The 144,179-nt window shown below is 46.7% G+C and overlaps 2 protein-coding genes across 2 annotated transcripts; both read right to left on the reverse strand.

The window, feature by feature from the left end:
• Positions 1–13,786: 13,786 nt before the first annotated feature.
• LOC148527162 (granzyme A-like) lies at positions 13,787–28,060 on the reverse strand. The gene is made up of 4 exons (XM_088469453.1): positions 27,867–28,060; positions 22,029–22,173; positions 18,385–18,651; positions 13,787–13,939 (listed from the first exon to the last, which is right to left on the reverse strand). Exons 1-4 carry the CDS (start codon positions 28,058–28,060, stop codon positions 13,787–13,789), a joined length of 759 nt encoding a protein of 252 aa, XP_088325579.1.
• Positions 28,061–34,030: 5,970 nt separating this feature from the next.
• LOC148527163 (granzyme A-like) lies at positions 34,031–115,060 on the reverse strand. The gene is made up of 5 exons (XM_088469420.1): positions 114,989–115,060; positions 84,952–85,093; positions 67,383–67,521; positions 36,228–36,503; positions 34,031–34,192 (listed from the first exon to the last, which is right to left on the reverse strand). Exons 1-5 carry the CDS (start codon positions 115,041–115,043, stop codon positions 34,031–34,033), a joined length of 774 nt encoding a protein of 257 aa, XP_088325546.1. The 5' UTR covers positions 115,044–115,060.
• Positions 115,061–144,179: the final 29,119 nt, after the last annotated feature.

Here is a 144,179-nt window from a genome sequence, read left to right on the forward strand (position 1 = left end):
ATATGTGTATGGGGAAATCAGCAGTAAAAGGTAAAGACAAACAGAGATATAACAAAACTTTTGACAAACCAAAAAGAGGAAAAGGCACAGACACAGGATTAGATCAACACATTTTAAACCTAAAAAAAGGATAAAAGGGAAACATACTGTTCAGAATGACGGCTGGCCCAGAACCAACTCCCTCGTCCTCCTTGGAGGTGGGCAAATTCCCCAACGAGGTGGGAGGGGTGATGCCCGATTCCGGCGAGGGGGTAGTCACGAGAGGGGTGGTTGGAGGGGAGGGGGAATTGGGATGGAGGGGAAGTAGCACAGAGGGATGTGCGACAGGGTCTGGGCAGGCTGGGGAGGAGGGGGAATTTAGGGTATTTTGGGGAGAGGATGTTTGGCTGGGGGTTGGGGAGAGGGGCCGAGAGCGCCGTCTTTGACGGCGATGACGCCGTAGTCTTCGCTCTGCCCCTAAATGATGGAAAACAAATTGAGGTTAGTTTAGAACATCACCTTGTTAAACGCTAATTGTTGAACCCCAAAAAATGAAAACATGCACATGCAGATATGAGTACAAAGAATAAACAGGCCATACATGAAAACATGCACATGCAGATATGAGTACAAAGAATAAACAGGCCATACATGAAAACATGCACATGCAGATATGAGTACAAAGAATAAACAGGCCATACATGAAAACATGCACATGCAGATATGAGTACAAAGAATAAACAGGCCATACATGAAAACATGCACATGCAGATATGAGTACAAAGAATAAACAGGCCATACATGAAAACATGCACATGCAGATATGAGTACAAATAATAAACAGGCCATACATGAAAACATGCACATGCAGATATGAGTACAAAGAATAAACAGGCCATACATGAAAACATGCACATGCAGATATGAGTACAAAGAATAAACAGGCCATACATGAAAACATGCACATGCAGATATGAGTACAAAGAATAAACAGGCCATACATGAAAACATGCACATGCAGATATGAGTACAAAGAATAAACCGGCCATACAAGAAAACATGCACACGCAGTAAGGGCCACAAAGATAAACATGAAAAACAAAATCAAATAAACTTACTTTCCGCTATCTGCATGCGAAAGCATGCCAGCAAGCGGAGCGTCCGCCGTTGCAGGTCGGACCACCTGCGCTCCAGCTGGCCGATCTGGTGGCGTGAGCCGAAGGAACGCAGGCGGCCACGTACCTCCGCATATGCGGAACGCTTTTCCCGATTGGTGATGGGGGGAGGCTGGCTGGTGATCCGCCTGTCCATCACCTCGGTTAATACCAGGAGCTCGCGCTTGGTGAATGCCGAGGCTCTCATGATGGCAATGGTGTATTTTTAATAAAACAATTTTAATAAAGACCAGAAAATAATTTTGATTGGCTAATGTATTTGGGTAATTAACAGGACCAATTCTATTGGTTAGTGTATGAGTCATGTGTTCGACAGGGCCACAAATCTATTGAGAGTTATTGTAGGCTTGATGCAGTGACATGCGTAAGCAAACTTAAATAAAGAAATGAACCCAGGAAAATATGCGTGGGTAAAAACACAGAAAACAAATGGATAATTGCCTCAAACATGTATTTTGACAAATAAAAGCGAATGTTTAAGCCATACGTATTCTGCGGGTAAACACAAACACGGACAAGAGTAAAGTTTATTGCATGTCAAAATAAAAAAAAAAAAACTTGTGACGAGCAATTAAGCTCATTGATATATTGATTGGCATGATACGATTGAGGGAGGTAGGCAGAATAAACGAGCAGGTAATCGGAATCTGATAGGCCCACTTCCGGTTTGTACTTGTGCGTGCGTTCCCTGCAAGCCACATTGGGGATGTACGCTCGCTATTTGGCCTGGCTCGTTAGCTAGAGGAGGGGTCGGTAGACTTTGGGGAGGAAGTTTAGCTGCATTCGAAATTACGAGCGAGCGCTTAAATTAACATATTTCGGTACGTACGCTGAACGTACGAACGGCCACTTGCGTCCGGGTCTGAATCAGGGCCATAGTTGCTAGAAAACAGCAGCTAAAATATGGTTTGAGGTCTCTTGTGCTGAAGAATGATGCTCTCTGGTATCATGAAGCTATCCGCCCGTTTCTCTTGTATTGGTGTCTCTACTAATTGAAGAGCAGCGCTTTGAGGCTACAGTTTGCTGGCAACATGGAACTGATAGCAGCAAGTATATATCTATGGTTTCTCATAGCAATCTCTGATGAGGAACAGTCGTTAATATATTTGGACAATTTTATTAATAAGTTGATCATCTGGAAACAGTATCTGATAATATTAACAAGATGAATTAGAGCTGCTGCTGAGGATTACTCTCATTGGCCGTTTTGTATACTTTGTATACTTTCTCTTACAGCTGAGAGGCTAGCCCCATTCCAAGGTAATTGTAGAGTTCAACTGCACCTTATTCCTTCCTTGTGCCCTGTACTACCATAAAAATACTATACTCAGGGCTAAGTTGTGCCTACTAATAACCTGTATCTGACTCCCGATCAGCATCAGCGGCGCTTCTCCTCCCTGTCTGGAGTGCTCTGGTGGCGGAAGTCACAAAACAGCCGGAGCGGACGGGAGTCGGGAGAGGCTAAGGGGTGAGGCTGAAAAACATAGTAAGTGCAAGCCCTATGGGGTGGGAAGAGTGGTAGGTGCTGATGAAAGTTCTATATTTAAAGAGCATATATTTTTTTTCACGCTGTGTGGGGGAATCTGAGTGATTGGGGAGAGCTGTGGTGGGTGTGGGGTATGTGTGAGATGTAGTACGGTATGTGTGTGTGTGTGTGAGGTCTGTGTGAGATGGGGGATATATAAATCAATATGGGGCCCCAAAGTGGCATATTTATTGATTATTGGGTCCTAGTCCCGATAATATTTTTTTATTGTCGCTATTCGCATGTGCGCGAATATATATTGATAGATGTACCTTATTTATTTTTCCTTTTCTCGGGGGAAGGAGGGTGGGGCGCATAGCTCTAACTTACCTCCGGGCGACTGGGATGAACTTACGCCACTGGGAATGACCTTTTTTGCATGACGATCCTTTTGTCTAGCCTGTAAACATTCCGTTCCCTGGAAAACTCACCAAATTTCTGAACCACCCACTAAACCTCTTTAAGCTATTCTATCTGATTAACACCCCTCTACACAGTTCACACAAAACTTATATGTGTTCTATTCCTACTCTGCAACCCAGACCAATATTGCTGTTTGCCCAACAGCGATGTTTCAACTTCTTCAGAGTTCGTTCCATCTTCTTGATAGTTCTGCTGGTTGTTACGTGGACGCTTATCATCTGCTGCATATCTGCTGCCTTGAAGTCTTGACGCGTTTACCAGCCTATTTCTTTGTCGGCGGCTTCCTCAGAAGAAACACGGGGAAACGCGTCAAGACTTTGCCATTTTCACACCACTCACCTGTCCCAACAGAATGGTATAGCACAGCCTGGATTCGTACAGCACAGCCTGGATCTATGCTTCATACTCCGGATAAAGCTGCACCTTGGAGAACGTTGTCAGCAGATGGGAGGAACGAGCTGTAGACCACACGGACACATAAGGTGCCGACCTTACATTATTACCTGCATTTGGATTTACCGTTTTGTTCAGACCTCACCCGCACTTACACTCCGGATATAGCTGCACTTCGGGGAACGCCGCTAGCAGCTGGGAGAGATGGGCCACGGTTTTCTATATGGACATCCAGACATGGAGGTACTGGACATATTTCTTTTCTATACCAGGAGCTGGGACATTACAAACAGGTGATTCAGAGGGACGTTCTACAGAGTGGTGAGAGTAGCACTATTGCTACAAGTGACTCAATCATTTTTTCTACGATCTACATTGTTGCCATTCACTTGCTATATATTGAAACTGTCAGATGACAAACAATCTCTTTTGAACAGCTACAGCCTCAAACTAAGCGAGGTTTAACTATCTATGGATTTATATCCATGGGATTCATGATATTTATTATGATCATATAAATTGTCATTCAGGTGTACATATTGCTAGCTGCACCCGTTAAGCTCACTAATAATTTTACCATTATTCTTCCTATTTTGATATAGTGATTGATGTAGGCTAGACCTACTTTGATGTTATATATAACATAGCATTGCAGTAACAGATATACTGTATAGTCAGAAGATTATTATATGTTATAAATATAAAATAATTTGAAATTAAATATATCGGCCAACCGACGGTTATTTTATATTATTTATATATGTTTTTTGATTTTTAATAAATTGTTCTGATTAAATCAGCGCCTCTATATTTTATATACAATTTTCTAACGTAAGTGTATAGGTACAACTACAAACATATATATGTAGTATTCACAATTTGGACATGTGACATCTGACACACAGCAGGACACAGACGTGCGTTTCGCTGTGGCTTTTGCAAGATTAGCCTTGGCAGCGCCAAATCAGGCAGAGATGCTCGTATACAATTCATATTTGCCTACACTCCCGGGATGGTTGGGAGCCTCCCGAAAATCGTGTGGTGCTCCCGGCACCCTGGAAGATTGGGCAAGTCTCCCGGCAGTAGCGGGTGCACCGTCGCTTGCTGCAGCACAGGCTGAGGGTTTTCAGGCCTTCCATTCCCCTATTGCGGGTGTTAGCAGGGCTCCCAGGACAGAGCTGATCAATTATGCTGAGATGCAGTGGAAGATCAGTGGTGACACTAATTTTCCCATGTGAACCACACAAGTGCTGTTGCACATGCTATAGATGGAATGAGCCCCTTCAGGAAATCCCGATCGTCGCTTAGGTAAGTATAAACTAACCTAAGCCCCTAACCCTAACCCTCCTTAGGAGTGCCTAACCCTAACCTCCCTCCCAAGTGCCTAACCCTAATCTCCCCTCTAAGTGCCTAACCCTAACCCCTCCTTCCCCGCTGCCTAAACCTAAGTCCCCCAGTGGGGTGCCTAACCCTAAGTCCCCCCCGTGGGTGCCTAACCCTAACCCTCCCTCCCCCTAACCTAACCCTAACCTCCCTGGGGGGTGCCTAACCATAAGTCCCCCCTGGGTGCCCTAAACCTAACCCTCCCCCCCGCGGCTGTCCGCTCGTGGCGCCCGGCATCCCTTCGATCGGGATGGCAGGCGCCGGTGTTCCGGCATCGGGGAAATGACAGGCGTCTAGATATAGACGCCGGTCATTTATCCCACGCCGCCGGGATAAAGCAGTCAGTAAGCCGGCTGTTGGGATTCCGGCAGCCGGCTTCCCGATTGTATATCCTGCTTATATATAAATAATAGGGGGATTGCAATGTGCATTTAGAATCAATAGCTATTTTTATTGGTCCATCGCCAGTATTATTATTAGATACATAGACATTTTGGTGCTATTATCCAGTGTTTTTATTTGAGGAGTACAGCCACAGTTGTTCAGGAGGATCATTATTCTGCATACACTGAAGCTTTTTGTTTTGGACATTATGATTCATTATGATCATGAGCTGATTCAGAGCCGCTCGCTAGATGCGATCGTGCGCACGATGTGTATGCAAATTGCACAGGCATTAGCACGCCCAGTATTTCTTAGAGAGTGATCACATAGTGTATGCAGGCACCCACCAGCCTTTCTTAAGACACCCACTTGTGCACGTCATGTCCAGGAAGTGTATGCAACCATCGGGTAACATCGGATGCGATCGCAACACTTGAGGTTGACTATACCCTGCTGCAAGAACTGCGAGCACTTCAGTGTAAAAACAAGCCAGGTGACGTGTACTATGATGCGGTTTTATAATTATGCAAACCTTTAAAACCCCGTTGAGATGCGCAGGCATGCCTGCGTTTCCACCTCCACTCCCCCGTTGTTAATGGCCAGCCCCTGTTACCACCTACAAACAGCTTCCCCTGTCCCTCACTCTGCTGGGCTGTCTATGCGCAGTGAGCAAACGCATTGTGAACTTTCGCTAGGTAATAACCAATAAAAGTTATATTTTACTTTATTATTTACTTTATTTGTGCGCCCATTACCAACAACTCCTTTTCTCATTTCTAATTATATGATCTAATTTAGTTGATTAGGGCTGCACCCCCGTTACTCTATGAACTATCGAGCCAAGATTATATAGGGGTCTAGAACTAATTCAGTAGAGTGCAGATACTTTCCCCTTTTTCCTTTTTTCCCTTTTTTATGAATATATACTGTAGTAACAGGAGCTTTTGTGCAGGAAAAATGTGAATTTCCCTGATCAAACTTCTGTGTCTCTCCAGGCTCCCCTGTGTTACTCCAGACCCCTCAATGTCTCCATCCCCAGGCCCCTCTGTGGTTCTCCAGGTTCTCTGTGTCTTTTTATCTCCAGACCCCCTTGTTTCTCACCAGGACCCCCTCGATCTCACCACCCCCAGGACCCCCTGTGTCTCTCAATCCTCAGGTCCACCTGTGACTCTCCATCCTCATTCCCCCAGCCTCAGTGTGAGTCTCTCTGCCCCATTCCCGCGACCCCAGTGTGCGTATCTCAGCACCATTCCTCCGACCCAGTGTGCATCTCTCAGCCCCAGTGTGAGTCTCTCTGCCCCATTCCCCCGACCCCAGTGTGCGTATCTCAGCCCCATTCCTCTGACCCAGTGTGCGTCTCTCTGCCCCATTCCCCCGGCCCCTGTGTGTGTCTCTCAGCCCCATTCCCCTGACCCCAGTGTGCGTATCTCAGCCCCATTCCCCCAGCCCCAGTGTGTGTCTCTCAGCCCCATTCTCCCGGCCCCAGTGTGTGTCTCTCAGCCCCATTCCCCCGACCCCAGTGTGCATCTCTCTGCCCCATTCCCCGACCCCAGTGTGCGTCTCTCAGCCCCATTCCCCTGCCCCAGTGTGCATCTCTCAGCCCCATTCCCCTGCCCCAGTGTGCGTCTCTCAGCCCCATTGCCCTGACCCCAGTGTGCGTATCTCAGCCCCATTCCCCCGACCCAGTGTGCGTCTCTCAGCCCCGGTGTGTGTCTCTCAGCCCCAGTGTGTGTCTCTCAGCCCCATTGCCCCGGCCCCAGTGTGCGTCTCTCTGCCCCATTGCCCTGGCCCCAGTGTGAATCTCTCTGCCCCATTGCCCCGGCCCAAGTGTGTGTTTCTCAGCACCATTCCCCTGCCCCAGTGTGCGTCTCTCAGCACCATTCCCCTGCCCCAGTGTGCGTCTCTCTGCCCCATTGCCCCAGCCCAAGTGTGCGTCTCTCAGCACCATTCCCCTGCCCCAGTGTGCGTCTCTCAGCACCATTCCCCTGCCCCAGTGTGCGTCTCTCTGCCCCATTGCCCCAGCCCAAGTGTGTGTATCTCAGCACCATTCCCCTGCCCCAGTGTGCGTCTCTCAGCACCATTCCCCTGCCCCAGTGTGCGTCTCTCTGCCCCATTGCCCCGGCCCAAGTGTGTGTTTCTCAGCCCCATTCCCCTGCCCCAGTGTGCGTCTCTCTGCTCCATTGCCCTGGCCCCAGTGTGCGTCTCTCAGCCCCAGTGTGCGTCTCTCAGCCCCAGTGTGCGTCTCTCAGCCCCAGTGTGTGTCTCTCAGAGTCATTCCCCAGCCCTGTGTTAACTCTGTCCCCCCCAACCTAACATGGATAGGTCTATTAATATTAAGGAGCTCATATATATATATATATAATATATATATATATATACATATACATACACATACACATATATATTATATATATAATATATACTGTATATATATATATATACATATAAATACATACACACACATATATATATATATATATATATATATACTTACATACATACTTTCTACATCTGCCAATAAAAAAGTGCATTTAAAAAGTATAGCCTTCATGAGAAAATTTTTTATAAAAATAGAAGTTACAGCCAAAAATTAGCACCCTTTCCCCTGCAGTTGCAAGCTGCTGCCAGAATAATAAATGCCGAACCTGCAGTATATGCTTTTAAAAAAAAACTCTTCTTCTGTTCTTCTGTTCTTCTGCAGACAGGCTGTCACTGTCAGCTCAGTCTGTCAGCGACAGCGTGGATGAGGCCGCGGCGTCCTCCTCCTCCTCCGGGCAGCTCACACAGCACCTCCGCTCCTCAGTAGCACAGGAGCGCGCACGGACTGACGCCATGATGTCACCGTGCGCTCGTGCTCCGTAGGCTAATTCTGATTGGGCCAACACAGGGGAGGCGGTGCTGTTGTCTTTCTAGGTCCTCCCGGTCAAGTGCGGGCTTATGCAGCTGCGTTAACGCCAACCTGACTTCCAGCTATTAATTAAAGTTAAAAAAAAAGCAAAATGACAGCAGAGGCTAATGTGTGGTCCGGTTCACCCTCGGACCACCCCTTAGTTTCGCCTATGTTGGTTATGGATAATACAGGGAACCCCTACTCTTTGTCCCCTGTATTTCCAAAACTAGGACCGGCTTGGCTGAGCCCAGTGCTAGTTGTGCTAAATACAGTGGACCCCTACGTCTTTTGTCCCCTTTTTCCTTTTCTCCCTTTTTTATGAATATATACTGTAGTAACAGGAGCTTTTGTGCAGGAAAAATGTGAATTTCCCTGATCAAACTTCTGTGTCTCTCCAGGCTCCCCTGTGTTACTCCAGACCCCTCAATGTCTCCATCCCCAGGCCCCTCTGTGGTTCTCCAGGTTCTCTGTGTCTTTTTATCTCCAGACCCCCTTGTTTCTCACCAGGACCCCCTCGATCTCACCACCCCCAGGACCCCCTGTGTCTCTCAATCCTCAGGTCCACCTGTGACTCTCCATCCTCATTCCCCCAGCCTCAGTGTGAGTCTCTCTGCCCCATTCCCGCGACCCCAGTGTGCGTATCTCAGCACCATTCCTCCGACCCAGTGTGCATCTCTCAGCCCCAGTGTGAGTCTCTCTGCCCCATTCCCCCGACCCCAGTGTGCGTATCTCAGCCCCATTCCTCTGACCCAGTGTGCGTCTCTCTGCCCCATTCCCCCGGCCCCTGTGTGTGTCTCTCAGCCCCATTCCCCTGACCCCAGTGTGCGTATCTCAGCCCCATTCCCCCAGCCCCAGTGTGTGTCTCTCAGCCCCATTCCCCCGGCCCCAGTGTGTGTCTCTCAGCCCCATTCCCCCGACCCCAGTGTGCATCTCTCTGCCCCATTCCCCGACCCCAGTGTGCGTCTCTCAGCCCCATTCCCCTGCCCCAGTGTGCATCTCTCAGCCCCATTCCCCTGCCCCAGTGTGCGTCTCTCAGCCCCATTGCCCTGACCTCAGTGTGCGTATCTCAGCCCCATTCCCCCGACCCAGTGTGCGTCTCTCAGCCCCGGTGTGTGTCTCTCAGCTCCAGTGTGTGTCTCTCAGCCCCAGTGTGTATCTCTCATCCCCATTGCCCCGGCCCCAGTGTGCGTCTCTCTGCCCCGTTGCCCTGGCCCCAGTGTGCATCTCTCTGCCCCATTGCCCCGGCCCAAGTGTGTGTCTCTCAGCACCATTCCCCTGCCCCAGTGTGCGTCTCTCAGCACCATTCCCCTGCCCCAGTGTGCGTCTCTCTGCCCCATTGCCCCAGCCCAAGTGTGTGTCTCTCAGCACCATTCCCCTGCCCCAGTGTGCGTCTCTCAGCACCATTCCCCTGCCCCAGTGTGCGTCTCTCTGCCCCATTGCCCCAGCCGAAGTGTGTGTATCTCAGCACCATTCCCCTGCCCCAGTGTGCGTCTCTCAGTACCATTCCCCTGCCCCAGTGTGCGTCTCTCTGCCCCATTGCCCCGGCCCAAGTGTGTGTTTCTCAGCCCCATTCCCCTGCCCCAGTGTGCGTCTCTCTGCTCCATTGCCCTGGCCCCAGTGTGCGTCTCTCAGCCCCAGTGTGCGTCTCTCAGCCCCAGTGTGCGTCTCTCAGCCCCAGTGTGTGTCTCTCAGAGTCATTCCCCAGCCCTGTGTTAACTCTGTCCCCCCCAACCTAACATGGATAGGTCTATTAATGTTAAGGAGCTCATATATATATATATATATATATATATATATATACATATACATACACATACACATATATATTATATATATAATATATACTGTATATATATATATATATATAAATACATACACACACATATATATATATATATATATATATATATATACTTACATACATACTTTCTACATCTGCCAATAAAAAAGTGCATTTAAAAAGTATAGCCTTCATGAGAAATTTTTTTATAAAAATAGAAGTTACAGCCAAAAATTAGCACCCTTTCCCCTGCAGTTGCAAGCTGCTGCCAGAATAATAAATGCCGAACCTGCAGTATATGCTTTTAAAAAAAAACTCTTCTTCTGTTCTTCTGTTCTTCTGCAGACAGGCTGTCACTGTCAGCTCAGTCTGTCAGCGACAGCGTGGATGAGGCCGCGGCGTCCTCCTCCTCCTCCGGGCAGCTCACACAGCACCTCCGCTCCTCAGTAGCACAGGAGCGCGCACGGACTGACGCCATGATGTCACCGTGCGCTCGTGCTCCGTAGGCTAATTCTGATTGGGCCAACACAGGGGAGGCGGTGCTGTTGTCTTTCTAGGTCCTCCCGGTCAAGTGCGGGCTTATGCAGCTGCGTTAACGCCAACCTGACTTCCAGCTATTAATTAAAGTTAAAAAAAGCGCAAAATGACAGCAGAGGCTAATGTGTGGTCCGGTGCACCCCCGGACCACCCCTTAGTTTCGCCTATGTTGGTTATGGATAATACAGGGAACCCCTACTCTTTGCCCCCTGTATTTCCAAAACTAGGACCGGCTTGGCTGAGCCCAGTGCTAGTTGTGCTAAATACAGTGGACCCCTACGTCTTTTGTCCCCTGTATTTTGACAACCAGCACTGGCTCTGAAAAGCCCGGTGCTGGTTGTGTTAAATACAGGGGACCCCTACATCATTTGTCGCCTGTACTTTCATGACCAGGACCGGCTGTGAAAAGCCTGGGGCTGGTTGTGCTTTCAAGAGTGGGCTGCCATTTTTTTTTATTTTTCACTATATATTCATTCTATTTTACACAGATGCATGGATGGATCTCGCTGATTCGTCCCTGCATCTGTGTCTTATTGATTTTTTTTTACAAAGATGCTTGTAGCGCGGATCACACGCAAGTCTCTGCGTGCATCTGTGACAGAGACTTGCATCACGGATCTCACTGGTCTGTGCAAGCATCTGTCTGCTATCACGCACGATCTAATGATAGGCAAATCATTAGATCGTGCTCTATAGATCTTGTGTCACATCATGTAGCTTTTGCTGCATATCGTGTCCTGGAGTGCCCGGGGAGAGTTCGAGGGATATCGTTAATGAGATCGTATCATTGCCTACATCATTCCGCGTGTAGAGGCCTTGAAATTGAAAAAAATAAAATAAAAACATTTGCGTCTGATTTGAGGAGACATTCTGATGCTTCAAGCCACTTGGTTAATTATTAGGTGTATAATCCATCTATTAACTTCAATATATTTCTATTGTGTGGCAGGATTTTTAGAATTTTGTGTACTATTGGCCTGATTCAGCATGGATCGCAATTGTGATAGCAGCTGCATAATCGCACGAAATGAAGCTGTAAAAATATGCTAATGTCTGCCACCGCTCAGCCAGCATAGAGACGCCCACTACCACTTTCTCACATCCATAATACCTCGCAGCACCGTGTATACATCAGTAACATCGGCCCGTCACGCACAATTACAGCAGGTTTGACCTGTCTCAGAAATTGCAAGTCTCGTCGGATGCAGTGAGTACTGCAATCGCAGTGGCTAATTTTTGCACGCCCGTGCAATGGCATTCATACGAACAGGCCCATGCAGTGGCGTAACTACTGTCCCTGCAGCCCCCGCGGTGGCTTGGGGGCGCACGCTGAACAAGGGCAGAGCCGGCGTCAAAGACGTGAGGGGGGAGAGGCAGCCGCGCTGTACCTGAGCCGGAGACTGGACTGGAGCTGGAGACGGAGTCACTGTCTGTCAGGCGGGGCAGTAAGTGTGTGGGACCCGGCGCGGACCGCGGTGTTACAGGGCTGGGCAGAGGCTGCTCCTCCGTGCTGTGTGTCACTCACTGTGTGACTGAAAGTGCAGTGCACTGCTGTCTGCTGATCGATCCTGAGAGTAAGGACCGTGGGCGGCCTGCGGGGGCGTGGGAGCGACAGTCGGTGATACAGGGCTGGGCTGCGCCTGCGGTTGCTCCTGGCTGTATGTCGCAGTGTGTCACACTGTCTGTCATCGATCCTGATTCCTGAGGTGAGGCCCGCGGGTTGCCTGCGGGGGTGTGGGTGCCGGCAGTGAATGATATAGTTACGCGCCACTGCCACTGGCCATGTGCCTGAAAAGATGAGGGATATTTGGGATGAGAGGTCAGGTGTATGGGTGCTTTGGCAAGGGGAGGCTGACACCGGGTGATTGGGGAGGTATATTGGAATATTGGGGGTGATTAATGTGAGGTGGTGGGTGCAGGCTGTGGGGGAGCATGAGGGACTGGCGCAGGATCTGTACAATAGGATAGGGTGCTGCTGACATGAATGCAATAGTTACCCCCAGAAGATCTCAGGCCTCCTGACAGCAGGGAGAGACATCCAGAGGGTGTAAGAGACAGTTATGCAGCTCAGTCTGATGAGACATCATTAAAATGGTGGCCACCTAGTCCAAAGCCTGCCGCTAGTTATGTACTGTATGTGTCGTGTGCCTGCTATGTATAGTTAGTTATGTATATGCCATGTGCCTGCTATGTATAGTTAGTTATGTATATGCCATGTGCCTGCTATGTATAGTTAGTTATGTATATGCCATGTGCCTGCTATGTATAGTTAGTTATGTATATGCCATGTGCCTGCTATGTATAGTTAGTTATGTATATGCCATGTGCCTGCTATGTATAGTTAGTTATGTATATGCCATGTGCCTGCTATGTATAGTTAGTTATGTATATGCCACGTGTCTGCTATGTATAGTTAGTTATGTATATGCCATGTGCCTGCTATGTATAGTTAGTTATATATATGCCATGTGCCTGCTATGTATAGTTAGTTATGTATATGCCACGTGCCTGCTATGTATAGTTAGTTGTGTATATGCCATGTGCCTGCTATGTATAGTTAGTTATGTATATGGGGGGGGGTGCCAGGAACTTTTTTGGCGGGGGGGGGGGGCGCCAGGAACTTTTTTGGCAGGGGGGAGCAAAATTTATAGTTACGCCACTGGGCCCATGGTGTCCCTGTCCATTGCCACAATTCTGGACTTAAGGGAACAGGAAATGTCGTCAGCCTTCCCCTGTGCTTAGGTAGGAAGCTGCAGGGAGAGCTTAGTGCTGTTTCATGGGTGGGTATGGCATCCACAGCACTTGTGCCATGCCTGGGTGGTTAGGAAGCAGTGGCATCACTGAAGCATTCCAAGATAGTGGAGCAAAAATTCTGAAGGCCATGGACATTTCTTTCAAAGTATTGAGTAAGTGAAATGATTTTTCTAGTTTATGCAGTAGGGCAAAAACAAGATTTATGGGGAGATTTATCAAATCTTAGAGAGAGATAAAGTGAAATTTCACAAACAAATTTGGAATGAGGCGACTAATTCACACAATGGTTTTGGAAGTTTCACTTATTTCTACTCTTTACCATTTCTCCTATAAATTTGGATAATGTATTTGTGTCATATATGTATTCAGTTCCATAAACAGTTACATATAATGCATGCTAAATCATCAGTTATTATAATGTGAATTGTATTCAGTATGTGAGCCACCAAATGACCAACATTAGTTTACTAATCAAATCCGGAACATTTTCACATTCCCTATTTTCCAAGTACAAAACACAATAAAGACAGCATAGCAATAATAAAATAGTATTGTATCTGTAGTTATTTATTTATTTGTTTATTAATCCATTTCACATATTCTTTAGTGAGACGCGTGTAGACATCTGCTCCATTGGGAGTTCCACACAGTATTGATCCAAAAGAAATGGTACCTTTTTGGAATCCTCCACAAATTAGCGGCCCACCAACATCACCCTGGAATGAACAGATTCTTATTAATCACTTATATATTTTATTATATTACCAATGCTTACAGTTTGGCTCGTCTGTCAAATTGCATATTTCTGTAAGGGCATATTTATCAAAATAATTAGCAAAAATGAAGCATCCCCAGAATGTACTATAGGGGGGGCTGCAATATATACCGGAGATATCTTCTGTGGTCTCTTTATTTTTCATCGCAAAATTGTGCAATTTATCAAGCATTTTCCGGATCGGCATCCATCACCCCTTACTAGCGCATGTGTAGTCTGATAGTTGTGCATGCACATTGGGCTTGCTGGATCCGTACCTGGAAATAAATATTGCTTCTAACTCTTTGCCGGTATTGGTTCTTATCGGAGCCCATATCTCGCCGAAAGACATTGGATAAATGTAATATTTTTATCATTTTGTATTACCACGATACATGGTCATAAGAAATTTTATTTAATAGGGCAAAATTCACAATGCTGGTAAATATGCCACTATGGGGCTTATTCATCATATCTAAAATGGCCCGTTAACCACGCCATTCATCATCAGGGGTCTGACTAAGACCACCTAATATTCATCAAACTCCGAAAACTGAAAGTTTTCGGAGTTTGCCTGCGAGAACAAGCGCCATCTTCAGATGGCGGTTGTTCTTGTAACCACAGTTTTTCCTATGGGAAGAAGTTCTGGGGATGCGAAGTGGGATCCCTCCGCCGCCTCTTCACTGACTCCCCGGTGGCTTTGTGTGGAAGCAGCAATGGGGGACAGGAAAGTAATGCAGCTACTTCCATAGCTGCGTTATACCAAATGTCTCCTGATGATGAATAGGGGCCTTAATGAGAAGAAGTCACCTTAACCACTGCCTATTCAATCTGTTCATTTCAGGAAATAAATAGTAATTGTACTTTCAAATCCATATACAGTAGCTGCTGCATTCAAGTAGTTTCATTTTGAGATTTGATTAAATATGTAGGGTTCTGAGTACTCAAGAGATTAGGAAAAACAGAGGTAAGTGATTTTATGTCAGGACATACCTACGTTTACATGCTCCCTCCCCATTGAGATCCCTGAGGTGAGGTATAAGTTGGTGGTGCAGGGGGCGTGGCATGAACTGTGTAATTGCAGACCCGGCCCTACGCCCACTATGCAATGCCGCTATTTGTGGCATTGCGCAGCTGGGGGCAGGGCCATGATGACACATTTAGCTGTGACTGGCACCATCAAGCCCCCAAACATTTTAGTCTGTATGCAGACTTTCCTCAGGGGTTATTTGCCTTAGGGCTGGACATTTATAGGGACTTAAAATGCTGTGTAAGTCCTGCAATAATGTATGCAGAGCTATTGGTGGTGATCCTGCCCCGACTGAGTCTGTATCTGCTTCTTTTATGGATTATGGCTCTCTACAGGAATCAGTATGTAATACCGATAGCCGCTAGAACAAATACTGACAGCGGCAGCCTGGTGGGTCGAAATCCAGACACCTTGAGGTAAGTACCCTAACCCTCCCCTCTGCCCCCCCTAACCCTCACTTAGGGGTGCCTAACCCTAACCTTCCCCCCATGGGTGCCTAAACCTAACCCCCCCTCCCCGCAAGCTAATCCTAACCCTCCCAGGGGGGTGCCTAACTCTACCCTCCCCCCTAGTACCTAACCCTATCCCCCCGTTCCCCTAGCCTAACCTTAACCTTCCCCGGGGGGGTGCCTAAGCCTAAATCCCCCCAGGGATCCCTAAACCTAACCCCCCCATCCCCGGGTGTATACTTACCCAGCAGAGAGGACGATCGGTTCGGGGTCCTCGGCGTTCCGGCATCGGGATTAACATAGGCGTCAGTATTTTAACGCTTATGTTAAATCCCTTGCCGGGATTACGCTGTCGGGATTGAGACCGGCAGTCATGCGGCCGCCGGTCTCATAACTACATCCCCTCTCTACATGACTGAGTAACTTTAGATGGTTTTATTTCTGAAGTATCTTCTTGTCAGGTGCATGACCCTCCCCCCCTTCATATCCCCCCCACAAAAAAAATGGATAAAAAAGAAACCAAACTAAACAACAATATTGTAGTTTATTTCAGACAGGTATTGATTCCTGATAATAGATTTGTGCTCCTATTACCTTTGAACAGGGGCAGATTGACCGTTAGATTTTGCAGTCAAAATCCCAGGAGGCTGAATGGTTGTGGGGACGCTTTTCAATTGTGGCACCTCCCCCCAATTCGCGTCACCCGGCTCATGTAAAATACAGTGTTACACAGGCAGCCAGGCTAAGCCTCTCTCACAAAAAAAGAGGCCAGGCTATTAAAGCCCTACCCAGCATGCCGTCTGTGTCACACGCCGCGGTGCCATCGAGGGATTAGGAAGTGTGCAGAGAGCACACCAGCAGGCGCGGGTCCGCGGGTGACCATGACAGCTGGCATGACCGCGTGGGGGTAAGTTGCAGGGCCGGGGGCCACACAGGCAGTCTGTCAGCCCGACTATCTCCTGTCCACTCTCCCCTCCCCAGGCTGTGAAGTGTAGACTTTAATTTCACAGCCTGGCAGGCTCTGAGTCTGAAGTTAACGTCACAGTATGGGGAGGTGGCAGAGTGGAGAGGAGTCTATTGGGTTGGCTGCTGTCGGTAGGCTAGCCAACAGAGGGTGAGCAAATCAGGAAAACCTGGGCTGGGGGTTTATTTAAAATTAAAATTCATGAGATAATCCCCGGCCGGAGAAGGATGATGCCAATGACAATGGGGCTGGGCTGGCTGCTTTGAGGCTGGGACTGGGAGACCTACAATAGCAGCGCTGCATGTCAGGTGACATGACAGGTCGGGGCTGGGCTGATCATAGGAAGATGGGGTCTGGGGACAGCTATAAATATCGCTCATCTGTATCAGGGGGGATGTCTGGGGTGGGGGCACTGGGGGGGGTGATTATTGATGATCTAAGGGGGGGGTTATTCTGTACTTATTAGAGATGATCTGTCTGTGGTGGGGGAGGGTCAGAGGGAGAGGGACATGATGATCTGTCTAAGGGGGAGGGGGGATCTGCTGAACTAGGGGGCTATGATCTGTCTGTGGGGGAGGGGGATCTGCTATACTAGGGGGAGATAATTTTGCGCTAAAGGGAGATGATCTGTCTGTGGGGGTGGGGGCTATTCTGTGCTAGGGCAGGAGGATGGTGCTGGGGAGACGCAGGATAATGCCACTGGGGAGACGGGGAGCGTGGCTTGCGGGAATGGCATTTCACATTAGGCCACACCCCTTGCCACCAGGCCACACCCACTTTTCTGGGCACGCACCCCAGGCGTGTGCAGATAGGGCCACTTTCACAGTTTTTTCCAGGACCACTTTAAATTCCCATTCCGCCCCTGCCTTTGGAATGGTATTAAGCTGCTTGAGAAATAAAATGTACTCTGGGGCTGCTGCTCCTAGTGACACTGTTCTGGGGATAATTATGTGGGATTATTGATGGGTAGGAGACCCTTCTTGGCCAGAGAATCTACAACCAGATCTCAGATAAGCGTTTTAAATGTTTTATCCATTTATGTGCATTTTATATCGTCATAAAAATAAATAATCTTTGTTTCTAATACTACACTATGTAACTTTTTTGTTCTACATGTAGAGGTATGCTGATGCACGTTAGTAGCCACTGAAAATGTCATCTGTCTTGCAGGTGGTTTGTGAAAAAGCCTAGGTCACTATTAATGCACTTTAATACCATTATATACCATTGGAACACAAATCTATTATCAGGAATCAGTGCCTGTCTGGAATGGGATGCAGTCACATTGCCGGCGTCTGAAATGCCAGCGTCGAAATGCCGGGCAGCGATATGCCGCTGCCCGAATCCCGCCACACGGCAATATACCGACGCCATTATCCCGACAGTAAACGGGATACCGACACCGGCATCACAAAGCAGCAGATTCCCGATCGTCCAGACAGGTAAGTAACGGCAAAGTCCCTGGAGAAGGGGGGGTTAGGTTTAGGCACCACTGTGGGGCGGGTTAGGGTTAGGCACCCCCCGGGAGGGTTAGGGTTAGGCTTGGGGAAAGGGGGGTTAGTGTTAGGCACTATTGGGGGGAGGTTAGGGTTAGGCACCCCCATGGGAGGGTTAGGTTTAGGGTGCGGGGAGGGGGGGTTAGGTTTAGACACAACTGCGGGGGGGTTAGAGTTAGGCCCCTCCTAGGGGGGTTAGGGTTAGGCACCACCAAGGGAGGGTTAGGGTTAGGGGGGTAGGGGTAGGTTAGCCTACTTACCCACCACTGACGGCATTCTGAGCCACCTGGCCTTCCGCTGTCAGGATTTCAGCCGGCGGCTAATCATACCGATTCTGTCTGGAACATAATACACTAGTTGTTTTTTTTCTGTTTCCGTTTCCCTCCCTCTCTCTCTCATTGATAAGGTGGTAGTGACATCAGATGATCTAAGGTCATTTATTTCACAGTGTATTGATCTGATAATCACATTACAAAAGCCCCTAGCTGCTTCTTTCCCGCTGGTGCACATCATGTCCTTAGTGATTCTCACTGTTGGCCTCCACTGTGCGGCACATACCTTCCTGTACAGGACGGTCACTCTGGCCTCCATTAGCTTGTCTGTAGTGCCAGGTTTTTTGTTATCAGTCCTCCCCCATCCGATTATATCACAGACACTGCCGGGCTTAGCATCAGTACATTTCTCAGGAAACCGAACAGTTTTCACAGATTTCGTTAAGTTCGCTTTACCCGACAGCTGTAAAAGTAAAAGCAAATTTACATTAGGTATTTAATCTAACGCAACAAGCCGCATCAAATCATGTGATATTGTGGGCTTGAATTTAAGGGCATATAGTGTGAAAATATACCATCATTCATAGACCGCCCTTTCATTCATCTATTGCTACCTACAAAATGGTTTAACAATTATTATTATTTACGTATTATTATTATATTTACAATTATTATTATTAAAGTTAGACATTTTATATTTGGGGTCCCCACTTTCTGAGGATTGCCCTGGGCTGAGCAGTTTGGGCTGGTTACTGCTTTGTCAGGGGGACCCCACACTTTGTGTCTCCCTGTAATGGCAACACCACCTCGGCAGGTTCAGTCCAGTTCTGGTTATAGGAAAATAAAGAGAACACCGCACCAGTTCCCCCCCGATTTTCCTGTACCAGAACGGGCTCAGAGGACCAGGGCTGGTTATGCTTTATTTTGTGGGGGGGGGGGGGGGGCACTCTGATTTTTATTCCAATCTTTAACCCTTTCTTTACACTATACACAAGAAGCACTGCACCGATTAAACTAATCTGTGCAGTGCCTCGGCACAACACGCAGCTCACAGGCACTTCTGTTAATTTCTTCTGCTCTGTGTTCTATTGTGTTTTTAACATGATTCTTAGTAAATACTTGAGTTGTATTTCTGTGAAAAGTACTCATGTGTGGTTCGATGGTCTATTGACTTCTATTTGCGTGTTTTGTCATCTACTTCAGTGCGGAATTGTGTTTTTGCTCTCGTGTTTGCTTTAAGTAAATCTCCAAGTTGCAAAATCAGGGAAAACTCGCACGGGAATACAATCTCAGCAAGACATAATTCTTAGTTATTATACCCCCAAGTGTTACTCAGTTAAGATCCTGGGACCTATTCATCATCGGGGGCTTGAGGTACTTTAGTATCAGATGATGGCGCTTGTTCTCACAGGCAAACTTGAAAACTTTCAGTTTTCATGGTTTGCTGAATATAAGGTGGTCCTATTCAGACCCCTGATGATGAATAGATTTCAAAATCTATTGTGGCAGTATCACCAGAGATGGTGCTGGTGAGCAGCAGATTCTTTGTGGGGCAGGAAAGATCCGCCCACACAGAGGAGAAAAGGATTCTGGGAAGATGTGTAATGGTTGCCTTGGAGAGAGCTCAGGTGTGGGCTGAGGAGAAGGCAGACCAGTCAGGCTGCCATTGGAGACAGTCTAAGTGTGACTGTGGCAGCCAGAGAGCCCAGTGAAGCTAAGCCAAGCCATTGGGGGCCAGGAGGCCTGAGTCTGGACTAGCAGGAGGCAGGGGAGACAACAAACCTCTCAGATTGTGTGACATTAAAGCAGCTAAGCTGCAGGCTGAGGAAACCAGGGCCTATACCTGTAGGATACAGGGATGTCCACCAAGGCTGACTGTATTTTGTATAGCTGTGGCAGCCAAGCCAAAGTGGAGCCGGCAATAGACCTGCAGAGAAGCAGGCAGAGACTTTATTGGCCGAGTAGCTGCACCATGATAGTCAGGGGTCAAGGAGTGAGTTAGATGCCCTAAATAGGGGCTAGGTTTATTATTTTCTGTTTCCTGATTTCCATTCTGAAAAGTAAAAGGACGATTACATTTATTTACTTGAAAACTGTGGACCTCATTCAGACCCGTTCGCAAGCGCTGAGTGCTCACAACCGGGTCAATGTTTTGGGCCTGCGCATGCGCAGCGGCCGCACTGCACGTGCACAAGCCCCGGAGTGAGAGAAATTCTCTCGGTCCGGGGCTCGCTACCAAAGGGGCGGCTGTCGATGTTGATCGACAGCTCGCCCCGTTTGGAAGGCGGGCCGGGGGGGTGGCTGAACAAACGGAAGCATTCCTTTAGGAACACATGCCGTTTGTGGGTGGCCGCACTGACATCAGCAGTGGTGTCAGTAGGGAGCTTCCTGCTCGATCAGAGCAGGAAGCTCCCTGGGGCTTGCGGTTGCCGAGACCCAACCTTAGGGTCTCGTCGCAAGCCCCAATGGTCGCGATGGTCTGGACCATCGCAACCATCAACCTGGTTGCTCGCTAGAGCTGTGGGTGGTAACCCACAGCTTAGCTAACGACCAGGAGGCCGCACTAAAAATTTCAAGCGACCGCCTCTGAATGAGGGCCTGTGTTTGGACCCTCATTAAGCACCTTAACACTGCACCAATCCATCCTCTACCGAGCGAATTACCCCCTATTTAGTGAATTTTAAACTCTCACGAGCATTAGTGGCACCTTTGTGTGTCTGCTTGTTTGTCTAAGATGTTGTTTAATGTTTGATTGCATATATGCATATGTTGTGTGTTTATTGAAGATTGAGATGTAAGAGGTGTAAATGAAATACTCCTTATGAGAGTCACAGGGCCTGATTCAGCAAGGAACGCATGGATGCAGATGCACGCACCCGTCCGCTGCGACAATATGCTAATCAATGCATACGCACGGAGACCGCAGCACAAGATGCAGATGCCCAGCCCCATACTAAGCCGCCCATCTCCTTTTACTCAAAGCCTGATCAGCACGCAGATGCCCAGCCCCATACTAAGCCGCCCTTCTCCTTTTACTCACAACATGATCAGTACGCAAGATAGAGTAAATATCGGTAACATTGAGAACCATCAGACCCATTAGCATAATAGTGGTTGACCTGACCTGCCGCAGGATTTTGGCCACTTCCTGTGTACAGTTTACGGTATGGCTGCATATGCTGTTGCACTGCCTTAATTACGCACGCCACTATAATGGCGTTATAACGCCTGCATTCGCCTTACTACCCCTCGTCACCACCCACAAACAGCACTTCCTGTCAATCAATTTCGGAAGGGTCTGCGTACCATTACCCGATCGCACTGGCTAGTTTGTTCATGCGCAGTGCGATGCATACGCATGCGCAGTGCAAAAAACATGTGCGTTCTCTCCCTTGCGTTCCTTGCTGATTTAGACCCACAGTGCTCTCTATCCTCTGCATGTTGTAACTTATGTCACTTATGTTATGTCTTTAGGGAGTTTTCAGCACAGCACAGATCAACGCATACAGACCACACTTGCTGACATTCTGGCTGCCCCTTCCTGGAGGGGGTAACCAGGTCGCCACAGCGGGGGGCGTGATGTGGCATATGGTGGCGTGACCATATGCCATTACCCGGCAGTGAGGGCGGGGCATGTCATTGTGGCCCTGTCACCACTGCAAAATGCAGAGATTGCCGGCATTTTCCCTACTGTTTGGCACTTGGCACATTTTAGTACACTATAAATAAACATACAATATTAATCGATGTACATCTTCCTGGAAAATGAAACAAAAACATATATATGCTCTATAAAGGCACACATGATTCCATGTAGCAGATAATAAACTGGGAATTTACCTTTAAAAGCAGGAGATTATTAATGTGTTTTTCTTTATTAAATTTTGGATGTGGAATTGCTTGTATAACTGTGAAATGCTGTCTGTGGCTGTTTTTGGTATTCTTTATAGAGTGAACACCGAGGTCAACAGTAGTTGTCTTATCCCTACAAACACAATAGAAAACTGTCTAATATACAGTATGCACAGACATTTCCTTTCCAGGCCTGTTAGTTAGCCAGAATTTTTGTCGGGTGCCTTAGTACTGCAAAGTGAATGCTTTGAATTAGTAGAACACAGTAAAATGAACAGAAGGTTAGAGCATATGCAAAGCACTGGCAAATGCAAAATAAATTTTCCAAAGTAATATAATGAATGGAAATTTCACAAAAGCATACTGTAATAAACTGCATCATATATTTATTATAATTAGATATGTACATTACCTGCAACGTTCCATGTTTTACAGCATAGAAGTCAAAACCTAACAACATGAGCATTACAGCAATGTACATCAGACATAGTAACTGTCTATTCAAATACCTGCTGGGCTGCAAAGGGAGATTACAGCAGTGGTGGCAGTCTCCTCTGCCTGTGGGAGGGGCGATCATATTGGACCTTGTATTTGCGCTTGGCTGATGGGCTCACAGTGCCACTTTCCCCAGCGTTCGCAGTCCTGCAACAATGTTTTTTCTGTTATTTTCTTCTTAAGAGGGCTTGGCCATGCCGGCCGCGATTAAGCCATGCCCTCTTCACCCGGGGCCGCTCTTGGCAGTCCTGACTCCAGGTACAAATGCCCATAAAGCACTGCACAACTCCAAAGAATCAAAAGATCCTTGGCATCTGTGCCTACACACCACATCTGCAGCCCATCCCACAAAGCGAGAGAAGAAATTTCCTTTGTAGTGCACTAGAGTATTGTTAAAATATAACGTTTATTTAAACAATTTAATATTTACGGAATTGAGAAATCAGCGATAATTAGGAAAAATCAATTATTAAAAAGTATACACATATACAGTGGGCCTGATTCAGAGCCGCACGCTCTTTAAGAGCGCTCGCTCTGAATCAGGGAATTTTTATTTTGTTTCAGCCTCCTGGCCGTTCACTATGCTTTGGGCGACCATCTCGACCATCGGGCTTGCGACGAGACCCTTGTGGTAGGGTCTCGTCTGCCGCAAGCCCAAGTGAACTTCCTGCTCTAATAGAGTAGGACGTTCACTACTGACATCACAAATTATGTCGGTAGGGCCGCCCACAAACGGAAGGCGTTCCTTCGGGAACACCTCCGTTTGTCCAGCCACCCCCCATGCCCGCCTCCAAAACGGGGTGAGCTGTCAATCACACGTCCTGTTTTGGTGTGAGACCTGTAGCGACGGAGCATCCGTCGCTGGCCGGGTCTCGCGCATGCGCATGCCGGAGGCAAACATCTTGCGAGCGGGTCGAAATCAGCCCCTGTATACCTTCACTTACTGTCACAAATAAAGTTTATTTCTTGGTGTATCTATTATTAAGTTGTCAAAGAGAAGACCTGTATATTTAGTATTAATCTTATTACATCCAGTTTCATCAATTATATTTCAGAAGAAAAAATCTTATTCTGAAAAGACTTTTTTAATAAGTCTTAATATTGGTTATTCCAAAAAACCATCTAGTTATGTATTATTATTATTATTATTATTATCATTTATTTATATGGCGCCACAAGTGTTCCGCAGTGCCTTACAAAGTACATAAACATAAGTAACCAGCGACTTACAATACAATACAATGCAGGACACGGATGGATAATAAACATAGCTATATTCGCGACCTTTACACCCACATAAGCAGCCAAGTGTTGTAAGAGATAAATAAAAATACAGTAGGGAGAAGCACAAGAGGGTAGAGGGCCCTGCTTGAAAGAGCTTACATTCTAAAAGGGAGAGGTAGACAAACAGATGGGGTAGGCGGGGAGGAACGAAGATGTAGCAGCAAGTTATGATGAGAGCTGGAAGGCTGTAATGAAGTAGTGGGTCTTAAGAGCTTGTTTGAATGATTGTAGAGAGGTGCAGAGTCTGATAGGGAGAGGGAGGAAATTCCAAAGGTGGGGAGCAGCATGGGCAAAATCTTGGAAGCGGGAGTGGGAGGAAGTAATCAATTGGCATGAAAAGCGCTGTGTATTAAGTGAACGAAAAGGGCAGACAGAAGAGTGAAAGGAGATGAGTTCAGAGATGTAAATGGGAGACGAATGGGTGAGGGCTTTGTAAGTAAGTGTGAGAACTTTGAATTGGATTCTGAAATGGAAGGGGAGCCAGTGGAGGGCTTGTAGGAGAGGGGAGGCAGATGTAGAGTGTTTGGAGAGGAAGATGAGCCGAGCAGCAGCATTGTGGACAGACTGGAGAGGAGAGAGATGGGATTTGGGGAGGCCAGATAGGAGAAGGTTACAGTAGTCCAATCTGGAGATGACCAGTGAATGTATGAGGGTTTTGGTGGCATCCTGGGTGAGAAAGGATCTGATCTTGGAATTCATGAGATGGAAACAACAGAACTGTGGGGGGGTTATGAATTTGTGGTTTCAAGACTCGAAGACAACTCACTTTGGGACTATATGAGATAGTTATGCCATCTATCGATAAAGAAATAGTGGGAAATGAGGTTATGTGGGAGGGTAGGAAGATGATCAGCTCAGTCCTAGACATGTTAAGTTTGAGAAATCGCTGGGACATCCAGGAAGAAATGTCAGAGAGACAGTTGGAGATACGAGCCAGTAGAGAGGGGGAAAGTTCAGGTGAGGAAAGGGAGATCTGAGTATCATCAGCATAGAGATGATAACGGAGGTCAAAAGAGCAGATGAGTTTACCTAGAGAGGAAGTATAGAGGGAGAATAGGAGAGGTCCAAGAAAAGAATCTTGGGGAACTACTGTAAGAGGCTGTAGGGGGGAGGAGAAGTCATGAGAGTAAACAGAGAAAGAACGGTCATAGAGGTAGGAAGACAGCCAGGTGAGAGCAGTGTCATGTAGTGGTCCTTGGATTTGGCAGCAAGGAGGTCATTGCTGACTTTCGTAAGGGCAGTTTCAGTGGAGTGGAGAGAATGGAAGCCAAACCTAAAAGGGTCAAGGAGGGAGTGGGAGGAAAGAAATGTGGTGAGGCAGTTGTAAACAAAACGCTCAATGAGTTTGGAGGCAAAATGGATGAGAGAGATGGGTCGGTAGTAAGAGAGAATGTTAGGATCAAGGGTAGGTTTTTTAAAAATGGGAGAGACAAGGGCATGCTTGAATGCAGAAGGGACAGTGCCAGAAGAGAGTGAAAGATTAAGAAGGTGGGCAAGATGGGAGCAGGCAGAAGGAGAGAGGTAGTGGAGGAGACAGGAGGGGATGGGGTCAAGGGGGGAGGTGGAAGGGGGGGAGGACTGGATGAGGGCCATTACTTCCTCTACAGATACAAGGGAGAAGGATGTCAAAGTCGGTAAAGTGGATGGGTAGGGGTGATCTGAGAAAGGAGGAGGGGGAGAGCTGGGGGACTGGTTGGATATGATGTTCTGACGTATGGAATCAATTTTAGATGTAAAATAGTTACAGGAAAGCAAATATAGTCTTAAAACAGGTGCGCAATTTCTTAGGTGTCAAGGCAGCCCTCATTTCTCATGAGGGACACCACATCCCCTCAACTCAACAATCCATAAAAAACTTTAAGAAAGCAGTGGCGCCAAGGAGACCCAAAAGATGTCAAAAAAGTGATTTAAAACCAGATCTTTTATTCACATGTATGAAAAATATTAAATACAAAGTGCTTCAGAATATGACTGCCAATATAAATTAATGAATAGTAGGACTATTCATAAATAGTCAGAATATGACTGCCAATATAGTCATCAATTAATGAGTAAAAAAATGAATAAATACAAAGTGCTTCAGAATAAAACTGCCAATATGGATATATAAATGGTAGTTCTTCAAGTTATGACTGCCAATATGGTCTCTTACCCTCCTTGGACGATTGCGGTGGGCTGGTATAGCGCTCAGGTCCCGGGTATGATATGGTATGGTTTGATACCAGGGACCTAATCACATTGAGATGATATCATTGGTTGGGAGATATACAGTGTTATATTAGTTTAGTTGGAGTGGATGCCGATATAATAATAATGTACTGGGAATTTCTATGTCTAGCGCTCTTGTCCGGGGAGGTCTCCTCCGTGACAGGGCACCACACTGTCACTATTACAGTCCGTTATAGCTTTTGTCAGACATCCACTCGTGTCGTACTCCCAAGGCTGTCAGTGACCCACATAAGATCATATTGTAATTAGAGACATTGTGACAGGTATAGTGTGCTCTGCAACTTAATTATAGATACACCAAGAAATAAACTTTATTTGTGACAATTAGTGAAGGTATATGTGCATATGCTTTTAAATCACCGGTTTCTTACTTTGACACTTATCTGTTATTTTTATCTAAATTTCGCTGATTTTTCAATTCCGTAGATATTAAATTATTTAAATAAAATATATTTTAACAATACTCTAGTGCACTACATAGAACATTTCTTCTCTCTCTTTTGATACACTGCTGGTTATATAACACATGTCCGTGGTAGCACCCCCCTTCCTTTGAAATATAGGTAAAATTTGGGGGACAACAACACATATCTGATATATGGAATTATGGGATCTTCTTGTGCAACTGGGAAACTTTTTTATACATCCCACAAAGTGACCAGCTCCACGTACAAGTGCCGGCAGTCATCGCCTGCAAAATGGGGCAACACATATTGTAGAATGGTCCCAGTCGCAATGCCCACTCCTCTTGGGGGAGCTGCGTGTGATCTCACAGATGTATTATTTATTTATTATTATTACCAGTTATTTATATAGCGCACACATATTCCGCAGCGCTTTACAGAGAATATTTGGCCATTCACATCAGTCCCTGCCCCAGTGGAGCTTACACTCTATGGCCCTCATTCAGAGCCGTACGCTATTTGCGGTCGTTCGTTTAAAAACAAGGGGTGGCTATTCAAATGATCCGTACGCACATTGCAGTCTGTTCACACCTCTAAGTCTGAACGAACGAGCAAAACATACGCTCGTTTATTTGTTAAAAACGCCCCCTGGCCGCACGCATCCTACGTCATGTCCGCTATTTATTAGATTAATCGAGTACATCGACCAGCGTATGAACTGCTCGCTATTCTTGTGGTTGGTGTTTGCTACCACAAATTTGCGTGCAGTTCTGGCTATAAAATAACCCAGTGACGTGGTCAATGACGCTGCTGTTTTAAATATACACACCCATAAAACGCCCGCTTTGACCTTTAAGCACGCCTGCGTTCGGATCTCCACTCCCCATTTTCAAGCACCTTCCCCTGTTACCACCCACATACGCCTCATTCTGTCACTCAAAGTAGCAGGCACTCGCTATATAGCGAACAAACGATTTTCGGCCGCACTGACTGGTTCGCGCATGCGTACTAAAAAGCGTACGCATGCGCAGATGTGCAAACATCGCTCGGAACGAGCGTACTGCCGCTAACGAGCGGCTCTGAATGAGGGCCAATATTCCCTATCACATGCGCACACACATACACACTAGAGTTAATTTGTGTTGGGAGCCAATTAACCTGCCAATATATTTTTGGACTGTGGGAGGAAACCGGAGTACCCGTGGGAACCCCACGCAAGCACAGGGAGAATATACAAACTCTGCACAGGTAGGGCCGTGGTGGTAATCCAACCCATGACCTCAGTGCTGTGAGGCAGTAATGCTATCCATTACACCATCTGTGCTGCCCAGATGTATGAAAATTAACATTTAAAAAGTTGTACAAACATGACCAGAATTAGAAGTGAGTAGCTTTTCGAGATTTACGATTATACAGTACATCACGTTCTCTAATCAGTCCCCAGATGTAGTCTTCCATTATGTTCTCGTTATACTGTCCTTGGTAGCAGCGTTCAAACTTGAGTATATCCTGGTGGAAGCACCCGCCTTGCTCCTCCGAGTACGCTCCCATGTTCTGCTTGAATTTCTCAGGATGAGCATCAAGAATTTGGACTTTGAGGGACCTCATTGTGCCGAAGTTCCTCACCAAAGTCTCAACCAACTCTGCATAGTTTTCAGCCTTGTGATTGCCCAGGAAGCCACTGCGATAAAGCTGGTCCAAGAAGCTTCCTCCTTCAGAGCGAGCATCTTTGGGAATTCCTTATACTGCAGGATCTTCTTAATCTGTGGTCCCATAAGACCACTGGCTTTGACCTTTGCCTCAGATAGCTTAGGGAAGAAGTCTTGAAGGTACTTGAAGGCTGCCAAATCTTTATCTAGGGCTCCAACAAGTTGTTTTATGAGGCACAACTTGATGTGTAGTGGCAGCATCAGCACCTTCCTGTAGTCCACCAATGGCTCCCACTTGATGTTTTAGTCCCCAGACAGAACTCCGCCCACTGTGGCCAGTGTTCTCTGCTGTAGTTGCCCTTTGTGTCCCTGCTGCCACAAAGGCAAAGAAAGCTGGTAAACTTGGTAAAACCGCCTTGGAGACCCTTATGAATGTCACCATTTTGAAATAAGAACATTTCAAAATATCTCTGACCAGGTCACAAAACTATAGTTTGTGGGAAATAATTGGCATTTTCTATACTCTTGGGACATAGGCACTTAGGAAATGACACTTCAAACACAAGGACAACATTGGACCTGATTCACTACGGAACACAATTCTGCTTATACACACGCACTGAAGTTGCTGATATCAGCGGTGATATTTAAATGTTTGCATTCACATTGCGAACGCAGCCAGACATAAGGACGCCCACTTCCCCTTACACACATCCGTATACTAGGGCAACATAGCGAAACCATCGGTAACATCGAGTAACATCGGACCCATAGACACACTTGCACAGGAAAGGGTTTGAAATGCCGGCGGCTGTGTAGCCGCCGGTTCAAAAAATCCCGACAGCGCTAGCCTGTCGCGGAGGAAATCTCAACAGCGGAGGTAAGTAATCTAACCCTCCCCTCTCTCCCCCCTAACCCTAACCCTCCTTTAGGGGTGCCTAACCCTAACCTTCCCCCGTTAGAGCCTAAACCTAACCCCCCCTTCCCACACCCTAAACCTATCCCCCCCTTCCCACACCCTAAACCTAACCCTAACCTCCCCCCTAGTGCCTAAACCTAACCCCCCCTTCCCCTAGCCTAACCCTAACCCTCCCCAGGGGGAGTGTCTAATCCTAAATCCCCCTGGGGGATCCCTAAACCTAACCCCCCATCCCTGGCTACATCGCTACTTATCTCCGGCGTTGGACGATCGGTCCGGCGTCCTGTCGGGGTCCCGGCGTCAGGTTTAACATTGGCGTCTGTATTTCGACGCCTATGTTAAATCCCCTGCCAGGATTGTAGTGTTGGGATTGAGACCAGTGGCCGTCTCATAACTACATCCCCTTGCACAAGCCCTGACCTTACTTTGAAATTGCTAATATCCATGCACGCTGTCAGTGCTATGGCTGCTTATGGCCACGCAGTGGCTAATTTATGCACGCCCCTGCAACAGCGTTGAAACACCCTGGCACGCCTGCGTTCGCCCGACCACCCCCCCGTCACCATCCACAAACGGCGCTTCCTGTCAATCACTCAGCTCTGGGTCTGCAATCGCAATTTTGTTTGCAATTGTTAGTTCGCGCAAGTGCACTGCGATGTATACGCATGCGCAGAACACAACAATCAACAGATTGCATGTGTCTTTGCAAATGTGTTCCTTGCTGAATCAGGCCCATAGTGATAATCAGATATCAATGACCAAGTTAGATACTACATATAACCTAGATATGTAAGTCTAAGGCAAAACATGCTCCATGGTGATCACCAGAGCAATGGTATTAAGCTTTTCCATATGATATACTGTCACTGAATCCATTAGTTATAATAATTTATTATAATTCCAACATATGTTCTGGGGACTTGAGATCTTTCTGAGGAAACCGGAAGTGCTGGAGGCTGGAGTCAAAACTCCAATTTCATTGGTGTCCGGACCAGCAGGGAATTTACCCTCACTGAGGAAACTATTACAGAGGACATTCACCTCTCATCCTAACATTGCTGTAAATCTATAATGTGGGGGCAGCATGAGAGTCAACAGTATTTTACCATCTTGGGACTTGCTCCTAAGATATGGAGCTGCACAGTGACTGACCAATGAAGTTGGTAATTGGAAGCTGATTGGTAGAAGCTGATTGGTTGCTTTGGGCAACTTCTCCTCTTTATCACTCTCCAAGGCTTGATACATCTCCCCCACAGCCAGAAAGTAGGTAAGTATGCCTCTACCTGCCCCCATATGTAATGGCTTGTAAAGTCTGGAAGGAGGTAAATGGAATGGGCATGAAGTATCGGCGGCTGAATAGCCGTTGCTGACGCCGGCAGCCCGAAGGAAGAAGATCCCAACAGGGCAGATAAGTACCCTAACCCTACCCCTTTCCCCCTACTAACCCTCCCTTAGCAGTGCCTAACCCTTACCTCCCTCCTAGTGCCTAACCCTAACCTCCCCCTGGGGTGCATAACCCTAACCCTCCCTCCTAGGGGTGCCTAATCCTAACCTCCCCCCCAAAATCTAACCCTAACCCTACTATGCTCTCTAAACCTAACCCTCCCACCCCCCATGGCTAACGCTAATGGCGCCCCGGGCTTACCTTCTTTGGGCTGGCGTTCCGACATTGGGATTAAGATAGGCATCAGTATTTCGATGCCTATCTTTAGTCCCTTGTCAGGATTTCCTTGTCTGTATTGAGACTGGCGGCTTCACGGCCGCCTGTCTCATAGCTACATCCCGAGGTAAATATGGAGGTAAGAGTAGAAATCCACCACTCTTTTCCCCATATTTGTCTTAGTACATAGACGCCAATATGCTTATACATCTGAATAATTGTAAAAAGGTCATCAGCTAATTTTTCTTTAAAGAGCTTTTAGAGAAAAGTGTTAAGTGGATAAAACACATTATTTTTGTTTGACTGTTGGTATCTGATCTTGTGTTTTCACACCTGTAAAAGGAAAAGTCTCATTTCTAACTCAGGATGTTTCATATCAGCTCATCACATTTTCACCATTGTTTTTTTTAAGTGTACAAATGGGGAACATTATCACAGTTCCTGTAACTGCTGTCCACACACTATACACCTCATATCTCAGCATATTCCAGATCATTAATGGTTAATATTTTTTGGATTACTGAATACAAAAAATGAGTCATTTGCTGTAGGATTACCTTTATTCTCTATAAGTCTATATATTAGCTGCCAGCAGCCTTAGGACATCACAGAGTTGAATATTTGTTTATGACATACAGTATATGCAGCCCTGCCAGTCACATGAAGAATCTGTACGTTTAAACCACCAGGAGCTGGATGGGCTAGGGCCAGGGTGGCATTTATTGAGTGGCTGTGGCAGGGTTTTTAAAAACATTTTTTAAAGAAATGTACTGTGCTGAGGGGGCGATTCAGACCCATTCGCTAGGCTGCGTTCGCTCGCAGCCAGCTGATTGTTGCAAACTGCACATGCGTATAAGCCACAGTGCGTGTGCGCGAACCAGTAACTGCTATCGGGAGACAATCGCTCTCAACATACAGCCAGGCCGCTACTTTGATTGACAGAACGGATCGTTTGTGGGTGGTGACAGGGGAAGGACATAGGAAATGGGGGTATGGATGTGCGAAGGCAGGCGTGTCAGTGCGTTTAAACACAATTTAAAGGCAATGTATAATTAAGACATAGCATAAGCATACTTGTCATACGAGTGAAATAAAGACAGCGGTAATTGCAGTGCATGCGGTAGCCTAGAGTCTACCTCAGGCACTGTGTGCTGGTTCGATGTCGCCCGATGGTACCAATGTTTTCATACACTTCCTGGAGATGATGTCTGAAAGTGGGCGTCTTTACTCCAGGCTGGTGGGCGTCTTATTTCACCTGGCGATCGCACGTTAAGACATAGGAGGCGTCCTATGTCTTAGCGTGCGATCGCGGCATTTGCATACTGCCCATCGTTACAGCTGCGAGTGCACGCAGCTTAGCAAACGGGTCTGAATCGGGCCCTGAGTGCGATTTGCCCTGTGCCAGAGACAAATGTTTTGGCATCCAGCCTGCCAAGGACGCTGACATGTGCATATTACTGTAAGGCCCTGGACAGAAGCCAGGGTTGGCAGTCCGGCATTGATGGGATGCAGATGTTAAGGGGATGGGGGGGGGCTGACAATGCCTGGTCACCCTTCTGAGACTCCTGCTCTGCTCTCTTTCTAGAAAAGAGCACATTATCAAACATATCCTGAGCTGTCTACACTTCAAGTGAGGGGTGTGTGGCTACACCTGGTAGGGGCTTTGTGCAGAAGCTGCCCATTGTACAGAAACGGGCACGGTGTGGCCATGCCATTGTGGGGTTGGATGCTCCTCTTGCACTGCCAGGCTCACAGATAGACCTGCCTATTTTGTTCCGCGCCTCACCCTCTCGGCACCTCTAATGCAGAGTTGTTGGCAAATGGACATAAAAAAGTATTCTTAAAAAAAGCATGGAAAAATAACATACTTCTGCCTGTGAGAAGAGCCGTACACATGAGATGCATTAGTCCTTACTTTGGCAGCATATGCATCTGATTTAAGATAAGTTGTCATCATCACAGTGTATTTGTACCTGTCCTGTAGCTGGTGAAAACTCCTACTAACGTGTATACAGTATGTATGGTTCTACTACAGGTCTTCATGAGCCGATTGAATACACACTCCTTTACTATACCCAAACTACTTTAGTGCTGACCTTTTCTACTCTGACCCGCCGCTTGCAGGCTTGCACGATACGGCAAGTGGCCGTATCGTGCAAGCCTGCATAGGCGCAAATGTGTACACCCATTTCACGCAATATACTGTACACTATGCAAACCTGTATTTTGCAAACTGCATCAGGCCCTATTATAGACCCAACCCATGTACGACGAGAGACATACATTTCCAAAATAGACACTGATCGCTCTCACTCTCTCTCCATCAAACTCTCAGAGACGGAGGAAACCCACACAAGTACAGGGAGAATATACAAACTCCGCACAGCTAGGGCTGTGGTGGGAATCGAACTCATGACCTCAGTGCTGTGAGGCAGTAATGCTAACCATTACACCGTCTGTGCTGTACTACTACTACTACTAATTTCTTAAAATGAATTTGGAACCATTCTTAAATTCAGTAATTAAATTGAATTCTTGTAATTTCAGGAAACACAAAATACACTGAGGATAACATTCTACTCAACAGAGCACAAACATAATCTGTTGGACGAGACAGTATTTCAGATTCTAAGTGTATATTATGTATATAATCAATGACTAATGTCACTAGTATGTTGAAGCAATAGATGTAATAGAGATACTTACAATTTTGGATCTGCAACATTATTGCTACAAGTAATGGAATCCTTAGTAGGCTCATGATGCTCAGTTGCCTGCCCCTTGTAACTGATCTGAATGGTGTAATGGTATACTTGCCATAATAAAGCACTAACTTGTTGAGATGTGGTTTTGGTGTAATGCTATAGATTAATAGGGTACTTTTATGTTTCTTCACTGATCACATGATGGGAACATCTGCTGTATTACAGTTATGCTTTACAGACTTAATCAAATGGAGAATATACATTTATGACACCAGTGTGTGGTTTTCGTAATGCTTTATTGGAGTGAACATGTGAAGTCAAAGAAGATAAAAGGTTTAGGGGTCTATTTACTAAGCAGTGCTAGAAGACAGAGTGAAAAGTGATAAGAAAGTGATAAAGTGCCAGCCAATCAGCTCCCAAATGTCATTTTTCAAACACAGCCTGTGAGATGACAGTTGGGAGCTGATTGGCTGGCACCTTATCACTTTCTTATCACTTTTCACTCTGTCTCCTAACACTGCTTAGTAAATAGACCCCTTATTCTTGTAGCCGGTGAATAACGGTTTGAACATTGGGTACAGTTAGCTGGATACGGTTTACTATAATAGAAAGAGATAAACACGATGTAATCATATTGCAGAAGAGCTAAATCTTGTTTCTCTTTGTTTCTTTATTAATCCATTTGATGTAGTCACGAGTGAGGAATGTGTAGACACTTGGATAGTCAGCTTTTCCGCATGGGTTTGGACCAAATGAAACAATACCCCTGAACATGTTCTTGCAAATTAATGGTCCTCCAGAATCACCCTAGAATACACAATTTTATTTTATAAGAGCGTCTCCTATTTCCATGAAAAGATGTTTAAAAGTGAATTTAAAATAATTTGACAGTGACATAACTACTGGTACACAGTACAGAGGTGGATCTCCTATGTACAGATATGAGATATTAGTAATATTGAGTACCAGCATTTTATGTATGTGTGTTATTTTACTTATTTTCATTTGTATATCTTTGTGTTATTTAAACATATTAAATTGTTATTATTTTTTATGTCAAGCGCTCTTTTGTCTGGCTAAGTGAATATATATATATATATATATATATATATATATATATATAACAATACTGTTGGCCAATTAAGGCATATAATATTCATTTCCAACTGATATCATATCCAGGCTTCTTTATCTTGGTACACAGTGACATGACTACTGACTGGTACACTGTAACATATCTACCGGTACACAGTGACATGACTATTGGTACACAGTAACATATCTACCGGTACACAGTGACATGACTATTGGTACACAGTAACATATCTACCGGTACACAATGACATGATTATTGGTACACAGTAACATATCTACCGGTACACAATGACATGACTATTGGTACACAGTGACATGACTATTAGTACACATTGACATATCTACTGGTACACAGTGACATGACTATTAATACACAGTGACATGACTATTAGTACACAGTGACATGACTATTAGTACACAGTGACATGACTATTAGTACACAGTGACATATCTACTGGTACACAGTGACATGACTATTAATACACAGTGACATGACTATTAGTACACAGTGACATATCTACTGGTACACAGTGACATGACTATTGGTACACAGTAACATATCTACCGGTACACAGTGACATGACTATTAGTACACAGTGACATGACTATTAGTGCACATTGACATATCTACTGGTACACAGTGACATGACTATTGGTACACAGTGATATGACTATTAGTACACAGTGACATGACTATTAGTACACATTGACATATCTACTGGTACACAGTGACATGACTATTAGTACACAGTGACATGACTATTAGTACACATTGACATATCTACTGGTACACAGTGACATGACTATTAGTACACAGTGACATGACTATTAGTACACAGTGATATGACTATTAGTACACAGTGACATGACTATTAGTACACAGTGATATGACTATTAGTACACATTGACATATGTACTGGTACACAGTGACATGACTATTAGTACACAGTGACATGACTATTGGTACACAGTAACATATCTACCGGTACACAGTGATGTGACTATTGGTACACAGTGACATGACTATTAGTACACATTGCCATATCTACTGGTACACAGTGACATGACTATTGGTACACAGTGATATGACTATTAGTACACAGTGACATGACTATTAGTACACAGTGACATATTTACTGGTACACAGTGACATGACTATTGGTACACAGTGGGTACACGGTGACACAGGGTTGGACTGGCTCACTGGGGTACAGGGGAAATCCCTGGTGGGCCCCACTGCCTGTGGGCCCTCCCCCTCATTTAGGTGTCATGTTCCAAACCTCAAATTACTTATTGTTACTCTATTAGATGGTCAGATACTGGAGGAGCAAGGCCACTGATCAACATGGGGGCTAGGTTCCCTTCTATAGATACTACACCAAGATTTGTCTAATGGTTAGCCAAGCATCTGCTGGCTGGCCACACCCCTTCTGATGGATGACCACACTCCTTAAGCATGGGCCCCTAGCACTGCATTCCCTGGTGGGCCCTTCATGCCCCAGTCCAACACTGCGGTGACATGATTATTGGTACACAGTGACATGACTATTGGTACATAGGGACATGACTATCGGTACAATATGACATGACTATTGGTACACAGTGACAACACAGTGACATGACTATTGGTACACAGTCATATTGGTACACGGTGACATGACTATTGGTACACATTGACATGACTATTGGTACACGGTGACATGATTATTGGTGCACCTCCTTTATTATAATCACATACTGGACTTACTTTGCATACATCCTTTCCTCCAAGCTTTTCACAGGTACACATCATATTCTTTGTAACTTGTAGTGAAAAGTTAAGAGCTTTCCTCTTGGCATTACATGTCTCTCTGTCTAAGACTGTAAGATTGACTTCCATCAGCTTGTCGGAAATCTGGACACCGATGTTTCTGGTTCTACCCCACCCTGCAGCCTCACAAATAGTCCCTCCTTTGACATCAGTGAATTTCTTGGGTAATGTCAGGGGTTTGACAGCTTTGTTTAACTTTGCTTTGCGATAAAGCTGTAAAATAATAATAATAATAATAATAATAATAATAATAATAATAATAGCAGTAATAATAATAATCATCATGATAACAATAAAATTATAATTATCAACTTCAAATCTGTTACGAAAAACAGGAAAATATTTTGAACAAGTTTAAACAAAGCACTATTTGTGTTATTATTATCTTACATTTTCAAGGTGCCACAAAGTGTCCGTAGCACCAATCATAAGTATAATACAGTGTAAATTGACATATGATTGAAAGAGGGGAGATGCAGAATGAGCTAGTGGGGCATGTGCCCCAGTGCTAGACATGGAGGCGCCAGTCAGTGCCTGACAAAGGGAAGGGGTGAGGTAGCACTGGCATGTGTGCATAAGAGAATGCATTGGTACTGCCTGCTGCACTAGTACACACAATGCAGCTATCACACACTATGACTGACTCCTATGAGACAAAGCACCTTGGGCCCGCAGAACATGTTCTGAGCTGTATTGAAAGAGATGATCACATGCTTTTCTGAACCCTGGAGATCAGCAGCCTCAAGGGAATGATCTCATCACAGGTTGCCTGCTCTGCTGCAGATTGTCACCTACAGAACCCACGGACCTTCTGCCAGTCCTGTATCCTATGAAAAACCTAAATTTTGGAAGGTATTATCATGATACAGGAGGGGGCTGGGGATGTATGATGTCATGTGGAGGGAGTCTGGTGGCAAATTAAGGTAGTGTGATGGCATGTGGAGGACATCTGGTAGCAAGTGGAGGACATCTGGTGGGATTATGAGGGGATATGATGGAAAGTGAAGGGAATCTGATGTCATGTCGGTGAAGGCTTGAATGTGTGTGTGGGGTCTGATTTCTTGTGGCATGACTTTATGTAGAAACAGTCTGGTGGCATATGGGAGTAATCTGATGGCATGTGGAGTATGTTTGATGGCATGTCTGAATGACTGATGGCATGTAAGTGACATGTAGGGAGGTGTTAGTGGCATATGATTAGGTCTGATGGACACTCACCATATGGTTAGGTGTATGAGGACACATCTGTATTTCGGAAACTAGGAGGCAAGGAGGCATAGGAAAAGATACAACAATATCCTTATTACATACCACAAGTAACATTTAAATAAACAATAATTATCACACCCTAATGGAACAAGTAACTTGGTAGGTTTCAGAAATTGGAAACTATAACAACAACTTAACTCTACACCAGGAGCGCTAACCGCTAACAACCATCAACAGTAGCATAGTCCTTATAGTAAAGATGTCAAATTCAAGTGCAAGTCGTTGGCTGGTTATATTCCCACAAGGTTGTAAAGCAGTTTGTTAGAGCCTGATAGAATAGCTAAGTAGATATTACGATGTCTGGTTAGGGATCTGGTCAAGATGTCGACAGTCGGGATGTCAGTGCTTAGAATGCCGGTGCCAGAATCTTGACCACCGGCATCCCGATGGTAAGTAGCTGGGTTAGAAGGAGGGTTAGGCACTAGGGGGAGGGTAAGGGTTAGGCAGTAAGGACCTGATTCAGACCTGGTCTCTAAGGTGCGATCGCTTGCTCTGAGCAATTTTCGACCATCTGCGCATGCGTATAATTCGCAGTGTGCGTGCGCAAGCCATTTGTTGCGATCTGATTTTGGTAGCTCGTAGGCCACTATCAGGTCGCTGCTTTGAGTGACAGATAGTGCCGTTTGTGGGTGGTAACAGGGGAAGGTGTGTGTAAACGGGGGTGTGGTGTTGCGGACGCAGGCGTGTCAGGCCACCAAAACACCGTTTAAAGAGTGTGCATAATTAGCAAGGTAGCATCAATGTACACGTCACCTGCATGTATTTCAGCCCGCACTGATCGCTGTGCTTGCGGCAACCTCAAAGAGCTGCGAGCAGCTCCGATGCCTCTCGATGGTCCCGATTAATCCTACATTTCCCAGAGATGACGTGTGTTGCGAGTGGCAAGGGGGCGTCTTTATACACTTGCAAGCGCACTTTGCAGTAGCTTGCTAAGCCATAGTGGGCGTCCTTACGCGACACAGTGCACTTCATTTAAATATCTGGCCCCTTTTTGCCAGCGAGCGGCCGTAACTTGCGAGCGGGTCTGAATCAGGCCCTGTGTCCATCTCTCAATCAGGCCCTAAGCTAAGATTTACAACTAGCTTACACATAGCTAGAGTCACTAGGCTACACAGGAGCAAATAGCTCATGTGCAGGGCCGCCATCAGGGGGGGGCTGCTGGGCCTGGAGCCCCAGGCCCGGAGAGAGCGGGGGCCCGGTGACAGCAGGGCAGAAGATGTGAAGATTCAGGCTTCGGCAGCCTCAGAGAAACAGCGCAGCGCAGCCGACGGTATTTGAAACATGGCACCATCTGCGAGCATTACAGCTCATGGACCGGCGGCCAATCAGGAGTGGGCGCTCCTGATTGGCTGCTGGTACACGAGCTGTGATTGGCTCGCGGCTAACGCCATATTTGAAAGACCGGCCGGCAGCGCTGCACCGTTTCTCCCAGGCTGCCATTGTATATCTGCGCCGCTGTCTCCCGGGCCCCGCTGATGCTGACAAACAAGGTAGGACTCAGAGTCCCTGCCATATGCCCTTCCACCTAGAGCAGCTGGCCTTCCCTACCCTAACCCTCTACTCCAGCCAGCCTTCACCTGCCCTGTGCTCCCCTTGTCCAGACAGCCTTCCCTGCCTTGTACCCCCCAGTCCAGCCAGCCTTTCCTGCTGTGCCCTCTAATCCAGCCATCCTTCCCTGCCCTGTGCCCTCTAATCCAGCCAGTCTTTTCTGCCTTGTCCCCCCTTCCCAGTCCAGCATTACCTGCCCTGTGCCTCCCCCCTAGTACACCTAGCCATCCCTGCCCTGCCCCCTCTAGTCCAGCCAGCTTTCCCTGCCCTGTGCCCCCCAATTAAGGTCCAGCCTTCCCTGCCCTGTGCACCCCCAGCCTTCCCGACCCCAAACTTTGAGAATTTTTAAACTGGTTTAATCACCAATTGACGTCCCACCCCACAGTGTAACTCCACCCACATTATACACAGCTCCGCCCACCTCTGCGCCATCCCCCAGGGGGGCCCTGCCTATTTTGTCAGTACCGGGCCCCACGATTTCTGATGGCTGCCCTGCTCATGTGTTAAGTATCTGCCTATGGTACATAAGGTCAGGGGTTCCAGTTCTGCTAAGTATGGGGTAAATGTAATAGTCTGCAACTTGCAGGCATCAGCAAGTTACCGACAAGTCTGCCCGATGATTTAAAGAGGCAATCGTTTAAAAGGCGAAGACAGCCTGGTTTTGTCCCTTTCGAAAATTCCAGGGATTAAGTCGGTGAAGGTTATCATTATGGTGTATGTAAACATATACTCAGTGGTCGAAGTGGGAATTTGAAGTGGGGGTATGGGGATTCAGTGTGCGTGCCTTTGGTGTGTGGGAAGAATGGGCGGGAGCACGCATCACAGGGGTGTGGTTATGTGTCATAAGGGGCTTGGCCACTCAAAACAGGGAGTGTCATGCATCCATCTCTCATTTTTGCCTTTCATCTCTCAAGCTTTGCACCTCTCACTCCCTCCCTCCCTCCTTCCATCTCTCACCCTTTGCACATCTCACTATTTCCTTCCATCTCTTTGTAACCTCTTGCATCGCTCACTCCGTTTCCTTTTTTCATCCTCTTTACCTCTAACTCTCTCCTTCCCTCTCTCACTACCTATAGAATGTTACTGAATGCTATAGGCAGGCCGTACACCGCTCATAGATAGTACATACGCGTCATACTCATTACCTGACTCACTAAAACACATGCAAGGGCTTATGTAATCGGTTGTGATCTGCAGCCACTGCATTTATGCAAGTGTTCCCGGATTTTTAAAATGGCAGACATTTTAAAGGCAAAACTACCTTGGTTTAGCCTTTAAAATAACTGACACTTAAAAAATACGGGAAGACTCGCATAAATCCCTGCCGCAGATGCAGATCACAAACGTATTACAAAAGGACCATAGGCTTCGCAAGTAAAACACACAAACATTGGCATTGATAACAATAAAAACACATAGGGCCCCACATGAAATAAATATGCATTTTGCATGAAACACACATACACAGGCTTTACATGAAAAAAAACTCACATTAGCACAAGGGGTGTGCACCGCCCACTTTTCATGTTTTGTGTTTTGGTTTTGGATCTGGATCTTTCTTCCTGTTTTGGATCTGGATTGGTTTTGCCAAAACCACCCTTCCGTGTTTTGGGTTCTGGGTTTTGTGTTTTGGATCTGTATTTTTTTTTTAAAAAGCATAAAAACAGCTAAAATCACAGAATTTGTGGGTTTTTCTGCTCCTATGCTATTATTAACCTCAATAACCTTAATTTCCACTCATTTCCAGTCTATTCTGAACACCTCACAATAGTGTTTTTATGTCCAAAAGGTTGCACCGAGGTAGCTGGATGACTATGCTAAGAGATACGAGTGGGCGGCACAAATACGTGGTCCATCTAGGAGTGACACTGCAGTGGCAGACAGGATGGCAGTTTGAAAAACTAGGCCCCAAACAGAACATAATGCAAAGAAAAAAAAGAGGTGCAAGATGGAATTGTCCTAGAGCCCTCCCACGCACCCTTATGTTGTATAAACAGGACATGCACACTTTAACAAAGCAATCATTTCAGCGCCAGGGTCTGCCACACGATTGTGGCTGAAATCATTGTTTCGTTTGGGCCCCCACAAAACAAGCTGGCAATTAATCTGTCCCTGCACAAACTGGCTCTACGGAGGCAAGATGTCGTCCTCATCCTCCTCATCCACCGTTTTCTCACCCTCTTCAGTGTTGTGTACATCCTCATCCTCACAGAGTATTAACTCGTCCCCACTGGAATCCACCACCACAGGTCCCTCTGTACGTTCTGGAGGCTGGTCTCCCTGGAAGAGTTGATAATTCATTTTTATGAACATCATCTTCTCCACATTATGTGGAAGCAACCTCTTACGCCTTTTGCTGACAAGGTTCCCGGCTGCACTAAACACTCTTTCGGAGTGCACACTGGAGGGGGGGCAACTCAGGTAAAATAGAGCCAGTTTGTACAGGGGCCTCCAAATTGCCTCTTTTTCCTGCCAGTACATGTACGGACTGTCTGACATGCCTACTTGGATGCTGTCACCATTGTAATCCTTTAACAGACAGACGCACGCTTGTTGCTGCTGCTTGAGGATGCAGGTGCGGCTACAGCCCACACAATTCACAAAGACAGAAAAAAAAGAAGAATTTTTTCATTGTTTGTGGAGCGCACTTTGAGGGTTACACCACCCTTTAACAGACAGACGCACGCTTGTCGCTGCTGCTTTAAGGATGCAGGTGCGACTACAGCCCACACATTTCACAAAGACAGAAAAAAAAAGAAGAATTTTTTTATTGTTTGTGGAGCGCACTTTGAGGGTTACACCACCCTTTAACAGACAGATGCACGCTTGTCGCTGCTGCTTTAAGGATGCAGGTGTGGCTACAGCCCACACATTTCACAAAGACAGAAAAAAAAGAATAATTTTTTTTATTGTTTGTGGAGCGCACTTTGCGGGTTACACCACCCTTTAACAGACAGACGCACGCTTGTTGCTGCTGCTTTAAGGATGCAGGTGCGCCTACAGCCCACACATTTCACAAAGACAGAAAAAAAAAGAAGAATTTTTTTATTGTTTGTGGAGCGCACTTTGAGGGTTACACCACCCTTTAACAGACAGACGCACACTTGTCGCTGCTGCTTTAAGGATGCAGGTGCGGCTACAGCCCACACATTTCACAAAGACAGAAAAAAAAGAAGAATTTTTTCATTGTTTGTGGAGCGCACTTTGAGGGTTACACCACCCTTTAACAGACAGATGCACGCTTGTCGCTGCTGCTTTAAGGATGCAGGTGCGGCTACAGCCCACACATTTCACAAAGACATAAAAAAAAGAAGAATTTTTTCATTGTTTGTGGAGCGCACTTTGAGGGTTACACCACCCTTTAACAGACAGATGCACGCTTGTCACTGCTGCTTTAAGGATGCAGGTGCGGCTACAGCCCACACATTTCACAAAGACAGAAAACAAAGAATTTTTTTTTGTTTGTGGAGCGCACTTTGAGGGTTACACCACCCTTTAACAGACAAACGCACGCTTGTCGCTGCTGCTTTGAGGATGCAGGTGGAATCTAGAAGGGATTTGGAACCAGGGACACACTACCTCCATCAATTGTCTAAATCCCACTGCTCTAATGGTGGATACCGGATGCACGTCTAACACCAACATAGCAGTCAAGGCCTCAGTTATACGTTTTGCTTTAGGATGTCTGCTGTCGTACTTCATCCTCCTCGCTAGGGACTGTTGGAGGGTCAATTGTTTAGTAAAAGTAGTGGTGTTCCTACTTCCTCTCTGGGATGATGAACAACTCCCAGCAGCAGCAACAGCACTAGGAGGAAGTGGTTCTTGATCTTTCCCTATTTTATTTTTATCGGAGAAAGTTTGGTCCTCCATTTATGTTATATTGATATATACGTGCGGCTAAGGCGCACACAAACACAGAAAATATTTTTTTATTTTTGCTGGAGAGTAGTGCATATTGTGGGTTACACCACCCTTTAAGAAATGAGCCAGCCGGCCCTTTACTTATGGGACATAGGCGCATGCTTGGCGCTGCTCCTTTGTTGATGCACGTGCAGCCACAGTGCACACAATTCACAAACACAGAAATTTTTTTTTATTTTGTTTGGAGTGCCCTTTGGGGGTTACAGCACCCTTTAGCGGTCAATCCAGCCGGCCCTTTATTTATGGGACACAGGCGCATGCTTGGCACTACTTTGTTGATGCACGTGCGGCTACTGCGCACACAATTCACAAACACACAAAAAAATATTTTTTTATTTTATTTGGAGTGCCCTTTGGGGGTTACAGCACCCTTTAGCGGTCAATCCAGCCGGCCCTTTATTTATGGGACACAGGCGCACGCTTGGCACTACTTTGTTGATGCACGTGCGGCTACTGCGCACACAATTCACAAACACAAAAAAATATATTTTTTTATTTTATTTGGACTGCCCTTTGGGGGTTACAGCACCCTTTAACGGTCAATCCAGCCGGCCCTTTATTTATGGGACACAGGCGCACGCTTGGCACTACTTTATTGATGCACGTGCGGCTACTGCGCACACAATTCACAAACAAAAAAATATTTTTTTATTTTGTTTGGAGTGCCCTTTGGGGGTTACAGCACCCTTTAGTGGTCAATCCAGCCGGCCCTTTATTTATGGGACACAGGCGCACGCTTGGCACTACTTTGTTGATGCACGTGCGGCTACTGCACACACAATTCACAAACACAAAAAAATATATTTTTTTATTTTGTTTGGAGTGCCCTTTGGGGGTTACAGCACCCTTTAGCGGTCAATCCAGCCAGCCCTTTATTTATGGGACACAGGCGCACGCTTGCCACTACTTTGTTGATGCACGTGCGGCTACTGTGCACACAATTCACAAACACAAAAAAATATATTTTTTTATTTTGTTTGGAGTGCCCTTTGGGGGTTAAAGCACCCTTTAACGGACAATCCAGCCGGCCTTTTACTTATGGGACACAGGCGCACGCTTGGCGCTGCTACTTTGTTGATGCACGTGCAGCCACAGTGCACACAATTCACAAACACAGAAAATATATTATTTTTTTAGCACTTGGGGGGAGCACCCCTGATGGACAGAGCACCCCCTGGACAACACTACAGCACCCCTTTAGGACTGGGACACTGCACAGGACTTTGGAGCGGACACAGCCCCTATGGACAACTGACTGCACAACACAGTCCACCCAGCCCCTATGGACTTTGTAGGAGTGGACACAGCCCCTATGGACAACAGCAGCACAGCACAGCACAACACTACACTGCACTACACTACACTACACAGCCCAGCCAGCCCTGACTCCCACCCTCCCTCTTCACTGTCCACAGCCGAGTGAGAAAATGGCGCCGACGCAGGTACCTTATATAGGATCCAAAACCCGCGAGACCCGGAAGGCGGGATGATGACGTTTTGCCTCGATTTCAGATCCGAGTCAGGCGGGAAAAGTCGAGCCTGACTCGGATCGGCCTCGGATCGGGGGGACTCGGGGGGGTTCGGATTTCAGAAATCCGAACAAGCTCACCCCTAATTAGCACCAATAGGGGAATAAAGAAATACATAGGCCCTCACAGAAAATATATAAATCACATAAGATTTGCAGACAAAAAAAATAAACACAATGGCACCCATATAAAAAAAAAAACCGCATAGGGCCCCTGCAGAAAATATATCACATATATCCGCAAGGTTAGTACATCCTGTCCATAGTGTTGGTTTCTGTCACAGATACAGTATATATATATTTTCACCTCTGACTGTAGCAGAGTCGATCATGCTAAAAGAAATGTTAATGGCTTGTTACTATATCATCATCATCATCATCTTTCTCCTTAGGTATTGGTTGTGAGGAATTAAATAAGTAAATAATAATCCCTCAGACTCTGAGGTAAAAATGGATTCTGACCATAATGTCATGATCCCTTGCTGTACCACCTCCTGCCAGTGGTGTAGCTCTCCCGGTGCTGCCTTCAGCACACCTCAGACTTTTTATGTTTGCTTACCTGGACTATTTTCTAATTAACCCTGCGTCAGGCGCACCTCTTGGACTCCCAGGTTCAGGCGCAGTGCGCCTAACAGGCGCCTGTTATAAAACCATCATTAGCACCTAATTAACTCAATTCTAACGCTCTTAAAGTGATCAGTGACCTTCATTAAGATGTACAAAGAGGGAATATATGGAAATCTGATTCACAAAACCACAATTATTACCCTTAAAGCAAGTAAAACAAAAAATACAAAATTTTAAGAGGCGCAGTGTGCCTAAGAGGCCACCCTGGACAAACCTACATATTTCCACAAAATACCCACAAACCTTTGTAATTTTCATTCATAAAATGAGCAAAATACACAAAACTGAGAAAATAAATATGTACCTTCAAAATTCGGACGAGTTTGGGCGCAATGAGCCTAAGAGGCCAGGAAGGTCACTACTGCACTCCACGCAGGCGGCAGGAAAACTGACTAGGGGGGTTTCATACAGCGGAGGAGAGGTGAGCGAGAAAAGACTTTGTGGCGCCTGTCAGGCCAGCTGCGCCTGACTCAGGGTTAAGCAGTTGTGGGCGACACCTAAGACTTGCTAATTTATACCTGCTCCACTGTGTGTTCTGGGCCAGTTCATCAAGTCAGATATTCCAGTCAGAATCTGCGTATTTGTTCCCAGTGTCTACACTCCTAGGGGTAAATTTACTATGATTCATATCTGGTCGAGATGTAAATCACGGGTGTGTTTGGACATTTTTTACAACTCGCAAATTTACTAAAGGCAAACTCGAGTGGGAAATCATGAAACACTCTGTAAAACATGGGTGAAAACACAAACAGAGATAAATACACCATCGGCCAAGCTCAAAGGTACTTTTCATAGCCAGAAATACAACTCAGGATTTTAGGAAAAATCATGATTATAATCACAGGTGTAATTTTAGCAAACTCAGTCCTAAATAGAGATTTTAAATAGACTACCTCCTGAACTGCGTGTGGGGACACAGGGTACTCGGGGATAAACACGATCACATACACCATCGAAAAAACGATTCAGCAAAACATGATTCTTGGTAAATTTCAGTGTTTCAGCTGTCAAAAATCTCCCATGATTCAGCGATGCTGTGAGTGTTTCAACTCAGACCAGACACAATTCTTAGTAAATTTACCCCCTAGTCTCAAGATTATCCTGTCTTCTGGCTCCAAGCTTCTCAGCAAGGACCCTGCTACTGTGATTCCATTCCATTGCAAGTATTCGACTCCCCTCTCTGTGACTGTTTGCTATATTTCTTCAATATTCCAAGTACTCTGGTTGCCTGTAATACCTTGTCAGTATTTCCAAGTATTTTGCACCAGTATTTTTTTCAGAAATTGCTCTGTTAAATACAAACGCCTAGATCACAAGCGTGGCTCTGTCTGCCAGAACACCTTCGCCTAGCTTATACTCCTCGCTCTGGGCTTTGCAGGAGCATTCTGAGGTGTGTTAAATTTCTATACAGGCAATCAGGTCTACTCTACACTAATAAAAGAGAATTAATTAGTGCTCAGGGATTTTATAAGGCTGTCCGATGTGCCAAATCTTTACTTCCAGATATTGAAGCAGTTCCTAATGTATTATATGGTTATAAACTGCTGATGTCACAAATTAAACTCTGAGGAAATTTCAACTAAAATTAAAGTTACAGCAGGTCCTCAGAAATATATCCTTGGCTAGACAGAAAATAAAGGATATTTCGATCAGCAGGGTAACTTTATTGTGGGTCAAGCATTTAACTGTTTTACAAATTCTAGAATAGCAAGATGGCTCCTTAGAGCAGGCTTAACAGAACTAGTACCTAAATCTCTGGACCATTCTAGTCTCTCGCATGCAGACCTGTTTGGACCAGAGTTTTTGTCAGGAGTAAGGTCTTGTTATTAGAGATGTGCGCCGACCCCCGTGTTTTGGTTATGGATCTGGATCTCACCTGGTTTTGGATATGGATCTGGTTTTGGATCTTTTTCCTTGGTGGTTTTTTTTTTGGTTTTGGTTTTGGATCTGGATTTTTTCTTAAAATATCATGAAAACAGCTAAAATCACATAAAATGGTCCTGTTTTTGTTCCTACCATATTATTAACCTCAATAACATTTATTTCCAGTCATTTCCAATCAATTTTGACCACCTCATAATATTATTTTTTTCATCTAGTTAAGGCCAAAAGGTTGCATCCAGCTAGCTGGCTGACTAAGCTAAGCAACACAGTGGGTGGCACTAACATGTGGCAGTTCCGTTTCCGAGTTCCAACATGGATACAGTGTGTTATACAGTGTGGGTTGGATACACCAATAGTGCACTTACTGTGACAGCAGTGTCGGCAGTGTGGGGTGCTGGCGGTGTCCTCAATGCGAGAGTGCCAGTGGTGTCCTCAATGCAGAAGTGACGTCAGTGTCGGCAGTGTGGTGGTGTTGGCAGAGTGGGGGCCCTGGCAGTGTCCTAAGTGCATAGTGCCAGCAGTGTCGGCAGAGCAGAGGTATGCCCTTGGTGTGGGAGTAGCGGCAGAGCGGGGTTGCTGATGGAGTCCTCAATACGTGGGGCAGTAGTGCGGGGGTGCTAGCAGTGTCCTTAGTGCAGGTAATGTCGGCAAAGCAGGGGTACCATCGGTGTCCTCAGTGCATGTGTGCTGACAGTGTCAGCAGTGCAGGGGTGCTGGTGGTGTCCTCAGTGTGGGAGTGCCGGCAGTGTCATCAGTGTGGGGTCACTGACGGTGTCCTCAGTACATAGATTGGCAGTGCTGCGGTGCTGGCAGTGTACTCAGTGAAGGGTACCGGCGGTCTCGGCAGTGCGGGGATGCCAGCAGTGTCTTTAGTGCAGGTTTGCTGGCTGTATCAGCATTGTAGGGGTTGCTGATGGTATCTTCAGTTCATGTAATGGCAGTGCTTCGGTGCTGGCAGTGTCCTCAGTTAAGGGTACCAGCGGTGTCGGCAGTGCGATAGGTGCAAGCAGTGTTTGCTGGCTGTGTCGGCAGTGCAGGGGTTGCTGATGGTGTCCTCAGTACATGGAATGGCAGTGTGGGAGTGCCATCAGTGTCCTCAGTGCAGGGTACCGGCGGTGTCGGCAGAGCGGGCGTGCCAGTGGTGTCCTCAGTACTTAACACTGGGCTTAACACTGATTGGCTGAGAGCCTTGACAGACGGCTCTGTCAGCCAATCAGCGATTTGCCCATTGAAGGCAAAGGGATTTTTAAAAATGGCCGCTCGAAGCAAAAGGTTTTGCCTCGATTAGGTATCCAGGGCAGGAGGAGAGATCCGAGGGGCACATCTGATCGCCCCGGATCCCCAAAGTTCGGGTGGGTCCGGTTCTCAGGGAAATGGACCCGCTCATCTCTACTTGTTATAAGGCACACACAGTGGAGTAACTATAGAAGGTGCAGGGGGTGCACTTGCTAAGGAGTCCGGCAGCTTAGGGGGCCCGCCAGCCCAGCAAGCATCCCCTTGCACCCTTTGTAGCAATATGCAATATGGACTGTAGAGGATGATGGACCCGAAGGCGAGGACAGTAAAGAAAATGTCTTTATTGATTAGCAGGTTGTAATTAGGGATGAGTGGGTTCGGATCTCAGAGATCTGAACCCGCCCAAACTACGGGGATCCGAGGCAGATTCGAGTCGGTTCGGGTTTGCCCGCCTGACTCAGATCTGAAAACGAGGCAAAACGTCATCATCCCACTGTCAGATTCTCGCGGGTTTTGGATTCTATAAAGGTCCCGTGATCGCCACCATTTTTTCATTCCGGCTGTGGGAGTGAAGAGGGAGCTGGGATCTGTGCTGTTGCTGTTGCACGCTGACGCTGTGCATAGGTGCTGGCTACTGTTGTCCATAGAGGGGCTGGCTGTTGTCCAGTCCATAAGGGCTGGCTGTTGTCTATATAGGGGCTGGCTGGCTGTTGTTCTGTCCATAGGGGCTGGCTGGTTAGCTGTTGTCCTGTCCATAGGGGCTGGCTGTTGTCCTGTCTATAGGGGCTGGCTGAAGTGCTGTGTTGTCCAGGGGGTGCTCTGTCCTTCAGGGGTGCTCTTCACCCACCCCCAGTGGGCGTGTGTTAGCCATACTTGTCATCAGTGCAGGGGTGCTGTGCTGCTGTCTGTTAAGGGGCTGCTGCTTCTTTCATGGGTTCATCCCAGTGTTAAAAAAAATTAAATCAATTTTTTTTATTGTGTGCGTGTTAGCCAAACCTGTCATCGGCATAGGTGCGCAGGGGTGCTGTGCTGCTGTCTGTCAAGGGGCTACTGGCCAAAAAAGAGAAACATTTTTTTGTGTGCGTGTTAGCCACACCTTTCATCGGCATAGGTGCACAGGGGTCCTGTGCTGCCTGTGTCATTTATGAAGTGGCTGCTGCCTCATTCGGGTGCTCTCCCAAGTGCCCCCCAAAAATTAATTCAGTCAATGTGGTTTTTTTTCTGTGTGTGTGTGCATTAGCCATGACATCTCAAACGACTCTGCTGAGATTTGCATAAACATTTTCAAAGGTGAAAATAAAGGATATGGTTTAAAAAGTGGAATAAAGCAGCTAAAACTGTGTTCTCTGATTATAGTGTCCTTACTCCCTACCAATGGCCTCTCTACCTGATTTTCAGTGAGTTAGAGGGGCAACTCCATGCAACCGTATTCCAGAGTGCAGCTGCTTCTCCTGTAGCCCAGGTCAGAAGATGTGTAGGGGTGTTGTGATGATATGGACTAAAATGGAGCTCACATCCACTAAAGTGGACAAAGAATCTCCAATCTAACAGGGAGCGCAGCTGTAATTTATACACAACACAGGATGGGATGACGATATAGGCTTGGGTGAAGGTATAATCTGGGGTGATGTATACATCATCTTCTTCACACAATTTTAATTTGTCCCTGCTTGAATCCACCATTACAGGTGCCTGTGAAATTTTTGCACGGAATTGACGGTAAAGATCTTTCTCATAGAATTTGTAGTTCATTTTAATGGACATCATCTTTTCCACATTTTGGTCTCAGGCCGATCACTGACAAGGTTCCCGGCTGTGCTGAAAACTCCTTCTGAGTACACTGGAAGGTGGGCAGCTCAAGTAAAGCAAAGTCAGTTTTTTTGTGTAAGGGCCTCCAAGGGGTATATTTATTTACTAAAGTTTCTAAATATGAAAAGTGTTCATGTTGCCCATAGCAACCAATCAGATTGTAGTTATCATTCATTTCACTATTGCACTCTAGAAAATGATAGACAGGATCTGATTGGTTGCTAAAATTACCCCCAAATTGCCTCTTTTTCCTGCCAATAGTTATTACATGTATCTCTTTCTCTTCAGATCTATGGGCCTGATTCAGAGCCGCTCGTAAGCGGCCGCTGGTTCACTCCGAACGATGTTCGCACAACTGCGCATGGGTATGGGTCGTAATGCGCATGCGCCAACCAGTCATTGCGACGGAAATCGTGCGCTCGTAAAACAGTGAAGGGCTGCTAATTTGAGTGACAGAATGAGGTGTTTGTGGGTGATAACAGGGGAAGGTGCTTGAAAACGGGGGTGTGGAGATCCGAACGCAGGCGTGCCAGACGGTCAAAACGGCGTTTAATGGGTGTGCATAATTAACAAAGCAGCGTCATCGACCACGTCACTTGATTGTCTTTTAGCCTGAACTGCTCGCAGTGATAGCGGGAAGTAAATCCTACCACAAGCACTGCGAGCACTTCAGACACCTTTCGATGTTCCCGATTAATCTAATAAATACAGGAGATGACGTATGATGCGAACGGCAAAGGGGCGTCTTTACAAAATAGCGAGCGCATTTTTCGACGCTCGCTCAGACATAGAGGCATCAACAGACCGCAAAGAGCGAGCGCTCAATTTAAATATCCGTCCCCTTTTTCAGAACTACCGTCCGCAAATAGCGTCCGGCTCTGAATCAGGCCCTATGTCCGTTGTGAAGAAAAAACAATGTATTCATCCCTTCTGGGATGAAAATACACTCTCAGCAAGCAGGCATGGTGCTCAAGAATTCCCAAGAAACACACAACGTAAGACGTAAACCTATTGGGCTCTATTTACTACAATCCGCATTTGTAATGCAGATTGTAGTGTGATATTACCGACTGAATTCGCATTGCGAATTCAGGCAATATCACAGGGATTTACTACAAATTCCTTGCAGGGACAGAGCTTGCGAGAAAGCTTTGTCCCTGCGAATCCCCTTTGCACACTTTTCGCAAAAAATACCATAACAAGTGCCCCGCGCATGCGCCGACCGGCCGCTGCTGCTATCCCCCCTGTAGCCAAGCCAAGCCCCCATCACTAAGCCCCACTCCCCATGATCGCAGACCCTCATGCCTTAAATCATAGATCTTACGCTTGTCCACATATCTGTGCTGGTTAAGTGGCACTTTGAGGCCACTAAATAACTATGTTTTTTTAATGTCCCTGTACAGGTTGGGAAATGCCTTTACAGAAGATTTGCAAAGGAGTATTTAAGTAAATTGTTTATTTGTTTTTGGAAAGCACTCTTACTGGTCCCCTTCTGGGATGAAAATCCACTCCTAGCCGCAGAAGCAGGTGCAGGATTCTCAAGAAAGACACAATTTAAGGCCTTAAATCAGGAGTAGACAACCTTGGTCCTCGAGAGTTCAAGTTTCCAGATGACCTAGCTGGTGCACAAATGTATTCATTACTCACCAACACATTTAGAAAGATCCACAGGTGGAGTTAATTATTACACTTGTGATTCTGTGAGACCTGGAAAACATGCACTGTTGGTAGCTCTCGAGGACCAGGATTGACTACCCCTGCCTTAAATCATAGATTTTACGCTTGAGGCCACTAACTATGTTTTTCTTAATGTCCCTGTACAGGTTGGGAAATACTTTTTCAGGTGGAAAGCACTACTAGAAATCTTCCTGGTACCCTTCTGGGATGAGAAATTCAACTCCCAGTAGCAGCAGCCATGCTCAAGGATTCTTCTGTGGCAAGGACTGATGTGAATGTATCACATTTGTTTTGTAAATGCCTCCTCCCCTCCCCCTTCTCACACATAAATTTTCTTTGGAATCAAAAAACCAAATTAAATTTACTACAAATCAACCCCTCCTGTCCCTGCCCTGCCTTCAACTATATACATACTCCAACTTCCTCAGGCCTCTCTTGAATAATAAAAGTGTTTCCTGATGTGTGTCACAGGAGGATTAAGGGCCTGATTCAAAGTCGCTCGCTGTGTGCAAGCACTCGCTCTTAATCAGGGAGGGAATTTTTCAGCCTCCAGGCTGTTCGCTAAGCTGTGGGTGACCACCCACAGCTATTGCGAGCGACCTGGCGATGGTCACGATTATCGCGACCATCGGGCTTGCGAGGAGACCCTGTGGTAGGGTCTTAGCTCTCGCAAGCCCAAGTGGACTTCCTGCTCTAATAGAGCTGGAAGTCCACTACTGACATCATGAGTGATGTCAGTAGGGCCGCCCACAAATGGCAGGCGTTCCTAAGGGAACGCCTGCATTTGTGCAGCCACCCCCCCTCCCGCCTACAAAATGGGGTGAGCTGTCAATCAACATCAACAGCCGCCCCATCTTGTAGTGAGCCCTGGAGCGACGGAGCTGCCGTCGCTAGCTGGGGCTCGAGCATGCGCATGCCAGAGGCGGCGAATGCGCAGTAGGGTAACATTGATTCGCTTGCGAGTGCTGTGGAGCTTGCGAGCAGGTCTGAATCAGGCCCTAAGTACTTGTGTGGATGAACCCGGGGTGGATCAGGAGAGGTGACTGGATTGGCCAAAAGGAGGACCCCGCAAGAACATCCGGACAGGTAAGTGCTGCTGACCCCTCACAGCCCTCATCGTGACAATGTGCCATGTTTGAAGTTGAACTGCCATGTGTTTGTGCCGGGCTCGGGTAAAGGAGGGGGCGTGGCCTAATTGTGGGAGGCATGGCCACGCCCCCTTGAGAGAAAAAAAGAAAAAAAATCACTTTTGCAGCGCCACGTAGCGGTGCTGCGCGCCGGCGAGGGGGGCGCAGCAAGCCCCCCTGCTCGGCGCTAAGTAGGCGGGGGGCGCAATCAGTGTGATCGCTGCCCCCACAGATATAGGAGATTGCAGCCACGAGCAGTCTCAAACTGCAGCCCAGCACAAGCTGTGTACTGCGCTGCTGTGAGAGAGGGGGGGGCGACGCCAGACCCGGGCCCCGCCAGGCCCCTCTAGCAAGCCTGGGCCCGGGTAAACTGTACCCGCTCCCCCCCCCCTCTCGGCACTCATGGTCAGCCAGCTAGCTTGATGTAAATTTTGGGCCTAAACTGGATGAAAACAATATAGTGAGCTGTGTGGTGGTCAAAATTGCTGGAAATGAGTGGAAATAAACAGGCTTGGACTGGGATGTCGGGGAATCGGGTATTTCCCCGGAGGGCCCTACTACAATGTGGCCACGCCCCTTTCTGCGAGGAGGCGGGGCTTAGCACACCGTGATCGGGAGTGTTGTGGGGGGTACATTGCTGTCAGGCAGAGCCAGGGCCTGGGAGCTCCACCTCTTCCCTGTGGTTTCTAGCAATTTTTTTTTTAAAGATGAGCAGCAGCACTGCTGCTGCCTGTCTCTATGAATTTTTGCTAGGGAGAGCTGGCAGGCTCTAACAACAGGCCACCAGTTAACACTCTGAGCAGGGGGCTAAGCTACACGGGGCTGAGCAGGGGCGGGGCTAAACGGGACTTTACATGGGCGGGGCTAACAGTGGGCGGAGTTACACAGGACTAGAGAGATTGGAAAATGCTGCTGTCAGAGAGGGAGATGGAAAGGAAGCTGCTGCACAGCCAAGCCTGGTCCACCCGGAGACTGAACTCTGCTGCTTGTAAGGTACTGTATGTGTAATCTGTCCTTGTGTGCGTGACTTGCATGTGAGCTTCCTTTGTGAATGCTGGGGAAGAATCAGGGGTTGTGTGTGTGTCAGGGGGTGGTGGGGGTTGAAGTAGTGGGAGAAGTAGATTGGCATACTGGCAGAAGTCTAGGGCATGAGGTAGGGGTGTCTTTAGAGAGGAGGGAGCACGTGTGCATCCCCCGTCACGGGCCCCCTCCTCTCACCCCGGCAGCCGATTTACGTGGCTGGTCGGCCACCGCAGAATCAGTAGACTCTGGGCACTAGAGTGTGCCCAGAGTTTACTGCGCATGCGCATATCGCCGGAGAAATGTTGCGGCTGCCATTTTCCAGGCGATTTCTTCACAGCAAATGCGCAACACGCCAGTAGAATGGACATTTTCCGGCGTTTTGAGCAGCGCTGGGAGACCAGACGTGGGACCACGGAGAGGTAAGTTTTGATATTAAGGGTGACGGGTGTGCGGTGCGGGCCCACCCTGCACCCATTATAGATACGCCTCTGGCATGAGGGTCATATCTACCCCTTGGCCACACGGGTGGGGCGGGGGGGTGGGGGTGGGTGCCGTCAGGGTTTAAAATCACTGATATGTGTATTCCCTACGCAACAACACTGCCCACCAAAAAAATTGTGCAAGTTGCTGTGTAAATGCATGTTAAGGTGAGCAGGCAGTGGACTCCACCGTACATGGTGTCCTGTCTGCATCCCAGACCATGGTACACAGTGATGGCTGGACGTGCATTTGGGGAGGAGTGAAGGAGGTTGGCAGCGCTGTAGAGTCTCATCTTCTCTTCTTCCTACAGAGACCACAAGACGCCAGCAGCAGCGACACCACCAGCACGGGCAGCTGCAAAATCTCTGAGTATACAGCAGATCCTCCTTACGTGCTGCGATAGAAGGTAATCCTCCTCATCACTGTGGGAGAGATGTGTATGTAAGTAATAAGCACAAAGTACTGGCACATACATCACATCATGTGATGTATGTTCCAGTACTGTGGGCTTATTTCCGACTCATTAATTACAGCTATTGTGTAACTATTACAGCCTCATTTATCAACGAGTTTTATCACTCAAAACGAGTGATAAAACTCACTGCGTATGATAATGGTGCTCCAGCCAATCAGCTCCCAACTGTCATTTTTCTAAAAGATGACAGTTGGGAGCTGATTGGCTAGAGCACCATTATCATACGCAGCGAGTTTATCACTCCTTTTGAGTGATAGAACTTGTTGATAAATGAGGCCCTATAAGTGCAAGCATGCCAGGCCTATGCTTAGAAGACAGAGGCTGGATAGACAGTCACCAGATCTGGACAATAGACCCCACTAAAGGTGACTTGCACGACACCCTCTGATTGTCCGCAAATAACACTCGCTTGTGTGTTTGCCCCATTGCATCTTACTCTGCTGGATCTCTCTTCTGAGTTTACAGGAACACATTACAACCACTCACTGGTGGTGCTGGTGGGGATGGTTCGTGGTGGTAGTGGGGCAGGGGGTTTGGGGGGCCTTCAGTCCCTTACTTTGCCAGGGGCGCTCGGACCCCTAGATACACCCCTGCTCATACATGAGGGGAGCAGTTTGAGGAGTGAGGGCAGCAGTGTGAGGGGAGCTTTGAGAGGGGTGAAATGTGAGGTGTGATGGGGCAGTGTAAATGTGCCCATCCACTTGTAGATGCGGGGACGACGGCACGATTACGACATCGTAATTGTGCCGTCGTCCCCCTAGGGGTGAAGTGCACACACTGAACGTTCATCCCCGAACATGGGCAACCTGATGACGGTCGTCAGGTTGCCTGTCATGTTCGGGCGATGATAGATGTCGGAAACGACCAGTGGGCGCGCGCCTCGCTGGTTGTTTCAGACATTTAAATGTCCAAATTGCAGCCGATAACTGAGCGATTGCACTATTACGATGTCATAATTGTGCAATCGCTCAGTATTATCGGCAAGTGGATGGGCACCTTAAGCTGTGTGAAGAGTGATCTGCAGGGTAAGAAGAGAAATGTGTGATAGGGCAGCAACAGTGGATTATACATTATTGAGCTCTATTGACTCGTTGAGACCCTGCGGGCTTAAACTCTTCATTTGGAATATCCAAAATGCTTCCCTTCTGCAAAGGCGGTTATATCCATCGCCCCTCTTACCGGGGTTGGGTATGAAATCCCGGCTGTCGGGATGCTGCAGGTCAGAATACCGACAGCGGCATCCCGACAACCAGAATCCCAGCACCCTTAGGGAAGAATGGCAAGTATTTTCCTTCCCCCTACCCTAACCCTCCCTCCCCGATGTCTAACCCTAACCTTCCCCCCTAGTGCCTAAATCTAACCTCCCCGCCCCCTAATCCTAACACCCCCTCCCTGGTGCCTAAACCTAACCTCTCCCTATTGCCTAAACCTAACCTCCCCGGAGCCTAATCCTAACACTCCCTCCCTGGTGCCTAATGCTGCCCATACACCTACCCGACCAGCATAAGATCCGATTCATATACGATTTCCGTCCGACTCCTCGGAGCTCCCTGGCAGTCCCGGCAGCATGTTTGTTGTTTTTCTTTAGCACAGGATCTGTTGTAAGATCGATCCTGTGTCTCACAGGCTCATAAGGGAAACAGTCATTGAAATGACTTGAATTGCTGCACGATGGATCGCATGAACAAAATAAACGGCACGATCTGCACACGATACGATGGACAAGATGTGCTGCACATCTGATCATAAGATCCGATTATAGGAGCTGCAGGAGCGCACATCTGATCTGATCTTACTAAAATAATACACGATTTTCACAAGATCCATCTTATGACTCATTGAAAATCGGGCAATCGCCCCGAAATCGTGCAGGTGTATGGGCACCTTAACCCTAACCCTCCACCTAGTACCTAACTCTAACCCCACTACTTAACCTTAACCTCCCCCTAACACACCGATACTTACCTTTGGGATGCCGGCGATCGAGATACTGGTGCTGGGATCCTGACCTGTCGGGATTTCGGCGCCGGTATTCAGACCATCGGCATCCAGCACGCCGGGATGCCGACTACATCCCCTCTTACCATTTTCTTTATCTGTTCTTTAGCTTTAATAGGAACTGTCATATGTCTAAATACACTATGGGGATTCATGTTTTTCATGATTTTCAAGCCTCTAGTACAGTGGTTCTCAAACTCGGTCCTCAGAACCCCACACAGGTCACGTTTTCCAGGTCACCCAGCAGGTGCACAGGTGTATTCACTACTCACTGACACATTTTAAAAGATCCACAGGTGGAGCTGATTGTTTCACTTGCGATTCTGTGAAGAGACCTAGAAAACATGCACTGTGTGGGGTCCTGAGGACTGAGTTTGAGAACCTGTGCTCTAGTAGATAGCGAGCATGATATCTGGAGTCTGGGCCTGATTCAGAGCCGGACGCTCTGAACGAGCGCCTGCTCTGAATCAGGGCGTTTGTTTTTTTTAATGTTGCGGCCTCTTGGCCGCTCGCATAGCTGTGGGTTACCACCCACAGCTTATGCGAGCGTCCATGATGATGGTCGCGATGGTCAAGACCATCGCGACCATCGGGCTTGCGACGAGACCCTTGTGGTAGGGTCTCGTTGCCGCAAGCCCAAGAGTGCTTTTGGCTCTATCAGAGCCAAAAGCACTCCCACTGACATCACTTGTGATGTCAGTGGGGTCGGCCCCAGACGGTAGGCGTTCCCACAAGGGTCTTGTCGCAAGCCCGATGGTCGTGAGGTCTTGACCATCGCGACCATCATCATGGACGCTCGCATAAGCTGTGGTTGGTAACCCACAGCTATGCGAGCGGCCAAGAGGCCGCAACATTAAAAAAAAAAAAAACGCCCTGATTCAGAGCGGGCGCTCGTTCAGAGCGTCGGGCTCTGAATCAAGCCCTCTGTCCACAATGGGATGTAAACAGAAGTAGCCCAGTGACACGAAAAGGGGTTTATAAATATATATCTGTTAGTTGCAATGAGCCAGCATTCCTTGCTTATATTATTCGATTGCAACCTGGTGCCCTCCACATAAACCCTTACAATAAGAAAATAAGTAACATATTGCCTGATTCAGCACAGATCACAACTACAAAAGCGCACGCAGATAGACGATGGTTATGTACTGTGCATGCGTATGCATCACAGTGTGCGTGTGCGAAAGCAGCTCTGCGATCGCATTGCGATTATGCAGACCCATTTCTGAATGAGTTACATGCTGTGAGCGTTTGGGGTGGTGATGGGGGTGGGGCAGAGATACGCAAGCGTGCCTGTCTGTTTGAACGCTGCTACAGGGCTGTGCATAAATTAGCCACTGCAACGGCATACGCAGCTTGAGTACTCACTGCATGAAGAAAGCAAGTTATAAGTAAGGTCTGACCTGCTATAATTGTGCATGAGGCTCTGATGGTACTCAGTGTTACCGATGTTTCCTCTGGATTGCAAGGTATTACGGATGTGAGAAAGGGGAAGTGGGCGTCTTTATGTTGACCTGCGACCAGTGGCAAACGCAGGATTTTGAAAGGGGGTTTCCAAATAATCGCCCGCCCGCCCCCCCACCCCCAGCAGTAGAATAACATGGCACCTGGCTGCATTAAAAAAAAAAAAATACTGGGACTCCCAGCCCCCGTCACCCTACCTACCCCCCCCCCCAGCAGTAGAATAATATGGCACCTGGCTGCAGTCACAAAAAAAAAAAAAAAAACAGGGACTCCCAGCCCACCCCCCACCCCCCCACAGCAGCAGTATAGCAGACTGGCAGTGGAATATGGCGGTGCCTACCGTACCCCCCCCCCCCCAGCAATAGATGGCACCTGGCTGCAGTCACAAAAAAAAAACAACTGGGACTCCCAGCCCGCCCCCCACCCCCCCACAGCAGCAGTATAGTAGACCGGCAGTGGAATATGGCAGTGCCTACCCGACCCCCCCCCAGCAATAGATGGCACCTGGCAGCGGCTGCAGTCACAAAACAAAAAAATACTGGGACTCCCAGCCCGCCCCCCACCCACCACAGCAGCAGTATAGCAGACAGTCTGGCAGTGTAATTATATGGCAGTGCCAGGGGGGGGGGAGCGGGCGGGCAGCGGGGGCTGGGAGTCCGATTAATACTCGGACTCCCAGCCCCCGCCGCCGGCCCGCCCGCAAGATCCCCGGCGCTCCCCCAACACATACTGGCCGCAGGATCAACAATTCGGCGGCCGGGCCACTTACATCTTACGGCCGCCGCCCGGCGCCGAACTCTGCAGGTACGGAGTCGCGGCAGACAGTCCACAGCGGCGCTGAGTGGAGTCACGGTGCCTGCCTGGGAACTGTCTGGGAGGGGCTTGCGCGCTGCAGCTCCCCCTACAGCCAGCCCAGGCAGTGTCACAGTCTTCCTGAAAAAAAAAAAAAATGTTTTAAGCAGCGCTGCTCGCCGGGTTGAACAGGGGGGGTTTCCAGGGACTCGGAAACCCCCCCTGCGTGCGCGGGTGCCTGCGACGGCATTGCGATTGCAAACTTTAGCATACCTTCGCAGCAGAACTGCGTGCGCAATTGCTACCGCTGAATCAGGCCCATAGTCTCTCCTGGTGCGGCACTTGAGTCGACTTAACAAATAATTCACAGTCATCTTGTTAAATATCAACGTTTCAGAATCTGTTTACTTAGTTCTTTTGTCTGTATCCTAAAGATATTCAACAAGATGACTATGTAAATTATTTGATAAGTCGGTCCGAGTGCACCCCAGGAGAGACTATATATATTTGGCCATTCAACAAAGTATTTTTTGGATGGCCATGCCCATTCAGTTGACAACACCAGCAAAGTAGCTGGTCACGCCCCTTCAGCGGGCCCCTACCATTGCAATCCCCTGGTGGGCCCTTCATGCCCCAGTCCCCAGACACTGGAAATAAATGTTATTGAACAATTTGAGATATATGTTGATGAATTGCAGTACTGGATCATGTTGGGACTGATGATGAATTGCAGTACTGGATCAGTTAGGGACTTATGATGAAGAATTGCAGTACTGGGTCGGTTTGGAACCGATGATGGAAGTATTGGATGGGGCCGATTGTTGGAGGTATTGGCTGGAACCGATAGAGGTAATGTTAACAAGTCTCTGAGGTAAATTCAGATTGGAGTGTTAGATGGAATAGGAAACTCGATAACTAGACTTGGAGCTGGAAAATAACTGGGACCATTCAGATTCGGAGTACCTGGGAGGTCAGGGCCTGATTCAGAGCTGCTCGTAAGCGGCCGCTTGTTCGCTCCGAGCGATGTTCGCACATCTGCGTATGGGTTGTAGTACGCATGTGCGAACCAGTCAGTGCGGTTGAAAATCGTGTGCTCGCAAAATAGCGAATGCCTGCTAATTTGAGTGACAGAATGAGGCGTTTGTGGGTGGTAACAGGGGAAGGTGCTTGAAAACAGGGGGGGGGGGATCCGAACGCAGGCGTGCTAAACGGTCAAAACGGGCGTTTTAAGGGTGTGCATAATTAACAAAGCAGCGTCATTGACCACGTCACTTGGCTGTCTTTTAGCCTGAATTGCTCGCATGATTGCGGTAGGAAAATGCTACCACAAGCACTGCGAGCAGTTCATACGCCTTTCGATGTACTCGATTAATCAAATAAATAGCGGAGATGACGTATGATGCGAGCGGCCAGGGGGGCGTTTTTTCCAAAATAGTGAGCGCATGTTTCGTTCGCTCGTTCAGACATAGAGGCGTCAACAGACCGCAAAGAGCAAGCGCTTAATTTAAATAGCCAGCCCCTTTTTCTGAACGAGCGTCTGCAAATAGCGTCCGACTCTGAATCAGGTCCTCAGCACAGAGCTGTAACTTCAGCAGAAGCAATGTTGTACTGGCAACAGAGGGCCTGATTCAGACCTGGTCACAAGCGCTGAGTGCTCGCAATCGGGTCGACGGTGGCCCAGAACGCATGCGCACGACGGAGCCGGCTAGCGACGGGCAATCCGTTGCTCCGGGTCTCGCACCAAAGGGGGCGTGCTGTCGATGTTGAGTGATGTTGAGTAACAGCACGCCCCCTTTCCCATGAGAACGCCTACCGTCTGGGGGCGGCTCTGTTTGAGCCGAAAGCTCTCTGGGGCTTGCGGCCACAAGACCCTACCACAAGAGTCTCATCGCAAGCCCGATGGTCGCGATGGTCTTGACCATCGCGACCATCATCCTGGCCGCTCGCATTAACTGTGGATGGTAACCCACAGCAATGCGAGCGGCCAGGAGGCCGCTCCTTAAAAAAAAAAAAAGATGCCCTGATTCAGAGAGAGGAAATGGAATTTATAGGAGAGGATCCCCAGGGATTGGATGCTGCGATCAGCTGGTCTGGGAGCAGCGCTCCAAGGACCTCATTCATAGGCGCTCGCAAAATGCGAGCGCTCGCTCTGAATGAGGACGGCCACATCTATTTTCCTCCTGGCAGCTTGCTAGGCTGTGGGTGACGACCCACAGCTTTAGCGAGTGGCCAGGTTGATAGTCGCAATGGTCAAGACAATTGTGACCATCGGGGCTTGCGACGAGACCCTTGTGGTAGGGTCTCGTCTGCGCAAGCCCCAGTGAGCTTTCGGCTCTATCAGAGCCGGAAGCTCACCACTGACATCACGAGTGATGTCAGTGGGGCCGCCCCCAAACGGCAGACATTCCGTCGGGAACGCCTCTGTTTGGCAAGCCACCCCCCCCGCCCCGCCTACAAAACGGTGCGAGCTGTCGATCACCATCGACAGCCGCCCCTTTTGTAGTAAGCCCCGGAGCGAGAGAATTTCTAACTCGCTCCGTGGTTTGCGCACGCGCAGTGCGGCCTCTGCGCGTGCGCAGGGCCTCTACATCGACCCTCTTGCGAGCGCATCGGCACTCTGAATGAGACCCTGAGTGTAGGAAGAGTGCCAGGTGACAGAGGGCCTGATTCAGAGCTGGATGCTCTGACAGAGCGCTAGCTCTGAATCAGGGCCGGCCTTCTGTTTTTTTAGAGCGGCCTCCTAGCCTCTTGCATAGCTGTGGGTGACCACCCACAGCTATAGAGAGCAGCCAAGAAGATGGTCGCGATGGTCAAGACCATCGCGACCATTGGGCTTGCGATGAGACCCTTGTGGTAGGGTCTCGTTGCCGCAAGCCCCAGTGAGCTTTCGGCTCTAACAGAGCCAAAAGCTCTCCCACTGACATCACTTGTGATGTCAGTGGGGCCGGCCCCAGATGGTAGGCGTTCCCATGGGAACGCCTCCGTCTGGGCAGCCAAGCCCCCGGCCCACCCACCAAAGGGGGTGTGCTGTCACTCAACATCGACAGCAAGCCCCCTTTGGTACGAGACCCGGAGTGACGGATTGCCCGTCGCTGTCTGGGTCTCGCGCATGCGCACGACGGAGCCGGCTCCATTGTGCGCATGCGCTCTGGGCCACCATCGACCCGGTTGCGAGTGCACAGCGCTTGCGACCGGGTCTGAATCAGGCCCAGAGTCCAACATGGCTGCACTCATACTGTGGTTTAGGAGGGAACTCTGGTGTGCAGCTTGTGTGGGAAGACACGCTATGACCAAGGGGCTGCGGAGAGCCATCTCCATGCTCAGTGACAGGACACTGAGCGGACATGGCAGGAGCAGCACAGACAGATCTCAGCACCAGCCGGGAGCAATGTGCAGCATGAGCGGGCCTCTGTGATATCCGGGAGTGATGCACAGCGCGAGCGGACCTCAGCACTAGCGTGGCACGAGTCTTCTTGAACTTCTGTTGTATGATGATGACATTAGTCATATTATTACACAAATAGGCATCTTCCAGACCATATGATCTCCTTTGATAATAGTGACTACTGACTGAAGTCACCATCTGCCCAGGGAGGATCAATTTCTTCAAATGTTCCCCGTTAAAGAGAAACCACCATAGGTAAGGTGTATTTTTATTTAGTATACACAAAAACAGTATTGTTTTTTTTGTTGAGGGAGCGCCAAAATTACTTTTCGCCCTAGGTTCTACTTGGTCTAGAAGCGACCCTGCCTGCTTCCAGTACATGCTTCGAATAATGGTCCTTCTGACTTTCATGCTAAAGCCCACAATTACTCTGAATGATTTAGTTGCACTAACTGGGAAAATGATAGCTCTCTCTTTGACTTTCTTCCATGTACTGTACCTCTCCTATGCAGGAACTCACAAGTTCTCCTCAAATTTCTTACAAACCTGTCACTACTAGTCAGGCATGATTTACCTGTCCTCCCATGTCATATGGGAGATGTCCAATTGGTATACACTGTCAATTCCATATCACAGGCCTCTGTTAGGGAATCGGTATGTAATGCCGGCGGCTGAATAGCCACCGGATGAAATACCGACAGCGGAAGACCGACGGTTCGAAATCCTGACTGGGGGTGGTAAGTACCCTAACCCTCCCCTCTACCTAGCCTAACCCTTCTTTAGTGGTGCCTACCCTTAACTTCCCCCCATTGGTGTCTAAACTTAACCCCCCCCTCCCGTACCCTAAACCTAACCCTCCCGGGGGGGTGACTAACCCTAACCTCTGCCTGGGGGTGCCTAACCTTAACCCTCCAGGGGGGTGCCTAAACCTAAGTCCCTAAAGCTAACCCTCCACTCCGCAGTTAGAACCTAAGATACCCGGCTTACCTTCGTTCGGTATGCCGGGTGTCAGGATTTCGTCGTGGGGCTAATGTTAAGCGTTGGAATTTCAGCGCCTATCTTTAGACCCATGTCGGGCTTTTAGTGTCGGCTTTTAGCAGGTATCCTGACTACATCCCTCTGTTAGACCATCCTGATTGTAACTATAACATCAGATGTGTCTCCACTGAGATAGAAAGATTTCTACAACAAAAGAGGAGGGTGAGAATCCCGCAGGACTATATACTAACCTCTCCCAAATCCCTCGGGATTGGTAGAGGTGGAAAAAGATAAATATAAATTAAACCAACTATGTACACTTGTGCCACAAATGGAAACCCTTATATGTTGGTGGTGCTCCCCAGAGTCAGGCAAGGATCAATGAATTTTAGGGAAAAAGAAGACTCTTGTTTTGGGGGCACTTCTTAATTGGAATTATTTAAAGTATTAAAATATAACCTAAAACCTAAAATGTAAATACACACAGTGTATCCGGAAAGTATTCACAACGCTTCACTTTTTTCACATTTTATGCTACAGCCTTATTCCAAAATGGAATAAATTATTTTTTGTCCTCAAAATTCTACACACAATACCCCATAATGACAACGTGTAAAAAGTTTTTTGACGATTTTTGCAAAGTTATTTAAAAAAAAAAAACAACTAAGAAATCACATGTACATAAGTATTCACAACCTTTGCTCAGTACTCTTTGTTGATGCACCTTTGGTAGCAATTACAGACACAAGTCTTTTTGAATATGATGCCACAAGCTTGGCACACTTATCTTTCATGTCCAATCAACTGAATTTTCCACAGGTGGACCCCAATTAAGCTGTAGGAACATCTCAAGGATGAGCAGTGGAAACAGGATGCACATGAGCTCAATTTTGAGCTTCATGGCAAAGGCCATTTTTATTAAATTTGCAAAAATCTCGAAAAAACTTTTTACATGTTGTCATTATGGGGTATTGTGTGTAGAACTTTTACAACAAAAATTAATAAATTCCATTTTGGAATAAGGCTGTAACATAACAAAATGTGGAAAAAGTGAAGCGTTGTGAATACTTTCCGGATGCACTGTACTATCATGCACATGGCAAGCTGGTCATCTACACGTACTATACATTTGCTAAATACTATGGAGACTGGTAATCGGGAGGCTTACTAATACTGCCTATATTCTCCATTAGCTTGAAGGGAATTTTACCTCACACTCTGATATACCCTCAACTTCAAAGGATTGTGCAGATATTGACACTACTCAAAGTTTTGTAACCATTGATGGTCTATGGCTGATAACAGGTGTTTTTGCCATTGATGTCGTAGCACTGATGCTAAAAACACTGGCACCGCAGGTCCGATGGCCAAAGTCTGTGCATGCGCAGCATTTAGCCATCGATAGTTATCTACTGATGGTTTTAAACCATCGACCATCAATTGCCATAACTATCTCTCACTCAGTGGCGTAACTACTGCCCCCGCAGCCCCCGCGGTGGCTTGGAGGCGCTGGGTAGCTTGGGGGCGACGGGGGCAGTAGTAGTAACTACGGAGGGTGCAGGGATGCGGTCGCACCCCCTGCAACCTCCATCTGTCGGGCACCCGCTGAGTGTGTTACCAGCGGGCGCCCGGCTCCTATTCAAACCCCCGGCGGCAGCCGGAGGACGGAGCTCCCTCCGTCTTCCGGGTCCCGCAGGGCACTATGGGAGTGACGTAATGACGTCACTCCCATAGTGCCGAGGAGCGGACGCCGGGGACGGAGCTCAGGAGTGAGCTCCGTCTTCTGGGTCCCGCAGAGCACTATGGGAGTGACGTAATTACGTCACTCCCATAGTGCCGAGGAGCGGACGCCGGGGACGGAGCTCAGGAGTGAGCTCCGTCTTCTGGGTCCCGCAGAGCACTATGGGAGTGACGTCATGACGTCACTCCCATAGTGCCGAGGAGCGGACGCCGGGTATGGACGGCAGCAGCACTGGAGCGGGGATAAAGGTAAGTGTTTGTGTTTTTTTCTTTTGTGTGTGTGTGTGTGTTTGTTTGTGTGTGCGCGGACGGGGGGAGCAACTACAGGGGGCTAACTACAGGGGGCTAACTACTAGAAGGGGCACTACAGGGGGCTAACTACTAGAAGGGGCACTACAGGGGGCACTGCATAATGGGCACTACTACAGGGGGCACTACTTTAATGGGCACTACTACAGGGGGCCCTGCATAATGGGCACTACTACAGGGGGCCCTGCATAATGGGCACTACTACAGGGGGCATTGCATAAGGGGTACTACTACAGGGGGCATTGCATAAGGGGCACTACTACAGGGGACATTGCATAATGGGCACTACTACAGGGGAAATTGCATAAGAGGCACTACTACAGGGGGCATTGCATAATGGGCACTACTACAGGGGACATTGCATAATGGGCACTACTTCAGGGGACATTGCAAAAGGGGCACTACTACAGGGGGCATTGCATAAGGGGCACTACTACAGGGGGCATTGCATAATGGGCACTACTACAGGGGACATTGCATAAGGGTCACTACTACAGGGGGCATTGCATAATGGGCACTACTACAGGGGACATTGCATAATGGGCACTACTTCAGGGGACATTGCAAAAGGGGCACTACTACAGGTGGCATTGCATAAGGGGCACTACTACAGGGGGCATTGCATAGGGGGCATTGCATTTTGGGGCACAACTACAGGGGGCACTGTATAAGGGGCACTAATTTGATACACAGTTTACAGGTTATAAACTATGTTCCAAATAGTCTGGTTCTACATGGACATAAAAACTGTGCAACCTGTCTTGAGCTTAGGTGACGGACTGGCAGGAGCAGAAAGGGTTGGTGAAGTAGATCTGTCAGGGTGGGATGTAATGGGCATTACTGTTTGGCATAATGTGTATTTGGCATTACTGTGTGCACAATGTGCTATTAGGGGCATTACTGTGTGGCATAATGTGTAAGGGGCATTACTGTGTGGCATAATGTGTTGTATGTGGCATAATCTGTTGTATGTGGCATTACAGTGTGGCATAATGTGAAATAGGGGCATTACAGCATGGCATAAATTTGTTATAAGCGCTTTACTGTATGTCATTATGTGTTATATGTGGCATTATTATGTGGGATGTGTAAGGGGCATTGCTGTGTGGCATAATGTGTTGTAAGGGGCACTCCTGTGTGGCATAATGTGTTGTAAGGGGCATTCCGGTGTGGCACACTGTGTTATAAGTGGCATTACTTAGTGTGTCATAATGTGTAAGGCACGTTGCTGTATCATGTAACCACACACCTTAAACGTAGTCTTTGGGTTTGTTTGATCTTTGGGTGGGGGGGGTGGGGCGCCTGAAACTTTTTTGGCATGGGGGAGGCAAAATTTATAGTTATGCCACTGCTCTCACTCCTTGTCTTTCTGGCCTTGTGGCCTCCTGCAGGCTTGCACTGCTTCCTGGGAAATGTAGTTTATCCAGCACTTGTAGTTCCACAGGTTTAACTGTCACAAAACATCTCTGCCAGCGATTGTCGATGGTTTTAAAATATTGAACACAAACTATCAATGGTTTTGCACATGGACAGTCAGTGCCCATTTAAAAAGCATTTGTGTTTTACCATTGGCTCAGCCATCAATATTATACTATCAGTGGCTGCTCAGAAGATCGAATGTGTGACCGATGGTCCATCTTTATAGCTGCAGATTTAAGACGCCACCTGTGGGCATTTCTGTCAAAATCCCTGCGGAGGCATCATTTGTGTATTTTCATAGAACCAATGCATATGGAATTGCAGCCACGAAGGGATTAGCGCCCATCTCTGAATCAGGCCCAAAATAATGAATCTCGACAGATGTACACTGGATTATTCTTACCTGTACTAGCTGGATGTCATTGTCCATTGTTTCTGCATCGTAACAGTGTTTAATCCACCTTGAGACCTTAAATTGCTGGAAAAATTGATCTGGACTTGATACAGAATGGACACCAAGATGAACTTCAGTAGAAGCATTACTTAGAGAAGGAAAGAAGAAATAGCAAAATATTATGTATTTTCAGAATTTGATGGTGTTACTGTACATTTCTCATCACTCTGGGAACATTCCTTTCCATTCCATATGCACCTTAATGCCCCCAGTAGTAGTGCCCCTTATGCAATGCCTCCAGTAGTAGTGCCCGTTATGCAATGCTCCCAGTAGTAGTGCCCCATATGCAGTGCCCCCTGTAGTAGTACCCCTTATGCAGTGCCCCCAGTAGTAGTGCCCCTTATGCAATACCCCCTGTAGTAGTGCCCCTTATGCAATGCCCCCAGTAGTAGTGACCCTTATGCAATGCCCCCTGTAGTAGTGCCCCTTATGCAGTGCCCCCAGTAGTAGTGCCCCTTATGCAACACCCCCTCTAGTAGTGCCCCTTACAGTGCCCCCAGTAGCAGTGTCCCTTATGCAATGCCCCCTGTAGTAGTGCCCCTTATGCAGTGCCCCCAGTAGTAGTGCCCTCAGTAGCAGTGCCCCTTATGCAATGCCCCTTGTAGTAGTGCCCCTTATGCAGTGCACCCAGTAGTAGTGCTCCTTATGCAGTGCCCCAGTAGAAGTGCTCCTTATGTTATACCCCCTGTTGTAATGCACAGTATGCAGTGCCCCCTGTAGTGCACTTTATACAGTGCCCCCAGTAGTGCCCCTTATACAGTGCCCCGTACATATAAAACACACAGCCACACATATTTATACTTACCCGAATCCCCTCTCCTGCGCCTGCCTACGTCCGCTTCTCTGGTCCCTCTCGGCACTATGGGAGAAACGCCATGACATCTCTCCCTTCACCCACTGCGGGAGCCGGAAGGCAGAACTCATGAGTGAGCTCCCACCTGGCTCCGCCCCTGGGTGCAGCAGCCAATAAGAGTCTGTCTGACTCATATTGGCTGCAGTGCTAAAACAAGTTTTAGTGTGTAGTGCCACGGACCGCACAGCTGGGTCTGACAGTGCCCAACTCGAACCCCCTTATATACGCCACTGCGTACAACCCTCATAAGGCTTCACAAGCTGTCGTTTACATGCAAAGGCAATAACACATATATATTGATTTTTCAGGTTACTCCTACTTGTCCACATTATGTACATGAACGAACATCTCTGGACACAATCCTTCTAGGCGTTATAGATTTTATATATATTGTTAAAGTGAAGAATCATGTTAAAGCATGACTCCATTTTGTGTTCAAATGCTAAGAAGAAATTATATTCTGTGAAACATTGTGCCTGAGAAGGGCCTCATTCCTTATCTTTCTATTCTAGCTTTTAGGAATGTATTCATATAGAATAACTTATGTTAGCCATTTAAGGCTATAGTAGAGTGTATTCATCCTCTGTATTCATTCTGATTTATATGACAGAAAAGATAAGAGATTCTATACTTCTATTCAGAACAGTGGTGTGAAATGTCAGACACTGTCTACTATCAAGGATTTATATTCTCCAAGACTAGACATAGCTAATAAATCTGTCAAGGAGATGTCATTTAAATGTATATCTATACAGTAGATACTAATATTCATTTATTGATAAGTTTGTCAATACTGCCATCTACTGACGATGTATCTAATGCTTGAAATATATTCATAGATATAATTAGATCAGATAGGCAAAATTATTGAGCATGTGCAGACTAGATTTCATTGTCTCTATGTTAACTTGTATTGATACCTGATTCAAACCTCTATGCAATCCTACCTATACCTTCTAAAATCCTGCCTATACCTTATAAAATTGTCGCAATTTAGCGTATTGAGTCGCACAGTAAATAAATGCCTTCAGACTTTGAATGTGGTTCCAAAGCACAAAAAATTATTATTCAGTGTAAAAAAAAGAGATGGTTACACGCTGTGATCTAAAGACAATTAGCAGAAATAAATCATACAGACCCAAGGTACAGTTGTTATATACGCACGCGCTCTGGGCCCAGATACCGGCATCAGCATTAGAAACCTCCGTCAACAGCACAGCAAGAAGACTCCCGATTGGGGTCAGAGAGCGCACATATATACTCTTTCAGGGATTGGCAATACAATAGGCAAGTTTGGCATGATTCCATTGGTTCTTCTTAAAGGTGTTTCTGTTACAGGATAGTTTATTGGACAATTTCAAATGGACACAAACAGCCTCCAACTGCCCTTTGTGTCCTTCTTCCCACTGCATGCTAATCTAAGCTGCTAACATTACAGAGTACATTTTAGTGTTTTAACTCTCTTTTGTCCATAGTTTGCAGATGCATGTTCCGATCTTCTCACCGATGGTACCGGAAATCTGTGGAGACACAGTGGATCAGTACAACACCAGACACGGTCTGCTTACCATGTACTAAACATTAGATATCAGATAACCTTTATTACACAACATTAATAATCACTGAATAAACCTTGAATATTACACTTTAATACTAGGGAACCTTTCATGTAAGTGTGCAGTGTGTAAGTATTGGGGAATTGTGAAAAGATGCTAGTTAGTGTTGTGCAACTATGTGTTTTGTGGAGTATACTATAGTGCGTGTCTTGCAGGGATAATTAGTTTATATGTATTAGCGACTGTCTGTATTTATGTGGTGAGGACTTTTAACTTCTTTCTATTGCATGGGAATCGCATGACGCTAAATAATAGCATCGCCGTATGTACTTATAGTGGCGAGTTTCACTAATATGGCAATGGGCGGCCAGTCGCAAAATGGCGTCTCATTGTCATTTGCAAAATGACGTCGCGCAGGTCTAATTTTAAACCGATCCTGTCTCAGCCAATTATGCGGCTTCGACAGTCCACCCTTTGATAGCAAACAACATGCTATCATACTCTGACTTTTAAAATTAATTTTAGGCTTACATTATGACATATCATTTAATGTTATATTATGGCACAAGGTGATTCTTAATCCATCAATAATGTGTCTCTAGGAGGGGACATAAAACTACCCTTATACGCACACCGCGGATCTTGGGAGATCATGGGAAAGATGTGGGGATGCACCAATCCTATAAAGGAATAGGGACTTACATTATTTGAGATGTTTTAAAATAACATTTTAATAATACATTTTATGCATATCTAAATTTTATACATTATACGATGGTATTTCCTAGTTCAGGGTTGTAATGCAGTTCTACATTTACCTCGGTATTCATATTGTCACTACTGACCACCATCATAATTTCGTTCTTCCGGTTTACCTTATCTTTACATTTTACACACTTCAACACAGTAGGAACACACCTGACACATATGCCAATTACTATGATGACAACCAGTATGAGGATCAGGAGTTTACCTATGCTCGCAATCATTTCCTGGACCCACTCTCCTAGACTTGAGAACCATTTCACTGGGTTCAACCATGAAACCCATTCCTCTACCTTCTCCTGTACTTCAGCCACTGAAGCATTATGGTTCTTTCGAAATTCCCATTTTAACTGCAGAATTTCATCCATCTTCCGGTCTATCACTTCCTTTGGGTCACTGGTATCATTTGTGACGTAAGAGCAACACTTTACTCCAAATTGGGTGGGCAAGGTTACGCAATACCCTCCAGTGACAGCTGTTAAATAATTTAACACTAGTCTGTGTTGCACCAGTTCTTTCTTGTATGCTTGCAACTCCCTACCTGTATACCTGAATGTGTCATCATACATTTTGGTGATATTATCTATTAATTTAGCAAGATCTTGGATATATCTAAAATTTAGTGTACCCCGAGCGATCCTGGTGGGATCCAGTGCTACCAAAACTTGAAAGCCAGTTGTCTAACTAATTAACTGTGTGGCTTTATGCACATCACCAGGTATCATATTTCTTTTGCCTCTGTGTTCATACTGTGTGTGAAGATACGGTGATGGTGTGTTTTTATGAATACCAAGTATTTCAACATGTGTGAGGGTTATAACACAAACCTTCAAAACTCGGAGAGAGCCACTTATACGTTTTCCTTCCACATATAAAATACACATCATCGGGGAGAACATAAGGAATAGTATGCATCATTATCATCACACACATTTCCCTAGCAAGTGATCCTACTTCAGGGTCTCCCATTTGACACATGCAAGTTTACGGTTGTAATATCTTGGCACAATATCCATCTGGTACCCTACCAATCATTTCTTTGGTGGAACTTAGTGTATATTTATACCGGAAGTGTCTTCCACCTGACCTAATTTTGCGTAACAGTTCATAATTCATAGGCTCACGGTCAGCTCTTTGTGAGAAGGTCATCGTCTGGTTATTCCCAGTCACCTCCCAACTTCCTGGTTCATTGGAGTTGGTGATGTTTAAACATAAAAGTGATTTATCTACTTGGTACTGGTGGAGTTTAAAATGTGGTGGTTTGGTATTAAGACATTAAGCCCTCTTTGTGATTCTATAATTTCAGAAACATTTAATGGGAATGGCACTAATCCTACATTATGCTGTCCTTGGGGCATGTGAGAACACACCCAACAGTCAGTTTGGTTTAAAATTTTGCCCACCATGGTGTGATAGTCCTCTAAAGGATACCCACCCCAATACTGATTATACTTGGGTTGACACCATTGGATGCATCTCTCATCAATTATGGACCCACAGAACTCACACATACAATAATCCTCAGACGATAGACCTTCACACTGTCTCCGGGTATCCAAAATAGCAGATCTCTTAACAATTACAGTACTAAAATTGGTCAAACACTCCCGATTGGCATAGCACTCCTCCTTTCGACTCTACTCCATCAATTCTGCCATCAGCTCCCATCTCCTCTATCAGTCCCCAGTCACAGAAACAAGAAATCCCCGAACAAACCAGGATGATGGAAACTCTAGAAGAGAATATAAAAATTAACACAGCAGACCAGTCCATTGCCGCAGCAAGGACCTGCTAATTTCTTTCGCTCAGATATCTCACTGCCACCTTTTTAATCCTCCCGGAACAAGCTCGCAATCGACAGGTCCACGTTATCAGCCTCGTCTCCACCTTGTTTCTCCACCGGTTGGTTGACCTTTCTGCAGTGAGTGGAATGGACCCAGGTATCTCTCTCGGCCACCTTCAAAGATGTGGTACTCGTCAGCAACACCTGATAAGGACCTTCCCAACGATCAGTCAAACAACCTGAACGCAAGAAATTTATGATCATAACATATTTTCCAGGTTCAACATCATGACAGTTTGTTTCAGGCATATCATGGGACAACAATTTCAGTTTCTGCTGTTGCTGTTTTAACTGTTTATTCATTGTTATAAGATACCTTACAGTTACCTCGTTGTTACCTTTCAAATCTTCCTGCAGACTTATAATCAAATGAGGTTGTCAACCAAACAGTATTTCAAAGGGGGACAGATTTAGAGGGGTCTAGGAGTGGTGCTTATGCTATGTAGGACCAACGGTAATGCTTCTGGCCATCCTAGTCCAGTCTCTGCCATGATTTTACTTAATTTATTTTTAATAGTTCCGTTCATCCTCTCCACCTTGGCACTGGCTTGCGGTCGGTAGGGGGTGTGAAGTCGACTATTAATACCCATCAGTTTACACATATTTTGAAAAACATCACCTGTGAAATGAGTACCCCTATCTGCACACAAACTCCTGAACAATTTTCTTGTCAGTGAACACAGCAGTATTAGTGGCAGCTGGGTATGCCTCAAACCAATTGGAAAACACATCAGTGCACACTAATACATACTTTAGATTCCTGCAGGGTGGTAATTGGATGAAATCAATTTGTATTACCTGGAAAGGTCCTTCAGTCGGGGGAATGTGGGATGGTTCGGTAGGGATCATTTTCCCAATGTTTTTCCTCAAGCAGGTCAGACAGGACATTGCTCTCTTTTCCGCTTGAGAAGAAAAACCCGGTGCGCACCAGTATGCTCTCACCAATTTGCACATACCTTGCTTTTCCCAAATGAGTCAGACCTTGCGCTGCCTCAGCCAGGCTGGGGTAGTATGCCTTGGGAGCCACTGGCTTACCTTGTCCGTCCCTCCAGAGTCCAGAGGACTCTTGCCCACATCCCTTGGACCTCCAGACTGACTTTTCCTGGATAGAACACAAATTTTGCATCTCAATTAATTTCAGCATATCATTTGTTTGGAAAGTCATGATTCGTTTAGTTGGTACATGCATTTTTAACCCTGCTGCCCATTTTGCAGCTTCGTCTGCCCTGTTGTTGCCCAGTGACACCTGATCATCTTCACATGTATGGGCTTTACACTTAATTACTGGCACTGCCTTTGGCAATTGGATTGCTGTTAGTAGTCCTTTTATATGTTTGGAATGTGCAATTGGTGTGCCTGCTGCTGTCATAAATTTTCTCAGATGCCATAAGGCACCGAAATCATGTACTACCCCGAAGGTGTACCTAGAGTCAGTGTAGATATTAGCAGATTTACCTTTCGCTAATTCACACGCTCTCTTTAGTGCCACCAGTTCCGCCACTTCCGCCGAGTGTGGTGGTCCTAAAAGTTCGGCTTCTATGATGTCTTCGTCATTTACAACAGCATAACCTGTACATAACTCTCCAGTGTCAATCTGTCTATGACAACTCCCATCCGTGTAAAATGTCACATCTACATTTTCTAAAAGGTGTGTCCCGTATGTCAGGTCTTGCAGTAAAGGTTTGATTCAGATATTCCATACAATCATGTGCATCAATATACCTGCAGAACTCACCTGCTGCCAGCGGCTCACCTCTCTCCACCCTTTGTGCATCATGTTGCACATATGGTAAATATGTAGCTGGGTTTAATGTACTGCACCTTTTGATGGTGATTTTTGCAGGTGCTATTAAGGCTAGTTCCCATTTTGTGAACCTAGCTGAGGAGACATGTCTGGTTTGGGCAGAGTTTAGCAAAGCAGATACAGCATGGGGAGTATAGACAATCATATCATGGCCTAGTACCACATCCTAACTCTTACTGACCAATAGAGCAGTTGCTGCTACACTTCTTAAACACGTTGGGAGTGATCTTGCCACAGTGTCCAATTGTGCACTGTAGTATGCTACGGGCCTACTGGCATCACCATGTTTTTGTGTGAGGACACCTGCTGCACACCCATCAGCTTCCGTACAATACAAATCAAAAGTTTTTTCATAATCAGGTATTCCCAATGCAGGTGCTCTTGTCAGACTATCCTTAAGATTAAGGAAAGCCTGCTCTGATTCCTCTGTGTGTATGACACGAACGGGCTTTGAGGAAGAGACTAAGGCCCTCATAAGGAGGCGGTCGGAGGATGCAAGCGGTCGCTCAGAAACTGGGCGGCCGCTTGCATCCTGACCGCCGGCCTCTGTTTCGGTCGTTAGGCTGTGGGTTTACACCCACAGCTCTAACGACCGCTAGGGTGATGGTTGCGATGGTCATAGACCATCACGACCATCGGGGCTTACGATGAGACCCTAGGGTAGGGTCTCACTTGTCGTAAGCCCCAGAGAGCTTCTGGCTCTGTCAGAGCCAGAAGCTCTCCACTGACATCACTAGTGATGTCAGTGGGGCCTCCCCCAAATGGCAGGCATTCCCATGGGAATGCCTCCGTTTGGGCTGCCACCCCCCCGGCCCGCCTTCCAAACGGGGCGAGCTGTCAATCAACATCGACAGCTCGCCCCCTTTGGAAAGAGACCTGCTACGACCGGCACTGTCGGTCGTAGCGAGTCTCACGCATGCGCATGAAGGAGCCGGCTCCCTTGTGCACAAGCGCACTGGACAAACATCGAGGCGGCCATGCGGTCGTAGACCGTACGGCCGCCTCTGAATGAAGCCCTATGTCCTGTAATGGCAAGGCCAAAATAGAAAAACCTGGGATCCACATTCTGCAGTATCCACACATTCCCAAGAAGGTACGAATTTGCTGTTGGTTCTGCGGCAGAGTCATGTTCTTTATGGCCTGGATTCTGTCATTTGTGAGATGTCATAACCCCTGAGTTAGGCAGTGTCCCAAATATTTAACCCTGGACTGGCATGGCTGTAGTTTGTCCTTGGCAACCTTGTGTCCTGTCTGTGAGAGATGAAGCAACAAAAGTTTAGTATCATTTAACCATGACATAAACGAATCAGAACATAACAATATTTTGTCCACATATTGTATTAGAACAGATCCATTGGCAGGTTGAAAAGATTGTAAACAGTCGTGTAAGGCCTGGGAAAAGATACTAGGGCTGTCTATGAAACCTTGGGGAAATCGTGTCCATGTGTATTGTACACCCCTGTATGTAAAGGCGAATAGGTACTGACAGTCAGGATGAAGAGGCACAGAGAAGAAAGCAGAACAGAGGTCAATGACAGTGAAATGGGTTGCATTTGGTGGGATCTGCATGAGAATGACAGCTGGATTTGGCACTATGGGAAATTGGCTCTCTACCACCTTATTAACCCCTCTAAGGTCTTGTACCAGCCTTTAACCCCTCCCACCACTCTTCTTTACAGGAAAAATGGGACTGTTGGCTACACTAGCTGTACGGACTAAAATTCCCTGCTGTAACAATCGCTCAATTATGGGATAAACCCCTAATTCTAACTCCTGTTTTAATGGGTACTGGGGAATTTTTGGAGCTTGCCTTCCGCTTTTTAAATTTACCATTACGGGACTTACGTTTGCCATTAATCCAGTGTCCTGTCCATCCTTGGTACAAAGTGAATCTGCAATTTGGGATAACATTTGATCTACCTGGGATGGATTTTGACTTAAACCGGTAGAGTGATACATTATCCTTTGGGGAGTGTCCAACATATCCCTCACCTCATGCGCAACTCTCTCTGGGATATCTAAAAATACACCATCAGGGGTACAATATATGACACATCCCATCTTACATAACAAATCCCTTCCCAGTAGGTTAGTAGGAGCCGCTGCTGCCAGGAGAAAAGAATGCCTGGTATGCAATGGCCCAATAGTGACCTCTGTGGATTTTGTTAAAGGATAATATTGCACTTTACCCATTGCACCCATTGCTGGTACTGTCTCGTTGGTTACCTGTAAATTAACGGGAGATTTTATCACTGACCTGGTCGCCCCTGTGTCTACAAGAAAAGGATATTTAGTACCAGCTACATCAAACATCATTACCGGTTCTTCCCTAGTACTTCCCGTTAACCTGACTATCTGTAGACTACAGGTATGACCTGATCCCTAGCGTTGACTCCCACTCTCCAATATAGCATTTACGGCCACAATTGGACCTGGTGTCTGTTGGACATTTACTGTTCTCTATGTATATCCCTTATGGGATTATCCAAGTACTCCCTGGTTAGGGGGTCCTACCCTCTTCACCGTACAGTTCCTACTTACATGTCCCAGTTGATAGCAATTAAAGCACTTTTGTGAGTGGGGTGGATGAAAGTATTGCTGTGTGGGTTGAGCGGGAGAGAAAGGTGGTGGGTATGGGTAAGGATATTGAGGGAAATATGGTGGTTGTGGATAGTATGGGTGTTGTGGTTGTGTGTGATAAGTGGGGCAGGGCTGTGTTTGAGGTGGTGCAGGATTGGTGAGGACGTGTAGCTGTGCAGGTGCAGGTGTGTCTGCTGGCTGTGATGTTACAGTCATTCCTTCTAGAGCTTGAATACTAACAGCCATTAGTTTCTCGCTCTGGGTCTCTATCTTTTTAGAGATGTTCTTATCATGTTCAAAAGTGGATTCTATGAGGGTGTCTACAGTGACTCCCCTCCAGCCAGGATGAACTCGGGTCTTTAGGTTCTCTTTTAGACCATCCATAAGTACAGTGACAATCATTCCCCTGTGATGAGTGCTATCTTTAAAATCTTCTAACCCAGTGTACTGTGTGATAGCCTGCAGAGCTCGGTTACAATAATCCTCTGCAGATTCACTCTCTTTTTGTTTTATGGTGAAAATTTTGCTCCAGTTAACTACTACTGGAAAATACAGTATACACCCAATTGAGTTACAATGCGGGAAATGTTACCTTGGTTAACTTCGTCTGTTAAGGGAACATCTCCATCCAATACACAATCCGTGATAAATTTTGTCACGTCGGTATTGCGTGTAAGACAAGCCCTTAACACCACTCGGCAATTTTTATTGGTTGGCTCGTGAGAACTACCCAAATTTTTCTTTGACATTTGGCTAATTCCTTTTTAGGATCGGGGAAATCATTCATTATGGAATTTAGCTCCGCTCTTGTCCAAGGACAATGCATTGCTACCTCCCTTGTGGGCACTACACCGTTCGCATCCGCATTCCCATTCGGAACAGTTATTGTCCGGATAGGATGCAGACCGGCCGCACTGCTACTTTTGACCTTATGACCTGGCTGGGGGTTTAGTCTATTACTGCTAGGTATAGGGTTAACAACTTCCTCTACGGGTGCAGTGGATGTTAACACTTCCTGTACTATCAGTGATGAAGATGGCGGCACCACTTGTGCTTGTCGTGGTGGAGCATCTAACGTGTGTACAGCATGGGAAATGGCAGACATAACAATAGGCTCATCATCCGCATCATAAACATTTTCCTTATGATTACTTAAGAGAGGGTACAATTTACTTGTTACATTTTTATGTTTTTTTTCAACATCTGTACCTGCACCGCCATCCGCATAGGGCGGCGGTGGTGTGCGTGAGCCACTGACAATACCTTCCACAACGGTACATTGCTGCACGTGCACGCTATCTCGCGGCATGCATGAACCGCAGTTTAGCGCTGCGGGTGTACTCCGGTAATGTGCTCGCGACGCTAGTTTGCATCGCTTGCACACCTTTAAGCCACACATCCCCTTCATGCTGCCATAATTTTAAACACTCATTATATTTTACATTTTTCACTCGAGAGCACACCATACTGATGCTATCTCAGGCATTGTTCAATATATCCTTATCAAAGCTACCAATTCTGGGAAACGGTCTAACACTCTTCATCGTCATCTTAAACCATACATCACAGTACCTAATTGCATAAGCACTGTACTTAGTATGCATAATACTGCGTGCCGACCCAAGCGGCGCCTCCCACAGCAGCACATCATCGTCTAACATCTCTACTGTTTGCGTGGCTCCCATCTTGGGAAAACCCCTACGTTTTTCAATAAAGATTTAAACCGGTGAAAGACACTCAAGACACTTTCACTTACCTGTGGACATCTTGGAAACAAGGCGTATCCACAAACCCTATGAAAGAATATCTAGATGCTTCCACGCACCTATGGAAGAAGCTGCTTCCACGCAGAATCCCTTTTTGACTACCTTTCAACTGCTAGGGGGTAATACTTACCTTTTTCTTTCCAGTTGATTTCGTCCATCCTCTCTTCAGTTCACAATCACAATTTAGCCAAAACTATGCGGTTCAATTACAGTGCTCAAATAAGCCTAACTGATTACTGAATACTGTAATCACACTGAGAGCCGAACCCTAACAAAAATAACAACCCATACACCTGCTATGTGTATAGTAAACGGTAAGCTACTACCGAGTCACTAGGCCATCTCCTACGCCTAGCACTTAAGGGTCCTACGATACCCTTAACATTTAGGAACTGTTTTACACCCTAAACCAACACATGCTCACTGTTACACACTTTTTTCCTGCGCAGAAAAAGAATACACGTTCACCCAGCTATTGGCAACACTGATAATGCAATCTCAACAGCTTTGTTTAAAACACGTGGCAGCAATACAGGAAATATGTATACGCTATTGTGCGACTAGTCGCATACACAATAATGCAACTACTACACAACACGTATTATGACTTTTACGCTATAGTGCGACTTAGTCGCATACACAATAATGCGACTTCCCCTTTTTAACACACAAAACAACAAAAAAACTATCGATGAAGGAAAACAAACTTTTTCCTCCCTCATCCCTGGATTCTCAATCAGCGCTCCTAAAGTCACAATAACAGGTAGCGGACTCTCAGCAACAACAGTGGTAACAGATTTCGAAGGCACAATGCGTTCTCCTGTTAGGCGCCTCCACCCTTTTGCTGAGAGATTGCTACCGAGTGTTACCTAGTGACCGGTGGCGTGATTAATACTGCGAGCCCCCAACTATTGATACCTGATTCAAACCTCTATGCAATCCTACCTATACCTTCTAAAATCCTGCCTATACCTTCTAAAATTGTCGCAATTTAGCGTATTGAGTCGCACAGTAAATATATGCCTTCAGACTTTGAATGTGGTTCCAAAGCACAAAAAGTTATTATTCAGTATAAAAAAAAACAGATGGTTACACGCCGTGATCTAAAGACAATTAGCACAAATAAATCATACAGACCCAAGGTACAGTTGTTATATACGCACGCTCTCCGGGCCCAGATACCAGCATCAGCATTAGAAACCTCCGTCAACAGCACAGCAAGAAGACTCCCGATTGGGGTCAGAGAGCGCACATACTGTATATACTCTTTCAGGGATTGGCAATACAATAGGCAAGTTTGGCATGATTCCATTGGTTCTTCTTAAAGGTGTTTCTGTTACAGGATAGTTTATTGGACAATTTCAAATGGACACAAACAGCCTCCAACCGCTCTTTGGGCCTGATTCAGACCCAGTCGCAAGCGCTGAGCGCTCGCAACCGGGTCGATGGTGGCCCAGAGCGCATGCGCACGACGGAGCCGGCTCCGTCGTGCGCATGCGTGAGACCCGGATAGCGACGGGCAATCCGTCGCTCTGGGTCTCGTACCAAAGGGGCCGTGCTGTCGATGTTGAGTGACAGCACGCCCCCTTTGGTGGGCGGGCCGGGGGAGTGTGAAAGCCTCCGTTTGGGGCCGGCCCCACTAACATCACGAGTGATGTCAGTGGGAGAGATTTCGGCTCTGCTAGAGCCGAAATCTCTCTGGGGCTTGCGGCAACGAGACCCTACCACAAGGGTCTCGTCGCAAGCCTGAGGGTCGCGATGGTCTTGACCATCGCGAACATCTTCCTGGCCGCTCGCTATAGCTTTTGGTGGTCACCCACAGCTATGCGAGCGGCCAGGAGGCCGTTCTAAAAAAAAAAAAAAAACGGCCCTGATTCAGAGCGAGCACTCTGTCAGAGGGTCCGGCTTTGAATCGGGGCCTTTGTGTCCTTCTTCCCGCTGCAAGCTAATCTAAGCTGCTAACATTACAGAGTACATTTTAATGTTTTAACTCTCTATAGTCCATAGTTTGCAGACGCATGTTCCAATCTTCTCACCGATGGTACCGGAAATCTGTGGAGACACAGTGGATCAGTACAACATCAGACACGGTCTGCTTACCATGTACTAAACCTTAGATATCAGATAACCTTTATTACACTGAATAAACCTTGAATATTACACTTTAATACTAGGGAACCTTTCATGTAAGTGTGCAGTGTGTAAGTATTGGGGAATTGGGAAAAGACGCTAGTTAGCGTTGTGCGACTATGTGTTTTGTGGAGTATACTATAGTGCGTGTCTTGCAGGGATAATTAGTTTATATGTTTTAGCGACTGTCTGTATTTATGTGGTGAGGACTTTTAACTTCTTTCTATTGCGTGGGAATCGCACGATGCTAAATAATAGCATCGCCGTATGTACTTATAGTGCCAAGTTTCACTAAAATGGCGCTGGGCGGCCAGTCGCAAAATGGCGTCTCATTGCCATTCGCAAAATGGAGTCATGCAGGTCTAATTTTAAACCGATCCTGTCTCAGCCAATTATCCAGCTTCGACACTTGAGTGGTATAAAATAATGTGTCTGTCCAAAATAAAGGCAGTGTGGTTTTGGAAATACACAGGTCTTGTGGTTTCCCATCATTCTCTGGCCGTAAAATGCATTGTGTTAACTGTTGGCTGGCCGCTGTATGTGAGCTGTGGAGGACAAAGGATCTATTAAGATCAGCGTTACCAATATATATAGCAGATATACAGCAATAGTGCATCTCAGTGCATCACACTGGCACCTCATTCATAGTATAATATGCAGCATATAGAAGTTTTTTTCTTAGCAACATTTTTCTATATCAACACATCAATATATGTTCATTGTGATCTAATCTTTTTAATTATTTTGATTAATATTACCATTACTATCACCTTTCACTTGTATGCTTACAGTTCTAATATTCAGGTGCATCATGCACATTACCACATATTCAACAATAACCAGCACACAGGATCATATATTGCATTGTTTGGGTACCTATTATATACATGTATACATGTATACTCAGGTCCACTGACTCATCCAGAATTTGACTCTATAGTGACATATTACATAAAGAGCTTATCACATATAGATATATATCACACTGTGTTCTCTCTTTCAGTTTTGTTGTTTATTACTCTAGCTAGATCGCATACACACAGAACAGAACACTGATACATATTTTCTTCCCAGGGGCGGGAGATAAGGTACACCCACAGACATGGTGATTGGTCTCATGACCCTATTAATGCAGAACCATCATAGACACACACGTGTCACACACACTGACTGAGGGTAGTCCAGCGTCATTCCCTACCATCCAAGTGGGCACAGAGGGGGAATGTAACCATGTGGCGAGCACAGCGAGCCACCGAGCCCAAAGTGTGGCGAGCGAAGGTAACCCCCGATGGGACAACTTTCTTGTTTAAGTGGGGACAACTTACTTGTTTAGCTGGCCTTCATGGGCACGAACTGCACTTCTGCCCTCACTCACCTCACTTCCAGATCCCTAGCAAGAAGGGGAAATAAGCTCTACTACTGACTGAGGGCCTGATTCAGAGCCAGACGCTCTGACCAGAGCGCTCGCTCTGAATCAGGGCCCTCCTACCTATTCTTGGAGCGGCCTCTTGGACGCTCGCATAGCTGCACTCACAGCTTATGCGAGCGTCCATGATGATGGTCGCGATGGTCAAGACCATCGCGGCCATCGGGCTTGCGACGAGACCCTGCGGTAGGGTCTCGCTGCCGCAAGCCCTGGCGTGATTTTGGCTCTATCAGAGCCAAAATCGATCCCACTGACATCACTAGTGATGTCAGTGGGGCCGGACCCAGACGGTAGGCGTTCCCATGGGAACGCCTCCGTCTGGCAGCCAAGCCCCCGGCACGCCCACCAAAGGGGGCGTGCTGTCACTCACCATCGACAGCACGCCCCCTTTGGTGCGAGATCCCGAGCAACGGATTCCCCGTCGCTCGCCGGGTCTCGCGCATGCGCACAACGGAGCTCCCTCCATTGTGCGCATGCGCACTTGGGCACCATCAACCAGCTTGCGAGCGCTCAGTGCTCGCGAGCGGGTCAGAATCAGGCCCTGAGAGCAACGCGCTGACCAGGAAGTGCGGCTTCTACCAGCATATTGCCGTCAGGTCTGCCAGCTGGCCACAGCGTGGAGGATCCCTCTCAGACTCCAGGGATCTGAACTAGATTACCACATCCAGGCACCAGCTACTACACCAGCGGCATGCAGCATAGGACCTTTGGCTGTGTCTAAGAGTGGGTATCCTCACTACAAGGACTCGGGGTAGTCTTAGCATGGGATGTCATGACTGCAGACTCCTTTCTGAAATTTACTTTTACTGTATACCCTGTGAATATATACACCTAGCAGAGGTAACATACAATCTCCACATACAGAGAGGGACTGGTTCTCCAGATTCCTCAATCACCCCATTGCAATAGGGAAGAACATAAACCCCCTTCAGTAGCTGTACCTGGAAGTGACGTGAGTGAGGGTGGAAGTGGAGGTTTCTGCCCACACTGTTCAGGAAAATAAGAAAGTCAGCCCCTTTGCGGGCTCGCTTCGCTCACCACGCTGCGGGCACGGTGGTTCGCTTCACTCACCACAAGGATATATTCCCCCTCTATGCCCACTTGGATGGTAGGGAACATTGGACACTGGCAGATGACGCCATCGTACATCTATGGAAGGGGATCTATCTCTTCCCATTGCAATAGGTCTAGGAAGGTGGTTGGTACATATACCATAAGGGTCATGTAGGTACACAGTACCATAAAGTAAGTAGCCCCCTAAAGGGGCTCACTACACATCCCTACCACCCACATCTAGACAATAAATTCCAGCTTTTCAGAAGAGATACTTATGGAGAGGAGGAATGATGAATTCCTCCGGTAATTAGGAAGAACTCAATGTGAGTTCTAAACCTAATTACCTCCAAATAATTGAATGTGATAATGAATAGACCCTTATTAACAAATGTACCTGTAAACTAATTATGTAAAGCTGAAGCAGGCATGGTTGTACTGTATATTACAAGTATAGTAGGCATACTAAATGGGCACTTGACCGTTTCTATTTTATGTTGCAAGCAAATAAAAACACAACTCATTTCCCTTCCTGCATTGTCCGGGGCTGGTTTTACATTATGGCACACTGATCCGTGCAGTGCTTTGAATCCGCTGCTGGCTTTCAGCAGAATCATTAATCTATTTGGCAGCGGAGCCTATCGTAAAGGGGGCAATCTGACTGAAATCGCACACAGAAGAAACGGATGAGTATCACCAATGGATCTACATAGACAGTTAAATATGCTGCTTAGTAAATTTATGATTTTGAGTCCAAAATGTTCCAGTGCAAAGCACTGGGGAGGGGGCGCTGTGAGCCCCTCAGCCTGACACAAATCCGGAGGGGGGGCACATTCAGTGTGATCGCTCCCCCCCACAGGCAGAGGAGAGGAGTCTGCTGCTGCTCAGAGCAGTATTCCTGGTCTCCCACTGCAGCCCAGCACACAGCAGCACAGGCTTATGATTGCTGTATTAAATGTACCCCCTTATGGACCTCATTTACAGCTAGGAACAAACACAGCTACGGTAGATCGTGCTCACAAATAATAGACCACTTTATTTTTAGACTGCAATTTAGAGGTGAGCCATTTTGTGTCCCCTACCAACTATACATTTGGTGCACATTTTAGATTTGCTCTGCAACATTTCTGCACCTTCTAGCTGGCTTTCCTAATAACTCTGAATTAGTACTGTACATCTTTTCTGGAAAGGTGTAACTATTATACTATACAATGAGTTGTAAAAGCTGCTAGAAATAGCTGTTCTGCAGTGTGTGTTAATATTCAAATAGTATTCCTGGTTTTTAGTGGGATTCTGGGCACATGTAATATATTCCTGTGCTTGCTATAGTTGGTAACAGAACTACTCCTGCACAGTGGCGTCACTAGTGTTACCCAGTGCGACTACTCACCCAGTCATCCCCACCTCTGCATACTTTGTGTGCGCCTTCGGTCCGCGTGTGAAAGGGGGTGTGTCCTCATGCCTGCAAAGCCACGCCTACTGTTAAATGCTGTTTATGGGGCATTACCGCACGACACGCCCCCATTCATGTCATGCTGGTGGCTTGACTAGTGCATTGGGAGCTGCTGGGCAGCCCCCAACCTCCCTAGTAGAACAGCTCTGCTATTTTGGTGTCACCCCTTCAGATGGTGACACCCGGTGGGGTCTGCACCCGTCTAGTGACACCACTGCTCTTGTATACCCCTGTGTAAACTGTGATGCACTTACTGGTAATTTTAATATTCAAACTCATAAATACTTACACTTTGCAATGAGCTGCTGTTAGCACCCAGTCATCTTTTATTAAAGTTCCTCCACACGAGGATCCCCCTGTTTTCAATAGAGCCATGTACGGTCTAGAATGAGGAGCAGCTTCTCTCCCTGCTATGATTTTAACACATTCATCTGCAAAGAGATAAAAAATAAACATACAGGAATAACATAAGATACAAAGTAGCCACAGTATTTTTTTTCTTCCTGAAAATTATGGCAACTAGGGGTTTACATGAATGTGGACGGGATGTACTAAGGGCAGAAATGCGGTAAACCCCCACCCCCCAAAAAAATGCAGTTTTAAAATCGATCAACATCTAAGTGGTGTTTCTGGGGCTAAATCACATATTTACTAAAAACCAAATAAAAAATTGTCGATGTGGATTGATTTTGATTGATTTTTAAATCAATCAAAGTCGAGTTTTAGTAAATATACCCCTACATGGGGTATATTGCGTCTTTCTGTATGCAGAGTATTTGCAAAACAAATTACACCAAACAAAAAAAACTAATCACAATAGGTATAATTATGACTAGATATATAATTATCTGGAAACTCCTGGTCCAATCAGAAAGATTACTGGAACCCTCGCCACAAGATAACTATAGAACAAAGAAGCGCTGGATCCAGATAACAATTTAATAACACAATTGAAAACCACAATCAAAATACATTATAACGGCCCGTGGCCTGTCAAGTTAAGATGGTGGACGCTTAGTCTCAGAGCTCCATCCTAGAACACACTGGACCCCAGCCGTGTATCACAACACCAGTACTATTGTGTGCCAGAACGGTCCCTATCATCTCTGGACCTCCTGGGCTACCTGCCTATGCAGTTAGCTTGAAGATCTGAGGCTGTACACTTCCCTAGTGACTGTGACTTGCACACGCAGCGGCACCCGCCGACGCCATCTTGGGACTCCCTCCCTGGCCCCTTCCGACTGCTCCACCCGCAACACCGATTCTACTCACCGGCTGGAATCTTGACGGGGTGACTGGAGACTGGCGCTATCGTCGGAGACCCTCTGGCTGCCGCTGGACTCCTTCTCTGATGAGTCTGCAGATCGAGGCCTAGCCCAGCGCTAAAGCCGCATACTGGAGTTCCCGGCGCTGGCCACGATGCGCATGCGCGGCTGCATGGGCAGAACCCTGAAGATCTGAGAGGGCTGAATATACAACTACAGCTCTGCCCATTACTATACACCTACTCCAGGTGAGAGGATACGCTGTCCTACACTCTCTGCTGGTACAGCCAAGCGCGATCCCACATATCCCCGGAGGGTCCCTGGAGATACCAGGGGCCGGACCCGCGAATTACGGGAAGCCGCCATCTTGTTCACCCTGCTGCAGCTGCTCCAGCCCACAGTCACACCATTCAGCTGGAGCCTACCATTCGGGTGTGGCGCTGACTGTGTATCCAATCTCCCGCGATCTGCTCCCTGCAGTTGGTAGTGACGGGATCGCTGCAGTGACCCCCGGACCCCCCCACAGATCTACAATACAGGCATCACTAGGAACATCTCCCTCTGGCGCTCTCCTGGATGCTGCGACCACAAACAGAACCGCACCAGGAATCTTCAATTGAGATACTCCTGTCCTCCCTCCATACTGCATAGGAGCGTCTCCTGCTGCTTCCAGTTTTCCTGCAGTGAGTTTGCCGGGATACTGAGTGGCCCTCCAACAACTGCCCTGGGGACTGTTCTACCTCTGCTACACTGATACTGCCTTTATCGGTCCCCCCCACCACTCCTCCTTTGGACTCTTGCCTTCAGTCCTAGTGGATTGATTTCTCCTCTGTGATGTTTTTTTAGAGGACAAGTCCTCTGACCCCTAGGTGCTTAGATACCACCCCCTTTCATCATTATCAATAACATATTATATTGGTGATACCAAGTTTTCTATTTCCCTGGAATCTTATTTTCTCTCGACAGAAATAGCCCTCCTCCGTGGTTCTGCCTTGGCCTCCAAGCAGATGTCCGCTGCCAAACATCCCAAATAAGGAAGGGGTGATATCTCCCAGTACTTCACCAGAGGCGTTAGGTCCTCCCAACAAAGAGGTCCTCCCTCCCCCACTGTGGTCAATATGGATAAGGAAAGTCCCTCACTTCCTGCCCCTTCCACTAAAGAGGACATCTTGGCTCTCTGCTCTCTTATTACGGAGTTCAAGGACTCTCTTGAAAACAAGCTTGACAAAGCAGTGGCCTCCATCAAATCTGATATCTCATCTCTAGCCACGAGAAGCTCCAAAATAGAATCTCGCCAAGACAGTTTTCAAAGAGCTCTCAACAAAACTGGTAGGGATCTGGATCACATTATTACTGAACTCTCAGACCTCTGCAGAGGACTTGGAAAATCGAGAGCATAGAAATAACTTCCGCATACGCAACATACCAGAATCCGTGTCTCTGGAAGCCTGGAACCTTATCTTCACAACTCTTCTCCTTTCTGATTTCGGATCTTGGAGAACAGAGAATACCCTTGGAAAGGGCTCATCGCGCCCTCCGGCCTAAACCAAGAGATAACGACCCTCCCCGAGATGTGATAATGCGCTTCCTTAGTTACAAGGATAAGGAACTTGTTCTGGCCCAAACCCGTGGTAAGCCCCATATCCTCTTCAACTCTGTTAATCTCCAATTCTACCAAGACCTTTTTTTCAGGACTTAACCAGAGCTCTTTCGTAACAGGAATATCCGGTATCGTTGGGGTTTCCCTTTCAAGCTCATTGTTGACCTGAATGGTAAATCAGTCTTCATCCGAGATCTTCGAGAGTGCAAGGACTTATTAACCCACCTAGAGGAATCTGGTCCCCCTCCTGGCAATGATTCCCCTGATCCGTGAGTGATCTTCCTCTCCGAGTTTATACCTTGATTATGCCCGCTGTTTTTGCTCTTTGTTTCATGCTTCTGTAACTCTTCCAAGGAACTGGTAATTTAATGTCTAAGTCTACGGTTTGCGATATTATTGGATGTTTATGGTCTAGTGTTCACCAATTCAATTATCAATATTTTACTTTATGTTTATAATTTTGTTTCCCTCTCCCCCCCCTCCCACTTTTCTTTTTATTTCTTCCTTCCCTTTATCCTACTATATATAATTGATATAGTGGGAATATTCCATGTGGCAATGCTTTGATTATGTTTTACTGTCTCTTTATAACATTCCATGTCTATGTAATTTTTCTAATAAACAGGTACTCTATTAATTATGGTTTATGATGTTATTAAATGATGTTGATCTAGGCTACTCCAATTAACATACCATTATCTTCCTCAACGTATATCACTTTACTACCCTTTCTCCATCCTCCCCTTCCGCCTTTATATTAATATCTCTTTTTTCCCCCCTCAGCACCCAGGGGACATTGCAGTCCACTCTCTCTATAAACTATTACGATTTCAGGTATTTTTTCTAAGTAAATTATTTTTATTTATTTTCCCTAGGGGTGCTTCAGGCTATTTTGCCTGCGCCTCTCTGGACAATTTTGTCCTAGTCTCTGTGTACTTCTCCCCACATTTTTGGTTGGGTTTACGTACTCAGCCCTAGCTCCTTCTTTATTCCTATTTTTTCTTTTCCTTTTCTTTTTGGTCTCATTCTCCACCTCTTTTCTCTTCTTTTCCTATCCCTTTTCTCTCCCTAGGCGAGTCGTGGATTCTGTCTAATTTTTCACGTTTACTAAATTTTTATTTGATTTTCTTTGCTTCCATGAATGTCCGAGGTCTCAATACCCCCCAGAAACGTTCGCATCTGTTCCGCACCATTTGTAGTCTTAAGGCCGACATTGTCCTTTTACAAGAAACCCACTTCCGATCCCCTGACCACCCCTCCTTGCTTTATAAACAATTCTCCAAGTTATTTTACTCCTCCAGCATGACCAAACACAATGGAGTTGCGATCCTAATTAACAACAAACTGCCCTTCATACATAGCTCTGTTCATACTGATTCAGATGGTCGTTATATTATTTTAACTGGTAGATTGGGACATATAGACGTCACTATTGCTAATATCTATGCTCCTAATGTAGGTCACCAGCACTTTTTTAAGTCTTTTTTTAGCTCACTGCATAAGCGACGTATTGGTTATTTGTTTCTTGGCGGAGACTTTAACTGTGTTCTGGACCCTGCTTTAGATAAATCCTCCCACCAGGCCTGTCACCAAGTATGCCCTCTCTCCAGATCTCTCACTAAACATGTTATAGAAGCAGGGATCTCGGATACATGGCGCTCTCTCAATCCATCTTTAAGAGACTACACCTTTTTTTCTGCTCCTCACCGTTCATACTCAAGAATCGACCTAATGCTCTGCAGTCTCTTAGTCTCCAAACACCTCATTAACGCTACGATTGTCTCAAATTCTTGGTGCGACCACTCAATTGTCACCTCTTCTTTTGACCTTTTTGATACTCCGGTCAATGAGACGCTATTAAAAATTCCTCACTTTCGAGCAAAGATCAATGATGTTTTGAAGGACTATTTTCCCTTAACGTGCCTGATTCTGGCTGTTCTTCAATTATATAGGAAGCTCATAAATGCATCCTCCAGGGCCATATTATCAGCTATGTCTCACACAGGAATAAGGAACATAAACAACTTCTCAAGTCCCTTACGGAACAGGTCCATCAGTTGGAAAATCTCCATAAACGTACCCCTACGGATGCCATTTACAGGCAACTGGTTGTAGCGAAATCTGCACTTAATGCTATTATCTCATTGAGCAATCCCTTAGAAGGTTAAACCAGCGCTTCTATGAAAAAAGCAATAAGGTAGACACTTTACTAGCCAACCGCCTGAAGGCTCGCAAATCTCTTCTAGCAATTCCGGTATTCAAGGTTCTCTCTGGATGTCTCCAATATAATCCCATTAAAATTAACTCTATTTTTAGGGACTATTCTACTCACCTCTACAATCTCAAAAATCATGACTCTCCTCTACCCGCACCATCAATTCCTACTTCTGAATATCTTTCCTCTTGTGTCCTACCTGATTGACTCTACCACTGCTGCAGATCTTAGTCTTTCCATAACTGAAGAAGAATTAATTAATGCCCTTAAAACCCAGAAACCCTCAAAAGCACCAGGTCCAGACGGGCTCCCCTTTTCATATTACAAGGTTCTCTCACTTCCCGCCTTACGACCTCCTTTAATCATGTCTTTGAGGGCAGCTTTTTTCCTTCAGATACAACAAGAGCCAAAATCACAGTCATCCCAAAACCAGGTAAAGACCCCCAACTTGTGACTAATTATCGTCCAATATCCCTTTTAGACACTTACCTCAAACTTTTCGCTAAAATCCTAGCAAATAGATTAAATCCTATCCTCCCTTCTCTCATCCACCCAGATCAGGTGGGCTTTGTGCCTACCCACCAAGCACTTGATAAAACCAGACTAACAGTGAACTTGATCCATCACGTCAATGCCCTTAGGCTTCCCTCTCTCCTTCTTGCCCTTGACGCCGAGAAGGCCTTTGATAGTGTCTCTTGGCCTTTTGTGACAGAGAATCTACTTGGCTTTGGCTTCAAGGGCAATTTTCTCCAAGCCACTAGAGCTCTCTACTTCAATCCTTACACTTCTGTTTTAGCAGGAGGCCTTCTTTCAGACCCCTTCCCTATCTCAAATGGAACCAGGCAGGGATGCCCACTCTCCCCACTTATCTATGCTTTGATTATAGAGCCCCTAGCTTGTAGGGGTATGCAGTCGGGAAGCCGGCGGACCTAATCCCGACAGCCGGTTTCCTGACTGTCATACCCCGGCAAGGGTCTGAAGACAGGCGTCAATATGCTGATGCCTGTCATTAGATATACGCCGGGAGACTGACGCCCGGCATCCCGATCAAAGGGACTCCGAGTGCCGAGCGCGGATAGCTGTGGGGGGTAGGGTTAGGTTTAGGGTTCTTGGGGGGGACTTAGGGTTAGGCACCCCCCTGGGAGGTTAGGTTTAGGCTAGGGGAAGGGGGAGTTAGGGCTAGGCACCCCCGGGGGGAGGTTAGGGTCAGGCACCCCCCCGGGGAACTTAGGTTTAGGCAGCGGGGAAGGGGACTTAGGCTTAGGCACTTAGAGGGGTGATTAGGGTTAGGTACTGGGGGGAGGTTAGGGTTAGGCAACCCTAAGGGAGGGTTAGGGGGTAGAATTAGGTTAGCTAATACTTACCTGAGGACGATCTGGATTTCCACTGCTGCCGGGATGCTGGTGTCGGGATTCCAGATCATACTGATTCCCCTGAAGGATTCAAGCAAGTACTGACATCTCTGGTATCTCTATTGGCAATTCCTCATACAAACTCTCTCTTTTCGCCGTCGATGTCCTCCTCACCCTCACCAATACTCTGATATCTCTCCCGAATCTCTTCCAGGAATTATCTCTATATGGTTGCTTGTCTGGCTACAAGGTAAACCATGATAAATCTGAAGCCCTGCCCATCCATATTCCAAGTGCATCCCTGGACCTCCTTCGTCTTAATTTCACCTTTGCCTGGAGGACAGATTCTATTAAATACCTTGGAATTCATCTCACAAAATCTTATCACAGTCTGTACAAAGGAAACTATCCCCCCTTATTCCATGCAATTGAGCAAGATATTTCTTGTTGGCGTACTCTTTTTATCTCCTGGATAGGACGCATAAACGAAATAAAAATGAATGTTCTTCCCAAAACTATTATATCTTTTTCAGACCCTCCCTGTTCCTGTACCCCCACCGTGTTCTCTCTTCTCTTCAATCATTCTATGGTAAGTTCATTTGGAACAACAGAAGACCTCATCTTCGCAGGGAGATCCTTTTCAAAAAGCTCAGTAACCGGAGGTCTCGGCCTTCCATCACTATCTAAATACTATCAAGCCTCCAGGCTTAGCCAATTGGCAGCTTGGCACTCCTCCAAAGGCACCAAACGATGGGTTGACCTGGAATCTGAACTCTGTAAAGTCACCTCCATTTCCGATCTGCCCTGGCTCCTTCGGAAACATAGGCCCCCCTCAGCTCTCTCAGTCCCCTCAGTTGTTCTAACTGTACTTTGTCTATTTGGGACTCTCTCTCTTCTAAATTTGCTTTGTCTACCTACCCTTCGCCCCAAACCCCCCTGTGGAATCATCCCTCTTTTCCCACCGGCAACTCACACCATATGGCTACTACCTGGTCAAAGATTGGCATTACCCGTTTCCGTCACATCATTGGTAATTTTGCTCCGCAATCATTCGCCGACATCCGCGAGAAACACTCACTCCCGCAAACCTGTTTTCCATCCTCTCATTCTCTATGCAATACCACATAGTAAATGTAGTACACCACGAGTCTTCAAAACAATACTATAGACAAGTTTCACAAAATTTGGTCCTCGTGGTATAGGTTTAACAATGCGACCCTTCCTGGTCTATCTTAAACGCTTATTCTCTATTCTGGTGTCAGTCTAATATGTGTATTTATATATATATATATATATATATTAGGGGTGAGCGGGTTCGGATTTCTGAAATCCGAACCCCCCCGAGCCCCCCCGATCCGAGTCCGATCCGAGTCAGGCTCGACTTTTCCCGCCTGACTCGGATCTGAAATCGAGGCAAAACGTCATCTTCCCGCCTTCCGAGTCTCGCGGGTTTTGGATCCTATATAAGGTACACACGTCGGCGCCATTTTCTCACTCGGCTGTGGACAGTGAAGAGGGAGGGTGGGAGTTAGGGCTGTGTAGTGTAGTGTAGTGTAGTGCTGCTGTTGTCCACTACTTCAAAGTCCATAGGGGCTGGCTGTGTTGTGCTGTGCTGCTGTTGTTAATAGGGGCTGTGTCCACTACTTCAAAGTCCATAGGGGCTGGCTGGACTGTGTTGTGCAGTCAGTTCTCCATAGGGGCTGTGTCCACTCCAAAGTCCTGTGCAGTGTCCCAGTCCTAAAGGAGTGCTGTAGTGTTGTCCAGGGGGTGCTCTGTCCATCAGGGGTGCTCCCCCCAAGTGCTAAAAAAATAATATATTTTCTGTGTTTGTGAATTGTGTGCGCAGTAGCCGCACGTGCATCAACAAAGTAGTGCCAAGCGTGCGCCTGTGTCATAAGTAAAGGGCCGGCTGGCTTGACCGTTAAGGGTGCTGTAACCCCCGAAAGTACACTCCAGTCCAAACCAAAAAAAAAATAATTTTCTGTGTTTGTGAATTGTGTGCGCAGTAGCCGCACGTGCATCAACAAAGTAGTGCCAAGCGTGCGCCTGTGTCATAAGTAAAGGGCCGGCTGGCTTGACCGTTAAGGGTGCTGTAACCCCCGAAAGTACACTCCAGTCCAAACCAAAAAAAAAATTATTTTCTGTGTTTGTGAATTGTGTGCGCAGTAGCCGCACGTGCATCAACAAAGTAGTGCCAAGCGTGCGCCTGTGTCATAAGTAAAGGGCCGGCTGGCTTGACCGTTAAGGGTGCTGTAACCCCCGAAAGTACACTCCAGTCCAAACCAAAAAAAAAATTATTTTCTGTGTTTGTGAATTGTGTGCGCAGTAGCCGCACGTGCATCAACAAAGTAGTGGCAAGCGTGCGCCTGTGTCATAAGTAAAGGGCCGGCTGGCTTGACCGTTAAAGGGTGCTGTAACCCCCAAAGTACACTCCAGTCCAAACCAAAAAAAAAATTATTTTCTGTGTTTGTGAATTGTGTGCGCAGTAGCCGCACGTGCATCAACAAAGTAGTGCCAAGCGTGCGCCTGTGTCATAAGTAAAGGGCCGGCTGGCTTGACCGTTAAGGGTGCTGTAACCCCCGAAAGTACACTCCAGTCCAAACCAAAAAAAAAATTATTTTCTGTGTTTGTGAATTGTGTGCGCAGTAGCCGCACGTGCATCAACAAAGTAGTGCCAAGCGTGCGCCTGTGTCATAAGTAAAGGGCCGGCTGGCTTGACCGTTAAAGGGTGCTGTAACCCCCGAAAGTACACTCCAGTCCAAACCAAAAAAAAATTATTTTCTGTGTTTGTGAATTGTGTGCGCAGTAGCCGCACGTGCATCAACAAAGTAGTGCCAAGAGTGCGCCTGTGTCATAAGTAAAGGGCCGGCTGGCTTGACCGTTAAGGGTGCTGTAACCCCCGAAAGTACACTCCAGTCCAAACCAAAAAAAAAATTATTTTCTGTGTTTGTGAATTGTGTGCGCAGTAGCCGCACGTGCATCAACAAAGTAGTGCCAAGCGTGCGCCTGTGTCATAAGTAAAGGGCCGGCTGGCTTGACCGTTAAAGGGTGCTGTAACCCCCAAAGTACACTCCAGTCCAAACCAAAAAAAAAATTATTTTCTGTGTTTGTGAATTGTGTGCGCAGTAGCCGCACGTGCATCAACAAAGTAGTGCCAAGCGTGCGCCTGTGTCATAAGTAAAGGGCCGGCTGGCTTGACCGTTAAGGGTGCTGTAACCCCCGAAAGTACACTCCAGTCCAAACCAAAAAAAAAATTATTTTCTGTGTTTGTGAATTGTGTGCGCAGTAGCCACACGTGCATCAACAAAGTAGTGCCAAGCGTGCGCCTGTGTCATAAGTAAAGGGCCGGCTGGCTTGACCGTTAAAGGGTGCTGTAACCCCCGAAAGTACACTCCAGTCCAAACCAAAAAAAAATTATTTTCTGTGTTTGTGAATTGTGTGCGCAGTAGCCGCACGTGCATCAACAAAGTAGTGCCAAGAGTGCGCCTGTGTCATAAGTAAAGGGCCGGCTGGCTTGACCATTAAAGGGTGCTGTAACCCCCGAAAGTACACTCCAGTCCAAACCAAAAAAAAATTATTTTCTGTGTTTGTGAATTGTGTGCGCAGTAGCCGCACGTGCATCAACAAAGTAGTGCCAAGAGTGCGCCTGTGTCATAAGTAAAGGGCCGGCTGGCTTGACCGTTAAAGGGTGCTGTAACCCACAAAGTACACTCCAGTCCAAACCAAAAAAAAAATTATTTTCTGTGTTTAGCCGCACGTATATATCAAATCGATATAACATAAATGGAGGACCAAACTTTCTCCGATAAAAATAAAATAGAGAAAGATCAAGAACCACTTCCTCCTAGTGCTGAAGCTGCTGCCACTAGTCATGACATAGACGATAACATGCCATCAACGTCGTCTGCCAAGGCCGATGCCCAATGTCATAGTAGAGGGCACATACAATCCCAAATGGCAAAGTTCAGGAAAATGACCTTGAAAAAGACATTTAAATCAGCTGAAGAGAAACGTAAACTTGCCAATATGCCATTTACGACACGGAGTGGCAAGGAACGGCTAAGGTCGATCCCTAGTATGTTCATGACTAGTGGTTCAGCTTCACATGACGATGGAAGCCCTCCTCCCACTAAAAAAATCAAAAGAGTTAAGCTGGCAAAAGCACAGCGAAGAACTGTGCTTTCTAAGAAGATATCACAAATCCCCAAGGAGAGTCCAAGTGTGGTGGTGGTTGCGATGCCTGACCTTCCCAGCACTGGACGGGAAGAGGTGGCTCTTTCCACCATTTGCATGCCCCCTGCAAGTGCTGAAAGGAGCACCCACAGTCCACTTGCTGATATGCAAATTGAAGATGTCACTGTTGAAGTACAACAGGATGAGGATACTGGTGTAGCTGGCGCTGAGGAGGAAGTTGGCGAGGAGGATTCTGATGGTGATGTGGTTTGTTTAAATCAGGCTCCGGGGGAGACAGTTGTTGTCCGTGGGATGAAAAAGCCCATCACGGTCATGCCTGGGCAGAAGACCAAACATTCCACCTCTTTGGTCTGGCAATATTTCTATCCAAATCCGGACAACAACTGTCTTGCCATATGTACCATATGTAAAGGTGAAATAAGTAGGGGTAGGGACGTCAACCACCTAGGAACATCCTCCCTTATACGGCACCTGCAGCGCGTTCATAAAAAGTTACTGTCAAGTTCAGAAACTTTGGCTAAGACCGTAAGCAGTCCAGGGACACCTAAATCCCGTTGTCCTGTTGTATCCAAGCGCCTGCAAACCACACCGTCAACTCCCTCCTCGTCAATTTCCTCCTTAGTCAGGATCGGAAGTAGTCCTGCAGGCCATGTCACTGGCATGACTGACTCTCCTATCCGGGATTCCTCTGGAGGATCCTGCATTGCTACGCCTACTGCTGCCGCTGCTGCTGTTGCTGCTGCTGGGAGTCGTTCATCATCCCAGAGAGGAAGTAGGAACACCACTACTTTTACTAAACAATTGACCCTCCAACAGTCCTTAGCGAGGAGGATGAAGTACGACAGCAGTCATCCTGAAGCAAAACGTATAACTGAGGCCTTGACTGCTATGTTGGTGTTAGACGTGCGTCCGGTATCCACCATTAGTGCAGTGGGATTTAGACAATTGATGGAGGTAGTGTGTCCCCGGTTCCAAATCCCGTCTAGATTCCACTTCACTAGGCAGGCGATACCGAGACTGTACAGAAACGTCAGAAAAAGTGTCCTCAGTGTCCTGAAAAATGCCGTTGTACACAATGTCCACTTAACCACGGACATGTGGACAAGTGGAACAGGGCAGACTAAGGGCTATATGACTGTGACAGCCCACTGGGTAGATGTATCACCTTACGCAGCAACAGCAGCAGCGTCACCAGTAGCAGCATCTCAGAAACGCCAGCTCGTTACAAGGCAGGCTACGCTGTGTATCACCGGTTTCAGTAAGAGGCACACCGCCGACAACCTCTTAGAGAAACTGAGGGAAATCATCGCCCAGTGGCTTACCCCACTTAGACTCTCCTGGGGATTTGTGATATCTGACAACGCCACCAATATTGTGCGGGCATTACATCTGAGCAAATTCCAGCACGTCCCATGTTTTGCTCACACAATAAACTTGGTGGTGCAGAATTTTCTGAAAAGCGACAGGGGCGTGCAGGAGACGCTTTGGGTGGCCCGAAAAATTTCTGGCCACTTTCGCCATTCAGCGACTGCGTGCCGAAGACTGGAGCGCCAGCAAACACTCTTGAACCTGCCCCGCCATCACCTGAAGCAAGAGGTTGTGACGCGGTGGAACTCAACCCTCTATATGCTTCAGAGGATGGAGGAGCAGCAAAAGGCCATACAAGCCTATACATCCACCTATGACATAGGCAAAGGAGGGGGTATGCACCTGACTCAAGCGCAGTGGAGAATGATTTCCGTGTTGTGCAAGGTTCTCCAGCCCTTCGAACTTGCCACACGTGAAGTCAGTTCAGACACTGCCAGCTTGAGTCAGGTCATTCCCCTCATCAGGCTTTTGCAGAAGCAGCTGGAGAAAGTGAAGGAGGAGCTAAGACGGAGCGATTCCGCTCGGCATGTGGGACTTGTGGATGAAGCCCTTCATTCGCTTTGCCAGGATTCCAGGGTGGTCAATCTGTTGAAATCAGACCACTACGTTTTGGCCACCGTGCTCGATCCTAGGTTTAAAGCCTATGTGGTGTCTCTCTTTCCGGCCGACACAAGCCTGCAGAGGTGCAAAGACCTGCTGGTGAACACACTGTCAGCTGAAGCGGAACGTGACACGTCAACGGCTCCTTCTTCATTTTCTCCTGCAACTGGGGCTGCCAGGAAAAAACTTAGGTATCCTAAGCAACCCGCTGGCGGTGATGCAGGGCAAGCAGGACCAAGTTTGGACATCTGGTCCGGACTGAAGGACCTGGCAACAATTTCTGACATGTCTACTGTCACTGCATATGATACTGTCACCATTGACAGAATGGTGGAGGATTACATCGGTGACAGCATCCAAGTAGGCATGGCAGACAGTCCATACCTGTACTGGCAGGAAAAAGAGGCAATTTGGAGGCCCCTGTACAAACTGGCTCTATTTTACCTGAGTTGCCCCCCCTCCAGTGTGTACTCCGAAAGAGTGTTTAGTGCAGCCGGGAACCTTGTCAGCGAAAGGCGTAGGAGGTTGCTTCCACAGAATGTGGAGAAGATGATGTTCATCAAAATGAATTATCAGCTCTTCCAGGGAGACCAGCCTCCAGAAGGTACAGAGGGACCTGTGGTGGTGGATTCAAGTGGGGACGAGTTAATACTTTGTGAGGATGAGGATGTACACACTGAAGAGGGTGAGGAATCGGTGGATGAGGAGGATGAGGATGACATCTTGCCTCCATAGAGCCAGTTTGTGCAGGGACACATTAATTGCCAGCTTGTTTTGTGGGGGCCCAAACGAACCAATCATTTCAGCCACAGTTGTGTGGCAGACCCTGGCGCTGAAATGATTGGTTTGTTAAAGTGTGCATGTCCTGTTTATACAACATAAGGGTGGGTGGGAGGGCCCAAGGACAATTCCATCTTGCACCTCTTTTTTTTCTTTGCATTATGTACAGTTTGGGGCCTAGTTTTTCAAACTGCCATCCTGTCTGCCACTGCAGTTTCACGCCTAGATGGGTCACGTGTTTGTGCCGCCCACTCGTGTCGCTTAGCATAGTCATCCAGCTACCTCGGTGCAACGTTTTGGACATAAAAACACTATTGTGAGGTGTGAGGTGTTCAGAATAGACTGGAAATGAGTGGAAATTAAGGTTATTGAGGTTAATAATAGCATAGGAGCAGAAAAACCTACAAATTCTGTGATTTTAGCTGTTTTTATGCTTTTTTAAAAAAAAATACAGATCCAAAACACAAAACCCAGAACCCAAAACACGGAAGGGTGGTTTTGGCAAAACCAATCCAGATCCAAAACACGAAGAAAGATCCAGATCCAAAACCAAAACACAAAACACGAAAAGTGGCCGGTGCACACCCCTAATATATATATATATATATACAGTCAGGTCCATAAATATTGGGACATTGACAACATTTTCAGATTTTGGCCTCTATTCACCACCACAATGGTTTTGAAATGAAACAATCAAGATGTGCTTTAACTGCAGACTTTCAGATTTAATTTGAGGGTAATTACATCCAAATCGGGTGAACTGTGTAGGAATTACAACAGTTTCAATATGTGCCTCCTACTTTTTAAGGGGCCAAAAGTAATGAGACTATCAACTCAAAAGCTATTTCATGGACAGGTGTGGGCTATTCCCTCGTTATTTCATTATCAATTAAGCAGGTAAAAAGTCTGGAGTTGATTCTAGGTATGACATTTGCATTTGGAATCAGTTGCTGTCAACTCTCAATATGAGATCCAAAGAACTGTCACTATCAGTGAAGCAAGCCATCATTAGGCTGAAAAATCAAAACAAACCCATCAGAGAGATAGCAAAAACATTAGATCTGGCCAAATCAACTGTTTGGAACATTCTTAAAAAGAAAGAACGCACCAGAGAGCTCAGCAACACCAAAAGACCTGGAAAACCACAGAAAACAACTGTGGTGGATGACAAAAGAATTATTTCCCTGGTGAAGAAAAACCCCTTCACAACAGTTGGCCAAATCAAGAACACTCTCCAGGAGGTAGATGTGTATGTGTCAAAGTCAACAATCAAGAGAAGACTTCACAAGTGTGAATATAGAGGGTTCACCACAAGATGTAAACCATTGGTGAGCCACAAAAACAGGAAGATCAGATTAGAGTTTGCCAAACAACATCTAAAAAAGCCATTACAGTTCTGCAACAACATCCTATGGACAGATGAGACAAAGATCAACTTGTACCAGAGTGATGGGAAGTGAAGAGAAGGAATGGAACTGCTCACGATCCAAAACATACCACCTCATCAGTGAAGCATGGTGGTGGTAGTATCATGGCGTGGGCATGTATGGCTGCCAATGGAACTGGTTCCCTTGTATTTATTGATGATGTGACTGCTGACAAAAGCATCAGAATGAATTCTGAAGTGTTTCGGGCAATATGATATGCTCATATTCAGTCAAATGCTTCAGAACTCATTGGACGGCGCTTCACAGTGCAGATGGACAATGACCCGAAGCATACTGCAAAAGCAACCAAAGAGTTTTTTAAGGCTAAAAAGTGGAATGTTATGCAATGGCCAAGTCAATCCCCTGACCTGAATCTGATTGAGCATGCATATCACTTGATGAAGACAAAACTGAAGGGAAAATGCTCCAAGAACAAGCAGGAACTGAAGACATTTGCAGTAGAGGCCTGGCAGAGCATCACCAGGGATGAAACCCAGCGTCTGGTGATGTCTATGCGTTCCAGACTTCAGGCTGTAATTGCTTGCAAAGGATTTGCAACAAAGTATTAAAAAGTGAAAGTTAGATTTAGGATTGTTTAGTTTGTCCCATTACTTTTGGCCCCTTAAAAAGTGGGAGGCACATATAGAAACCGTTGTAATTCCTACACCGTTCACCTGATTTGGATGCAATTACCCTCAAATTAAATCTGAAAGTCTGCAGTTAAATCACATTTTGTTTGTTTCATTTCAAAGCCATTGTGGTGGTGAATAGAGGCCAAAATATGAAAATTCTGTCAATGTCCCAATATTTATGGACCTGACTGTATATATATATATATTTTTTTTCTCTCCTCTGCTGCACCTCTCTCCTCTCCCCCTTATTTCTATTTATTTTTTTTCTCTCGTTTTTCACGGCTCGCTTTCCCTCGCTTCCAACTCTTCTCCCCTCTCAATCCTTCTTGTCCATAATTTTTATCCATTAACGTCTTTCTGACAAGTTTTTGCAGCTTATTTATTAATTTTATAAATATGTTTATAGGATTCAAAGTAACAATTTGATAAATTTTTCACGGTAACTGGAGTTTTTTTTTTGGCTCACATAATCAATACCCTGATGTTTTATAATATCAATAATTGTTACTAATCTAGGTTCTGAGGGCCTGATTCAGACCTGCTCGCAAGCGCATTGTGCTCGCAAGCCGGTCGATGGTGGCCCAGTGCACACGCATGGTGTGCGCACTGCGCGTGCATGAGCCCCGGAGCGAGCGCAAAAAGCACTCGCTCTGGGACTCCCTACAAAAGGGGCGGCTGTCAATGTTGATTTTGGCTCTGATAGAGCCAAAATCACTCCAGGGCTTGCGGCAGCGAGACTCTACCACAAGGGTCTCGTCGCAAGCCCGATGGTCGCGATGGTCTTGATCATCGCGACCATCATCATGGACGCTCGCATAAGCTGTGGGTGGTAACCCACAGCTATGCAAGCGTCCAGGAGGACGCACAAAAAAAAACAAAAAACGCCCTGATTCAGAGCGGGCGCTCGTTCAGAGCGTCCGGCTCTGAATCAGGCCCTGAGTTCATTGCATCACATCCATTTTTATATGTTCAACATATGGAAGGAAAGAGAGAAAGACAAAAACTATATAACATAGAAATGTGGTTTGAAAAAGTTTATTTGTATTTTTTCTGTCGCAAGTTGTAATATTTGATTGTCTTTTTTTCTGCTCTTTGATAATTCAGGGTGTATATGTCTGTTTTTGTTCTTTATTATTGTCTCACACTTCAATAAATAAAAAGATCTTAAAAAAAAAAAAAAATACATTATAACTACACACAGCCAGAGATTAAATTAAAATGCAAAAAATACATGTATAGCAACCATATATCAATTAAATTAGAACAGAAATGATTTGATTAGTTATTTCAATGTTGCTAGTACCAGTCCATATGTAGAAATCTATACTGTAATTAGTCTATTAATGACTTGCGGGTAAATTTACTAAAGTGAGAGTTTATAGCAGTGGACATGTTGCGAATAGCAACCAATTCGATTCTAGCTATTATCTTCTAGAAAATGCTAGTTAAATGGTAAGTAGAATCTGATTGGTTACTATGGGCAACATCTCCACTTCTAAAAACTCTCACTTTAGTAAATATTCCCCATGACATGCAAAGATTATTTTAAAAAAGCAAATTGTAGATAGGTCCAACAATGTATTAGTAGAAGCCGTTAGTAATTATAGTAATTAGCTTGTTATTGTTAGTATTACTTATGGAATAATTAATTTGTTGATGTCCCATTGGAGAAATCCACACTGCTGTAATCCTCACCTCCTGGCTGCTGGAGATCCTATTATGCAGTGCCACACGGGGGCAGCACACTACTATAAATACATAGAGGCCTATTCATCATTATTAAACATACGATGGAGAGAATTAGGTTTAGATCTCGCATGGAGTTCTACCTAATTACCAGAGGAATTCATCATTCCTCCTCTCCATAAGTATCTATTCCGAAAAGCTGTCATTTTTGCGATGACAGCTTTTCGGGCAATAGATACTTTTCCCGGCTTCTCCTACCTTAGCGCAGTTGTAGTCAGTTCTGCTCATGCATCGCTAATCACAGAATCGGCACATGCCCAGCATTGATTTCACCTGCCGTAAGAATATGAAATATATTTCTATTTCTAACTTTTACCCATGTTCCCCCTGGCGCTCCATCCTGCTGCAGACTGAAGCATCTCCCCTCTGCACTTGTACTGTAAGTGCTCCAACAGTAAGTAAACAGTTCATTATTAAGCTTACTTACAAGTGCCATCGGGGAGCAGAGGAGAGATGCTTCAGCCTGCAGCAGGATGGAGCGCCGGGGGGAACACAAGTTATGCCGGAGCCGGAGCGTCTGGTGAGGTCCCGCAGTAGGCAGCGGCCGGGATAAGATCTGTGTCCTGCTGAGGAGCAGATGGCCGCTGCGGGAAGAGTAGAGGGAGGGGGAGCGCACAGACTGGGGGAATATGTGCTATACAAGCTGCCATGCCGTCTAAACGCCAGCTTGTTGGCACTTTCAAGGAGCGGTATGCCGTCTGCAGACAGCGTAAATTAACAGCATCAATGAATACAGTAATTTACACATCCCCATATTAACATATGGAGAGTGTGGAAATTAACGGAGGCTGACTTAACAAGAAGATATTTGTCATATCTCCTGCGTTAAGTCTTTTAATGAATACAACACATACTGTACATAAGTATGTCTAAAAATACATTAAAAATTGATACTTTAGGTTTAATGAATAGGCCCCATAAACATGTTCTTACCTCCCAGCTGCTTGATAACAGAGCCCACAGCTTAGGGAGAACAGTCCCATGTGCAAATTAGCAATCAGCTTCTGTTTGCAGTATAAACAGCTGAACGTGGGGACCCAGTCTCCGTTTCACAGACTCAGCTGCTCCACTCACAGCCAGCCAGCTTCCCACTTATAGGCAGTTTGACTACAACTCCAGAAACGTGGTCCCCGGCTGCACCAATCTTTATGTTGTGTGGCTGGATGCAAAAATGTGCTGAACAGCGTCCGCAGATGTGACTTCACGCTTTCTCCGCCTATTCCGATCAGCGGCTTCCTCAGAATATCTGTGCATTTTTGCATTTAATTGCATCACTGGCCATGTGACGTTATAATCTGTTTATTCTATTATTTGCAAAACAAGTTTGATAACATATATACTGTACATTTCATGGTTCTATTCAGGGGTTAAAGTGGGACAGAAGGGGGCGGAACTGCGTTCCTTCACTTCTATTTGGAGATGGAACCAGTTCTGCCTCCTCCGGCCCATCTCAGCCCGGAGCGCAGGAACGCTCCATTTCCTGGGTGCCCAGCTCCTTCACCGCAGCGGCAGCCGGAGGCTGGAGCTCACTCCTGAGCTCCGGCTTCTGGCTCCCCCACGGGCACTAAGGGGAGAGACCTCATGAACTCACATGAAGTCTCTCCCATAGTTCAGAGGAGCGGGCGGCCGGATGGACGGCAGTGGACACAGGAGCGGGGCTTATGGTAAGTATTGTGTTGTTGTTTTTTCTGTGTGTGTGTTCGGCACTACTACAGGGGGCATTACTACAGGGGACACTATTACAGGTGGCATTACTGCAGTGGGCACTATTACAGGGGGCATTACTACAGGGAACACTATTACAGGGGGCAATACTGCAGGGGCCATTACTACAGGGGGAATTACTACAGGGGCCATTACTACAGTGGCCATTAGTACAGGGGGCATTACTGCAGGGGCATAACTACAGGGGGCATTACTTCTATAGGGGTATTATTACTATTGGGAGTGGGACCATTACTATTGGGGCATTACTGCAGGGGAATTACTGTTGGGGACTACAGGGGGCATTACTTCAACAGGGGGGCATTACAGGGGGGCATTACTGCAGGGGGATTACTGTTGGGGACTACAGGGGGCATTACTTCTACAGGGGGGCATTACTGCAGGGGGCATTACTTCAGGGGGCATTACCACCGGTGGCACTGCTACAGGGGGCATTACTGCAGGGGACAATTCTATTGGAGGCATTACTACATGGGGCACTATTACAGGGGGCATTACTACAAGGGGCACTATTACAGGGGGCATTACTACAGGGGGCACTATTGCAGGGGCTATTACTACAGGGGTTATTACTACAAGGGCAATTACTACAGGGACCATTACTACAGGGGGCATTAATACAGGGGGCATTACTTCTACAGGGGCCATAACTACAGAGGGCATTACTGTTGGGGACAATTACCACAGGGTGCATTACTGATGGTGGCATTACTACAGGGGGTATTACTACATGGGGCACTATTACAGGGGGCATTACTGCAATGCCATTACTACAGGGGGTATTACAGCAGGGGTCATTACTTCTACAGGGGGCATTACTGCAGGGGCCATTACTACAGGGGGTATTACTGCAGGAGCCATTACTGCAGGGGGCATTACAGCAGGGGCCATTACTACAGGGGGCATTACTGCAGGGGGCATTACTACAAGGGGAACTATTACAGGGGGCATTACTTCTATTGGGGTATTATTACTATTGGGAGTGGGACAATTACTATTGGGGCATTACTGCAGGGGTCATTACTGCAGGGGGATTGCTGTTGGGGACATTACTACAGGGGGCATTACTTCTACAGGGGGCATTACTGCAGGGGGCATTACTTCAGGGGGCATTACCACCGGTGGCACTGCTACAGGGGGCATTACTGCTGGGGGACAATTCTATTGGGGGCACTATTACAATGGGCATTACTACAAGGGGCACTATTACAGGGGGCATTACTTCTATTGGGGTATTATTACTATTGGGAGTGGGACCATTACTATTGGGACATTACTGCAGGGGGATTACTGTTGTGGACATTACTACAGGGGGCATTACTTCTACAGGGGGGCATTACTTCAGGGGGCATTACCACCGGTGGCACTGCTACAGGGGGCATTACTGCATGGGGACAATTCTATTGGGGGCATTACTACATGGGGCACTATTACAGTGGGCATTACTACAAGGGGCACTATTACAGGGGGCATTACTACAGGGGGCACTATTGCAGGGGCTATTACTACAGGGGTTATTACTGCAAGGGCCATTACTACAGGGACCATTACTACAGGGGGCATTACTTCTACAGGGGCCATAACTACAGAGGGCATTACTGTTGGGGGCAATTACTACAGGGTGCATTACTGTTGGGGGCATTACTACAGGGAACACTATTACAGGGGGTATTACTACAGGGGGCACTATTACAGGGGGCATTACTGCAATGCCATTACTACAGGGGGTATTACAGCAGGGGTCATTACTACAGGGGGCATTACTTCTATTGGGGTATTATTACTGTTGGGAGTGGGACCATTACTATTGGGGCATTACTGCATGGGTCATTACTGCAGGGGGATTACTGATGGGGACATTACTACAGGGGGCATTACTTCTACAGGGGGCATTACTGCAGGGGGCATTACTGCAGGGGGCATTACCACCGGTGGCACTGCTACAGGGGGCATTACTGCAGGGGACAATTCTATTGGGGGTATTACAGCAGGAGCCATTACTGCAGGGGGCATTACAGCAGGGGCCATTACTACAGGGGGCATTACTGCAGGGGCCATAACTATAGGGGGCATTACTTCTATTGGGGTATTATTACTATTGGGAGTGGGACCATTACTATTGGGGCATTATTGCAGGGGTCATTACTGCTAGGGGGATTACTGTTGGGGACATTACTACAGGGGGCATTACTGCAGGGGGCATTACTTCAGGGGGCATTACCACCGGTGGCACTGCTACAGGGGGCATTACTGCAGGGGACAATTCTATTGGGGGCACTATTACAGTGGGCATTACTACAAGGGGCACTATTACAGGGGGAATTACTACAGGGGGCACTATTGCAGGGGCCATTACTGCATGGCTATTACTACAGGGGGCATTACTACAAGGGGCACTATTACAGGGGTCATTACTACAGGGGTTATTACTGCAAGGGCCATTACTACAGGGACCATTACTACAGGGGGCATTAATACAGGGGGCATTACTGCAGAGGCCATAACTACAGGTGGCATTACTTCTATTGGGGTATTATTACTATTGGGAGTGGGACCATTACTATTGGGGCATTACTGCAGGGGCCATTACTGCAGGGGGATTACTGTTGGGGACATTACTACAGGGGGCTTTACTTCTACAGTGGGGCATTATTGTTGGGGGCATTACTTCAGGGGCACTACCACTGGTGGCACAACTACAGGGGGCATTACTGCAGGGGATATTTCTATTGGGGGCATTACTGCAAGGGGTACTATTACAGTGGCCATTATTACAGGGGGCATTACTACAGGGGACACTATTACAGGGGGCATTACTACAAGGGGCATTACGATGTGGGGCATTACTGCAGGGGACATTCCTATTAGAGGCGTTACTACAGGGGCATTACTACAGGAGACACTATTACAGGGGGCATTACTTCAGGGGCCATTATTAATGTTGAGTCATTACTACAGGGGACACTATTACAGTGGCCATTATTACAGGGGGCATTACTACAGGGGACACTATTACAGGGGGCACTATTACAGGGGGAATTACTACACGGGACACTATTACAGAGGGCATTACTGCAGGGGCCATTACTACAGGGGGTATTACTGCAGGGGCCATCCACTACAGGGTCCATTAATACAGGGGGCATTACTGCAGGGGCCATTACTATAGGGGGCTTTACTTTTATTCGGGTATTATTACTATTGGTATTGGGACCATTACTATTGGGGCATTACTGCAGGGGCCATTACTGTTGGGGACATTACTAAAGGGGGCATTACTTCTACAGGAAGACATTACTATTGGGGCATTACTTCAGGGGGCATTACTGCAGGGGACATTTCTATTGGGGGCGTTACTACAGGGGACACTATTACGGGGGCATTACTGTAGGGGCCATTATTACAGGGGGCATTACTACAGGGGACACTATTACAGGGGACATTACTGCAGGGGCCATGATTACAGGGGGCATTACTACAGGGGACACTATTACAGGGGGCATTACTACAGGGGACACTATTACAGGGGGCATTACTGCAGGGGCCATTATTACAGGGGGCATTACTACAGAGGACACTATTACAGGGTGCATTACTGCAGGGGGCACTATTACAGGGGGCATTACTGCAGGGGCCATTACTACAGGGGGTATTACTGCAGGGGCCATTACTACAGGGGGCATTACTGTAGGGGCCATAACTACATGGGGCATTACTTTTATTGGGGTATTATTACTATTGGGAGTGTGACCATTACTATTGGAGCATTACTGCAGGGACCATTACTACAGGGGGATTACTGTTGGGGACATTACTACAGGGGTGATTACTTCTACAGTGGGGGGCATTATTATTGGGGGCATTACTATTGGGGCATTACTTCAGGGGGCATTACCACCAGTGGCACTACTACAGGGGGCATTACTGCAGGGGACATTTCTATTGCTGGCATTACTACAGGGGGCACTATTACAGTGGGCATGACTGCAGGGTCATTACTGCAGGGGGCATTATTACAAGGGGCACTATTACAGGGGGCATTACTACATGGGGCACTATTGCAGGGGCCATTACTGTAGGGCCATTACTACAGTGGGCATTACTACAAGGGGTACTATTACAGGGCGCATTACTACAGGGGCCATTACTGCAGGGGCCATTACTGCAGGGGCCATTACTACAGGGACCTTTACTACAGGGGGCATTACTGCAAGGGCCATTACTACAGGGGACATTACTACAGGGGGAACTATTACAGGGGGTATTACTACAGGGGACATTACTACAGGTGGCATTACTTCTACAGTGGGCATTACTATTGTGGCATTACTGCAGGGGGCATTACTACAGGGGGCATTACTGCAGGGGACATTTCTCTGGAGGGCATGACTACAGGGGTATTACTACAGGGGGCATTACTGCAGGGGCCATTACTACAGGGGTCATTACTATTGGGGCATTATTGCAGGGGGCATTACCACAGGTGGCACTACTACAGGGGGCATTACTGCAGGGGACATTTCTATAGGGGGCATTACTACAAGGGGCACTATTGCAGGGGGCATTGCTGCAGGGGCCATTGCTACAAGGGGAAGTATTACAGGGGGCATTACTGCAGGGCCATTACTACAGGGGGCATTACTACAAGGGGCACTATTACAGGGGGCATTACTATTGGGGCTATTACTGCAGGGGCCATTACTACAGGGACCATTACTACAGGAGGCATTAATTCTACAGGGGGCATTACTGCAGGGGCCATTACTACAGGGGGCACTACCACCGGTGGCACTGCTACAGGGGGCCTTACTGCAGGGGATATTTGTATTGGGGGCATTACTACAGGGGGCACTATTACAGGTTGGCATTATGCAGGAGGGCATTACTGCAGGGGCCATAACTACAGTAGGCATTACAGCAGGGGTCATTACTACAGGGGCATTACTGCAGGGGCCATAACTACAGGAGGCATTACAGCAGGGGCCATTACTACAGGGGGCACTATAACATGGGGCATTACTATAGGGGCCACTATTGCAGGGGGATTACTACTGGGACCATTACTACAGGGGGCATTACTGCAGGGGCCATTACTGCAGGGGCCTTTACTACAGGGGACATTTCTATTGAGCAATTACTGCAGGGGCCATTACTATAGGTGGCACTATTGCAGGGGCCATTACTATAGGGCCATTACTACAGTGGGCATTACTACAAGTGGTACTATTACAGGGCGCATTACTACAGGGGCCTTTACTGCAGGGGCCATTACTACAGGGACCATTACTACAGGGGGCATTAATACAGGAGGCATTACTGCATGGGCCATTACTACAGGGGACATTACTACAGGGGGAACTATTACAGGGGGTATTATTACAAGGGGCACTTTTTCGGGGGGCACTATTATAGGAGGCATTACTGCAGGGGACATTACTACAGGTGGCATTACTTCTACAGTGGTCATTACTATTGGGGCATTACTGCAGTGGGCATTACTACAGGGGGCATTACTATTTGGGGCATTACTGCAGGGGACATTTCTCTGGAGGGCATTACTACAGGGGCATTACTACAGGGGGCATTACTGCAGGGGGCATTACTATTGGGGCATTATTGCAGGGGGCATTACCACAGTTGGCACTACTACAGGGGATTTTACTGCAGGGGACATTTCTATAGGGGCATTACTACAGGGGGCACTATTGCAGGGGGCATTTCTGCAGGGGCCATTACTACAAGGGGAAGTATTACAGGGGGCATTACTACAGGGGCTATTACTGCAGGGGCCATTACTGCAGGGGCCATTACTACAGGGACCATTAATTCTACAGGGGGCATTACTGCAGGGGCCATTACTTCAGGGGGCACTACCACCGGTGGCACTGCTACAGAGGGCATTACTGCAGGGGACATTTGTATTGGGGGCATTACTACAGGGGGCACTATTACAGGTTGGCATTATGCAGGAGTCATTACTACAGTGGGCATTACTGCAGGGGCCATAACTACAGGAGGCATTACAGCAGGGGTCATTACTACAGGGGCATTTCTGCAGGGGCCATAACTACAGGAGGCATTACAGCAGGGGCCATTACTACAGGGGGCACTATAACATGGGGCATTACTATAGGGGCCACTATTGCAGGGGGATTACTACTGGGACCATTACTACAGGGGGCATTACTGCAGGGGCCATTACTGCAGGGGCCATTACTACAGGGGACATTTCTATTGAGCAATTACTGCAGGGGCCATTACTATAGGGGGCATTACTACAGGGGGCATTACTACAGGGGGCATTACTACAGGGTACTTTACTATGGAGGGCATTACTATTGCTGGGGGATTACTGATGGGGTCACTACTACAGGGGGCACTACTATGTGGGCATTACATAGGGGACACTGAATAAGGGGCAGCACTCCTGGGGGCACTGCTTAAGGGGCACCACTTCTGTGGGCTCTGCTTAAGGAGCAATACAACTGTGGGCACTGCATAAGGGGCACCACTACTGGGGGTACTGTGGGCAATGCGTAAGGGGTACTACTGCTTTGGGCATTGTATAAGGGGCACTACTGCTGTGGGCAGTATGTGTATTAGGGGCACTACTACTTTGGGCATTGTATATAAGAGGCACTAATGTGGGCATTTTGTAAAAGGGGCACTGCTGTGTGTCATAACTTGAATTAGGGACACTACTATGTGATGTAATGTGAATCAGGGGCACAATATGCAGTGTAATGTGAATAAGATGGAGCTACTGTGTGGTGTAATTTGAATTGAGAATTCTATTGTATGACCACGCCCCTTTCTTTTGAAACCACACCCCTTTCTTTTGAGACCACACCCATTTTTCCCAGCGCGCATTGTGGCGCGCGATGTCCCGTTGTTGAAAAGGTGCTGAGTGGGTTGAGCTCCACCACTTCCATGGGACCACTTTAAGCACTGCTTCTATCAAATGTTCAATCACTGACATTCACATTTTTTAAAGTACATTCTATCAAAATTTTCAACCCATTCCAGTGGTGTAACTAGGGTATTTGGAGCCCAGGGCAAGATGAAAAATGTAGCCCCCCCCCCTCCTATATGCGTGCTCCAAAAAGTGGGCATGGTCAAGGGAAAATGGTGGCGTGTCACCATGACACACCAGTTTCTCGTCACTCTGGGAGCATTCCTTTCCATTCCATATGCACCTTAATGCCCCCAGTAGTATTGCTCCTTATAGTGTCCCCTGTTGTAGAGGCCATTATGCAATGCCCCTAGTAGCAGTGCCCCTCATGCAATGCCCACTGTAGTAGTGCCCCTTATGCAATGTCCCCAGTAGTAGTGCCGCTGCCACCTGTTGCAATGTATAATAGTAATGGTGTGCCATGCGCACCTCTACTACTACACACTCCCCATCTGCTGTACCAACTTACGGGCCTGGGAGAGACGTCATGACGTTCCTTCAGTGTTGGGGTGCAGCCCAGTGCAGAGAGGAGGCAGCACAAGGGAGGACAGAGGCGGCGTCTTACCACAGCTCCAGCAGTGACATGCTCAGCTGGAGATATACAGGTAACTGCTGAGAAACAGGGGGGGGGGGGGGTGGCTGGGTTTTGTTGGGAATCTGCACAGGCGCCGGACCCCTACTGTGCATGAGTGGCAGCAGACTGTCCGTGATTGACAGTCTTCTGCTATTTGGGGCGGAGGGAGGGGGGGAGGTGGCGACCTCTGTTTCACAAAATGGAGGCATATCGCCGCCGTTTGGGTGGGGAGGGAAGAGGCCAGGATCTTCGTTGGCTGACAAAGATTTCCTGGCCTTTTTCCCTCATCTGCGATGGCCGGTCTGCATGACCCCATGGTCACTTAGCCAGCCAGGGATCACGCAGATGATCCAATGCTGCATCCATGGACGCAGATCGGATCATTAATGCATGCAGGAGACATGACGCCTCCTGCTGCATTAACATAATTGCAAGGACGGAATTGCAAAGCTGCTTGCATGCAGTTTGGCAATTCCGTCTAGTACTGAATCTCCCCCAGAATTAATAATATTCCCACTGGTATACAGTAGTTAATAGAGATGAGCGAGTCTGGTTCTCAGAGACCAAACCCGCCCGAACATAGTGAATCTGAGCAGGATCCGAGTCAGGCTCGGGTTTTCCCACCTGACTTAGAATCCAATACGAGGCAAAACGCCATCAAATCCTCGTGGGTTTTGGATTGCATATAAGTCCCTCCCCACGGTGGTTCAGCGCCATTTACTGCTGAGTCTCCATGCAGGAAGGGCGGGCTGTGTGAGCTGTCCTGTCCATACAGGAGTGTGCTGTCCATCCAGGGGTGTGCTGTGCTGTCCATTCAGGGGTGTGCTGTGCTGTCCATCCAGGGGTGTGCTGTGCTGTCCATCCAGGGGTGTGCTGTCCATCCAGTGTGCTGACCATCCAGGGGTGTGCTGTGCTGTCCATTTTATATTTTTTTTTAAATTCTGAACCACCAAGTTGATGTGGAGGTCAAAACATGAGAGATTTTCAAATTTACCCAGTTTTTTAAATTGCTTTTTCCCCCCCAACTCAAACCGGTTGCCTCAGGACCCAGGTGAATTGATAGGCTGATAGGCTGTTATAAATAATGGTTCAGCTCAATAAATGCCTGCCTCCTTTGTATGTAGGTGACTCTAAGTGGAATAACTGGATTATGTAGATGATGGGTGTCATGCGAGAGACCAGAAATATGAGCAGCAGCACAGATCATCTTCCTGTCAGAATGTGTGCAATAAAGTGCAAATACGTTTAATACAAAAATTAGTTATGTATATTGGTCACATTACATACATATTTACATGTTACATGCAGTGCGTAAAACAGGCTGAGGTAACCTGAGGCACGCTACCCATTGTTGACAAACAACTTCCAGTAGGCCCGGCAAACAGCACGGATGCTGGGTGTTGTAGTTCAGCCGTAGAACTACAGGCTGCTTTCCTCTGATGTAAACAGCAAGTCTTTTTTTCCCAGGGCCGGCTCAAGGCCCATTCCAAGTTCATTTTGTGTTCAAGACATGGGACATATTGTTCACCCATGATCTCCCCTCCTCTCTCGTAAATTTGCTTCAGAAAAAAATAAATAAAATTTACTACAAATCAACCCTTCCTTTCTCTGCCTTCAACTACATACATACTCCATCTCCCTCAGGCCTCTTGATTAATGAAAACATTTGTTTGCTGAAGTGTCATGTTGGAAGTTGAACTGCCACGTTTTTGTGCCACCCACTGCAGCCAGCTAGCTTGGTGCAACTTTTTGGCCTAAACTGGATGAAAACAATATTGTGAGCTGGTCAAAATTGACTGAAAATGAGTGGAAAGTAATGTTATTGAGGTTAATAATACTGTTATATATATATATATATTAGGGATGTGCAGGCTCGGATAGGTTCGAGTTTGCACGTGGAGTTCGGATTTTTCCCTCCAAAAAAACGGAACTCAGAACGAGGCAAAACGTCATCTTACATGGACGAACATCATCATTCCTGGACAAAAGACCAGGAATGATGATGTTCGTCCATGTAAGATGACGTTTTGCCTCGTTCTGAGTTCCGTTTTTTTGGAGGGAAAAATCCGAACTCCACGTGCAAACTCGAACCTATCCGAGCCTGCACATCCCTAATATATATATGTATATGTGTGTCAATACATAATCTGGCACTCACATAGGAAAACTTCACTCGGTACCTCCATTATACTAAAAAGGCAACACATAGGTCCAAGGGTGTGGCACTCATAGCATTATGATAAGTAAACTACACTAACACAGGTCTGCTTCAACCTGTTTGCCTGTAGTTTACTTACGATAATGCTCTGAGTGCCGCAACCTTGGGCCTATATATATATATATATATATATATATATATATATATAAAATTTTATATATATATATATACACATACAGTATATGTATATATATATATATATATATATATATATACACATATATATATATACATACTTACCCATTCCTAAGAACAAAGAATAAACTTAATTGTCCAGTTATGCATTCGGACACCCCTGCACAGATTGGGATGAAACCAACGTGAGGTGGTTCTGTTGGATCCTGGCCAGGTTTTAGGGGGGTTTGGGTCCTGGTCGGTCCTCCCGTTGATATACGCTGGGCAGTACTTTGACCAGTGGAGCCTGTTCTGGGCCTTCCACTGGATGGATTTGGATGAAAACTTCACAGAGTGGTAACATTGGATCCCAGAAAACATACAAGGGGGTTGAGGTCCCAGTCGGACCTCCTGTTGGTGTACGCTGGGCAGAATTTTGAGCTGGGAAACCTGTTTTGTGCCTTCCACTGGATGGATTTGGATGAAAACATTGGATCCCAGTGGTAACATTGGATCCCAGAAAACATACTAGGGCAGGGGTGGGGAACCTTTTTTCTGTCGAGGGCCATTTTGATATATATAACATCATTTGCAGGCCCGGTGCAGGCCACGGGCCCTCAATGTGATGTCACACGGGGTGGGGCCCCAATCGCCGTTGATTACAGCAATACCCAGAGCATCCTGAGGATGCTCCGGGGAGGTGTAAGGGCAGCGGTGTACCATCAAAAGGGTCCTAAGGATGCTCCTGGCATCACTGCTGCATAGACTCTGGCTGCAGGGTGCCATTCTGGGCACACTGCTAGCCAGATGAGGCTAGCAGAAAAAAACTCTGAGGGCCAGACCAAATGATTCTCCCGGCCTTATACGGCCCCAGGGCCTGAGGTTCCCCATCCCTTTACTTGGGGGTTGAGGTCCCGGTCGGACCTCCCCTTGGTGAACACTGGGCAGAACTTCGACCCAGGGAGCCAGTTCTGGGTCTTCCACTGGATGGATTTGGATGAAAACTTCACAGAGGGTGACAATTGATCTGGGATGCCTAATGGAATGGTTAGGCCGGGTCTCGGTCGGACCTCACAGCAGAGTGTGCCGGGCAGATCTTTCCTCATGGGTGTGTTGGAAGAGATGCTAAGCTGCTAATTATTTTTAAAATGTTGACCGTTACATCCAACTCATTGATAACTTAATAACTGAAAGAATTAAACTTGGGCAATGCTGGGTACTTCAGCTAGTATACATATATATGCATTATGATAACTTAAAGAAAGTTTACGGTTGTTGGTTGAAAGTCTTAGTAGTGTTAGTAGTAAATGTACATGTACACGACATGACAATGTAGAGAAAACATAGAGTTATGGGTTGATAGTATTAGTAGTAAATATGAAAGTCCAATTACCCTACTGGTACACAATGTAATAGTATAATGAAGTGTTGTTTACACTAAAGAATATTGTGTCTTGGCAGTGTTATTAATAAATGCAAATTCATATTTACCTTATAAAATATAATGAATTAAGAGCAATCAATATCCTCATTAAGTGATGTAAAGTCACCTGTAACTTACATTTCTGTAGGAGCAGAAACGCTACTAGAAGATGTTGCATCCAGAAGAGAATCATATTCACATCAGCTCTCCTGCCTGGGCAAAGACACATGCAGACTACACACCCAGAGTTTTATCTGCTATAAGTAGAGGGAGAGGTTTGATGTTGGTTTCACTTTCAGTAAGCAGGCAATGTATCATCCTTACTCAAAGGGATAATACACCACCCACTATTATTCAAAAGGATAATACACCATCCGTATGAAAGTAGAAATTATTTTTTTTTTCTATTTAAAAGCAGTCGTCTATATAATAAAATGCTTTTGTTTGTTTATGAAATAAACAGTCTATACAGTGTATATATCATACATATTTTCATAAAACAAAAATGCCATCCAACCCTTCCAGATGCCCATTTTATGCCATCAGACCCCTCAACAGGCCTCTTCTATGCCATCACACTTCTCCCCTTATATGCCATAATTCTACTCCACATGTCTCTTATAATCCATATATGAACCCATTTACTTTTGAAAATGGAGCTAGTGCAGAGAGGTGGGACAGCATGCTTTACTCCTCCACCCCACCCCCATTGGATTGCAGCACTGACTATGACCCGCATTGTGCAGAGGAGGAGGTCTCATGGTTTTTCACAGGTCTTTTCCCCAGCCTCTGTTACTTTGGCACAGTGATTCTGCTTCTGCTCCCAGGTTCAACAGGACAGACAGTGGCACTCAGTACTAGTGGCACATGGCCACATATGAAACTATGATGGGCCCTCAGGAAAAATTGTATACCACCAGGGTTGTAGCCATGCCATATTAGAGTACTGGTTATGCCTTCCTTTCAGTTTCAGGCTCCCAGAGAAGCCCGGGTACTCCAGTCTCTGTCGCCTTCTTTTCTCAATCCCTTTGAATGTTATGGAGTGAGATGGGCGCTTCAGATAGTTGTCAGTTTAGTAGGATGTTAGCCTTACTGGTCAGTCAATCTATTAGCATAAACACAGCATCACCAGGCTGCATAGCAAAATTTCTAGGAGGACCCTATGATGTTACTAAACCTGCATGTGCAGGGGCACCTGCTCACATCTTCATCAACACCTGAAGTAGAAAGGAATGTGCCAGTACCCAAAAGCTGAATAATAGATGTACTCCCAGAAAAAAAACAACTAATTGCATGAGTTAACATGAGTTAACACTCAATTGACGGAATGGGTATGAAGCCCCGGCTGCTGAATAGCTGCCGGTTCATATCCCGACGCCGGCAACCCAAATGGAGAAAATCCCAACAGGGCAGGTAAGTGCCCTGTCCCTACCCCTCTCCCCCCTCTAACCCTAACCTCCCCCATAGTGCCTAACCCTAACCTCCCCCCGGGGGTGCCTAACCCTAACCACCCCCTTACCACACTCTAAACCTAACCCTCTCCCTACCCCCTCCCCTAGCCTAACCCAAACCCACACTGGGGGGTGCCTACCCCTAAGACCCCCGGGAGTCCCTAAGCCTAAAGTGGCTAATAGCTAAGTCGCCCGGCCATACCTCCATCGGTCCGGTGTCCTTCTGTATTCCGGCATCGGAATTAAGATAGGCGTCGGTATTTCGATGCCAATCTTAAGTCCCCCGTCGGGATTTGGTTGTCAGGATATAGACCGGAGGCATCTAGTCCGCCGGCCTATTAACTACATCCCCAATTGACAACAGTACTAATGCGATTACATTATTCTGGGTCGTGGTATGTCCATTGCATGATAAATGTAAACCAGCAACACTACACACTAGAACACTACCCACTGGAACAAATGTCCGGCCGATTTGCCTTTTCGTAACGACAAATCGCCTACATCGCTCAGTTTGTACCGCCGATTGCGCTCTCCCTAGCTAGGTTTAATGTGCTGCACATCAAACCTATAGTTTGATGACTCTGTAAATCAAAGAGTGCTGTTTGAGAGCTGCTGGTAATGGGGGTGTCGACCCCTAACTGTAATATACGAATAAACAAGGGTAAAACCAGCGCTAACACACTAAATGCAAATGGACGGTTTATAATAAAAAAATGTCAAGGTTTACTAACACATAAAGCTATATTACCATTAAAAATGTACATATAAGATGATATTAATAATAGACCATATATATATATATATATATATATATATATAAAAATATATAGTATGATGAACCTATAGTAAGTTAATGAAGGACGGCACAGTGATAGTTCCATTGTTCATTAACTCGTTCAAGTGTGGACGGGCAATTCCCGTTCAAGGGCATTCATTCTGATGACGGAAAGAATGGCCATTGGCCATTGCTCCAGTGTGTACCCGGCTTCAGGCCAGAAAGTAAGAGATTTTGGAGTTACAGTAACTTATAAATCATGCCAATTTTCTGGCCAAGCTGCACATTGCCAATGGCTTGGCCTATTCGGCATATTTGCTGCTTTTTAAAAAGAAAAAAGGGAACAAACTTTTTTTTTTGTTTCAAAACAGTGTCTCACCTCAAATATACCCCCAACACACCAACACTAATATTCAAAACCTTGGCTGGTAGTGGCACAATCAGGGAGAAAAAGAATGAAGGAATGTGGGGTCTCCCCCAAAAAGCTGCTTCCAGGACTAGCATGGAAAGGCTGGTCTGGGAACACCAAAACAGGGGGACAGTGACACAAATCATGGGGTCTTTCTGCCATGATGTCCAGTATCTGCAGACTGTTCAGCAAAGGGCTGAATTCCATAAAGCCCAACAGTGCAAGCATGCCTTGGCATACAGGGACATTTAAATGAATCCAAAACCGAATCCAAACCAAAATACATGAGGGTGTTTTTACCAAAACCATAACATTTGCGGGTTGTTTTGCCAATACCAAAATTAAAACATGGGGGTCCGCGCACATCCAGAGTTGCTGACAATCTGGCTGGTCCTTCCAGGACTGTCCCTATGCAGCCAGATCGGCACAACATATTGGAGTGACATAGATTTGGGGGCGGGACAGAAGGAGTGACTTCGCAATTGTGTCATTGCAGCCACGCCTCTTTACACAATGCCGCATTTGCAGCTAGGGGGCGAGGTTACGATGACGTGACTCAGAGCAAATTGCGCCATCGGCTCTTCCGGACCGCCCACTTACAAGGGGGAGCGGATGCCGGTGAGGGGGGAATTGGAAAACGGTGGAGGGTGAGATTTTTGGGAGGCTCACGACTGTTCCGGGAGAGTAGGCAAGTATGCGCACATCTTTAGTAATTAAATATATTTCAGTACAGTAGATTACTGTTATCACTCAATAGCACCATCCTGTACTGTCATAAAAGAACACTAAGTGGGGGTATATCATGTCAAATATATATAATATTTATAGTTTGCATAGCTAGGTGCTTTTACTTTGCACGTTTTTATAAATAACCCTTACTGGAAAAAAGAGGAAGTGTATTAAGAAGGCACAGTGCTTAGCTAATGTGTACCAATACAAAGGGAGCTCTCGTATTCCACAGAAAATATCTATCCATCCATCCGCCTGCCCGTCCGTCTGTCTATCTATCTATCAAGCCCCAGAGAGCTTCCTGCTCTAACAGAGTAGGAAGCTCTCCATTGACATCACTGGTGATGTCAGTGGTGCCTCCCACAAATGGCAGGCGTTCCTTTGGGAACGCCTCCGTTTGTGTAGCCACCTCCCCCCACCTACAAAACGGGGTAAGCTGTAAGATGTAAGTCATCGACAGCCGACCCTTTTGTAGTGAGTCCCGGAGCTAGAGAATTTCTCTCTCGCTCCGGGGCTTGTGCATGCGTGTGCGGCGTGCGCAGCACGTGCGCAGTACCCCACCATCGACCCGCTTGCGAGCGCTGTGCGCTCGCAAGCGGGTCTGAATCAGGTCCTGTGTACACATTTTGCAATTGTTTTGACCTGATATGTGTTAATTACACGGAAAACACTGTAATTGATTAAATAAAGAAACACTCATTTATAGGACTGCTCAGGTGTCACTTTTCTTAGTTGAAGTCACTTAGTAGTAGTTCAGTACACATATTAACAATGTAACAATTAAGACTTCAAAACGGTACATTAAACAACTACAAAAGTGATAACAGTCCAAATAAATTGCCAGCATATGGCTCTTATATTGGGAACTGTTGAGCCCTGAATGGAAGAGGAAAAAAAAACACATTTCTAGTTTTAACTAAGGAGCAGCAATAGTGTTCATTTATGCAGCATGATAGCATAGGGAAAGTATAGGGATAACATACAGACGGGCGATATAAGAGAGAAGGGGTTCTGTGTGCAGGATCCTTGTGGACCCCCTACTCCAGGGCCGTAACTAGGGGTGTGCAAGCGGTGCGACCGCACAGAGGGCCTGATTCACCAAGGAATGCAAATGCAATAGCAATTATGCTCGCAGTTCAACTGTGATAGTATGCTAATTCATTGCGCATTGCGATTGCAATGCCGCCGCAGTACAACATAAGGACTCCCACTTTACCTTACGCACATCCGTAATGTTTAGCAAGACTGTGAAAATATCGGTACAATGGAGTACCATCACAGCCTCACACACACTTGCACAAACTCTGACCTTACTCAGAAATTGCTTACTTCGTTGCACGTTATCAGGCCTCAGGCTGCGTAGGGGATCGCAGTTAATAATTTATGCATGCCCTGGCATGCCTGCATTTCCCCGACCACCCCCCCGTCACCACCCACAAACGACACTTCCTGTCAGTCACTCTGCGATGGGTCTGCGTAGTCACTGCGATCACAGTCCCGATCGCAGTAGCCGGTTTGCGAACGTGCACTGTGATGCAACGCATGCGTAGTACGCAAACATCATCCGATTGCGTGCGTATTAGCAGTTGCGTTCCATGCTGAATCAGGCCCAGAGTGCAGTGCTCTGTGGGTGGCACTACCGCTCACCCAAGGCTCCTGCACCTGGCTAGCAGGGTGCCTAGAATGGCACCCTGCAGCCAGAATCTCTGCGGTAGTGCCGCCTGGAGCGTCCTTAGGATGCTACAAATGTTCACACTGCTGCCCTTGCAGCCCCTCGTAGCATCCTGAAGATACTCAGAACCTGCTGTAATCAGGATTGCTGTAATCACTGGCGATTGTGGTCCTGCCCTCTCTGTATCGTCCGCGAACTCCGATTAGCTTGTGCCAGATACTAATTGCACCATGTCTGCCACTGCCTGCCTGTGCACCAGCTGTAACTGGCCCCAAATCCACACCTGCTCGCTGCTGATTGTACACAGGAGGAGGCAAAAGGCTCTTGGAGGGACACTGAGAGGTGAGTTGCTGGGGGGGGCATAATGTGCAAGGGGCACTACTATTATGTGGAATAATGTTGTAAATGGGGCACTACCAATGCTCGAAGTGGGAATTTAGAGGTGGGGGTATGGAGATATGGAGATTGAATCCCCCCCTCCGGCCCCTGCTTCCATATCACCCCACTGTACTTCTCACCCCCACACTTCTCCCTGCCTGCTCCCCTCTCTCACACCCTGCCCTTCTCACTAAATGATTCCCTCTCTCTTTCACCTCCCACAACTACCTGCTTCCCTCTGTCTGCCCCCTATTCCCTCTTTCAACCCTCCTCTCTCTAATTGCTACTGACCTGCGTTGCTGGAAAGGAGCCACCAGGAGCATCGGGTCTTCTTGGTTGCTGCAGTTTAATCCAGTGATGCTTCTTAGCTAATGAGAAGCTGCCACTTGGCTGCTTCTCATTGGCTGGCCACCAGCAAGCCCCCCGATTGGCTGGCCACCAGCAAGCCCCCTGATTGGCTGGCTGCCAGCGAGCCCCGCTGATTGGCTGGCTGCCAGCGAGCCCCGCTGATTGGCTGGTGGCCAGTGAGCCCTGCTATTGGCTGGCCGCCAGCGAGCCGGCCTGTGCATGCTGCGCATGTTACTTTACAGTGCTCTGTCCCGGCTGCTACATGCCTGCGCCTCTGTTGATCGAGATGTGTCCCCTGCCGGGACACATCTCTACACATTGCCGCCGCTGTTCCAGAGCTGGGATCCCATTCTGGTTCCCAGCTCTGGTACATTCTCTTCTGCGGCTAAAATGAAGTGGGGCCGGAAGTGGCGGTATGTCATACCGCCATATACCGCCCCACTTCGACCACTGGGCACTACTATGTGGCATAATCTGTAAAGGGCATTTTTGTGTGGTATAATGTGTAAGGGGCATTAGCGTGTAGTGTAAGGGGCATTACTGTGTGGCATAATGTATAAGGGACACTACTACTGCATGGCATAAAGTGTATAAGGGATAAATACTATGTGGCATAACCTGAATGGGCTTTGTGTGGCATAACCTGAATTGGGTCTGTGTGGCATAGCATGAATGAACTCTATGTGGGTGCAAATAAATGTGATTTTTTTACCTCTGGTGCGGCCCTTTTAGGATCTTACTATGTTGCCCACAAAGTTCTAGTTACACCCTTGCATGCAAACACAGCGGCTCTGGAGTTAATATGAGCTTGCATGAGTCATCAAGTTTGCTCAGCCTGAGGTTAAAAGGATACTTTTGTAGCTTTCTCACAGGTTTTTGGCAAATTGCCAATTTCCACTGGAGCCAGCCCGAAACCTGTGTAATTTAAGACTGTCCCCATTTTTAGGGATTGTGTTTCAGTGTGTGGCCCTGACGAAGTTCAAACCTAGGTAAAAAGCTAATCCTGGTCAAACTACACCACTATGCCAAATTTGGTGGAGCTAGGTCCAAAACTCCTGCTGTGCATAAAGGACAAACAGAAGGACAGACAGACACACTTTCAAGCTTATTATATAGATTTACCCTTATATTGTGCAGTTACCGCAGATGTATACAATGTACTCACATGCACACATCCCTAAGGTGGAATACAGCTGGGGTTGGGAGCATAAGTAGATTGCTGCTTGTCCATTTGTGAAATTTGGGGATGGCCCATCTTGTATGACAGTCATATATTTTTGCGTAAGAATAATCATAATTGTTTTTTGTATCCACTCTTTCTTTTTTTGTATTTCATCTACAATTTTTATTTATGTATTTGTTTTAGAAACCTTTTATAGTGAGGAGAGAGTGAGATAGTTCTCCCTAGCACACTAACATTTTTTGATCTACCTACAGTACATGTAAGGTTATGCTGAAAAACATAGTGAGGTTTATGTGACCTTATCGCAATCCAAGCATAAGTTATTTTGTCTGATCTGTGTAATTGTTTTTATTGTATTTGCATTTCATCTGCAGTGATATTAGCGCAACCGGTGATTCTGGTGATTATGTGCTATTGTGGATGCTGCAGTGCTGTCAGTCTAATTTATTTCTCCAAATAAGACAGGGGCGGGGACCTATGTGACTTGTAATTTAAATTTGTATTTTCGATATAAAATTACTTTTTCAGTATAAAACCATTATTTTGTAACACATATTTGATTTTGTGTCTTTATTTCAGCAATGCCTGTTAACATAGTGTAGCAAAATATTGATTTTTCTGCTGCTCAGAAGTTTTTGGTTGTACAAAAATTTCTCGCACCAAAAATTCTTTTGTAACACCTAAAATTGATGTTGCACAAAAACATATTTTATAATGGTAGCAAAAAGATTTTGTGCATCTGGAGTAATTTTTGTATTACAAATGCAGCCTGTAAAATGATAGTTAGAAGCTGATTAGTTAGTACTTTATCTCTCTCCAAGCTTTAATAAATCTACCACTTAGATACAACAGAGAATACCATAAACAGCGCTGAGAGGTTAAAATCCAACGGGAGACACAGATCCCAAATGTGCAGCTGTAATAATCCAACAAAGCTGTCTTATTTTCTCATAACTCCAACGTGGATGATATGAGAAACAAAATACAAAAAATGGGTTACATAACTATTAGGATGTACACAGTTACTGAAGAATGAGTCCACTGATTCCCAAGGATGTGCTCAGTAGTAGAATACACCTTTAGTGCACGTAGCAGAAGATGCATAAAGTAATGCTTACTATAAGCTTACATCAGCAAGACATGTTGCAGACTCATAAAGGTTTCTTTTCTCCGTATATTTTTTCCTCAACTTCCCATTGGTCACATATATGAAAGTGAAGGAAAACTCAGGATGTAGATAAAAATCACTTTTTAATGTTTAAAATATATATAAGCAATAATACATCCGTACCAGATAGTAACAAGCCTAATCCATGAGCTTTACAGACGGTATACAACCCGGGTGCTCTATTTAAATGGTATGAAATAGGCTTTGGAGGTACGGAATGTAAATTCACTGTCACTCACAACACGTTTCAATGCTCGCTGGCGTCTTTATCAAGTGGAGTGACCCTGTTATAGGATCAAACCAGCACTGGTACCTCTTAGTTCAGCTTTATGCTTATTTTATTTAGACAAAATGAATGACAAAAACACTATGGCCCTGATTCAGAGCCGGACGCTCTGACCAGAGCGCTCGCTCTGAATCAGGGCCCTCCTCCATTAAAATGGAGCGTCCTCCTGGACGCTCATATAGCTGTGGGTCACCACCCACAGCATATACGAGCGTCCAACAAGATGGTCGCGATGGTCTTGACCATCGCGACCATCGGACTTGCGAGTGAAACCCTGTGGTCGGGTTTCTCAACCACAAGCCCTGGATTGATTTTGGCTCTATCAGAGCCAAAATCACTCCCACTGACATCACTAGTGATGTCTGTGGGGCCGGCTTCAGACGGTAGGCGTTCCCATGGGAATGCCTCCGTCTGGCAGGCACGCCCCCAGTACGCCCACCAAAGGGGGCATGCTGTCAATCAACATCGACAGCACGCCCCCTTTGGTGCGAGACCCGGAGCGATGGAAAGTCCTTCGCTCGCCGGGTCTCGCGCATGCGCACGACGGAGCTCCCTCCGTCGTGCGCATGCGCAGTGGGGAACATCGACCCACTTGCGAGCGTACTGCCGCTCGCGAGTGGGTCTGAATGACCCCCTATATCCCATGGCACTATACTCCTTTTCATATTGACAAATTTCACCAAAATTATGTCTTCACACACAACGGATTTGTCTGTCCGGCAAAAAAAACACGTTTTTTTTCCGTTGTTTAATGTCAGTGGAAGTGACAAATACATTAGAGCTTTGACACTACACGAACTCGGCACGGTCGCCGCGTTACAGCTGTTATAACCACTGACTAGGACGACAGCCGCCCACGGTCTTCATTTATACAGATTGAAAAGAGATTCAAACACACGGCAATAATATTACACACAGCACAAGGGGACTGATCCACAGAAAAAAAACCTGATGGTTTTTTCTGTCCGGACAAAACTGTTGTGTGTGAAACTAACCTTAGGGGCATATTCAATTAGGGGCGAGAAAAGCAAAAATCCGGAACCTGCGAGGTTTTCCTGCAGGTGCGGGAATTTTGCTATTCAATTAGGTGCGTGTGTTTTTTTTCTAATTTGAACCCCGGGAGTTTTTTATTCTCGCACCTCCAGAGCAAGTGTGATTTGTTTCTAAAATCGTTAATTTTAGAAAAAATCAGTGGGACTTGCTCTGGGACCTCGGCGGCACCGCCTCCGAGGACTAATTAAGCAATTGGAAATTTCCAATTTGCTTAATTAGTCCTTAATTAATCACCTTCCGAAGTGCTGTCTTCTGCATCCAGTGTCGGGACCCAGTCTCCTGCAGCAGCGGTGAGTATGTAGTGTGTGTATGAGTGAGTGTGTGTGTGTGTGTGTGACCCCCGGTGTATGTGTACCCCCCCAAGTGCAGTGTGCCCCCCCCCCAGAATGGACGCTGGGAGAACTACATCTCCCAGCAGCCCTTGCCCCTCCCACCAGCCCCTGGAGCCTCCAGCAGCCTCCTCAGAGCTGAAAACCCCACAACCTCTTTTATTTAATTGGATACCGCGGGTATCAGGAGCGTGCATACCCGCGGTAATCCAAATTTGGGTGCAAGGTTTTTTCCTCACTAAACCTCGCGACAAAATTTAATATGCCCCTTAGTATTAACTACCCTGTTTAGCCTTCTCTAAAATTTGACTTTAAAGCTTATGCCCAGAAGAACTTTACAGTTACTCCTTTACTTATCTCAAAATAAAAATAGGCCTAATAAAACAGATCTTATAAAGCAAACAATTATCTGTCTTAAATGTAGCATTATAACTGCCAGGCCTTACTGACACATACAAATGCAGAATGTTATCAAATGGGGCTTAAGATGGTGGAGACAGCCACAATGCTTATGGTATAAAAATGGATAAAAAAAAATTGATTAAATTAAAAGGTAATAAAAACAGAAAACAAATTGTTCATGTAACTGCTGCCTGAGATAAAGACAGCTTCCCAGTAACAGTCTGACCATCAAAACCTCAAGTTTTTTAATATCGTGCTAGCCTTACATTCACTTGTTACATAGAACCCTCCTTCACTATGAGATTACCGAAAATGTGTGCTGGTCTGTTAATAGGTTTTATAATCCTTTTTATGGCTTTCGTTCAAAACTAGTTCTAACGGTAATTGTTATTACTGAGATAATTCTCAACTGCAACATAACAAACACATACTGTAATATTACATTCAGTAATCATAGTTTTATTTCCTCCATCGATACATAAGGAAACTGATTATAATAGGTGGATCTTTTGGGAGGTTATGTTATTTTATAGCTTTCTCAGAAGACCAGTATTCATGCTTTGCACAGGTCACGGGATGGGTTCTACTAGCTAAACCAATGCGAAGAGATTTTCTCACATATAAATTATGCTTTAATATATGTTGGCTCCTCTATAAACATTTAGATGAACTACAACTATTACAATATATGTTAACGCCTGATTTACTTGCAAGAACTTCAGAGATCGTGCTATAATCATGATAGAATACGTATTGGTCTGTGCACTTATATGATGGGTTCCTTATGTATGAAATAAATGTTCTCAAACTTAACAAAGCTGCTATCATTCAGAGATCACAATACTGTAGCCAGGGGCAGAACTATGGGAAACAATGGAGACGCCTGCCGCCGCGCTCCACCTCTAAAGGGGCACCTCCTCCATTGTCCATAACATATTCAGCCCACTTAGGGCGGTAACTATGTACCAGGAGTGTACCATCATGGCCACCCAATACTTGGCACCCCTTCCTGGCACCTGAGAAGCCACCATACACTAGTGGAGAGCTCCATGTCAGACCATCAGCTGCTGCCTTCGTCTATCTATAGCCTGTGAGCATGCAAATTACTACATTACATTGTCAGCGTCTGTGACGGGAGGGGCACCAAAGTATAAATTGCCTCCGGGTGCCTGGGATGAACTTACGCCACTGACTGTAGCCTCCCTGACTGTAGCCTCCCTGACTGTATCCTCCCAAGCTCAAGTCTTTCATCAAATATACTCATTCACATTTCAGACAGGGGAGTTGGTATTCAACTGTGGTACACTTAATAAATGATTCATTGTGTACAGTTTAATATTAGCCAGACTTCATTTATAGGAGAACAAAGATGAGCCTAAGACTCATTAGGTCTTGTAGCCCAAAAGTATAAACCTACGGGTATTCTTTTTTTATTTTATAAAGTGCCAACATATTCTATAGTGCTGTACAAGCAGGGAGTGAATTCTTAACATACATGGGGCCTGATTCAGACCCACTCGCAAGCGGCTGTCCACTCACAAGTGGGTCGATGTTCTGCACTGAGCATGCGCACGATGGAGGGAGCTCCGTCGTGCGCATGCGCCAGACGCGACGAGCGAAGGAAAGTCCTTCGCTCGTTGTGTCTGATCAAAGGGGGCGTGCTGTCGATGTTGATTGACAGCACGCCCCCTTTGGTAGGCGTGCCAGGGGGCGTGCCTCCCTGACGGGGGCGTTCCCACAGGAACGCCTCCCGTCAGAAGCCGGCCCACTGACATCACTAGTGATGTCAGTGGGAGTGATTTTGGCTCTGATAGAGCCAAAATCACTCCGGAGCTTGCGGTTGAAAACCTCAACCGCAGGCTCCGGCTCGCAGTTTCAATGGTCGCGATGGTCAAGACCATCGCGGCCATCAAACTGCACGCTCGTATAGCCTGTGGGTGGTGACCCACAGCTATACGAGCGTCCAGGAGGACGCTCCATTTTCATGGAGGGCGGCCCTCATTCAGAGCGTGCGCTCTGCTCAGACCGTACGGCTCTGAATGAGGGCCAAGGACTGTTGCAGATTTGAATGCAAGTCAGTTTGGTCGGACGGATGTTGTGCTTTCACACTGCCCGTATGCAACTGCATAACTCAGTAACATCTCCAATTGCAGCTGCAGGTAAGTAACTGGGTGGTAACATGGTGTTCACACATACTGTAGGCTTTGCTTAGCAAGGGTGTTGTGTTGACAGAATTGTGGGTACTGTATGTAGAGATGTGCATATGTAGAGATAAGCCTGTTTTTAGCTGCAGAGATAGAACTGGTGCAAGGTGCAGTGATATTGATGATGATGGCTGTGAAACCATGCGTATCTACAGTATAGGAAGTGGGCAGTCGCAAGCATGTACAAATCGGCATATGGGCGAATATCTGCATTTTTCTCCATGTGCGCACTGCGTGTATGATCAACTCTTCATAAATTGAAACAGAAGAGATGGCTTCTTCAGCTGGGTGTTATCACTTGTAAGGCGATGGAACAATGCCAAAAGAAAGGAAGAGATTGAAAAATTGTGTTAAGTGAAGATTTAAGGTTGGAGACACAGCAGGACACAGGGCGAGAATACAGGGCAGGTGGTGGGAATGGAGGATAAACAATACAGAGACTTCATTAGCAGTGACTGGTATAGATATGGAGAGAGAGCATGGAAGCAATGCTGCTAGGGGATTGTGAAAGTGGCCTAGATTCAGAGGTGGACGGTAATGCAGTAGCAGCTGCTACAAAGTTGCAGTCGATACTGAGTATTTAGGCTAATGCCTCGGCCGAAGGGAGTCCTATTGAGACGCCCACTAAATGCGGTGCAAGTCTGCACAAAGGCATACCATCGATCGGACATCAGCCATACCATCGGACATTCAAGCAAACCTATGGCAGCTCAGAATGTCCATCGGTACATGGCCGCCGGTGCCTGTGGAACTGCATCATCCGATGCAGTCCCTGACATCGAAAAGCCCACCAACATGCCCGCTGCAGTTAGCCACCCCCTCAGTCACCCCATGCAGTTCTGATATGTATCCCCCAGCAGCAACCATCGGGATGCATGCGTAGTGCGCCTCAGACACATATGCAGACTTAAAACATCGGGGGCTTGTGCATGATGTTTTATTTCTGTCCACTTATGAATCTCTGTCCTGTCCTTATCCTGAAGTGGCAAGCAATATCATGTTGCACTGAGATCATGTTCTGAGGAAGGAATTAAGGATACTATAGATATATTTAAGATGGAGGACTAGAGAAAATGTGAAGTGCACCACCAATGTACCTCCAATGTATCTCATCTGGTGACTGACTTATTCTTTTTTACTATTCTGTTCATTAGCCATTAGCTACCATAAATACATGTGGCACTTCCTCAGTTTTGGTTTTATATTAAGTTAAATCATACTGACCTTCTCTCCCGGAAGGTGTGGTAGTCTCCCATTTTTTTCAGATAGTCCCCCGCACCCCTGGAAGAGTGGCCAGGTCTCCGTCATCCCGCCCACTTCCTAGTGGATGAGGAGATAATTTCCCGGGAATCGACGGTCCGTATGGAGGGGGCGCGGCTAAAATGCAGCAAATCACATCATTTTAGCTCTGCCCCCTCTCCACAGACCCACGATTCACATCATTTTGCATGACGGGGCAGGGCCTATTAATATGAGAGCAAAAAAAGAGATGCAGGTGCACACTCTAACTATGCTGAACCTAATAATAATACTGCTAAACTGCACCCAAGAGGTTCTTAGCATAATAATGACCATAATTATGGGCCTGGTCACTATATCCAGGTGACCTCTATCAGGCAGTCTTGGAGTGCAAGGACTCCTTGCTAATTAAAAACATGAGGCGGTTCTGCTGGGCTGGGGGGTCCCGTGCCCTGTATTTGTTCCATAGTAGTGTTAGGGACCTGCCTGATAGAGGTCACCTGGATGCGGTGGGCAGGCCCATAATTATGGTCATTATTATGCTAAGAACCTCTTGGATGCAGTTTAGCAGTATAATTATTAGGTTCAGCATAGTTAGAGTGTGCACTTGCATCTGTCTTTTTTTGCTTGCAGCACTACAAGTCTCATCAAGTAGCACCTCACATTATGCTTAGGGTGTGCAATCTAGGGCCCCTCCCCCTATGTATCCTATTAATATGAGAGTCCAGCCCCGTCTCCTAAAGTGGTCAGCTGCTTCTCTTTCCAGAGAAGAGACTTTAGGTAAGTATAAGTGAAAGTAATAACATGCTGGGCAGGATCTCATAGTTGAGAATATTCCGTTTCAATATTTCGGCATGTCCTGAAGATTTATACTCGGAATAGGGTGGTCCTGCAGAGCGAATTACAGCTCTTTATAAACTGTTTTTGGCTGTGGCCTCTTGTTTCAGTTGTATTTACAGTCAGAGGTGGCAGCTCTCAGGGTGTCATCATTTTAAGGTTATACCTCTGAACCACTGATTCCAAGTAGACAAGTATTCATGTTGAAAGAAAATGAGTCATCATCCTAAAATGGGCCACGTCAAGACCCCCGTAACAGGGCTGAGGTTTTTGGCGACATTTCAAGTTTTTGGAATAGGTGTCACATATCGTGTGAGTCAGATGAGGAATGGATGATTTTTTGTAGTAGGTTTTACTGCAAAGAAATTTGATTATAAGATACAGTTATTTCTTATATTGTATTTTAATTCTTTTCAATAACGATACCTTGCACATTACTGTCCTGATTCAGACGATGCTAGTCCAAAAGCGTACGCTTCCTGCAGTTATCAGCAGACTGGGCGTACTCTGCACCATGCATACGCACATTCATAGATGATATGTGAGTGGACGGATCCATAAAAGGGACATTTTCTGGGCGGCAGCCATATGCAAACTCACAGGAAAGATCCGTCTCATGGGAGCATAATGGGAGTATAGTGAGTGCGAAGCCAGTCTTTCGTGCTCATCTGCATTGAGAGACGGGACACCTTTTTCAGGCGGATCTTTTGCACCCAGCATGGGGTGGATGTAAGCGCCAATACTAATGGCGATGGTTATGGTTGTGGCCAGGAAAACAGTGGGAGGAATGATTGATGCATACTCATCGGATGAACGGATGAACACTTGCATTGGCATAAGATAGTATATACAGATAGTATATACAGCAGCCATGGACATCCACATATGTCGGCACTTCGCGTCCGATTTAGAATCAGGCCCTGTTTATGTATATAGATCACACAACATTTTTTAAGACAAGAAATCATTGTATTTTAATTTATAAAATAAATTCTAAAATTGCAATAAAACTGATTTAACAGGTAGTTAGATTGAGTTTCTTCTTCCTCTCTCATGGGGTAAATTTACTAAGAATCGTATTGGTCCGAGATTGTAATCACGGGGGTAAATTGCCATTCTTCCAAACACGGGAATTTACTATGAAATAAAACATGGTTATTTTCTGTATCTTTAGAGGTAATCACGCCGAATTTGAAGCTAAAAAGCAACCCGAAAATACAACTAGTAATGAATTCATCATTGTCTGAACACGGCAGTACTTTCCACAGACAGGAATACAACACGGGAATTTACTAAAAATCATTAGAATCACGGGTGTAATAAAACCAAACACTGTGTAAAATAGAACTTACTAATAGACCCCTCCTGAGCAGCATGTCTAGCAGAAACATACACAGATCAGTGTGATCTGTGTATATTTCTGCCTTTTGGGGGTCAATGGTTACATTTAATAAAAAAAAATGACGTGGCCCCCCCAAAGCATAACCAGCCCTGGACTGCTGAGCCAGTCCTGGTTCTAAAAATAGCGCAGGGCTCTTCCCTGCACCCCTGGCCGGTGGGTACAGGCGTAATAGTGGTGAAAAATAGAATGATGCTATTGTTTTTTACAGTGAATCTACAGGTGCCAGCATGCCTGCCCTTTGGCACTTGTGGAACTACAAGTGCCAGCAGGCAGCCGGCACCCGTACCCCCACAGTACAAAAAATTGCAAGAAACAAAGAACACACACACACACACACAGTTTATTACACACCTACACACTCACACATACTTACCTTCTACCAGATGTTTGGTCTGGTTGTCCAAGTAGGATTCCCATGGCTTTACCTGTGAAAAAAAAAACAATACTCACCTACCTCCTGGCGCAGGTCGGTCCCCTTGTCCAGTAGACCCCTCCGGCTCCCCCCGCGATTACATGAGAATCCCCGTAGCGGGGGGAGGCAGTCGCGCCAAATCGCGTAATTTTGTCCCTGCCCCCTGCCTCACAATGCCGGTAATCTCGGCATTGTGCAGCAGAGGCGGGGCCAAAATTATGTGATCACGTGGTCACGCCCCTACTCCGCCCCTCAATGCTGGCCATGCCTGCCTGCGATGCCGATTTGGCTGCCCCCTCCCGCAAGATGAGTACAGCTCACACTGCACCGTACTCCTCACTCTGAGATCTGGCTTTTTTTCCAAGATATCGCACATGCGCAATGAGGTCACCGGAAGGCAGGACATATCGCATCAGCCCTAGGCTGATTCACTATGGGACAGGCTGTGATCGCCGGATGCCGGAAGGTTAAACTTTCTGTCTCCAACTTCGGCTAATGAAAGTCTAATATATGCTGAAAATACTTCCTGCTTCGTATTAATAATCTGTGAAGCAGGGAAAGGAAAATAATTGCTTTATGTGCACTGGTACTGATTCAGAGCCGGACGCTCTTTGTAAGCGCTTGCTCTGTATCTGGGCGGCCTTTTTTTTTTTTTTTTGGACGGCCTCCAGGCCGCTCGCTAAGCTGTGGGTGACCATCCACAGCTTTTGTGATGGCCAGGTAATGGTAGGGTCTCGTTCCCGCAAGCCCCAGTGAGGTTCCTGCTCTGATAGAGCAGGAAGCTCACTACTGACATCACTCATGATGTCAGTAGGGCCGCCCCCAAATGGCAGGCATTCCATTGGGAACGCCTCCGTTTGGCCAGCCACCCCCCCTCCCCGACTACAAAACTGGGCGAGCTGTCGACCAACATCGACAGCCGCCCCGTCTTGTAGTGAGTCCCGCAGCGAGTGATTTACTCGCTCGCTGCGGGGCTCGCGCACGCCGCGCATGCGCACTGCCTGGCCATTGACCCGCTTGCGAGCGCATAGCGCTTGTGAGCAGGTCTGAATCAGGACCACTGTTAGTACATTTACCCCAAAATACATGAATATGTTATTTAAAAAAATACATACACATAAAGTATTGTTTATTGATATAATCTCTGAATGATTAATGGTGCGTACACACAGTGCGTACACACGATCGTTATCTGATCGTCCTGCATGTGTTGGATGATCGTTATCGAACATCCAACACATGCATGTTTGGCACCCACGACTATAACGACCCGCAAAACAGGCTAACCTGGTCGATATCGACCAGGTATGCCTGCTTGCAGGGACGATGGTAGATTATGGCCATCGGTTGGTCGTTTGTAGGGTCCAGAAACTGTCAGATTGTAACAATAACGATAGGATCATTATCGTACAAATCTGACAGCTTATCTGACCGTGTCTATGCACCATTAGATTTTCCTGGCTCTATGTTAATGTTGTCTGCCTCCTGCCCAGCAACCTCAAATTCCTCCTCCAATGGCATCCAAATCCTCATAGCGATATCATGTTAAGTAGCCACAGACCTATAATGTTTCTTGCAGAATGTGGTGCATACATGAGGGCTCCTCCAGATCCATCAAGGCAACAGAGTCTGGCTATAAGAACACAAAACTTGCGTAGAATCTGATGGAGGCATGTGGCAGCATTGTATGTGTATTCTTGGTCTGTATTTGGAGCGCAGAAAAAGTAGGCATGATCTCCTAAAGGGTAAAAAATAACAATATAATTTTGTAAAAATAACAATATAAACCGCTGCGTGATGGGTACAAGGGATTGATCATCCAATGGCATATGAATAAACTGTTGAGGAATGACAGAATTGCCCGCAGTACCCGCTTGAGCACTGGTCCTACAGATGTAGTCGTCGTCATCGTGGCATGAATGGCATGACTTGTATGCCCGCATCTATAGCATGGATGGCGTGACTTGTGTGCCCGCGTCTATGGCATGGATGGCGTGACTTGTGTGCCCGTGTCTATGGCATGCGCATACGTATGCAGGCGCACGCTATAGACTGCAATTATGGAGAATGCCGACCATGCCTATGCCGCGATGCATGGCGCTATGCGCGCGCATCGCGGAAACGATGACGGCGGCTACATCTGTAAATCAGCCTGTTACATTCCGGCCATGACAACCACTGTGGTCTGGAAAGACTCACCTGCACATAAATAACATGTCCTACAATTTAGTCAGAGGGCCTGATTCCTTATGGATCGCTTCTGCGATCGCAGCTGTGATTACGCACTCAGTTCTGCTTCGATAATATGCTAATGTTTGCAACTGCTCAGCCAGCATAGAGACGCCCATTACCGCTTTCTCACACCCGTAAGACCTCGCAGACCTGCATATACATTGGTAACATTGAATAACATCGGACCCTCACGCAGAATTACAGCAGGTCTGACCTGTCTCAGAAATTGCAAGTCTCGTTGCACGCAGTGAGTACTCAAGCTACGTATGCAGTTGCAGTGGCTAATTAATGCACTCCCAAGTAACAGCGTTCAAACGGACAGGCACACCTGTGTTTCTCCTCCTACTCCCCCGTCACCACCCCCAAACGCTGACTTCCCGTCCCTCAATTGACGATGGCTTTGGATCTGCGTAAGTGATTGCAGTGCGATCGCAATGCAGACCTGCGCACTGCAGACCATCGGCCAATCTGTGTACTTTCCAATAAACAATGAAATTACCGCGCCTCACCGAGGGGATATAATATCACAGTCCACATTAAAAACATGTAATGGTATCTGTAATTCAAATCGCTCCAGTCTCATCAAATAGCAGATCCCTCCACAGTTCCAAAGATGATTTATACATGCAAAGAAAAAAATAATTTTTCATAGTGTAGTAGCTTTTAAATCCTTTAAAAACATTCAGATAGACACAAGTCTGAGACCCAGAGTAGATTCTTACTATTGTGTCAAATTGGCGGAGTCTCAAGCAGGAAAAAGGGATCACCCTTAGTGTGCCAATTTCTTAAGAAGGCGGTGCTCACTTGTATGCTTACTTCAAATAGATGATTCCAGACATACAGTACAGTATATAAGGTTTCTTTATCAAGCCTTCTATGTTTTTTAGGGGGGTCACCACGTGTTATCAACCAAATCCAATAATAGAGCTTACATGTATGCCTACATATAGCAAAACTGGTCACTTGCACATAGCGGTTTCTTTTGGTCCCTCTTCCACCTCCTTTAGTATAGCAGGAATAATGTTCCACTTGTAACCTGTGTCCCACTTCCTGATCCGTATTCTGCAGTGTGTCCCTTGCTGAGGGTCCCTAGCTCCTGTCCTCAGGCCCTGGTGGATCTGCCTCTGGAGGGGACCTGTCCTGTGGAAAGTATTCTGGATTATTCAGTCACTGCACAATATAATAGACCCAGTCATTGCCCTGCCTTCCCATACACACAGTACAGTGCAATTGCTGTGATGAATCAGGCCCAAAATACGCTACGATAGCACTTTCTCTGCGTCACTCTGCATCGGACAATGTGTTTGAAAGCTATTTTTCAAAATAAGTTGAAACATGCTGGAGGATGTGCAGAGCAGGACGTGGTCTGCAGGTCAGAACTGTGAAGACATCCTGTTAGGTCTCCACATGTGTATGCAGTAGATCGTACATGTGGTTCTGCTAATGGAAAGATTAAAATAACATGCCAAAAAATTGTAGGTATTACAAAGATAACAAAGATATAGGGGTCTATTTACTAAACTTTGGATGGAGATAGAGTGAACAGAGGTAAAGTATCAGCCAATCAGCTCCTAACTGCCATGTCACAGGCTTTATTTGAAAAATTACAGTTAGGAGCTGATGGGTTGGTACTTTAACTACGTTCACTTTATCACCATCCAAGGCTTAGTAAATAGACCCCATAAGCTGTTACGTTAGTGAAAGGGAATCTGATTAACTATAGTACTGGATGCCACAGCTAAACATTCTGAAAGTAGGAATCGGGATGCTGGGGCCGTGACTGTATCATAGTGAACATTATCACATCCCAAGTGTATGTAGCCAAATACACAGGGTTCATGCTTAGCACTTACTGTATAGCCAAGCCGCCTCCAACCTCCATACCCTCCCCGTCTTGCCATGGCCAGGAGAGGCACTTGCCACAGATTCTTTCGGCCCCAAGTCACTACAGATATGTCACTCCCAACTTCAAGCAAGTCAAGGTGAATATGCTGGCCGTGGGAAGGGGGGACAGTCCCTTCAAATCAAGATTTTCCCATAAAAATTGGGGCTGTTGGAATATATGGATGAAGGATATTGAAAAGCCAGCTTTACATATACTCGTACACAGTGGTCGAAGTGGAAATTTTGAAGTGGGGGTATGAAAAATAAATAAATAACACGCCCCGACAGAAAAAAAAATTAAAAACATAGACATCACATGAAAAATAAACACACACGTTATTCTCGATAGGAGGAAAAAAAAAACAATGGCCCCCGACAGGAAAACAAAAACACATTGGCCCCTAAAGGAAAAAAATAAAATACAAAGGGCGGGATGTACTAACATTGTGACCCGGGAGTCCATCTGCACATGCACAGAGTGATGTGGCGGCCGTGGGGCATGCTGGGAGGGATCCGATCAGATCCCTCATACCAGCGCGATGCAGTAGAAGCCCATAGGCTTCTATAGGGTAACGTCAGCAAAAGCTGGCGTTACCCTCTGCTTAGAAGCCCCGGCGGCCACCCAATAGTGCATATGAAAAATGCGGTGAAACACAGAAAACGGGGTTTTTATTGCATTTTCCGTTTAGTGCATCCTGGCCAAAGGCTTCACATGCAAAAAACAAACAAACACATAATGGCCCCCAAAGTACATAAAAAAAATAAATCCACATAGGCTTCACATGAAAAACAAAATTGAAAACACACAAACATTGGCACTGACAAGAAAATAATAACCTCAATGGCCCCCACAGGAAGGAATAAAGAGGCTACATATGAAAAAATAAATAAATGACTGCATTGCCTCCAGGTGATATCCAGGTGGCTTGGTGGCTAATGCAGTCAGTCTCAGAGTACATTCTGGGGTGAGAGGCACTTTCAAAACAGGGACTTCGAGGAGGGGAGCAAGGTGCTAGGCAGTTTAGGCACACACAGGGGGGTGAGAAGCACTAAGAGGACAGGGCTATGCGGAGGAGGGGAGACAGCTGCCAGGCAGGGCAACAAGACACGGCGGTGAGGGACTGTGCGGAGGAGGATAGGCAGCTGCCGGGCAGGGCAACAAGACACGGGGGTGAGGGACTGTGCAGAGTAGGAGAGGCAGCTGCCGGGCAGGGCAACAAGACACGGGGGTGAGGGACTGTGCAGTGGAGGGGAGGCAGCTGCCGGGCAGGGCAACAAGACACGGGGGTGAGGGACTGTGCGGAGGAGGGGAGGCAGCTGCCGGGCATTGGCGCCCTCCCCATTTTTCAAATAGGGACATAAGATGCACACCTGAAAATGGGCCACGGCCTCATGAGGATGGGCCAAGGAAGAGATAGGGGAGGCCAGGAGATGTTGGAGATAAAACTAGAGGAAGCTACAAGTGATAATGATAATCAAAAGAAAAGTGACAGGCCCAAACAGCGCCCACTGCCCTGCGGTGCCCCATGCCATGGCACGGGTCGCACCACCCTAATTACGGATCTGCTCTGAGAGGCAGCTTCCCGGCAGGGTATGGGTCATAGGGGGTGAGGGACAAAAGGACAGGGACTTTGCAGAGGGGAGACACCAGAAGGGCAGTGCAGGGAGACACGGGGCCACGGATTAAGCACTGTGAAACAGAGACTACGCGGAGATATGTATAGGGAGGAGACACAGAAGGCACTCTGGCAAAAAACGGCTCCTCCGAGTCCTTGAGAGAGAGTCTCTGCCTTTGGGAGATGGAGCAGTGACAAGCCTCCTTTGCTCTGAACAGCGGCGCTCGTACAGTATAAAACCATACCTTCTAACTTAGGGCCTCATTCAGACCCACTCGCAAGCAGCTGTCAGCTCGCAAGTGGGTTGATGGTGTGCACTGCGCATGCGCACGACGAAAGGGAGCTCCGTCGTGCGCATGCGCCAGACGCGACGAGCGAAGGACTTTCCTTCGCTCGTTGTGTCTGATCAAAGGGGGCGTGCTGTCGATGTTGGTTGACAGCACGCCCCCTTTGGTGGGCGTGCCGGGGGCGTGCCTGCCAGACGGAGAAGCCTACCATCAGAAGCCGGCCCCACTGACATCACTAGTGATGTCAGTGGGAGTGATTTTGGCTCTGATAGAGCCAAAATCACTCCAGGGCTTGTGGTCGAAAACCCGACCACAGGCTTCTGGTCGCACTGGCGATGGTCGTGATGGTCAAGACCATCGCGACCATCATCCTGCACGCTCGTATGTGCTGTGGGTGGTGACCCACAGTTATACGAGCGTCCAGGAGGACGCTCCATTTTTATGGAGGACGGCCCTCATTCAGAGCGAGCGCTCTGCTCAGAGCGTCCGGCTCTGAATGAGGGCCTTAATCCATTTTGCACAGGAAAAAAAGTTTTTTTTTTTTCGTTCTTCCTATAGTTTCCTATAGCAATAAACTGTGCTTAAATAATTAATGTAAAAATGTTTTAATATTAATTAATCGGCTACTGCAATCGAAGTAGGTAGAAGAAATCTCAGTATACCTAGGAATAATTTACTAAGGGGCTCTTTTTTTGGTGCTTTGCAAACCAACATCACCAGTTCCTTTCAGATACAAATCACAGCAGTTTCCATCCTGCGATTTTGAAAACGAAAGCTCAAACAGCTGGGCATGTGGTTTAGGCCAACTGCAAACATCCGGTTTAATTAAAAGCCCTTTCATTCTGTGACACATAAGGGTAAATGTAATAGTCTGGGACTTGAAGGCATGGGTGAGTTTCCGGCGAGTCTGCTTGGATGTTTTTAAATGGCAATCATTTAAAATTATTTCCCTCCTAGTGTGACTTGTGGTGCAAGTGTATACTTGGACTTGTGGTGCCACAAGCATGCTCTACAAGTTTTGTGCCCCTATTACATTGAAAGTGGTTGCACTCATCAAAAATTAAATGCATTCCCCAATATTTATAAAGAAGTCATGCATCCCCTCTCGTATCTTATCCAGATAAGACGTTGCTCCTGATTGGCTGCCAAGCTAATTAATGAACATTATGGTTTTTGAGAAAACCGATTACACACGCACATAGGGGTTAGAAGTAGGGATGTGCGCCGGACCAATTTTGCCGGTTTTGGATTTGGTTCTAATTCGTCGTACGGCTTTAGATTTGGATTTTGATTTTTTTACAAGAATGTACAAAAAAGCTAAAATCACATAAATTGGGCTTTTTTTCTTCCTAGAATATTATTAACCTCAATAACATTCATTTCCAGTCATTTACAGTCAATTTAGACCACCTCACAGCTTATAGTATTGTTTTCACCATTATTGGCCAAAGGTTGCAGTGAGCTGACTGGTTACCAAGCGACAAAGCAGCGGCACAGACACCACAGTATAAAGCACATCTATGACACATTGCTACACAGCAGTGGCAGAAATGAAAGGTAGTGCAAGATGGAATGGTCCTTGGGACCTCCCACCCACCCAGTGGGGTATGGCCAGCAGAGTCACAGTACTTGTATACACAGTGGGCTACGGCCCAAGGAGTCACAGTGAACAATCTTATTCACATTACACCATAGTGCCCCTGATTCATATTACACCATAAAGTAGTGTCTCTTATTTATGTTACGACACACAGTAGTGCTCCTTTTACACAATGCCCACAGTTGTGCCCCTTTTACACAATGTCCACATTAGTGACCCTTATACACAAAGCCCACAGTAGTAATACCCCTTATACAATGCCCACAGTAGTAGTGCCCCTTATACAATGCCCACAGCAATAGTGTCCCTTACACAATGCCCCCAGCATTGGTGTCCCTTACACAATGCCCTCAGTAGTAGTGCCCTCTATGCAGTGCCCTCAGTAGTATGCCCCCATTAGTAGTGCCCCTAGTAGTATGCCCCCAGTAGTAGTGTCCCTAGTAGTATGCACCCAGTAGTATGCCCCAGGTAGTAGTGTCCCTAGTAGTATGCCCCCAGTAGTAGTGTCCCTAGTAGTATGCCCCCACTAGTAGTGCCCCCAGTAGTATGCCACCAGTAGTAGTGTCCCTAGTAGTATGCCCCCAGTAGAAGTGCCCCTAGTAGTATGCCCCCACTAGTAGTGCCCCCAGTAGTATGCCCCACTAGTAGTGCCCCCAGTAGTATGCCCCCACTAGTAGTGCCCCCAGTAGTATGCCCCCATTAGTAGTGCCCCTAGTAGTATGCTCCCACTAGTAGTGCCCCCTATAGTATGCCCCCAGTAGTATGCCCCATTACAAGTGCCCCTAGTAGTATGCCCCCATTAGAAGTTCCCCCAGTAATTGTGCCCCCATTAGTTGTGCCCCTAGTAGTATGCCCCCATTAGTGCCCAAGTAGCGCCGCCTTACACACACACACAAAAAAAAAAAGTACCTGAATATCCGCTCCTGCTGTGGCCACAGCCGTCCACTCCTCTCTGCACTATGGGAGAGACATCATGATGTCTCTCCCATCACCTGCAGCGGGGGGAGCCGGAAGGTGGAGCTCATGAGTGAGCTCCAGCCGGCTCCTTTCGGGGACGCAGCAGCCAATGAGAGTCTATCTGACTCTTATTGGCTGCTATAACAAACACACAGCTGCTGCTGTTGGCTGTGTGTTTGTTTCTGTGTAGCGCAGACCGCTATCGCTACGTTCTGCCATACACTAGTGGGGCCCTGATGTTGAATTCTCTTGCGAGAATCTGACAGCTCTAGGCCGCCATTCAGCCTCGAAGTGGGATCCGAGTCAGGCGGGGAACACCCGAACAGCATCCGGGTGGACTCGGATCCCCGATGTTTGGAGCAGTTCGGATTCCACAGAATCCGAACCGCTCATCTCTAGTTACAAGTCGAATCGAGTCCAAGTTCAGAGTCACTTTGGAGTTCATAGTAGAACCGAGTCCTGACTCAAGTATTCTCGCAGTTTTGAACTCGGATTTTAAAACCGGATCTCTTGTGTTTTGGATTGCATTTAAGTCTCTCCATCGTGATTTCAGGTGCTGTGAGGTGGTCAAATCCCTAACCCTCTCTTCCTGCATCCTAACCCTAACTCCTCCCCCCGCAGCCTAACTCTAACCCCATTAGTGCCTAAACCTAACCCTCCCCCCTTAGTACCTAACCCTAGGCCTAACCCCCCTGCCTGCAGCCTAACCCTCCCCCACACAGCCTAACCCTAATCTCCCTGGTGGTGCCTAACCCTTGCCCCGCAGCCTAAACCTAACCCGCCCCGCTATATTTACATACGGGATGCCGGTTGGCGGGATTCCGGCGTCGGCATCTTAAGTGATGTTGGGATTCCAGCGCCGGTATTCTGGCCGCGAGGTCAGGATTGCAGCACCAAGATTTCGACCGCCTCCAATAAGTGCACTACAAAAAAGAGTTATAAAGCATAATTTCCAGTTACTAGTAATGGAATACAGATCTCATGCAAATAATTACATTTTTCAAATGTCAGATGTGTAATCTACAAAGTGCAAAAAAACCCACCAAAAATGCCACATAAAAAGAAAATGTTGGTTAATGTTAATGGTTTCAGTGTCTTTAGCTTTACCTAGATTACATTCTGCCTTTTTTTAATCATTGCTTTTATGTCATTTTATAAACAAAATAAGTACCTATTTTATTTTATACGCTTGAGATGTATTTTTGAGTTTACAGCTACATATAATATCCCATGACCCCAGTGGCAAACACAGGATTTCTCGAGGGTTTTTTCCAAATGCTTGATTTTACAGTGAGTGTGCCCAGTCCATGAAGAGGGCATAATTACAGTGTTTCCCCGATAATAAGACACTGTCTTATTTTTTTTTTTGGTCCAAAAACCACCATAGGGCTTATTTTCGGGGTAGGGCTTATTTTAATTTGGATATTTAATTTAATGTTGAATGCAGCCTGTGCTCTCCCTCTCCCCCCTCTTGTTGATTGCAGCCTCTGCCTCTCTCTCTCCTCCCCTATTGTTGAATAGTCTGTGCCTCTCCAGTCCGAACCCCCCCCCCACCCCCCCCCCCCACCACGGTATTGATTGCAGCCATTTCCCACTTACCTTTTTACAATAAGAAGAATCGGGAGGCGGCTTCTTCATCCACGATCCGCGGCTCCTCCGTAGTCCACCTACAGAGGCGCGCCGTGACGTGATGACGTCACGTGCGCTGACTCCAGCAGTCTGACTACAGTACCCATAAGCTGGTGGAGGAGCGGCCCGGGTAGCCTCCTCCAGCTCTTTCATTTACCGTAGTACCATACAGTACTACATGCGGGGGGCGGAGCTGGCTAGTGTAGTGCAGGGACCCGTAAAAATTTGATTTTAATAGGTCTTACTTTCGGGGTAGGGCTTATTTTGGGCCATCCATCAAAACTAAGGATAGGTCTTATTTTCGGGGTAGGTCTAATTATCGGGGAAACACGGTAGCACTTTTCCAGCTTTCATATGCAAAGTGTATTGTGTGTCATAATTCCAGCATATACAGGACCAGTGATCATAGTAAGCCATTAAATGTGACCGTACATCATGTCTGAGCTGAATGATTTTATCTCAGATGTGGGCACCATTCCAGAGCATGGGAGCAAGACCAGGAGTCTGAGGGAGCAGCAGAAGAACCTAGCACTGCCCTGGACATATATGTACATATTGGTCTCGTCATGCACTGGATAGATTATTATTATATGGTATTAATAATTAACCCTATTGATTGTCTATAGCAGTGCACAGGTGTGTACTTATTACTGACTGACACATGTTAACAGATCCACAGGTGATGCTAATTATTTTGTTTGTGATACTGAGAATACTGAGAAGAACATGCAGTACTAGTAAATTTCTACATTACTATTTCTATTGTGGTGTGGGCTGGGGAGAGGGGTTTCCAGGCAACCGGACACCCCCCCCCCCCTGTGTTTGCCTATGGACCCTACGACACTTTTTATATTAATCATCACCCTCTACTAGTAACCTGAATGTAACTACTGTATTACCATTAGGAAACAATGATATGAACTTCTAAAACACAGTTGGGTCTGACTCACGCTATGTCAATGTCGGATGCAGTTGAATGTTTGCTACTGCGCAGGTGTCTAAGTCGCACAGCGCATGAGTCCAGAGTCCGCGCGGACGGGATCGCAGTTGCAATTGAGACTCACGGTATCAGAAATGTCTTGAAAATGTATTGGGCATTCCTGGGCGGTGACTGGGCATTAGTCTGTCTTATGGGCGTGCTATGGGAGTGTTGTGGGTGTTTTACTGATGTGGCTGCAAACTCAGGGCCTGATTCATTATGGATCGCTATTGCGATTACGCATGCAGGCGGCTGATTGTTGCGTACTGCGCATGTGTATGCATCGAAGTCCACGCAGACTCATCGCAGAGTGATTGACAGGAAGTGAGCGTTTGGGGGTGGTGACGGGGGAAGCGGTAAGAGAAGCGCAGGCGTGCCAGTGCGTTTGAACCTCGTTGCATGGGTGTGCATAAATTAGCCACTGCTACGGCATACACAGTTTGAGTACTCACTGCGTGCGACAAGGTTAACAAATTCTGAGTAAGGTCAGACCTGTTGTAAGTGTACGTGAGGGGCCGATTTTACTCGATGTTCCCGATGTATACGCAGGACTGCAAGGCATTACGGATGTGAGATAGCGGTAGTGGGCGTCTCTATGCTGGCTTTGGATGTCTCTATATCAGCTTTGCGATTACAGTCATTAACATATATTGGCACTATGCTGTAGGGAAGGGTTGAGAATGATATATAAACATGCTACTGAAATTATTTTATCTGTGCTTTTGATGCTATCATTCAATGCCGCATATCCAGCACTGAGTGGTGTTTATGGGGCGGATTCAGCAGCGTCGTCAATAGCGATTACAGACACAGTTGAGCGATTGTTTGCTATTGCACATGCGTACAAGCCACACTGCGCGTGTGCACCGATCACATTGTGGTTACAGACGCACAGAGGAATCCATTGCAAAGTGAGTGACAGGCTGTCAGGGTTTGGGGGTGGTGCAAGGGGAGTGGTCAGAAAAATGCAAGCGTCCCTATCCGTTTGAACCTGTGACGTGCGTTGAGGTGAATGGCTGGGGAGGCTCACATAGAGATGGGTCTGAGTGCTGGGAGCCTGTCTCTCCCCACTACTCACTGTAACTCTCCCCTCACTACACTAAGCTTTAGTGTCCATTGATTCTCCTACCTGCATCACTGTGTCTTCTCTTGCTGCTGTTGACTGAACTCCGATCTGTAAACACTGCAGTGCACTTCCTGGTCACATGACACTTCTAAAGTATACGTCAGTGCTCAAGGCATGCCCCCCGTACTCAGAGGCATGCCTCCATTAGCTCTCCTTCTGTGCAGCTTACTGCCCATGGTGTGACCCCGCCCCCAGCTCTGCAAGCAGTGTCTGACTATCAGTGGCTTAACTAAGGGTGGTTGGGTGGGTTATGTGCCCTGGGCAACGTTGTGCCGGCGGCATCCAGGTCAATGGTCAGTGTGTAGTGTGGACCGCAGTGAGTGCGGTCCGCACTACACAGTAAACAAATACACCACCACTGGGTAGTACACTCGTACTACCCGCCGGTGGTGTGTTTGTTTTAGCAGCCAATGAGAGTCAGGCAAACTCTCATGGGCTGCTGCACCCAAGGCCGGAGCCAGGCTGGAGCTCACTCATGTGCTCCGCCTTCCAGCTCCTGCACTGGGTGAAGGGAGAGACGTCATGACATCTCTCTCATAGTGCCGAGCGGGACAGGAGCAGCGGACAGTGGCGGGCGCAGGAGCTGGGATTCCGGTAAGTATAATGTTGTTTGTCTGTGTGTCTGCATGTTTTATGTGTAAAAGGAACCACTACTGGGGGCACTGTATATTGGGCACTACTGGGGGCACCAGGGCCGGACTGGCCATCGGGCACTTCTGGCAAATGCCAGAAGGACCGA

The sequence above is a fragment of the Taudactylus pleione genome, unplaced genomic scaffold (genome assembly GCF_031769625.1).
Source record: "Taudactylus pleione unplaced genomic scaffold, aTauple2 ptg000092l, whole genome shotgun sequence".
NCBI lineage: Eukaryota > Metazoa > Chordata > Amphibia > Anura > Myobatrachidae > Taudactylus > Taudactylus pleione.

Bases quoted from the DNA above. Each gene is read 5' to 3' on its own strand.
- LOC148527162 (XM_088469453.1), bottom strand. From the start codon at position 28,060: ATGAGGTCCCTCAAAGTCCAAATTCTTGATGCTCATCCTGAGAAATTC. The intron at 22,174-27,866 runs GTATAATCGTAA...TTGTGTTTGTAG, and splicing joins ATTAGAGAACGTGATGTACT to GGATAAGACAACTACTGTTG. The intron at 13,940-18,384 runs GTGATTATCAGA...TGTTCATTCCAG, and splicing joins CAGCTAGGGGCTTTTGTAAT to GGTGATGTTGGTGGGCCGCT.
- LOC148527163 (XM_088469420.1), bottom strand. From the start codon at position 115,043: ATGATTCTCTTCTGGATGCAACATCTTCTAGTAGCGTTTCTGCTCCTA. The intron at 85,094-114,988 runs GTAAGTTACAGG...ATCTCTTTGCAG, and splicing joins GTTTCTGCTCCTACAGAAAT to ATGAATGTGTTAAAATCATA. The intron at 67,522-84,951 runs GTAAGTATTTAT...TCCTTCTCTAAG, and splicing joins ACAGCAGCTCATTGCAAAGT to TAATGCTTCTACTGAAGTTC.